This window comes from Sciurus carolinensis, unplaced genomic scaffold, assembly GCF_902686445.1.
Source record: "Sciurus carolinensis unplaced genomic scaffold, mSciCar1.2, whole genome shotgun sequence".
Lineage (NCBI taxonomy): Eukaryota > Metazoa > Chordata > Mammalia > Rodentia > Sciuridae > Sciurus > Sciurus carolinensis.
Window position 1 is genome coordinate 1 of NW_025920297.1, and position 144,179 is coordinate 144,179.

Here is a 144,179-nt window from a genome sequence, read left to right on the forward strand (position 1 = left end):
TTCATTCCTGTTTCCTGACAGGACCCTCATTTTGCTTTTGACTTCCCCCTCCCTTTCTCCATATCCTTCATGTATAAATCTCTCTAAATCCCTTCCTCCCTTCCTTTCTTTTTTGTCCTTTTTCATTTGCTATTCTTTATTTCCTTTCTTCCTTTTTCTTTTTTCCTTTCTCTCCTCCTTTCCTTTCCCATCTTCTTCCCCCTCTGTCCTTCCCTCCTCTTCTTTCTTTCTTCTCCAACATGCACAAACCCTTGAGTTCAGTACCCAGCAACACACAAACATGAATTCATTCATTCCTGTTTCCAGACAGCACCCCAATTCTGATTTTGGCTCTCCCTTTCTTTTTCTGTATCTTGGATTTATAAATCTCCCTCCAAATCAGCCCACCTGCCCATCTTTGCTTTCTTCCTTTTTCTCTTTCTTTTCCTTCTTTCCTGTTGTCTTATTTCCTTCCTTTTGTTGCTTTTCCCTACCTTCCTTCTTTTCTTTTTTTCCCTTTCTTTTTCTTTCCTAGCATGCACAAAGCACTATTTTCAATCCCTAGCACGTGAATTCAATCCCAAACATGCCCACACACACACAAAGGAAAAAGAGAGAGACAGAGAGAGAGAAAAGAAAAATTCATTCATTCCTGTATCCTGACTGGACCCTAATTCCAACTTTGATTTCCTCCTTCCCTTTGTCTATATCTATCATTTATAAATCTCCATCAAATGTCCTTTTCTTTCATTTCTTCCTTTCTTTTTTCATTCCTGTTCACTTATTTCCTTCCTTCTTTTCTTTCTGTATGTCTTTTTGCCTTCCTTCCTTCATTTACTGTGGCTTCTTTCCCTCCTTCCCTCCTTTCTTCCTTTCTATTTCCCTCCCTCCCTTTCTGTTTTGCTTTCTTCCTTTCTTGCCCAGCCTGCATGAGACCCTGTGTTCAATCCCAAGCATCTGAGTTTAATCCTCAGTAACACACACACAAATTCATTCATTCCTGTTCCCAGATTGGATCCCAATTCCAATTTTCATTACCTCTTCCCTTTCTCTGTAATTCTGGATTTATAAATCTCCCCCAGAGTCAGCAGTCCTGCCCTCCCTCCCTTTCTTTCTTCATTTCTTTTTGTCTGTCTCTTTCTTCCTTTTTTCCCTATTTTTTCTTTCTGGTTGGCTCCTTTCCTTCCTTCCTTTTCTCTCTCTCACTCTTTTCCTAGCATGCACACCTAGTAATGTTAGTTGAACCCTAGCTGCTCCACGCACACCCCAAAATTCATTCATTCCTATTTCCTGATTGGCCCCTGATTCTGGTGTTTACTTCTCTCTCCGTTTGCTCTGTGTCCTTCATTTATAAGTCTCCCTCAAAGCCTGCCCTTTTTTCTACCTTTCTTTTTTGTTCTTTCTGTCATTCATTCTTTCCTTCATTTCTGTCTTTCTCTGTCTTTCCTGTTAGCTTATTTCCTTCCTTCTTTCCTTTTGGCTCATTTTTTCCTCCCTCCGTCCCTCCCTTGCCCTTCCCTTCTTGTTCCCTCCCTCCTTCCTTTCTTTTTCTTTCTTTGCTCTTGTCTTATTTCCTTCCTTTCTCCCCCTTCCTCCTCCCTCCCTCCTTCCTTCCTTCCTTTCCTTCTCTCTTCTCCAGCATGCACAAGAACCTGGGTTCAGTGCCCAGCAAAACACACACACACACACACACACACACACACACGCACACACACAAACACACACACATTCATTCATTCATTCTGGACTGGACCCTGATTCTGATTTTGACTTCTTCCTTTCTCAGTATCCTACATTTATAAATTTTCCCCAAGCCAGCCCTCCTGCCTGCCTTTTCTTCCTTCCTTTCCCTTTCTTTTTTCTTTCTTTCCTGTTGGCTTATTTTCTTCCTTTCTTTTCTCTTCCGTCTCCCTCGCACCCTCCTTCCCTCTCTTTCTTTGCTAGCATGCACAATGGCCTGGGTTCAATCTCCAGCACATGAGTTCAATCTCCAGTACCACAAACACACAAAAATCCGTTCCCTCCTGTTTCATGTCTGGACTTTGATTCCAGTTTTCACTACCTCCTTTCCTTCCTCTGTATCCTTCATTTATGAATCTCCCCCAAAGCCCATCTATCTGCCCTTCCTTTCTTTTTCTTTCCTGTTGGCGTATTTCCTTCCTTATTTCCTTCCTCCTTTCCTTCCTCCATTCCCTCTCTCCTTCCGCCCCCCCCCCCACATATACAACTCCTCTTTTCTCCAGTATGTATAAGGACCTGAGGTCAACTACCCTCCCAACACAAAATTCATTCATTCCCTGTTTCCAAACTGGATCTGATTCTGATTTTGACTGCCCCTCCCTTTCTCTCTGTATCTTGGATTTATGAATGTTTCACACCTCACCTGCCCTTCCTGTCTTTCTCTTTCTGTCTTATTCTTTTCCCCCTTTCTTTCCTGTTGGCTTATTTCCTTCCTTTTTCTTTTCCTCCTGCCTTCATTTAATTTCTTTCTTTCCTTTCTTTCCTAGCATGCATAAGGCCCTGTTTTCGATCTCTAGCACCTGAGTTCAATCCCAAGCACCACTAAAAAAAGAGAAGAAAAAGAAAAATTTATTCATTTCTATTTCTTGACTGGATCTTGATTTCAATTTTGTCTTTCCCCTCTTTTCCCTCTGTATCCATCATTTATAAATCCCCCCCCCAGATTTCTTTGTCTTTCCTTTCTTTGTTATTCTTTCTCTTCCTTTTTGTTTTTCTTTCCTGTTCACTTATTTCCTTCCATCCTTTCTCTTTTTGCCTGATGTCTTTCTTTCTTGTGACTTCTTTCCTCCTTCCTTCATTCTTTCCTTTCCTTTCCCTCCCTTTATTCCTTCTCCAGCATGCACAGGCCCTGGGTTCAATCCCCAGCACCCAAGTTTAACCACCCCAAACAGTGGTTACACACACACACAGATTCATTCTTTCCTGCTTCCAGACTGGACCCTGATTCAGATTTTGACTTTTCCCTCCTTTTCTCTGTATCCCGAAATTATAAATCTTTCTCAAAGTCAGCCAGCCTGCCTGCCTGCCTGCCCACCTGCCCACCCTCCCTCCCTTTCTTTTTTTCTTTATCTTTCTGTCTTTCTCTTTCTGTCTTTCCTTTCTTTCTTTCCTTCCTTCTTTTTGTGTTATTTCCTTCATTTCCTTTCCTCTTTCTTTTTTCTAGCATGTACAAGACCCTGGATTCAATCCCTAGCACATTAGTTGGATCCCCAGCAAAACACACATGTAGTGCAAATGCACACACACACACACACACACACACACTCATTTATTACTATTTCCTGGCCTTCTCAAGCACCTTCTCTGAATAGTCAAATTTAGGTCTAAAACAAGGCCCTGGAATTTGAGTGATTCATGTATATACTAGGTTATTGTTATGAGCAAGCTGGCTTTGGAAACACTGATATTGACCAATACTTCTCAAACTTTAATATGCACACAAATAACCTGGGAATTTTGTTGAAATGAAAATTCTGATTCAGTAGGTTTGGTGTGGGGCCTGATACTCTGACTTTCCAATAACAAACTCCCAGATGATGCCAAAGCTACTAGTCTACCCTTTAAGTTTCGAGGATATAAAACAGTTCTGTCCAGTAGAACTTTCTTTGAGATGGAAATTTTCTGCACTGTCTAACATGGTAGCCCCTAGTCACATGTAGCTATACAGTACTTGAAATGAGGCTAGTACGACTGAGAGACTGAATTTTTAATGTTATTTCATTTCAACTAATTAAAAATCTTTTGTGGTGCTGGGATGGAACCCATAGCCTCACACATGCTAGGTAATACCACTGAGCTAACCCTCAGCTCCAATTAATTTAAATTTAATTTCAAATGGCCACATGTGGCTAGTGGCTACCATATTTATGGAAGCCAGATTGAGAACATACTTCAGGATAACTTGATGAAAGTAAGTAGTATAGAATCATTTAAGGATAGTAAATTATGCTGGTTTCTCAAACCTTTGATTTAGAAATTAGCATTCTCATCTAGTAAAGACTGTGAGTGTGCATTATTCCTGGAAACCTCAGTAGAGTTATGTAGTCTTTATAGTATGCTTTCTAAGAAATTTTTATTTATCTCGACTTTTTCAATTTGGTTTCTAAAATTTGTTTCTCAATTACAAAGTTTTCTAAAGTCAGTAATATTTAGGAAAGGAAACCAACTCATTTATTAAAATATTTATTGAAAAAATTCACTCTAACATAATCCTGAATGTCTAATTCAGAAATAGAAAAGCATATTTAGGACACTTGGCAACTGTTTACCAACGATTTAAAATACTTAAGGCTGTTCACACCAAAAAATATTTGCATTCATTTCCTTAGATTACCAGAAAGCTGACCTATGCAGCACTGCCAAAACATTTCATGAAACTTTAGTGTTTGCCTGTTTTTTGTGGAAACTGTGCTAGCAAATGGGTAGACGACAAGGACCTGATTGTTTATGACATTAAACCTTTAGTATGTTGTGCTTTGGAAGTTTGCAGACTTATGCTTGATATAGTTTTCTTTCCCTTTCTTAGCTGATGCTATTTAATAAAAATGGCTTGCACACTGTGGGGTTAGACAGAGATTCCCACAAAGTCACAGATTTCCATCTTTTCTCAAGCATATGGGTTGATAGTCCCCACCACTGGAAGGAGAAAAGCAGCCGTTGAGAGTACTGTGCTATTCAGGTCCCACTGGACCCAGATCTCCAGACCATGTGGTTGACTGACTCCCTCTCTCCAGATGCCAAGAAGCAAAGTTTGGGAAGACAACATGCTGGGATTGTGTGAAGGAGAGTTTGTTAGAAATTTCCAAAAACCAGGAGCTAAACAACTTTTTTGAGAAAAGAAAGAAAGGAGTCTCTTGTGTGAATTCCATGTTAGTTTGTCTGATTTCACTGTTCTATATTCAAAGTACACAGGATTTTTCATGAAGGACTATTTTTATTCATTTACTTAAACATGTAGAAAGAGTCCATTTGCTCCACAAGTAATACCTATTTTGTCTATAGGCAATATGTTAACTTTATTGGTAACTCTTACATTAAAATTGTTTGCTTGGGGGTGTTGCTCAGTGGTAGAATGCTTGCCTACCATGTGTGAGGCACTGGGTTAGATAGAGAGAAAGGTGAGGAAATTTTTTGTTTGCAGACTTATGCATCTAGCACAGGACCTGGCATATGATAGGGTCAGTATATATGTCCTCCCTGAATGAGGAATGAATGTACATTGAATGTCATGCACAGGCATCACAATGCTGGAAGTTGACTTTAGCTGGATGATCTGGAACAATCCTGAGAGAGAGTCAGTTCTGTTTTCCATTCAGTTTAGAGTCCACTGCACTTAGAATCAGTCAGAACAGAAAGGAGCAGAGCCTGCTTTAACCCAGGTCCCCGATTCCCTCATGCTTTGTCTCCTCCTCTCATGAGAGACCATAGGTGTTCGCAAACCATGTACATTGAAGCTGGGATTAGTGACACACACCTGTAATCCCAGCCACTTGGGAAACTGAGGCAGGAGAATTTCAAGTTCAAGGCCAGCTGCAGCAATTTAGTGGAGAACTCCTGTCTAGGGGGAAAAAAAAACTGGGGATATAGCTCAGTAGTAAAGCCCCCCCCCCATTCAATCTCTAGTACTAACAAAACAAAACAAACCAGGTACTTGGAAATAGAGGTACACTGCTATAAAACATACAGAACTTTTAAATTTTGGCTATATCTTTCTGAAATCAAGCCTTAGAATGCCAAAATGCCCCAAACATTGCCTTTCATTCTTTCCAACCCTTGCTCATCAAATCAATGTTGCTGTGTTCTCCATTTTAAAAAAGTCATTCCTAAATCTTGATGAGGGATATTTTTGGATTATAAAGCATTCTTGACTTATCCTGTCATTTCAAGGGAGTTATTTAAAATATTTTAAAATAGTAAACCTTTGGCTTTGAGTTTCTGTAATGTGTGTTTGTTACTGAAGTGGTGTTAATTCCATACTTACACCTTTTCAGCTCCTCACTTAAAATACATTTGCTCTTCTAACTGCCTTTTTTGAGAATGATCTTACTTTATTTTGGAGATTTTTCTTTAATTTATTTTGCCTAAATCTTTTAAGTTAACGTCAGGCTTAAATATCACTGTTTGGCAGCCCTTGACAAACAGCTATACTTCTCAAACTTTAGCCTGCATCAGAATCCCCTGGAGAACTTGTTAAAGAACAGATTCTGGACCCCATTTTAGGGTTTCTGATTCAGTGAGTTTGGGGAAAGATCCAAGAATTTGCATTTCTATACAAATGGCCAATAACTATATAAAAAAATGTTCAACATTTTTAACAATCAGGGAAATGCAAACCAAAACTACACTGAGATTTTATCTCACTACAGTTAAAATGGTAATCATTAAGAATATAAATAATAGCCAGGCATGATGGCTCATGCTTGTAATCCCAGTGATTTGGGAGGCTGAAACAGAAGGATCACAAGCTCCAAGCCAATGTTGGCAATTTAGCAAGACCCTGTGTCAAATTAAATAAGAAAAAGGGTTGGGGATGTAGCTCAGTGGTAGAGTACCCCCTAGATTTAACCCTTATACCACACCACACATACACACACACCCCAAATACTAAAAAATGCTAGCAAGTATGAGAGGAAAAGGAACACATACACTGTTGGTGGATTTCCACTATGGAGATCAGCATGGAGGTTCTTCAGAAGTCTAGGAATGGAACTACCATAGGCCTTAGGTATACCACTCCTCAGTATTTATCCTGAAGAACTAAAGTCAGTATGCTAAGCAATACATGCATCCCATGTTTATAGCAGTGCAATTCACAATAGCCAAACTAGGGAACCAACTTAAGTGTTCATCAGCAGATGAATGGATAAAGAATATGTGGTATATACACAATGGAGTTTCATTAAACCATAAAGAACAAAATTATGGCATTTGCAGGAAAATGGATAGAACTGGAGAGCATTATGTTAGATGAAATAACCCAGTCTTAGAAAGCCAAGGATCACTTGTTTTCTCTCACATGTGGAAACTAAAGAGAAAAAAGGGGGAAATCTCATAAAAATAGAAAGGAGACCAGTACAGTAGAGGAAGGGGACCAGTGGGCAAGCAAGGGTAGGTACTAGAGAATGAAATTGATTAAATTATGTGCTTGTACAAATTTGTTGTGATGAATCCCACTATTATATGTAATTATAATGCACCAATATATAAATGAAGGGGGGAAATAAAAATAATAAAAAAGAATTTGCATTTCTGATAAGTTCAGATAATGAGGCAGGTACTGGGAATTAAACTTTGAGAACTGCTGACCCTAAGAGATTAAGGCATTGAACATTAATAGCTGCTGATATCATAAAATGAGAGACAAATCAAGCATTATATGCTTCCTAATGGAATAATATATTGCCTATCACCCAGGAAGCATTCTTGATAAAGTTCTCACTACCCCCCAAAAAACCCTGCTTGAATCTTACCAGCACCTGAACTACCAACTTTTGGGAAATATAAATATGGCATAACATATTAAATCAGTGGGATACAGTTTGCAAACTCCCAAACATGGGAATCAGGATGCTTCAAATAATGAATTATAAGGGGCGGGGGGAAGAGAAATGGAGGAATCTACAGATTGAAAGAGATTTTGAAATCATATCATCAGTTGCAATGTGCGGGCTTATTTTTTAAAAGCTTTAAAAATGTGTATTTTATGGGACAATTCACATTTGAATAGTGAATGGCTATTTGATATTAAAAATTAATTTTCCAGATGTGGTGGCACTACCTTTAATCCTGGGTACTCAGGAAACTGAGAGAGGAGGATTTAAAATTAGAAGGTGGAGCTGAAGAGATAGCTCCTCTTGGAGAGTGCTCTCCTAGCATGCGCAAGGGCTCTGGTTAGAATCCCTGGACCCTGGCGGGAGAGGGGACTCTTTAAAGTTAGAGGGCAGCCTTTTTCTTTCTTTCTTTTTTTCTTTTTTTTTTTTTTTTTTACATTTGTGGTACTGGAGATTGAATCCAGGGCCTCATGCATGCTACGTACATGCTCTACCACTGAGCTACATACCCTGCCTTTGGTTGTATCCAATGTAACCACAAGGTCCTCATGAAGGAAAGGACGGTTGGAGCTTGAGAGGAGGAGATGTGATGATGATGATGGAAGCAGAGGTCAGAAAGAAAGAGAGCTTTGAGGATGCTATGCTTCTTGCTTTGAATATGTATGAAGGAGCCACAAACCAAAAAACGCAGGTGGTTTCTAGAAGTTGGAAAAAGCAAGGAAGCAGATTCTCCCTAGAGCCTCCAAAAGCAATGCTGAACCATTCTGGGCTTCCGACCTCCAAAGCTATAAGATAAACTTGTGTTGTTAAGCCACTAAGTTTGTGATTTGTTGTAACAGCAATAGATAGCTGGGTTATTCAGCTTTCTGTGACTATGATAATACCTAAGATAAATAGCTAAAAGGAGGAAAGGTTTATTTTGACTCATGATTTCAGAGGTTTTAGTCTTTGGTGGCTTGGCCCCATCATTTTGGGCCTATAGTGGCACAGTACATAGTGGAAGGAGCATGTGGCAGAGGAGGTGCATTTATCTCATGGCATCAGGAAGCTGGGGGGCAGGCGGAGGGTCTCAGTCTATCTGGTGTTCTCCAGGGCTGCTGCTGGAGGGCCAGTAGCCTCTTGTCACTGCTTGTCCCATATCAGGCTGCTTTTACAGGGATCACAGTTCCATTAAAAGAGTTGAGCAAAGCCCTTGGAGATGTTAACAGCAGCTATAAAGTTGTGCCATCTGTGATAGTTTCTGCAACTTTTTTGCTATATAACCTTCAATGGCTTCCCATTGACATAGAATGAAGTTTTGACACCTTAGCACAGCACTTCTAGACTTATCTTGATTGATCCCTTTGTATTTTGTTTGGCCCAGTGAACCTTTCCCTGATAAGATAGGGACCCTGCAATGACTTTTGATTACTTTGTGTTCAGTGTTCTTCCCCTCTCAACTCAAAAGTCTCTTCTTTTACCCTCCTAAGAAATAGGCACATGGGAACTAATAATTGCAGAATGTTTATTATCAATTTGATAGGATCTAAGTGCTTTTCATAGATTATCTTCTTTCATATTCACTCTTAAGACACTCTCTCCAAATTAATTTTATCCACTCATATAGTTCAGGGTATTATAGTGACTTTTCAACATGTGACAGGTTGGGAAACCCTTAAGTGCTATAGATATAGTGCCCCTGGTCTGTAATTTCTCAAAGACCTTACAGAAATATTTGAGGCCCCCATCCCCGTAGTTGGTTGGGGCTTCAGTAATGGTCCTAACAGGAACAGTAGGTACAGTCATATGTGATTTTGAAGAGAATTTAACTGGATTATTTATAGAGGCATGGGTAGATTTAAAGGAACCACCTAGGATGCCCAGGGACTAGTAAGAACTGGAAGCTGTCAGCTGAACCTTGCCCCACCTTCCCAAAGACCCAATGAGGACCAAAGCTGTGAAAGAGGAACCCCTACTAGAAGCTGTCATTATAGAACCACTGCTACTGCCACTGTCAGAACTGAGGTCGTAGAAGGAAAGGGATGGGGTTTGGATCAAATGGAGGATAACTAGCACAAAAAGTATAAAATCAAAATAATGTTTCAGTTGTCCACAAAACTAGTTGTCAGGTGGTCAATTGCAGTTCCATTCATATAGTTATACAATATCATATGGGTACATCTAAAACTGTTTGATATGATGAAGAGTGAGATAAGAGATCCTGTTCTTTTGAAGATTTTCAAACATCTGTCTTGCCTGTCTGTCCTCTGGCTGTAAACTTATTTTTTTTTTTATAGAATTTTTAGTTGTAGATGGACACAATAACTTTATTCTTATGTGGTGCTAAGGATTGAACCCGGTGCCTCATATGTGCTTGGTGTGCGCTACTGAGTCACAACCCAAGCCCTGGGTGTAAACTCTTGGAGTATTCAAATTGTCTTATTCATCTTGGTATTCCCACTTTTAGCAGAGCAGCACATAATAAGCATTCAATAAATCATTGATGTTTGAATGAAGGACTGAGTGAAATAATGGTGTGTAGTGTAGTGTTGGGGTTTTGGCAGTTTTCATAGCCTATAAAATACTTGGCTTTGGGGGGGTGGGGGGAAGGGAAAAAATGAATCAAACATCATTGCCCTATGTAAATTTATGATTACACAAATGGTATGCCTTGACTCCATGTACAAATAGAGAAACAACATGTATCCCATTTGTATACAAAAATAAAAAAAAATAAAATAAAATACTTGGCTTCGTCAAAGTTGGCTTAGATGTCAGGCATTTTATTGGTAAAATATTTATTTTTAAACAATGTAGGAATCCATTAGGTAAAGACTGTGCTTTTCTGATCAATTTGAATAATACTTTCTCATCAGTGACATAAGTGTAGCTGATTTCATTTTCCCCATTTTAAAAGTGAAAAAAAAAAAAACCCTGAGGCATGGAAAGATTCTAAAGAAATATAGTTAGTTAGTTGATGGAGTTGGGATTTCAGATGGTTTCCATTGCAGCTTTGTCTTTCTTTCATGACAATCCATGGCCTCTCTGTTAGGCCAGCTTCTCTGGTTTCCTATCACAGACTTCACCCTGTGATATTTTCCCAGAGAAGTTACTATTTTGAAGTTAGGAATATGGGTTTATTATAACCAACAAAAATGCTAAAACCAATTTATATCTTACCAATATGCGCTCTTGGTTTAATAAGAGGGCAAAAGGCAATTTGTTAGAAACAATCTGAAGACGTTTATAATCTTGGTTACTATTTTTATTAATGTAGTACCTAATCTATGGATTTTTTCATTAAGGTGACAACAACACAATTTCTGCTTACTTGTTAGACCTTGGATCTCTATAGTCTGCCAGATTTAGGATTCTGTGTTTTAGGGAGAAAGAAGATCATGAAATGGGAGAACTAGAGGGAGCCTTAACTAATCATCCTGTGATGTTAACTTTATGTATGCAGATAATATTGTTTCAGTATAGTAATGTATATTGATAAAAATCTAATTTAAACTTCTTATCTGGGAAAGATGATTATCTTTTCATTCTGTTTAACTAGTATTGAACTCTAAAGAAAGGTACAAAAGTAAGTAAATGCATTTTTGAGATACAGGATGATTTTGCATTGGACTTGGAGTGGGTAGGGCTAGCTATGTATCTTCTTTAAGGTTGTCACAGGTCTTGGACTGAGTCAAGAGCAAATTGACAGGAGCAGATTGCCCTGCTTGGAAAATAAATCATGAAAACCTGGATTTTATTAGCTTTAGTTCTTTACTCTTTTCAGTCCAAAGAGTCTCCTTGTTTTCAGTTTTCTAGGACACTTCCATATAATGGAAAAGAAATAGTGATGTTCTGAATTATGTTAATATTATCAAGAAGCAGTCTCATTTATTTTAGCAAAAGAGGAAAAAACAGGATATGTAAGTAAATAATTATTGAAAGTTTATGTGCATATACATAGTGTATGAGAAAAGCATGTGATTGATGACAAGGATGGAAGGGGTAGTTAGGAAATGTTTAAATATATGTTCAGAAGCTAATTACCACTTATTTGCTATGTGAGGAATATTCATCTTCCTCAGCTGTAAAGTGGAAGAAGAGTAACATGGTAGAAAAGTTGTGAAAAAGCACTGAGAATATTGGAGATTTTTATCTAAAGAGACTAGCATGATTTTCAGCACACAGAAAGCAGGTGCTCAATAAATGGTGACTATTATCATTATCAATAACTCATTTAATATGAGTGTAGTAAGAGTCACACTTCTATAAATCCTTTGGTGAGCATAGCCATTGAGAAGATGATGTTGTAATATAGATAATGCATAAGGGCTTCAATAATTTTAGTAGTGAGGCATCAGTGAGACAGGCAATTTAGCAGTCAGGATTCCTATAATTTAATAAAGAGTCCATATGTATAAAAGAGGTATACATGATAAGTCAAATCTTTCATATATAGAGTGTAGAGATGAATTTCAAATATTTCCATTGTTTCAGGATTAGAGACAGTGGCCACTAATTAAGAATTCAAGCCCCTGCCAACCCTGCTTGTTGCTAAGGGTTTGCTTAGATTCAATCTCTGTTCAGTTTCTTTCTGTTAAAGATCTTTCTGGCTTTAAAAAACATTTTTGAACTTTCCTCTTAGACCATTTGAACATTCTCTTCTGTATGTTATACAATTGATATGACTAAATCTGCGTTTCACATTGACTAGTCATTCTGTTTTCACCTTAAAGTTTACTTCAGTTTGACATTTTTTCCATTTTTGAAGGATTCAAGATCAGAGAAATTTGATTTTGTTATTCAGTACTGTTTAGATACAATAGAAACCACTTTAATTTGGCTTTTAATACTGCAAAAGTTGTGGATGAAAATAATTTTATTTTGTATAGTAGAAAATGGATATATTATTTGGGGCTTTTTAGGGGGTTCAGTTTTGGTTTTAGGCTCTGATTTCAGAATTATTTTAAAATTACATCATGCTCTATACATAAAGGCGATCACAGCTGCAAAACCTACAACCAGCTCTAGAAATAGTTGCAGAGAGGGGAGGCCTGCCAATAGTTTACTTTTGGCTAACATAGAACATTGTATTATTTTTTTCAAACAAAAGTTTGAAATCTGCTTATATCCAAACCCACGAGGGACAGACGTTTTTCTTTCTGTTTGCAGAATTTTGTGCATTGAGATTGGTGGGCCGGGTTACGGCTATTCTTTCTCCTCCTCCCTCTTTTGGTACCACCTCCACCTGCGCTACCGCTACCGTTTCGGCCCAGAGCGAGGGAGATCGGGCAGAGGGTACCCTAAAATGCACTCTCGGGTACACTTCTGAGCACATTCAAGTCGGTGAGCAAATTACTTCCTCCTCGGAGTAATTTAGTGTCTGTTAGCTCAAGCCTGGGTTGAAAGGAACAACTATTCCAGCAGTAGGGCTGGGAGGGGATTGCGTGGCAAAAACCCATGGGAGTGGGGGAGCTGTTTCAGGGAGTATGCTGCAACCCGCGAAGGAGTGGCTTTGCTCAAGCTGCTGTAACAAGCGACTTTTTCTCTGCTGCTCGAACTTGCTTGAGTTTCTAGGGAAGCGCCTGTTTTTTGGGTGGGTGGCCAGGGTAGGTGGTGACTAGGAGTTGAAGGGGAGCGAGTTCTCGGGATGGAACTTGACGCAGACTCGGGGGGGCCTTGAGTGCATTGGCTGTGACTGATATTTTTTTGGTGGGGGAAGATAAGGGAAACCTGCCAAAGGCTTTCCCGGGCTCTCAGTGCCTCACTGATGGCCACTGCCCGCGTTCGTGCTCGTGCGGGCTGACTGCTCAAGTACCTGGCACGCGGCAGCGGTCATAGGGCGTGCTCGCGGCAACCGCAGGGCACGCGGGCCGGTCGCGGGGCGGGGGCGGGGCGGCGGTGGCGGTTGCGGGGCATGCGCGGCTCCGCGCGCGGCTTCTCAAAAATGGCGGCGGCGGTGTGAAGATCGGTACCGGCTCGCGGGACTAGTGTGACAGAATTTCGTTGCTGTCGAGGATGAGACCCGAGGTGCGTGGTGACTCCGGGCTCCGTGAGGAGCGGAGAAAAAGAGTTGTGGCGTCCGGACCCTGATCGTTGTCCCTGGGGCGGGAGGCGGGGAACCTTAGGCAGCGCGTCCCGCGCGAGGAACGCCCCCTCAACGCCCCACCGGCGTCCCGCTTCAGCTGGGCCCGGTACCCCTGTTGCCCACCCTTGGCGGTCTCCTCCCCGGGGCCATGGCTCCTCTGACCCTCACAGCGCGCTTCGCGAACCTACCTCAGCAGTTCTCGCGCCGCCCCTCACACTTTTCCCGGAGCCCCTTCGCCGGTGGCGGGCCCATATTGCCCGCGGCGTTCGGGCGGCGGGCCGCGGCCCCTCAGACGCTCCCTTGTCGACAACGCTCTCACCTGCTGTCTCCCCGGGGTAGGTGGGGCCGGGCTGGGTCTGGGGGCAATGCGGATAGTTGGCGGAGCTCAGAGGCAGGGATGACTTCGCGAGGTCTGGGCTCAGACGCGCCCGGGCGCCTTCCGGGACTTGTGAGGTAACTTTTGGATTTTGTGAGGGAACGTCAGCCCGGAAGGATGCGTCTGTGGCGGGGAGCGGGCGCGGGTCCCGGTGCCAGGTGCGCGCCGCGGGGCTCCCGGCAGGGACTGGGTGCGCCGGTCGTTCGCCTTCGAGGTGAAGTGGGACAGCATGGCGGGCGGGAGGGTGAGGGGGCTCCGAGTCTCTCGAGGGACCGCAAGGCGGCAGCGCTCCCCGAGTCGTCCATCGCGGCTTGAGTCCGGGGACCACTGCTGCTGCCTTTTAAAAACAGCCCTGAAATGGTTCCTTACATTGCCTGCTTGTTTTCACCTGGGTAGTGCTTGTGAGTAAGAAGAGGCAGGGGGAGAACTAGTGGGGGGGGGTGCGGATTTGGTCGATTGTGCGCGGTGAGCGTATGCTTGGCTTCACCTTCTGAACCGTACTCGCCGCCGCCTCCCAAGTGTTCCGCCAGCTCTGTACTTAGCCTCCAGGGCTGAATCTGTTCGCCGCTGCCTCAAATGTTTGGGCAGCTCAGATATTAGCTTACAGGTTCCTATTTAAGAGTATTGATTTTTTTTTTTTTTTTTTAAGATGAACCCTTGTGCATCACAAAGTGTGTTCACAATTTGAAATTTGCCTGTTTTGAAGAATTAGAAGACGAGCCTGTAGGGTGACTTTAGAACATTTAGGAAGTGAATAGTTCGGTTAGTAGAGGGAAACTGAGGCAGGGAATGTGTTTTGCTTGTGATCAAATGATTTTCAAAATGATTGGAGATGTCTTTTTTCCTCCCAATTTCAGATACTGCTGCATTTTAATGCTTTCAGAGCTATTCATATTTCTGTTTTGAGGAAAGTATTTTAAGATGTACCTTTGTGGAGTACAATTTCCTATGATGAGCAGTTGTATTATATCAGTAGTTCATACATGCATATTTCTTTTCAGTAACTGGGAATGTTCTTCAGCAATGGCAATTTTTTCTTCCTTGCCATTTTCCCCCCTTAATTATTAAATAACGTTTTTCCAGTGATGACTGTTCTTTCAGGCTCTGATTTTGTATATTAATGGAAGGAATGTGAAAATAAGCTTTTGCAAGTGAGTCCAATTGGGATTTTGAGAAAGGAGTGAGTTTATGAGCACTTACCTGCTGTCTTTTATTTGTTCTGCTATAGCTTTAAAAAAGACTTAAATACGGCTTAAAATGGCTTTGAGATTTTTGAATATGTTTCATATATATTGTGCACCCTTATAAGCTTCTTAAGGGTATATACCTCTTAACTCTAGAGAACCCTGTTTATTTTATTTTGAAATTGGTAGTTTGGGAGAAAAGATTACTATAACTGTACTGCATTGTGTGTGAGGATGCTTTAAAACTGATGATGTCATAAATGTACAAAGTACATTGGAGTAGGTATTAAAGAGATGGTATCATTATTTCTCATGAGGCAGTTAGTTGGTCAGTCCTTTTGATTTATGATTCAGCCAGTGCGTCTTTATTAAGCACCTGTGCTGTCCTGAGTATGAAGTTCAGTTCAAGGAACATTTATTCAGGGTCTGCTGCTATGTGTGCTAGTTTCTGATGTTTAAGGCTTTCCACCAGTAGTTTATTCCTGAATATTTCAAGTTTATAACTAAGAAAATCACTATGAATGTAGAACAAGTATTCCTTCTATTTAAAGGGCAAGCTCAGAGTATTTTTGTCATAATTTCCTAAACAAAATTCTGGTTGTAATTGCGAGTTACTTCTGACTTACGTGATCTTAACTTTGTGCCTTTTCTGTTATGATTATATAAAGTTGTGCATTTTTATGGGAGGTTATTTTCTGTGTCAAACTAATAACATGTTTAGGCTTGAGGGAAAAATGAATTGCTGGTATAAATTGAAATCAATTGGAGATTGGGTATTTTTTAATGTTAAGCAGCTACGCTTATATGTCCAAGTAGTTTAGGCTATATTTTTAACTTATATTTATTTTAAAAATATTTTTGTAGTTGTAGGTGGACAGCATGCCTTTATTTTTATGTAGTGGTAAGCATTGAACCCAGTGCCTCACATGTGCTAGGCAAGTGCTGTGCCACTGAGCTATAGCCCCAGCCCTTTAATTTACTAATATTTAAGGCACTTTTCTTCTTTCAAAATATTTTACAAATCTCTCTGGGTTCAAAAATAACAAGGGCTTTGATGGTCAGCTATATGCCACATGTGACTCATTTTCTTTTGGGTTTGTTCCTTTTTAGCTGCCTGCCTGTTCCTCCCAGATGCTTCCTATAGCCCCTCTTCCTGCCCTGTTCTCTTTGCTGTTGGTGTCTGTTTCTGAATCAGCGAAATGGTCAGGGTAATCCTGTGCTCTCGCTGAGAAATAATTGACTATGGTAAAGTGCCTGGAAAAGGCTGAGTAAATACCAAGTCTTTTGAATGAAAACGAGGAAGATCCAAATCTCAATTTTAGTTTGAGCTCTTGAAGGATGGGGGAGGAAAATTTCACTTGAGTATTTTATTGCCTCTCTCTTTGGAGTAATATTAATGACTTGTAACTTTAGTAACTGGAACACTGGTGATGGGTGCAAGGGATCCTCTGCTATTTGAGTTATTGGTCACCTCTAGCCCTTTTTTGCCAGGTTCCCTGTCTGCCCTCCCCTCCGGTTTATACCAGCTTTGTTCTCATTCCACTTGTGCATGGAGCTTTGAGCTCATTTTCTCTATTAGCTCCCCTACTTGGGAATTGCTCTGTATCCTCATAGTTATATTCCTGGTTTTTAGGATGTGCAAGAACAAAGTGAGCTCTGCCAGCTATCAGAGTTAGAGTTGTGAGCTGAATGTGGTATGGAGACTGATCTGACATTGCCAAGAGATGTTTTGTGGTTTGGAGTGAGCTAATCAAGCACTCCTAAGAATTTCGGAACCATTATTATTGATGTCTGAGAATTAGTATATAATAGCTTAGAATTTGTTATGATTGATTGCAGAAACTGAAAACCTGGAAATGTTAAAATGGCCAGTGTTGGTGTTTTTCAAAAGTTTACCTTTCCTGCTTGGAATCTTAATAGTCATGATCTTTTTATTTTGGGAAAATAGATGAAAGAAAGCATTTCCATTTATCTTAGATAAAAATAGTATAGTTAATTTATACCTTGGTAATAAATACTTATTAAATTTAGTGTTAAGTGTTTTTAGACTCTAACGAGCTTGAGTTTTGGTTACTCTAAGCATAGAAATGCCTTTACTTCAGTAGCATCTCTTTTATAAAAAGGGTAGCAGAGGTGGTGGTACCTAAAATGGGAAAACTAGAGGAAATTTTAGAAACTGAGATTTGAAATGAGCATATGCTCTTTGGCTTTCATGAGTAAGGCATTTTTAGTTATTTTGCTTTTATGTTTAGTATCTGTAAACCTTGGTAACCATAGAAATAATAATACGGGTAGTTTTTATGCTGTGATTAAACATGTCCCTAAACCTTTCTCTGCTTTCATTTTCCTGGCATGTGATGGAAAGATTTTAAATAAGAAATGGGGATAATCTTGTGAAAAATGGTAAGTTTTTTGGTTCTCATAACAGTTTATATTAGGGTGCTCTGCCTCTTAATTTTATGATCATCTGACGTACATTAGATAAATTCTTAAAAGAGTTAAATAGAGTAAGCTCATTGAATCTTCATGTGTAAAGAGCTGGGAAACATTTGAAGATAGCTTTTGACTACTTACTCCTCATGACTTGGGTTTATGACCATGGTTCTGCCCCTTTCCTAGGTTTATAGGAGCAAACTGTTTTAAGAGCGGAAAGAGAGTGCCCACCTTTTGTAGTAATGTGTCATTGTAAACTTTAGAAGGGACAGATACATTACAATTCTATGGCATACCTTGAGGATACTTTCTTTTCTCAGGGAAAAGTTAGTGAGTCTCTATTTGCTTCTTGTCTTCAGAATACACATTTGATTTTTCTCAACCTGTTTCTGAAAAGGATTAACCGATGTAGAATTCCAAACAAACAGCTCCGTTTGTTTGGTATGTACCTTATAGCCTTGACATAGTTATTTAAGCATATGTATTTGACATAGTTCTTGTTTTGTTTTGTTTTTGTTAAGATTTGGTTGCTTTTCCTACCTTGCATCAGTTTTAGCTGGTATAAGATTCTGATTTTTTAAATTAGAACCTGAATCAAATGTACTTCTTCAGTTCTCTGTATTCAGTGCCTTTGAATATGGTTGGAAATAGGTGCCCTTTGCTTTGGTTCTTTGATGTTTTTTCCTTTGAAAAAATTTGAAAAGTATTATTAAATTATTAAAAAGTTTTTCAATACACATTAAAGCTATTTGAAAAGTAATCAGTATTAATTAGTTTTTATAGTTTTAGTTTTAAACTATCCTGGTAGAGTTTCATAATTCAAATGAAAGTGTCTTTGATACTGAGGTATCATTATTCAGATAGTAATCAATAATAAGTTATGTTTATATGCTTAGTTTTAGATTAGTTTAGAAACTCATTTGAGATTTTTTTTCCTAGTGAGATTTTGAGAAGTTATTCAAATATTTAAATGAGTAATTTGCTGACACCTGCCTCATGTTTGAAGTATTGTCAGGGATGATTAGTTTTCTGGTCACTTTAGATTGTGGTTTATTGCTTGCTGTTCCGCAGTCTGTTGTCTAGTGGGGATTGTTGTTGTCATTATTTCCATTATTTCTTCTAGGACTAGTGTTAGAAACCATAAATCTAGACTGTAGTGATAATAGGAACAGGCTGTAACCTGATCCAGTTCTTTTGTCAAAATGTCCCACCATGAGCTGCCTGTAGTAAATTGACATGCCCTGCCATTAACTCCAGTCCTTCACAGATGTCTGTGGGCAGCAGGTCTTTAGGCAATTAGCCTGTGGCTGTTCTTTAAAACCTGAGGAATTTACAACTATAAACAGGGATTTTGGCAACCCCTGACTTGTCCTTCATTTCTCTATTTTCTGACATAACATACTTCTTAACCGAATATATAGCTTCTGCATAAATCATTTTAAAATTGCAAGTGATTGATGTAACTTGTAGGTTATAGTTTTTTTAGATAACTTAAAAATTCTTGAAAATAGTTGTCATCTTGGATTTGTTTTGACACAGAAAAACATTAATTTCTAATTTGTTAGGGGTAGATTTTACTAAGACATAATTAAAATTACTCCTCTAGAAACCTTAAGTTGCCCCAGTAGACTTGATTTGATAAATTCTTAGTACCAAAAAAATGTTCTTTCTTAATATTGATTACTCACAATTCAAAGATGGAATTTGTTTTTTAAATGTAGATGCAGCATTAGTGTTTAGTTTTTCCCTGATGACTTTTACAGATGTCATAAAATGGAACATTTGATTATTTTATTGACTTTTGTGAATTTAGATAATTGTGCCATCTTAAAATGATGTCCAGTTGAAGTTATGTATGGTGATAAGAATGGATATATACACTTTTTCAGCAGAAGAGGACGAGCTCATTTTGGACAGCAAAAGAGTTTGGTTTCTTAAATATGTGGTGTTTGAGGTGGTTGTGAAGCATTCAGACTGGTGATCATTTGGCTAGCCTAGAAATTTTGGAGAGAGTTTGAGAGGAGAGATGCTGATGTAGGAGTCATTTGCATAGGTGTGTTGTGTCAGCCACAGAAGAGAATCATGAGGAAGACTAAGTGACTAGGGAAGATTAATGACTAAGACAGAAGGAGGAAGTAGATACAAAAGGATAATAGAGGTAGAACAACCAGGGAATAACACATACTTTGAGGCCAGGAGAAGAGAACTGCTTGGAATGGGGGCTGGCTTTTCACAAAGGGCTCCTGAAGTGTCAAGGAGAGCGAGGACTGACGAGGACTGACGGACTGACACACTGAATGAGGTTTGATGTCTTGAAGTTAATTAGGGTCTTGGAAAGCAATTAAAGGACACTAGGAAGGTAGAGGCCAGATTGCGGAAAGGGAGGTCTCCTAGTAACTCTGCTCCATTTTATGGGTGTGTGTTAGTACTGATACTTATTACTGTAACTCTGGTCATCAGAAGAAGGTTAGTCAGGCTGGTAAAAACTGCTGTGTTGCCAGCATTTTTAAAAAATATTTTTAGTTGTAGGTGGACACAATACCTCTATTTTATTTATTTTTTTATCTGGAGCTGAGGCCTCACACATGCTAGGTGAGCACTCTACCACTGAGCCACAACCCCAGCCCCGTTTCCAGCATTTAATGCATTTCCCACTTAAGACTGACTGATTTATTTATTTTATTTTTCAGTGCTGGGGTTTGAACTTGATCTCACACATGCAAGCATTCTGCCACTGAGCTGCATCCCCAGCCCCCCTCACTTAGGATTTTTTAACTTCTGATGAGTTTTTCAGGATGCACTTCCCTTGTAATTCAAGGAACATCTGTATATAATATAGTTGAGAATCTTTTCTATACTAATAAAAATTCAGATATTGTCTCCATTGGGGTTAAATGCTTTTTATAAGCACTTTATTTTAAAGGTGAATTTCAACAGCTTCAAATGGGAAGTTCAGTGAATAAGTCTAATAATGAATGTTTAAATTTGGACATCATTCCCTCTTTAGGAATTTGGGAAATATGGAAGCAAACCTTGTTGTTGTTCTAGGCACAAATTTATTTTTTTCAGCTTTACTGATTCTTACTCTCTCTCAAGTTGAAATTCTGTATCCATCTTATAACACTGGATCAGTGGCCTAAAGTTGAAAAGAGCCCTGGGAGATTTCTGTCAAGCTTGTTTAGTTCCTGTCCTTGTCAAAATGTTTACCCTTTTTGACTCTTCAGGTAGTAATCTCTAATTAGAGACTCAAGGTGTAGTTTGCCTTATCTTAAAAAACAAAACAAAAAACTGGAAGGGGGAAAAAAGAGAAAAGAAAGAAAAGGGAAAAACTTCAAAACAGAAAATAAATAATCCAAAGGCCCCCAAATCTTAGAATTATAGACCTATTCATTTGCTAAATAGTTCTTTAAAACTTTTTTTAAAAAATAAATTGTAACAATTCTGTCCAGAATCAGGTAAGAGCAGTGGTAGTTTTAAAGGTAATAATCATACTGTTATTCACTGTTTATATTGTTTAATGTTACTGAGAAAATGTTTTAAAAGTAAAATTTTTGAACCATTTATTGATTTCTTTATCATCTCAATTTTAAAACAGTATACAGTTTGCAGACCAGATAGTTTTATAGAAGATCCCAGATTGTTCATACTGTTCAAAGTCTGCTAGATACAACTACTAGATTTAGTACAACTGGTCTTTTGTAAGGAAATGTCAATGTCAGATACTATAAAATGGTACTAAACTAATACCTTTTTATTTTGGCTTATTTATATTCAAATGTTTTTTAATTCAGTGGAGTTGTTCCTAATACACATTTAGTGAAGCAACTACTCATTGTGCTGGAAAAAACAAACAAAACTTTAAATTTTTTTGCACCCTAAATTTTTCTCTCCTACATAATACAGAGAACTGCTTTGGAGGTCTTTTGTAGTGCCAAAGAAATTCAAAGCATATCAAGAGCAAAGATAAGCCTTTTTGTAGTTTGCCTTGCAGACTAGCACTGTGGAAGTGAGGTATATCTATAGAATGTCAGGTTCCTAATTTTTTGCAGAAAGAACAGATGTTCTTATCTCCATAGTGTATATTTATTTGAGGCTCCCTGAGGATTCATCTGTGGGTTAGTTGATGTTACTCAGTTTTTACCAATAGATAATGGTAATCTATTCTTCAGTCATTTCTATCCTTTTATTGTGACTGAAAGACATCGGTGATTTACAGTGTAATGCCTGGGACATTTTAAGATGAACAGTAGAATTCATTTTTATTTCTTTCTCAAATTATAAAGATAGTTTCTGTTTAATTAGTCACTATTTCTTTATATCAGGCTCTTTACAAATTTCCCCTAGTATTCATTCCTAGGAAAATGTTTGCCTTTCCTATTGAATTTGTATGTACTTTTATCTTGTAGGGAGATTAATATAACCCGAGTTTTTTTTTTCCTTTTCATTTTTGCTACTAGGAAGCCCAGAGAGAAATTAATTATTCAGATTGAGTACTAAAAATTTCCCAACTAACTAGTATATTTTTATTCTTTTTACTTTAAGAAACTCTACTGTAAGTGTATTTTTTTATATTGGAACTGCTAATCCTTTTTTAAAACAGCAAAGTATAAGACATGAAAAGTATATAGAAAATGGTGAAAAGTTTTGGTGATCAAGCATAATGTTTGATATAGTCATAAATTTAAAAAATTACCCCCAAATCCTAGTAAATTTTACCTACTTTGGTGTTTATCACTTTTTTTAGATTGCAAAATAAGTAATAATTTGTCCTGCTTTGTATCAAACTTGTGAATAGTGGAATTTTTCCTTGAGGCATGGATTTTTTAAAAGAGCATTTATTTATTGTCCAATTTTCATTTTGGCTAAAAATGTTGGCATTATGAATTTATAATATGGACAGTTTCATTAGAAGATTATTGATATATGGACTTTGGAAAGCACATATTTAAAAAGGGTTCAAATATATCTTGTATATGGGCTTGCATATGTGGTTTTTAAAAATTGAAAGGATATACAACACATGGTTAATGATAGGTATTATTTGGGAGTTGGGGATTTAGCCCAGTGGCAGAGCGCTTGCCTAGCATGTGCAAGGCCCCTGAGTTTGGTCCTCAGCCCTGGGGGGGTGGGGGTGGGGTGGGGAAAGCTATGCTACAGGTATTATTCGATGGTGGGATTATAGGTGGTTTTTTCCCCCCTCCTTTTAACTTATCTGTATTCTAATTTTGTGGGGGGTATGGGTGATGATGAATGTGTAAAAAAAAAAAAAAATCCAATTTTTAGGGGTTTACAAGGCCATTTTGGCTTACTAAGGGCCAAAAGCTATTTTCAGTTCTATCCTAAAGGAAGTAATATATTCATGAATAATTATCTCAGAGTTATCCAGCCCAAGTTGGTATTGTTTCTTTTGGTTTTAGTTAGAATATATAACTTTTCTGATAATGCTATTAGTAGATGACAGCTACTTTTTTTGGTAGGATAAGGAACAGCCTTAATTTACACATGGAAAAATCAAGAAGCAGGAGGATCACAAGTTTGGGGCTAGCTCAGCAATTTAGTTAGACTGTCTCAAAATAAAAAAGTCTGGGAGTGTAACTGAGTGGTAGAGTGCTCCTGGGTTCGATCCTCAGTACCATCCCCCCCCCCCAAAAAAAAAAGAAATGATTTATTCTCTGAGTTTACTAGTAATGCTATGTCAATACCCAAATACTTGATGATTTTTCCTATGTGTAAATTAAGGCTAACTACTACATATATTTCATAGTGTAGTCATGAAAATAAAATGAGATATAGTAGTGTAGGTAGCATACTCTCAATATTTGGTATAGGGTAGGTGTATGCTTATAAGAAATTGCCAGTTTTTACTTAGTCTTTTACTTATATAATACCATACAGATTTATGTATTTGCATTTGCAGCAAGTTTTTAGTCACCGTTTATTTACTGTCAGTGAACATTTGGTTACTTTTTAAAGTGCAGGTTTTGTGCTAGCTGTGGGAAAGCAGTAAGGAAGAATAGTGTATGGACCATATTCTCTATCACTTTACAGTGTCGGAGGAGAGGGAGTCAGGTAAGTCTTGTATCATACAAGACTTGCTTTGATACCTGTTAACAGCAGTGTGGAAACAGCCTGAAAATCCTCCACAGGAGCTCAGAAGGCAGAGGCCTTGCCTTGTTTCTTACAGGCGTAAACCTTAATACATAGAGTTATATCCATATGTCTATTAATAAAGTCACTTATACACATGAGATAGTAAAAGATTATTTTGTTGAATTGGTTTAAATTGATTAGCTTTTGTAGTTTAAAAGCTCAGTAGAGAAATAGTTTGTATATTTGAAGCTTTCTTTGAAATAGAATTCTCCTTTCATTAGGGATTTATTTTCTCTTCCAAGACTTGGGCCTTTTTAATAAAGAGGAAGATAAAATATTTTACTGTACAGTTTTATTTGTACAGTGCATGAGTTTGAGGTTTAAGACAGTTTGAGTAGTTAACACTTTCTAACACAGAAGTCTTTGACTAAACGAAAGCTTAAGCGTTTGGTTTGATCTTACATTTACTATTACAACAATGCCTTGATTGAGCGAAAAGTTACGCCTTTGCATATGGCAAATATAAAGCTTGGAAATAGGAATTAACGGGGGGAAAGTCAGGAGAGAAAACAAATCTCTAAAGAAATGTATAGATTTCAAATATTCAAAAAGAAATGTTTTAAAGTTTGGTGAATATTATAGAATATTCACTCGTGTTCACTTTGAATCTACCTTGTGCTCAGCACTGTTTGGGGTGCTAATGGAAAAAAAATACATATGACCATGATCATATTCTCTTTTAAAGGGAAGACTTTCATTTAACATTTAAACAATCAGTGTAGTAAAACATGGAAGCTACATGGACTTGAGCAAAAAAATGGTAAAGGCTATCTGTAGTGAAACAAAGTATATTTAGGACAAATGATTTTGATTTTATCATCACCTTGAAAGAATCCTTAAGCTATTGTAGTGGACAGGAGCTCACTTTTTATGGTAATTTCAAATAATTCACTGCATTTTAACATTGAAATTGTCATCTTTAAAGAACTAATTCAAGTGCCTCTTTTGAGAAGCCTTCTTGTATTTTCCTGGTTAATTGTGTCCTCTACCTCCCCACAAAGCACTATGTGTACCTCTCTTTTAATACCTGTATTTTATTTTGTTTAATAATTACTTGCTAATATTTTTGTCCTAGATTTCCAGTTATTTTGTGTTAGATTGTATATCTTTTATCCATATAACACCAAACACATCAATTCTTTAAATATTTGTTATATAAATTGATTAGATCACCTGGAAACAGATGCTTGTAATGAAGAAAGGAACATGAAAACCTTCAAGAAGGAGATTGTATTTATGTTAGATCTTAAAGTAGTATTTCAAGAAACAGAAGAGGAAAGGGTATCTTTCATAGCTAGAACAAGTCGTGATAAGTTATTGAAACAGTTTTTTTGTGCTACTACAGAGGATAGCTGTGGGTATTAGATGTCAGGTGGCTTTGAAATTGTAGAGGGTCTTAAACATGTTCCACAAAATATATTTTTTTTGTGCTCAATTATATAGCCAGTGTTGAAGCAGAAGGAGGAAGAAAACAGTTCAGACCATATCTTACCTTATGTATCAGGTAGGTTATGATAGAGAAAGACACTGGTGGCAAGGCAAGCCTAGGTAGCTATGAAGAAGCTACCTTCATTAGTAGAAGCTAATGAAGATGTGAAACCCATATGTGGCAGGGGAAAGGGAAATGAAGTATATTGTTCACTGATGAATGTGTGATTGAAAAAAGAACAAACATACTTGGGGCTCTAGGCCAAGTACCTAGAAAAATAGTTGTTAGTAAGAGAAAACTGTCAGAAGTGAGATTTCGGGACTGAGGCTTGAGAAATGTCTCGAATCAACTACGGAAGGTTCTCTGGGTAGCTCATCTTAAAAATATTCTTTAGTCATCAATGGATCTTTTATCTTGTTTATTTATTTATTTATATGTGGTGCTGAGGATCGAACCCAGGGCCTCACACATGCCAGGCAAGCACTCTACTACTGAGCCACAACTCCAGCCCTCTGGATAGCTTTACAAATGTATTCTCCCTAGGCTTCCTTTAAATACCATTTGTACATAATTCTTACTGCAGTCACACAGTTATGGAGGATAGGTATAATTTGCCATATTAGGTTTTTCTATGTACATAACATCTTTATAGTATTTATATTGTGTTTTCTTCATATGCCTACTTCTGACTAGGTTAGCTTTTTTTTTGTATTTTATTTTAGAGGTAGGGTCTTTCTGAGTTGCTTAGTGCCTCACTTTTGCTGAGGCTGGCTTTGAACTCATGATCCTCCTGCCTCAGCCTCCTGAGCCGCTGGGATTACAGATGTGGACCATTCCACCTGGCTTAGGTTAGCTCTTGCAGTGGGAGGACAGTCTTATATTTATCTTTGAGGACTTGACTTCTTGATTGAAAAGTTTCACCAGCAATCATGATTCTTCCATCTCTTGGCAACAGTGTGGTAAAAGTGAGCTTTTGGGATAGGCTTCAATTTGAATACCAACTTTGTCACATCTACCATCTGCTCTGTTTTACTCATATGATTTTTAGGTTGATGTAATTCACACACTATAAAATTTAACTTTTTAAAGTGTACAATTCAGTTGTTTTTTGTATATTCACAAGGTTGCACAACCATCACTACTGTCTAATGTTAGAACATTTCAGCACCCCAAAAAGGAAATGCCATACCCCTACACATGTCCATTAGCAATGACTTTCCAATTCCCCCCTTTTCCTAGACAACTATTGGTATACTAATCTTATCACTTTTATTCAAGGGAAAGAGATTGAAATAGTCTGATTCTATCACTGATTCCTAACTACTACCATTTTGAATTATATTACACTAAAAGGAGGCATTAATTGTGTTTTTCCCCCCCTTGTAGGAGAGAACACCAGGAAGTGACACTATGGGACAAACAGTGAATGAAGGTAAACTTTACTTACCTAAAGATGATAATGTTTTCAGTTACTCATTTGGTATACTGAACTTTTGAAATAAAGCCTTTGAAACCATAGATGTTAAGTGCTTAGAAGTGGAATTTTAGAACTGAATAACTATTAAAGACAATCATGTCCTGCTGTACGAGTTTTATAAATGGGAAAACTGAAACTGAGGGAGGTTAAGTGGACAGGTTATACAATATTTTGTGATAAATCCAAGGTTAGAATCCAGATCATCTAACTCTGGTATGAGTGATTAAAAATGCTTCATTCCATCTTGTCTGCTTAATGTCCAATGAGTATGCCACACTCATTTGCACTTTGCTTAGTGTTGTGTTTCCCTTTCCATTATACATTTTCTACACATTTGCCTTGCTAAATCCTGTTCCTCCTTCAAGTCCTCTATCTCTCATAATTTCCTCTGGTTAGATGAATGCTATCCTTTAAATTTTGTTAAGTGTATTAGTTTGGGGTAGTGTCTATAACTACATTGAATTTCTCTAGAGCAGGAGTCATGCCTTTACATTTTCACTTTCTTTCATCTTAGAAAATCTTACTATGGAACTTTTTAGTGAATGTAAGTATGTACTTTTTTAAATCAAATAATTTAAACAGAAAGAATTGTTTATAACCCTTTTAAGTGTTAACATATTTTAAAGAGTCCCTCAATTATAACTAATAAGTAGATCTGTTATTTTGAAATGCATCATTCTTGGGTCCTTCTTTAAGAAGCCACATCAGGGCTGGGGAGATAGCTCAGTCGGTAGAGTGCTTGCCTTGTAAGCACAAGGCCCTGGGTTCGATCCCCAGCACCCAAAAAAAAAAGAAGCCACATCAGTGTTTATAGCAGCTCAGTTCACAGTAGCTAAGCTATGGAACCAACCTACATACCCTTCAACAGATGAATGATAAAGAAAATGATGTATATGTACAATGGAATATTACTCAGCAATAAAGAATGAAATTATGGCATTTGCCAGTAGATGGATGGAACTGGAGCCTATCATGCTAAGTGAAATAAGCCAGTTCCCCAAAACCAAAGGCTGAATACTCTCTCTGTTGTATGAATGCTAACCCATAACAAGGGAGGGTAGGAAGGAGAAGTATAGAAGTTCATTGGATTATACAAAGAAGAATGAAGGGAAGAGAGAGGGAATGGAAATAGGAAAGACGGTAGAATGAATCAGACATAATTTTCCTATGTTCATATATGAATACACAACCAGTGTAACTCCACATCATGTACAACCACAAGAATGGGATCCTAATTGGAATGAGTTGCACTCCATGTCAGAACACACCCTATTGTCATGTATATCTAAAAACAACAAATGGAAATATAAGGAAAATAAAGAAGGAAGAGCAGTTGAACAGTTACAGAGAAAGGATAGGGAGCACAGAGGAGGGATGGAGGGACAACGCCTAGACAAAATGGCACCAGCATCTACCATGGTAAGGTAGGAGAAATTAGCCAGATGAGGAAGGAGAAGAAGCATGTTCCAGGTAGAGGAGCAGCAAATTCACAGCAGCAGTGGTCATCTTGAGTTCACTGAAGCAAAGATCTGGTTGGGCCAAGCCACTGGCCAGGAGAGGGCAGCAGAGATCAGGCTGACCCAGAGCAAAAGAGGCTGCCTCACAGGGTGGTTGAGCCCTTGCCACCAGTGTCCCAGGTGACCCTGTTATCCACATCCTGATTTAGCATTTTTCTTGGATCTTTCTTGGTTAGTGAAATGTTATGGGATAGGTTTAATCTGCATATTTGAAATATTTTGTTCTTTTTTTGACAGGTAAAAATTATTTTATTTTTGGTGTACAATATGATGTTTTGATATATAACTTGTGCAGTAGCTAAAAAACTAATTAACGTATGCATTACCTCACATATTTCTCATTTATTTGTGGTAAGAATACTTAAAATCTTTCTTGACAAGTTTCAAGTATATAAAAAGTTGTCATTAATCACTGTAACCATGATGTAAATAGATCTCATGAACTTATTCTTCCTGTTCAATGTAAATTTTGTGTCCTTTGACAAACAGCTCCCCAAGCCCAGCCTCTTATAACCAGAGTCTCTCTGATTCTCTGAGTTCAACATTTTAGATTCCACATATAAGTGAGATCATGTTTTTTTTTTTTTTTTTTTTGGTGCCTGGCTTATTTTACTTAATATAATACCCTCAGATTTATCCATGTTGTCATAAATGATAATTTCCCTTTCTAAGGATACTACCCCATTTCCTTTATCCATTTGCCTACTGATGGACACACAGGTTGATTCAATAATGTATTAGCCATTATGAGAAATGCTGCAATGAACAGGGAGTTCTGATGTCTTTGATATACTGATTTCATATCCTTTGGATATACATAGTTGTGTTTTGGGGATATCTCAGTTTGTGAAGGGGAAAAAAAAACTTCTTCATTAAGTTTTTAATAGGATAGATATATTCCATACTGAATTGAAACTTTTTTTTTTTTTTTTTTTTGTGGTGCTGGGGATCGAACCCAGGGCCTTGTGCTTGCAAGGCAAGCACTCTACTGACTGAGCTATCTCCCCAGCCCCTGAATTGAAACTTAAAAAAAAAAAAAAGAAGCTTATTACTTACTTGACAATCAGAGCATCAGTAAGGCCAAAACAGCAATGGTTGGAAATACATCAAGTATGTTTAAATTCATGAATTCATAATGATAAAAAAAAAACAAGTAAAACCTATTGGTCATCTGTGGAGATTGCTAGAGATCCAACTTATCGTTTTGAAAACTTGAGAATAAAAAAAAATATGTTGAATATGACCTCCTTGTGTGATCAATACCTCAGGGTAACTGAGTGGTTGAAGAGAGGAAGTTTCTCTCTACAGTTGTTGTCTGGATGTGCTGGACTTTGTGGCACATGTCTGTAATCCCAGTGACTTGGGAGACTGAGGCAGGAGGATCACAAGTTCAAGGCCAGTCTCAGCAGCTTAGAGAGATCCTGTCTCAAAAAATTTAAAAAGGGCCGGGGATGTAGCTCAGTGGTAAAGCACCCTTGGGTTCAGTCCCCAGTACCACACAAAGTTTTCTGGATAATAATGAATGAATGCTAGATTTAGAATCCCTCCATTTTGTAGCCACTGATAAACTAATGGGTCTAGGCAGTACCCATCCATGGCCGTTCATATCACAAAAAGAGATATTAAGATATTGGGAGCCTCTTATGTACATCATGTATGAAATCACCTTATCCTCTCATCTTCTTCAGAAAGCTAAATTTGAATATGATTAAACTTTTCTGTATTGAAATACTAATACCAATTTAGAGAAACTACTAGGACCAGAAGAACACCGTGCTGTGGGAAGGGAGTCAGCAAAATTCTAATTGGAAAACTCTAGAGGACTAGCTAGTTGGTATTGTCAACAACAACAACAAAATTGCAAGGGGAGGGAAAAAAAGGAGAAGGAGCCTACAGATCAAAAGAGACTTAAGGGGCATAACAACCATTGCAGTATGGGAACATTGAGTCCTGCTTCTAATATACACTTAAGATAATTGAAGCAGTTGGAGCAGTATGAACACCTCTTGGTTATTTGATGATACTAAGACATTTTAGTTAATTTTAGAGGTATAATGGCAGTATTATGCTTCAGTTTTTAAAAAATGTCCTTTCAGAAATACTTTAATATATGTGGATGAAATGGTATATCTAATGGTGAGGTCTCAAGAGTCCAGGGCTGTTTGAGTGCTTTATCTTTTTTATTTTTTAATGTTTTGTTTTAGTTGCATGTAGACACAATACCTTTTTATTTTATTTTTATGTGGTGCTGAGGTTCGAACCCAGGGCCTCATGCATGCTAGGCGAGTGCTCTACCACTGAGCCACAACCCCAGCCCTGAGTGCTTTATCTTAAGACAGAAAAAACTGCCTACTCCATTGAATTACCTAGCTTCCCTGTGATGTTTTGAGCACTCAGAAGCATCCATTTTATTTCTAGGACATGTAAATTTGGAAGGATTTTCTTTTTTTTTTTTTTGCTATTTTATTTTTGTGGTCCTGGGAATTGAATTCAAGGCCTAATGTATTAGAATTTAAACATTTTAAGGATCAGCTCATTTTGGTTTATAACAGTTATAACAAATGGTTGAGTGTTCTGTATGCCAGTTCCTGTTCTAGTGAACCAGACAGGCAAAATAAATCCCTTCCCTTGTGGAGCTTTCATTTGAGTAGAGTGAGACATATAATAAACAAAATCAAGTGAGCAAATTATAAATTGAATAGTATGTCAGAAAATAGTAAGATCTATGTAGAAAACGAGGATCTTAGTCATAAAAATTAAAGGGTCTAGGGCTATTTGAGTGCTGATTATTAAGAATAACTTCAGGTTTATTTTATTTTATTTTTTTTAACATGTTCTTTCAGACCAATGCTGTGACCTTTTGGTATTGCTGACTATTTTCTCTTTTAGATTCGATGGAAGTCAAGAAGGAGAGTCAAGAGAAAACTCCTCACTCAAGCACATCATCTGTGCAAAATGGTAGGTTTTAAAGTAGTTTACTACATCATGGTTTTCTTCCTTATTTGGTATTAAACTCTTTCCTTATTGCTTTTGGTACAATGTGTACAATAAACTCAGAAATATAAAATCAAAGCAATGGAAAAGGTCAAAACTTGTATTTTATTTTGAAATCTTTACTTTGTTTTACTTAGAGATAAGGTTGATATGGATTAAGTAAAATGGTAATTGTATTTCAGTGAAGATTTTGCTAAATCACAGTTTGTTTGTTTTGTACTAGGGATTGAACCCAGGGGTGCTTAACTATTGAGCCACATTCCCAGTCCTTTAAAAATTTTTTTTTGAAAAAAAGGAAAAAAGATGAGACTCAAATCACCAGTTCTGGGAATGAAAAATGATATTCCCCTACAAAATAGTGACATTAGAAAAATAAGGGAATGTTATTAATATTATAGTAAGCACTATTAATTATTAACAATATGTTAACATTTATTAACATTTATAGCATTTATTATATCACTATTATACAACTTAGATGAAATGGACAAATTATTTGAAAGACAAATGACTAATATTTTCTCATGAAGAAATTATCCGAAGTAATCTGAGAAGTGTAGTAAATATTCTGTAGTTGTTAACTTTATTAACTCTAAGTTACTGATTTGTATCTTAAGTTCCTTATTGTGAAGGGCATGTGTATAAAACTGCCTTAGAGAGAGAATCTGACCTCTGGCACATGGGACCTGCTAACTCATAAGGAAAATGAGAAAATAAGTCATATGCATATAAAAGGCTGAATAAAAAAAAATACCAGACAAACTATTGTTTTACAAGACTTGCAGGCAACCTGGTTGTCCTTTGTCTTTGTTTTATCTGTCCTGCCAACCCCAGTTCTGGAGTAGTTCACCCAATGACTTTGTTCCTATGTGAAGATTCCCTGTAGAGGTTATCCCCGTGGAATCATTGTCTCTTACTGTAGTTGGGCCCTCATTGCTTTAAGTTCCCTTTCTCATTGGCTGAATTTATTTTTCATCTCTTCCCTACGACACCTGAAACCATCCAAGGAAATGGAGGCCATTAGGTTGGAATGTTCTTATTGCTGTCCATCTGTTTTTGTTTGTTTTAATGACAACTTCATCAAGATATGATTCACAGCCTAGCATGGTGACACATGCCTGTAATCCTAGCAACGTGGGAGGCCGAGATGGGAGGATCACAAGTTCAAAGCCAGCCTCAGCAGAGGCAAGATGCTAAGCAACTCAGTGAGACCCTGTCTCTAAATAAAATACAAAATAGGGCTGGGGATGTGGCTCAGCGGTTGAGTACCCCTGAATTCAATCCCCTATACTGCCCCCCCCCCAAAAAAGGACATGATATTCACATACCATACTGTTCATTCATTTAAGTGTACAGTTCAGTGGTTTTCACTATGTTCACAGAGTTGTGTGAGGATCATTACAATGAAATTTAGAACATTGTCATCATCCTAGGAAAAAAAAACCCTGTACCCATTAGCAGTTACTCCCCATCAGTCCCTAACATGTTCCATTCCCCTAGGCAAATACTGATCCGCTTTGTGTCTCTATAGATTGGCCTATTTTGGGTATTTCTTTCTCTCTCTCTCTCTCTCTCTCTCTCTCTCTCTCTCTTCTTTTCTTTATTTTAATGTGCTGAGGATCAAACCCAGTGCCTCATGTATGCTTTGCTCTACCACTGAGCCACAACCCCAGCCCTATTTTGGATATTCCATATGAATACATTTAAAAATATATTCTTAAAGATAAGAAACTAGTAACTTTTCAAAATTCTCAAATTTTTGGTTAAAAACATGAGGTTACTTAATCAAATTGACAGCTGTCTACAGATATTTCTCAGGGCCTAGACCCTAACATCTCATCTTATAAGTAAATGACTTAGAAGGTAAGCTCCAAGAGACACAGGATTTTGGTTTTTTTTTGGGGGGGGGGGTACCAGGGATTGAACTCAGGGGCACTTGACCACTGAGCCACATCCCCAGCCCTATTTTGTATTTTATTTAGAGACCAGGTCTCACTGAGTTGTTTAGCGCCTCAGCTTCCCAAGCCACTGGGATTACAGACATGCACCACTACGTGTGACTTGTCTGACTTATTAGGACAGTGCTTGACAAATTATGGAAATCTAGTGACGAAAAGACAGACATGATTCCTGCCCTCTTTGAGCTTAGGAGGCAAATGAGACATTAAATGAATGCAGTTACAGTTGTGATAAATGCTGTGAAATAGTGGGTACTGATCATTCAACTGAGAAACTTCCAGCTGCAGATGTTTTTCCTATCTTCATGTAGCTTGTGAACCTAACCCTAGCACTTGTGAGAGACATTATGACTCTGATTTACTCTGGAGATTTTTGTTTATATTTTCCATAAAGCTGATGGTAAACATTTGTCAGTACTCTGTTTTGTGTGTGTGTGTGTGTGTGTGTGTGTGTGTGTGTGTCAGTGTAAGTAGCCTTTGAAGGGTACTTCTATCTGAGGAAGATAGATTTGAAGACCCCCAGTGGATGCCTGAGACCAGGGATGGTGGAACTGTATTCTGTATATACTATATATTTTTTTCATATATATATATATATATATATATATATATATATATATATATATATATATATATAGAGAGAGAGAGAGAGAGAGAGAGAGAGAGAGAGAGAGAGAGAGAGAAAAGTCCAATTTATAAATTAGGCATGATGAGAGATTGGTAGCCTATAACTTGCCATAGATTGTAACAACCTTAGCATACAACCTTTTTCTTATTGAGAACTCTCACCTTTTCACTTAAAAGGCAGTAGCATCTTTTGTCTTTTTGTTATATTTGAATTGCCACCATCATCATCATTATGTTCTGGGGCAATTCTTATTAAATAAAATATGAGTTATTGGAAAGAAGCACTTTGATACTTCAGCAGTTGATCTGATACTGAGATTACTACTAAGTGACCAACAGGCAGGTAGTACACAACATGGACAAAGGGATGATTCGTGCTCTGTATGAGATTTCAGCACACTTCCCAGAGCAGCCATGTAGTTTAAAATGTGTGGATTGTTTATTTCTGAAATTTTCTATTAATATTTTTGGATTGCAGTTGATTTGGGGGTAACTAAAATTGTGGATGAGGGGGACTAGGGATAAGGGGAGACTCTTGCATAAGAAACTGGTAAGGCAGATTCCCCCAGGAATGGGAACTCTCAAACCCACTATTTTTATAGTAATAAAATTTAACAAGAAACCAGGCGTGGTGGCACACTCCTGTAATCCCAGCAGCTCAGGAGGGAGGCTGACTGAGACAGGAGGATCTTGAGTTTGAAGCCATCCTTAGCAAAAGCAAATCTGTGCGACCCTGTCTCTAAATAAAATACAAAATAGGGCTGGGGATGTGGCTCAGTGATTGAGTGCCCCTGAGTTCAATTAAATTTCATCTGAGGTAGTAGTGAGAAAAGTCTTTTTCTCAGTGAAAGACTGAGAGACAGTCTTTCTGTCCCTTGGCAGTCTAACTAGTCAGGCAACATACACTGTTTCAGGCCAGCAAAGTACACTGATCTTCTCTGACATTATGAAATGTTATTAAGAGAGAACATTATGAGTTTATAGAAAATGTAGATCATTAAAATAATCCGTATCCATGACTGCACTAATGATCAGCTAACTGCTTTGCTCCACTAACATCATCTTGACACTTTGGATCTACTAGTCCTTTGAGAAACTACTCTTCTTCTCAGAATTTTTTTCTTTCCATGGGTAAAATTCTTTCAGATCACATACCTAAACACCTTCATATATAAATGTATGTTTATCCATCCATCCCTATTTTGTACATGTGGTTTTTTTCCAGATGATTTCCAGTGGGACAAATACTTGAAAGAGACTGGATCTTTAAGTGCTCCTGCAGAATGCTTCAGACAGGTATGCCAAAATTCTGTAGATGTTGTTTATATTAGTGTAAACCATTTACTTGTTGAAGGGTGTCTGTGTGATGCTTAGGTTTGTGAGGAGAAAGTAGGACTATGGTAGTGCCACTTAGGAGCTAGATGGTCTGTTTGCATTGTCATTAAGAATTTACTCTATGTCAGGTTTACTAAACCCTTATGATTGCCCATCTGGAGGGGAAGACAAACATGTAAATAAATAATTATGAGAAGTGTGATAACTCTATACTGGGAGGGATAATAGAAAACATGCTATTTGAGATGGCTAGGAAAAGGGGAAGGCAGAGAGCACCCAAAGCCAAGGCACCTGGATGTGAAAGAATCTGAATATTGAGGGATAGCTTGGGGTAGCTTGGAGCCCACAGTAGATGGTGGTGATGGTGTTGGGGGTGTTTAAACTGTGCTGAGCAGCTGGACTTTATCATAAGCAATGATGAACTGCTAGTAGGTTTTTTTCCAAGAGCAATAGCCTAATTACATTCTTATTTTAGAAAACCACTCAAGGTGAATTTTAGAATTTGTATTTAGGTGTGTGGGCAGTTGAGTAAGAGTAGCCATCAGCAGTGTTTTTATGCTGCATGTCAAACCAAGGAGATAGTTTGGAGAAGACTTTTCCTTGACCCTTACAGGTTTGACCTCATTTACTGTATGCTATGACTCATTCTTAAAATGTTGCCCAGGTATTCTGATAACATAACTGATGATCTGTTTTTCTTAAAGTTGGTGCATTTTGACAAATTTTTTTTTTTATCTATATATAGTCTAAGATTCCACCAGCAAATGACTTCAAAGTTGGTATGAAATTGGAAGCCCGTGATCCTCGCAATGTTACTTCAGTATGTATTGCTACGGTTATTGGAATTACTGGGGCCAGATTACGTTTACGACTGGATGGTAGTGACAATAGAAATGATTTTTGGAGACTTGTTGATTCCCGGGACATACAGCCTGTCGGGACATGTGAAAAAGAAGGAGACTTACTTCAGCCCCCACTGGGTAAGAATGAACCATTTTTAACAATAACTTTTGTTTATTTACTTTTTATGTGGTGCTTAGGATCGAACCCAGTGCCTTACATGTGCTAGGCAAGTGCTCTGCCTCTGAGCTATAATCCCAACCTGAATAAACCATTTTAAAAGTAACATTCTTACTGTGATATTTAGTAGAAATAGTTTTAAGTGGCCTTTTAAAAATCTCTTAGACATGCTTGCAAATAGATGGTCAAGTGGTTACTGTGTAGAATGTACAATGAGAGAGGAACTCCTTGCCATATGTTGTGGAGTTTGACCTGACTACACGTATGTCATATGTGTGCTGAAGAGTTCATTTCAGGGCAGTGTTCATGCTAAGTCTTCAAACTTGAAATGCTAAATGAAGCTTTAAATTACACATTCAGATTCAGAAACCCATCGAGGGAGAAATCTATAGCATTTAATATGAGTTACAGCCTTTTCGATATTGTCCATTGAGCCATTCAACATTTTTGATATGGGATGAATGTAGGTGAAAGGTAAGATTTCACATTAAGGCTCCAGTTCCTAACATGAGAATTTCTTTATACCTATGGTGGGAAGAAATCGGGTGAGAGAGATAGGGCTCAGTACCTTTCAGTCTTTGAGAGAGATCTCCAAATCCTAACCACTAGTCTACCAGGGAACTTACCTTTAGGTATTTGAAAAGATGTAGAGGATGGAACTTTTAGTAAAGGAATTAAGGTACCAAGTATGTAACACTCAATTTCAGCTAAGCCTTTAAAAGAAAAAAAGAGTGTGACTCTTATTTTGGGCAAAAAATTTTAAATTTAAGCATATCATGGTACTCTGTAGAAAATAAGTGATTCAGTTTGATTTTTATTATCATTGTACACCTGAGTGATTGATAGGTATTGGTTTTTTTTTTTTTTTTTTTTTTGTGATACAGGAAATTGAACCCAGGGGCGGTATACCTCTTTAACTACATCCCCAGCTCTTTTTTATTATTTTTTTTAAATTTTGAGAGAGGGTCTCATTAAGTTCCCAAGGCTATCCTCGAACTTGTGATCTTCCTGCCTCAGCTTCCCAATTTGCTGGAATTATAGGTATGCACCAATGTGCCTGACAGTAGCTATTCTTTTAACAATATCTTTTCGTACTGTCCTTGTTGTAGTTGTTAATTATAACTAATTTGATTTAGGGTTACAGTTGTAGCTCAGTGGTGGAATGTGTGCTTAGCATGCACAAAGTCCTTAGTTCAGTCCCTAGCACTCCACCCCCCCAAAAAAAATTGGCTTAAAATATTTACTTGTTTGTTTGGGTGGTGCTGGGAGTCAAACCCAGTTCTTCAGACTTGCTAAGCAGGCCCTTTGCTACTGAGCTACATCCTCAACTCTAAAATATTTTTAAAAACTAGTCAGAGATATGTTATTCTAAGAAGATGGTTCGGGGTATATGTGTTTTTTTGTTTTTGTTTTTGTTTTTGGTTTGCTTTTTCTTCATATCACTTAAATTTTTTGTTTGTAGTATTATACAAAATTCTGTATGGTATGTAAGTACAGACCTAGGACTTAGTACTTCCTTGTTTGGATTTTTATTTGTTTGCAATATGATAACATATTTTTGCATTTTATTTAAAGAAAATGCAGCTATTGTAATTGTCAGCATTTCAAATGCATAGCCAGATTTATGGTCATTCTCTTTTTTTCAAATTACTTTTCAGATTTTTTTTAAAAGATGAAATATATAGCAATACTTGCAGATTGGTACCTATTTTGGCAGTGCATATAAAAATTCACAATTTGTCAATTTGCTTTATAGGCATTTTTGAATAGTTTATTTCCATTTAATATAAAATAATTTCCATTTAATATAAAATTTTCCTTTTTAAAATTTTTTGTTTATTTAAATCTTAAAGGTTATTAAAAGATTTTTCCTTTTGGCCTACAAACCAAAGTGTACAAATCATAAATATACAACTTAAAATGAACATACCTGTATAACTACCACTCAAATTAGGAAATAGAACACCCTAGAAGCCCACTCCTGCTGATTCCCCAAGTTATAAGCTACCCCTTCCCAAATATAAGTACCATCCAGACTTCCTAACATTATAGATTAGTTTTATCTATTTTAAAACTTTTGGTACTGGGGATTGAACTCAGGGGCACTTGACCACTGAGCCACATCTCTAGCTCTATTTTGTATTTTTATTTAGAGACAGGGTCTCACCGAGTTGCTTAGTTCCTTGCCATTGTTGAGGCTAACTTTGAACTCGAGATCCTCCTGTCTCAACGTCCGAGCCATTGGGATTACAGGCATGTTTCACCATTCCTGGCTGTTCTAAAAACGATTTATATGTACTTTAATCTGTTTTTTGGTCTTTTAATCTATGTTTGACTTTAGATGATTTAAAATTTCAAAAATTTAAAATTTAGAAAAATCTCATGCATGATAGAGTAAGATGAGAGTTAAGCATAAGGACCAAAGAATGATGGTTGTGGAATATTCTTCCAAGAATGCTACCTATTAGATATTTATTATAGGATAGTAAGTGACAAATCAAGCACACACACCCCACATACACTTTTTTTCTTAATGGCAGTTGTTTTCCCTAATCAGATAGTTTTTGTACAGGATTATTAGAGGACGACTTTTTCTATCTTAACTTTCTTACATGTTTTGTCCTATTGATATGTCATTGTCAGTATGACTGTCTAACTTAATGCGTGTATCCATCAAGGATCCTTGCTAATAATTTCTTTCCATTTCTGGCATCAAGGTAGGGCAGGTGTTGTATGAAACAGTTTGTCCCCAGAAAATAGTAAAACTAACAGCCCTCTTGCTTCCTGCTGCCTGTGCCAGATGCTGTGATATCAGTTGAGATCTCTAGCAAAGACACCTGTTGAATCTCCTTTGGTAGCTTCTGATATGAATTCTAAGATCATGTTTATTATATGTAAAGATTGCTGAAGCAAGAACAGTCTTTTTTCTTAATTTTTTGGAAAAATTGCAAGTATACATAAAAATCAGAAGAATTTTACAGTGAAAACCCATATACCCACTACTTCAATTCTACCATTATCATTTTATTGTACTTGCTTTATTATTTATCCATTTTCTGTCCTTCTATTAATTCCTCAATCCCTCTTATTTTTAATGCATTTCAGAGTAAATTATTGATATTAGTATACCTAAATACTTAAAGTAGAATAAGCATTTATCATTTTTTTGTATATAAAATTTATATACAATGAAATGTACTGTTGTATGTGTATGTTTGCTGAGTTTGACAGAAAACTGTCTTTCTGAAAGAAAAGAAGCCAGGGCCTCTGAGGAAAAAGGGGTTACAAGTCTTTTGGAACCTTTGCCTATGCTTGCGTGGTTATTGGTAAAATGGAGCTTCTTCCAGACTCTTTCTTGGATCCCTAACAGATACATGTTCATTGTTAACCCTAGCCAATGGCTTCTCTAAAACAGAGTTTTGCTATGTGTGGTGGCACACATCTGTAATCAAGGACTGGGGACATAGCTCAATCTCCAGTACCAAAAATAAAAAAGAAAGAAAAATAAAAGTTGCCAGCCCCGCTGTAGCATTGTTGCCAGACAGTACAGTGGGGGCAGTAACAATGAGAGGAGGGTGCATTTGCTTCTCTTGCCTGTATCCCAAATCCTTAGATAAGGAGGTTCTCTGGAAAAGAATGATGAATGAAACATGTTTTTTTTATACCAATTTGCTATAGTATCACAGGGGGACTTTTTCATGATTTCTAATTTTTAAAATAGGCTACCAGATGAATGCATCATCTTGGCCAATGTTCCTTTTACGAACACTAAATGGATCTGAAATGGCACCTGCAACTTCCTTTAAGCAGGTAAGTGTCGTAAAAAACTTTGAATAACTTATCAGTAGTTTTATTGTGCTAATGGGAATGCTAATGCTTTGTCTTCTCTGATATGGAAAAGCAAAAATACTTTTTAAATTACTGGATCAGCAATTAAATTTGTTTACTAGGGCCAAACAATGGGGAAAGGAGCCATAGAGAAGATGCACCCTCTCAGAGCAGGCCCGCAGTGACTCCCCTCTTCCAGCCACACCCCACCTGTCTACAGTTACCACCCAGTCATTCCACTGAAACTAGGATGGACTAATAAGGTTACATCTCTCACAATCTTATCATTTTATCTCCAAACAATCCTGCATTAACACAGGAGCTTTTAGGGGGACACCTCATATCCAAGCCAAAATACCCACCCTTATGGCACTTGTATGCTAGTGAGGAGAGACAGACAATAAACACAACTTAAAAAGCAAAACACGGACACATGTAAGAAATGATATGTGCTATGCAAAAGGAGAGGAGGGGAGAGAGTGTGTGTGTATGAAGGAGATCCAGAGAGACATTTGGGGGAAGTGGTTGTACAATTTTAAGTAGGGTAAAGAATTAGGGCAAGTGTCAAATGAAAGGTAATGTGAACAGAAACCTGAAGGATCTGATTGTTAACCAAGCAAATATCTAAAGAAGTGCTTAAACATAGAGAATGTCCCTGGTCAAGGCCCCAGTATAGGAGCTGTGTCTGAAAAGCTTGAGGAATATCAAGGAAACTAGTGTGGCTAATGTGAGATACTAGCATAGTTTCAAATCTGTGAGAACTCCTTTCTTCCTATATTAATTTTTAGATATGGAGCTTAATTTTTGTTTGCTAAGGATTATAAGAGAATTCACTTGAGCAAATGGTTCTTAATATATCTTAACAATGAAAACTTTAAAAAAATGTTTTGGTAGGAACCACCAAAGCCACCTATAAATAATTTTAAAGTGGGGATGAAACTGGAAGCTATTGACAGAAAAAACCCTTATTTGATCTGCCCTGCGACCATTGGAAATGTTAGAGGTGATGAAGTTCATATCACATTTGATGGCTGGAGTGGAGCATTTGATTATTGGTGCAAGTATGATTCTCGAGATATTTTTCCAGTTGGGTGGTGCTGCCTAACAGGAGATGTATTACAACCACCAGGAAATAGTGGTAAGCTAATAATTAACTACATATTCTTTTATTTATTTATTTTATTTAAGTTAGATCTACCTGCTTTTGTGGCATTGTGGTTAGCATTGGTGATATTAAGACTTCATGCCTAACTAGAGTGACAAACAAAACAGCAGTACCACTGTTCAAGCCAGGGAACTAGAAGTCAAGAAAGGCTATGATTAGAATTCCTGAGGACTGCCCCAACATCATAGTCTTAAGTTCCAGTGCACATTGGAGAATGTGGGCAAAGCTAAAAATTACATTTGGACCATTGGAAACCTTGTTGCTATGAGCATTGGTTAAGGGGGGATGGTTCAACTACTTTTATAATTGCTTTTCAATTAAACATTACACACTGGAACTGGAAATTGTAACTCAGTGGTAGAATGTGTTAAGATCATGCACAAGGCCCTGAGTTTGATCCCTAATACCCCAAGGAATTGTTTTTACATAGTATTCCATTGTTCATATTTCAAAGATAATTTTTCTAAAGATTGGGCATAATAGCTATTTAGAACATTTTGCATGATTTTGGTTCTATTTTCAAGTTAAATTGATACTTTGATAGTCTTAAGTAAAATCTACATGTAAGTAAAAATTTAGAAGTCATAAATTTCTGTGTCATTTTAGTTATGGTATTGTTTATTGGTTATAACACTAAATTGAATAAGTTGAATAACGTGATCTAGATATTTTCTTTCAGAGAAAAGTCCTCAAAATATTGAAGCTTCTTGTTGACTCTTCAGGGGCCTTTAGACATGCCTAAATTGGTCTTCTGTGATGGAATAACTGCTGAGATTTAAGTGAGATCTAAGCATAGAACTCAAGCACTGGCCTAAGTTTACTATGAAGTTAATTAGTGGAATTAAATGTGAATATAATTAAAATTTACCCTATGTTTTCATACCAGAAAGAAAGCTAGATGTAGAAACGAATAGGAAAAATGTGTAGAGGAGAGTGGCGACTAGGAAGGAACTTAGAGCCATATTGTTCTTGTAACTGCTATTAAAACTTTCTGTAATTTGGGTCACATGTCATTTATACTACATGCCTTGATGTTCTTTTTATTAGTTACCTCTAGCTAGTTCCTTGCTGCCACTTTTCTAGGAAGTAAATACTAGTGTTGAATTTGTAAAATCTAGTACAATACAGGTCTGTGTTCATATGCTGCTAAGATAACTAATGCCTATTATCTGCCCTCAAGAAGTTTACCTTGTAGTAGAAGAGAGATGAATCTTAGGAGGGACTTATGTATAAAAAATGATACAGAATTAGCAATGCAAAAATAGAGATGTGTGCTAGATATGGAGGTGACCCAAAGACTTCTGATCTGTGCTAGAGGGAAAGGTGGTTGGGTAAAGGAAAGCTTCACAAAAGGACACATGATATGAATATTAAAGAGAGGAGAAGGAATTTGCTAGATCAAATGTAAATAAAGGTAGGGTGGACATATCACAATGTGTGAAATTTCAGTTTATCCTAAGAACTGAGGAGTTCAGTTTGTGACAAGGTGAATTTGGAATGCATGACTGAGAATTACTATTCAGTACTCTTTTTTTTTTTTTCCCTTAGCAATACAATTTGGTTGCCTAACATAATGACTACTTTTCCAGCCTCCTACAAGTATGGTTTTGACTAAATACAGATAGTGTGTCCTACTTGCAGGAATTATATTATAGAGAGATGAGCATGTCCTCCTCTCTTTTTCCTGCTTCTGTCCTGCTCCTGGGAACATGGTTTTGGCTGGATCATGAGATGGGGACCACATCCTAGGCACTATAAAGTGGAAAATGGGAACAAGCTATAGTCCCTGAGGACTTTGTACAGTAGAACTTTCGTATTAGTCTATATTGCACTTTTCTACACTGTTGTTGGAGAGGAATAAACTATGTTATCTAAACCACTATTCTAGGTTTTTTTCTTATTATGAGCTGAACTTAATCCTAACTGATATCAGGGTAACTTTTTAACATTCAGATGCACATATCCTTTGGATTGCTGCACATGCAGGTATGGAGCCTTAAAAAAAGATCCTGATTGATAAAAACAGGATTGAGAGTCATCATGTTCACGCAAATAAATACTGTTTTTGCCAGGCAGGAGTACAGATGTGTGGGGGAGGGTACTGTTTACATGTTTTGTTGATAAAAGCAAATGATAGAAGTTGAGTCTGGTTTTAATTGTGCATGTTTAACCAGGTGGAGATGAAAGAGAACCAAAACTACTTCGTGGGTGAACATTTAAGACAGTAATTCTCAGGAGCAGAGCAGGGGAAGGGAAGGGGGAAAAAAAAGTAATTCTCACACTTGAATCACTTGAGGTAGCTTGTTAAAAGACATTGTCCTGGAACTCACATCCAGGAGTTCTGAATCAATAGGCCTAGAAATCTAGGACACTGAGAAAAAGCATACATAAATGTAGGATAGTCACTAGGTTGGTTCTCCTAACAATAGGAGAGGAAGCGTTTTTAAAGAGAAAATATTCAACATTATCAGCATAAAAGTCAAGTAAGAAGGGAGCTCATTGGTGATCTTAGTGCATGTGGTTACTGGACTTTTTTAAAAAGTCAGATTTAGAGTCAAGGATTAAATAGGAAATGGAAAATGTGGAAAAATATGTGGCTTCCCCAGTACATTGTGAGATATATCTTTTCTATCCTTACCCTACTGAACATTTTCCCAGTTCAACTAAAATCGAAAAATCTTGCCTTGTCTGTTGTCTCTTTACCCTCTACTATTTGTAATGTTTTCAGTATTTCCTCTACACTCATTGAAAACCATGTTAGTGTTAATAATTTTGCTTTCATAAGCAAACATAATTTAGAAAACGTGAGAAGGAAAGTTTATTGTATTTGCTCATATTTTGTCCTTTAGTTCTTTTCTTCTTGATTTTCAAGATTACTCCTTTATCATTTTCTTCTTGCTTAGAGAATTTTTTTGGCCATTCTTTGAGGTATGGTGGTGACAAATTCTCTTGGTTTTTCTTCCTCTGAGAATGATTTTATTTTTTCCTCATTCTTGAAGGATATTTGCTGGATATAGAATTCTAGATTGATAGTTTTTCCAGCACTTGAAAAATATTGTATATCTTCTTTATGGCTTCCATGGTTTCTGATGAGAAATTGGCAGTTATTCAATTTGTTTTCCCATATAGGTTTTATTATAATTCCTTATCTGTTTTTCCTTGCAGTTCTTTCACCATCTGCTTTATACTTTATGTATTTTGTGACTGTATTACCAAGCATATACAAATTTTAAATTTTTATAACTTTACAATCAATTGAACCTTCTACAGTAACCTCCTTTATGGTAACATGTTTTGTGTATGTGTGTTTTTTGTTTTGCTTTGCTTTTACCTCAAAGTGTACTTTATCTGATATTGATGTGATATTAATGTAGTAATAACAGTGGTGTTCATGTTCTCTCTTTAATGTTCAACCTTTATCCATCCTTTTAGTTTATTCTGTTTTCTTTTCTCTTTTTTTTTTTTTTTTTTTTTTTGAGTTTTGGGCCAGTCAGCCAACTTGTTTTTGTTTTTTGGTACTGGGAATTGAACCCAGGGGCACTTAACCTCTGAGCCACATCCCCAGCCCTTTTTATTTTTTTGAGGCAGAATCTCACTAAGTTGCTTAGGGCCTTGCTGAATTGCTGAGCCTGGTTTTGAACTTGTGATCCTCCTGCCTCAGCCTCCTGAGCACTGGAATTACAGGCGTGCACCACCACGCCTGACTGCCACCTTGTCTTTTAATTTATTGTTGTCAGATACACTTGACTTTTGGGGGACTGTTTTTTCTCATTCCATTTTTTCCTTTTTCCTATTCGGAAGTTATATACTTTGTTTTATTTTTAATACTCAAGAAATTCTTAACATGCTTCCTTAATAGAAGGCTGAAATTAATTGGTATTTTTATTTTGCACTAACACAGTAAAAGGAAGTTAGAATAACCAGTCCAGTTAGCCTCTTCAACTTCATGTTGCTACTGTTATATGTTTTAATTAATACATTTTTGCAGTCTCATATGCCATTATTATTGTTGTTTGTATACTTGATATTTGTTGAGATTTAACCACATATTTAACATATTTGTTCTTTATTCCTTCTTGGTATTTTACATTTTTCATCTGTAATTAATTTTCTTGTGTCCGAGGTATATAGTTAAGAATTTCCTTTAGTGAAGGTTTGCTTATGGTAATCTCTTTCACTTTTATGTTCATATGAATATGTCATTATTTCAACTCTTTTCTTGGAAGACATTTTTCTTGGCTTAGAATTCCAGATTGATAGTTACTCTCTCAGCATATTAAAGTTTTTTTAAGCCTTTTGGTTTCCATTACTGCTGTTGAGAATTCAACTGTCAGTCTAACTTTTCTCCTCTTGACTATAATCTGTCATGCCCCCCCTGCCACTACTTTAACATTTTCATATCATCTTTGGTGTTTTGCAGTTTCACCCTAATATTTTTAAGTGTGGGTCTCATTGAATTTTGATGTCTTGGCAGAGCCATGCATATACAAATAGTAAGCTGTTTAATGGTGAGAAATTTTAAATGCTTGATGTTATATTTAACTTTTGTCATTCAGTATTTTAAGTAGTACAGATAATTTGAAGTAATTTGAACACTTCTCATGACTGCATTTTAAGTCTCACTTTCTTTTTTTTTTTTTTTTTCTTTTGCAGTGCTGGGGATTGAATCCAGGGCCTTGTGCTTGTGAGGCGCAGGAACTCTACCAACTGAGTTATATCCCCAGCCTGCATTTTAAATATTGGTACAAATTGTCCAAACTTTGTTAAAGTAGGACTTGAAAGTAGTTAGGGTAGAAAAAATGGTGTGCCCACTGGTGCAACAGTCTGTTTTGTAAGGATTCCCAGAAGTTCCCAAAAGAATTCTAGTATTCTGGGGATACATATGGTTAAAATTTTTTAGTTGATATTCACCCAAAGACATTGTATATGTGGTTCATTTTGCTTTCTTTTAAGCATTGCTTATTAATTATAGATTAGTTTACAGTGGTTAGTACTATACTTAGATAGGGCAAAATACTTTTTTGGATTAGAGAAAATATTTACTTTAGCCAATACATCATACATTTAGATGGCAGCTATACAATAAAAGTAGCATTTCTTACACATAACGTGATGTGTTCTTGACAGGAAAATGTTTTTTCTGATTTTTTTATTGTAATTTTTAATATAACAATTTTCTTCTAATAGAAAAAGTAATACATTCTCAAAACAAATTGAGAAAAGTTGCAGAGTATGGTGAATGTTTGGTCTGAATTTGACTTAATACTTTTTTTCTTATGCATATAACTTCAGAATATATATGCATACATGTTGAAGTCAATGGAGAAATGGTGAAATAAGTCATGGTATACTTATAATAATGTAGGGTAACTTAGAAGATCTGAGAGTATTCCTACTTAAACTAAGAAAGAAAGCTAAGACATAGTAATTGAAAAAGGCAAGTCCCCCAAATTACATGAAGTATAATGCCATTATGTCAAAAACAAAGTATGTATTTCTCTATGTATCTATAAAATATATACTGTATATAAATACATAGAAAAATACCTGGAAAAGCTGTATATCAGATCTGGAATACTGATTATTTTGGGAAAGGGATGTTAAGTGGTAATGGGAACTGGTATTTTTTTTAATATTTTTTTTGGGTTGTTGATGGACCTTTATTTATCTATTTATATTTGGTGCTGAGAATTGAGCCCAGTGCCTCACACATGCTAGGCAGTTGCTCTACCACTGAACCACCACCCCAGCCCCGTGGGTTTTTTCCTTGTGGCTTTTTTTAATAATTCTTTTTTAATTATAGATGGACATGATACCTTGATTTTGTTTACTTATTTTATGTCGTGCTGATGATCAAACCTAGTGCCTCACATGTGTGAAGCAAGTGCTCCACCACTGAGCCACAACCCCAGCCCATCCTGTGGGTTTAAAAATTTTAATTTATTTTTTTTTAGACATACATGACAGAATGTATTTTGACATATTATACACACATGGACTGTAACTTACTCTAATTAAGATCCCATTTTTGTAGTTATACATGATGTGGAGTTTCACTGGTTGTGTATTCATATAGGTGCATAGGAAAGTTAAGTCAGATTCATTCTACTGTCTTTCCTCTTCCTGTCTTCTTTCCCTTCCCTTCATTCCTCTCTGTATAATTTGATGAACTTGTTTTTCCCCCACCCTTATTGTGTGTCAGCATCCACATATTAGAACATTTGGCCTTTGGTTTCTGGGATTGACTTATTAGAACATTTGGCCTTTGGTTTTCTGGGATTGACTTATTGACTCTAGTTTCATCCATTTACTGGCAAATCCTGGAATTTCATTCTTCTTTGTGACTGAGAAATATTCCATTATGTATATATACCACATTTTCTTTATCCATTCATCTGTTGAAGGGCATGTAGGTTGGTTCCATAGCTTAACTATTGTGAATAGTACTGCTATAAACATTGATGTGGCTGTGTCACTATAGTATGCTGATTTTAAGTTGTTTGGGTATAAACCAAGGAGTGGGATAACTGGGTCAAATGGTGGTTCCATTCCCAGTTTTCTGAGGAATTTCCATACTGCTTTCCATAGTGGTTGCACCGTGGCTTTTTGTTTTTTTGATGGTGCTGGGGATTGAACTCAGGGACTTGTGCCTATTAGCTTTTTAAAGAAAAATGTATTTGTGTATCATATTTGCGCTTTAACAGTTTTAGTTTGAAAGGGATTATCCTGCACATTCTACTTTCTTGCCTACTTTTTCATAATATGTTGTGACTATATAGATGGTCCCTGACTTAGGATGGTGCAACTTATGATTTTTCAACTTCATGATGGTGTGAAAACAATATGCATTCAGTAGAAACTGTACTTTGAATTTTGACCTTTTCCTGTGCTGGCTATATGTGGTACTATACTCTTATGCTGGGTAGTAGCAGCCAACTGCAGCTCCCATTCAGCCACTTGATTAGGAGGGAAAACAACAGATACTCCACAGGGTACTGTGTTGCCAACATTTTTTGGATATTGTGTTTTTACATCCTATTATGTCTATAAAACACCCATCTGTGTCTCCTGTACCCATCCAACCATTCTGTTTTGCACTTTCAGTATAGTATTCAAAATGTTACTTGGGATAGCTAACATTTTATTATAAAATAGGCTTTGTGTTCAATGATTTTGCCCAACTGTAGGTTAATATTAAGTGTTCTGAGCATGTTTCAAGGTAGGCAGACTAAGTCATGATTTTCAGTAGGCTAGGTGTATATTTCTTCCCCTTTTTTGTGTTACTGGGGCTTGAACCCAGGGGCATTCTACCACTGAGCTATATCCACAGCCCCTCTTTAACTTTTTCTTTGGAGACAGGGTCTCGATAATTTGCCCAGACTGGCCTTGGGCTTTTGATCCTTCTGCCTCAGCTTCCCAAATTTCTGGAATTTACAAGCATTCACTACTATGCCCAGCAAGTGAGGTATTGTACTGAATGCATTGATTTGTTTTGTTGAGACAGGTCTCCCTATGTTGCTCACGCTGGTCTCGAACTCATGAGCTTAAGTGATCTTCCTGCACTCAGCCTCCCCAGTAGTGCCACCATACCCAGTTTTAAATGTATTTTGGACTTAATATTATTTTCACCTTAAATTGGGTTTATCGGGATGTAATCCCATTCTAAGTTGAGGAGAATCTGTATCCCCAGGTAAAATATATCCCTACAAATTGTAATTTAATTCTGCATGGTATTCCATCATACAGCTTAACAAAATCTGTTTTGTTAGGTATTTAGAATACATCTATATTTATGTTACTTAACTAAGTGATATGATAATTACTTTTATGCATATGTATTTGCATACCTCCCTTATTTCCATTCATTCATTTTGCTGGGGTAAGGGTTATGTTTTTAAGGCTGACAAATGGTTTTTCAGAAAGGTATATCCACTTTCACCACCCTCAGAGGTAGGTGAAAGTAGTTTTTTCATACTCTGGCCAACCTTAGAAATTATCAGGGGCTGGGGAGATAGCTCAGTTGGTAGAGTGCTTGCCTTGTAAGCACAAGGCCCTGGGTTCGATCCCCAGCATCCCCCCCCAAAAAAGAAATTATCTTTATTGTTTCTGTTATTTGAAGTTTTTCATTTTATAGGTTACTAGTAGGGTCGAATCTTCTCTTTCCATGTGTTTTGACCATTAATATTCCTTTATAATTTGTCTGTTAATCACCTTTTTTCATTTTCCTATTAAGAGTATTACTTATCAATTTGATTGCTTTATTGTACGTATCAACCTTTTGTCATAAACATAAAACTTTCTTACTCAATTGCTTTATATTATTATTTATAGACTTTAACTTACAGAGCTATTTATTGACTTGAATATTAAATAATTTAAGGGACTTAGAATTAACTAATTTCAGTAGGCAAACAACAGTAAATTAATTTCATAAAAACATCTATTTGTTTTGAATATTTCTCAAATTCATTGAAAATGTTTTTCAACCTTTAAATAATTGCTTTTCCATAATTTTTAAGGACGTGACACATAAAACTTTCAAATAATTGATGACTAAAGATAGTTCAGTTGAATGTTAAATATAGTAAGGCAGCCATGATACTTGATTTGACTTTACATTAAAAACAATTTAAACTTTACTGGTTTTCCTTTCAATAATAGTAATAAGGCTTAATTTACTTTAAAACTTCTAGGGCTGGGGAGATAGCTCAGTTGGTAGAGTGCTTGCCTTGCAAGCACAAGGCCCTGGGTTCGATCCCCAGCACCGCAAAAAAATAAATAAATAAGAAATAAAACTTCTAGTTCTTTTTTGGTAGTACTAGGAATTGAACCCAGGGGCACTGAGCTATATCCCCAGTCCTTTATATTTTATCAAAAAGTTTGAAACAGGGTCTTGATAAGTTGCTTAGGCTGGCCTCCAAGTTTACAGTCCTGTCTCAGCCTCCAAAATAGCTTAGTTTATAGGTGTGCACCACCCTGCCACACAATACCCCCCTGCCCCAGGTATTGAATCCAGGCCTTATGCATGCTAGGTGAGTGCTCTACCACTAAGCTATATATCCAGACCTAAATTTTTCTTCAACTGTGTAAAAGCATTTTATGATCAGAAACAGTGAAATTGTTGTTATGCTTATCATTTGTAGGAAAATCCACGGGAAGACTACTTGGATAGAAAATTCAACAAGTGGTGTGCCTTTTTCCCTCATTTATTTAGGGTTTCCTTTCTTGACTATCCTTATGACTCTACAAACTTTCAAAGCCCTCAGCTTCTGGTTAATGCTGTCATGGCTCATCAGGTTTACTCAACAGACCCATACAGGGTGTCTGGTGAGAAAGAAAAGAAACCTGAGTGCTTCTCCTTGGCAACTTGGAGGAGACTGAATCACAGATAGATGAAAATGAGGCCCAATGCAGATTTTCTAATTGCACATTTGCTCTTGCTGTTTTTAATTTATTTCTCCTGCCCTCTGTGTCTTTTTTGTTTGTTTGTTTTTTGTTTTTTTAATCTTAGTTCCCTCTAAGTAATGATAGAAATTTAGAAATATCTTGTAAGGTAATGCTTTATATTTTTCTCATATTTCCCTTCCCATGTGTCTAGCATATAGTTACAGAAATTTATGGTCAGTTCTTCCGAATATTTAATCCATGAAGGAGCAAGACTGGGTAATTCCAGCAATTTGCAGTCAGAACTAGAACTACCCTTATTTTGAAAGCTATATGAGAGTTAAAAATTTTTTTTAAATTTTCCTGTCTTTTTGAAGAAAATTAACCAAATACATTACTATTTTATTTATGAACATATTTATTTATGAACATAATAAATGTATATTATTAGTCTTTTAAAAAATTCAGATTATTTTTCAAAAATTGTTCCCAGTTAATTTTTCTGAGATTGAGATATTCAAAGTTTTTAAAAAATAATTCGTCACATTGTAAACCGTTGTACTTTGCTTTAATGGTGCTTAAATACTTTATTGTAAACCACATAAATTAAAATTTGAACTTACATAAACTCTAAACTATTAATGAATTTGTTTTGAGTTTAGCTTCAGATTTATATATTATAAATTAATGATCCATACTGGTGTGAAGTGTCATCTTGTAGTCCAGTTCTTTAAGCAATTGTGATCTTACAGACTGGGAAGGAGAGCAGGCAGCAAACTTCCAGATGCTTTGAGTATAAAGTTGCAGGTTCCCAAGAGTATAGAGGAATTCCTCTGGTCCGAAGGAACTGTGGAGGAGGGGAAAATCTAGAATGAGGAAGGTATAGCCAAACATTGCTGCCCAGTGATACTGTAGGCATTCAGTGACTATCTTTAACTCTTTTCTTGATAAAATCCTTCAGTTTATTGGATCCCCTGCCCCCTATCTCTCATGAAAACAGCTTTAATTTCAAAATGGAAATGGTAACATGGCATTTCCTTCACAACTTGGTGATAATGAATATTTGATAGACCTGGCAAATTACATTTTATTTGTTGCTAATTCAGACATTAATTATATGAACAAACTTTTTCTTCCTAAGATTAAAGTAGAAGGAAAATTAATAGATCTTAAGCATAATGAATTATCTTGGTATTGTTAACTGCTTCTTTGAATGATGGTTTATGTTTGCATGCAGGTGTGTGTGGTTTAGTTGTTGTTTTTTTTTTTTTTTTTTTTTTAATTAAAATTTTGAGGGGGGCTGAGGTTTGTAGCTCAGTAAGCGCTTGTCTAGCATGTGAGGCACTGGGTTTGATCCTCAGCACCACATAAAAATAAATAACAAAGGTATTGTGTACATTTACAACTAAAAATATTTTTTTAAAAATTTAAAGGTTTAAAATCTCAACTTTCAATCTTATGCTACTGTTCATTTTATATAGTAGTCTTATTTCGAAAAACCTCCTTGCAGATAATATTTTTCTTCTAAAAAGTTTCAAAGTTTGTTGTTTTGAAAGTATTTCAAAGTTTTCATTGAGCGTATAAGAAGTAACCTGTACTCCCTGCCCTCACCCCATTCTCATTCCCCACCACCACCAAAACTAAAAATCAGGACTGCTTTTGCTCTTTGTTCAGTCAAGCACGAGTAGGTGTTTTCTGTAATTTGTGCTTCACCTTTCTAAATTTTAAAATTAAGGTTTTATTGTTTTTAAGGCATATCTTTGCCAACTTTTTTTGTATTTTTGTAGGACTGTGTATGTTTGGTAAAAGTTCATACAGGATGACTTCATTTTTGTGTTACAGTGGGTCAGAAGTGACAGAGGTACATATAAACAAGGCTGTAAAAAGTTGAAAAGTGTTTCCTTTTCACTTGAAGGCTTCTAAGTAAATGCTTAAATATTTAGATTTTTGCTCTTAATGTAGTTTATATTAAAATATGAATATTCTTAGTATATTCAGTACTCTTCTTGTTTAGTATAAATGAAATGGTTAGAAATGCTCTCAAACCCAAATGTTTCATGCAAAAGCCATGAAATTTTAAACAGCTGATATTTTCTTTTTCATATGAACAGCTTGGAGCAAATGTTTTGCTTGTGCAAATGAGATGGCTATTATGATGCAAAGAGGTATCTTGAAAAAAAAAAATGTCCTTTCTCTATTCGAAGTATTCCAGTTCAGTGCTGCAATAATTGCAAGCAGAGCCTGGAGATTTTTCTTTCTTGGTCTGCTCTATAGTATATTTTAACAAGTTCTCTTGAGACTATTAAAATGTCTTGGTTTTTAGGACACGTAGTCCAGCGGGGATAACTTTGTTTGTAGACGCAATGGGTTGGCAGTTAGATATTGCTTGTCTTCTCACTTCTTTCCAGATTCTCTGACCCAGGGTAACATTTGATCCTTCTCTGAAGGCAGGAGTGAAGGAAGTTTGAGCAGGTGACTGATGATCACTGTCTACAGCTCACAGACAATATGCGAATTACTTTAGCAGTTCCCTTAGTCTCCTCCTCTCACTCCTCCCCCCCTTAAACCAACAAATGCAAATAGCTTCATCCCCATTTGCTAGGATTTCAGGCTCGCTCAGGCAACATGGGCTTTGTTGTTAACTGGCTTTCTCCAGAAATGCAGTTTTATTCCTGGTGAGGAGCAAGAAGTGGAACCTAAATCACCTTAATGGTAAATACAGCAACAACTTGTTTCTCTAGGATATTTATAAAGGTAGGAATTACCACAGAAGTTTCTTTGTATTGTAGTTGAAGTGTAGTTAAGGACATTCATTGTCTGCTTTGTTAGCTTTTGTAGACTAACTATCCCAGTAATTCGCTATCTCAGAAAATCCTCTATTTTGTTCTAAATATTATTTGTTAAAATTGTTGGCATTTTATTTGAATAGTCACTTTTTAAAAATTTGTTTTGTGGTATAGGGAAAAGTCAGTCTGGTTATTTCTATCATGAAGATGTTTTTCTTTCTTCTTTTTTCTTTTCTCCCAAAAAGGAACAGCCTTATTTAAGTCATACTTGATCATTTAAAGCACCAGTTTGTAATGAATTTGTTGTCAAATTTTTTTCTATAGTTTTTAGAAATACAAAAAGTAAATGTTTTTTTCCCCACTGGCATTAGATGAGACTTATTAAAAGTATTTTTATGATATAGAATGTATATCATTTTGCTAATGTACATTTAATGTGTTTTTGTAGTGGTGACTGCTATGTCTTTTAACAGTATTGTCATGAAAGTCATTCTATAGAAATCATTCAGGAAGAAAAAAGATACTGTGGTTTAAAAAATCAAGTGGCGGGGCTGGGGAGATAGCTCAGTCGGTAGAGTGCTTGCCTTGTAAGCACAAAGCCCTGGGTTCGATCCCCAGCACCCAAAAAAAAAAAAAAAAAATCAAGTGGCTTTTTAAAAGCTAATATATTATTAGATGAATTATGGATTGACCTAAAACAACAGAAATTGTCTTCTTTTATGTGAACTTTCTTATGAAAATATTGAAAGTTATAGAGATTGTAATCTTGAATAATGTCATGCATATGAGAGTAACAATTGTGAAAATCCTCTTAAGTGGGGGAAGCATCCTCCCACCATGAGGCTGAAGGGAGTAGTTTACAAAGCTTCTGTGATCAGCATATAGAAAACAAATGTTTTTAAAACAAGATTCTTAAACCCTTCTAAATTCTAATTGCTATTTCTAGCCTTCTTGCATTTTTATGATGTCCTTTTTAGGCTGAATATGTATGAGATGTATAACCAGGTAGGAAACAATTTACATTTTACCAACCTTAGATTTCTTATTTTAATTTAGTGTGTATGCCAAGAAAAAAGGGCATTGTTATTTAGATATGGAGATAAACTAAATTTTAACTGGACTTTTGTATTTTGTTCATTAGGGAGCTAACCTTTGACTTTTCCATTGTATTTGGGAAATTTTCCCCAGTAATGTTTTTTTCAAGTTTTCAATAACTTTAAGAAAGACTATTCTGTGCATTTTAAGGTACTTTAAAAATAAGATATATGAAGTGTTTCTTCTTCCTTCTTAAATCTGTTTATCTTAGCTTTCAAAGCCCTGTTTTGAAACAAGGGAATGAATTAAAGCTGTAGATCCTTTAAGTATATTTGGTTTTGGTTTAGTTGTCCAGCCATAATTTTTAAAGCTGCTGAAAAAGACCTAACAGTACTTCCAAATGAAAATGATCTGTCACTCCCTAAAAGCATTTTAAATGAAATTTTTATTTTTCTGAAGGAATCATTTCTTTTTGTGTAGTTGATCTTTTATTATGTGTTTAAGGCATTTTAAATACTGTAAAACTGGTTTTTGTTGAGAGGGAAATCTACATGGGTCATCAAGGAGTCTAAGGAGGGGATGAAAGAGAAACTAAGACAGCAGGGCTGGTCTTGTTCATGCTTTTGTACTCTGATGGTATGTTTGGTAGATGAGTTGGAAACTGGTGAGCCTTCAAATCAGAATTGGGAAGTTGGTGCAAGGTCCAGCAAGGGTTAAAATATAAAAAGACAGATACAGTTTTCATAAAAAATTGGGACAGATACCCCTAAAACTTGGAGACCTTGTTTTCCTTCCTTTGTAAGTTCTTATTCCTGAGGCAGTTTGTAAAACAAATAAACCCTTGAAAATGAGAGGGATGAGAGACTAAAGGGCCTTTTATGCTTGTTTTGGGCACAGTAGGAAAGTGGGAGATAGACTAGAAAAAGCAGTACCTTAGAGAAGTCTTTAAGTGAAGATATAAAGAAGAATAAGTAGAAACCTTGGGGAGGCAGGATTCATGTGGGGTGAGGAGGGGCAATGTATGACAAGGACAGAAGATTCCCTGCTCTTATGAATGTAGGTAGATACCAGGTGTTTCTGACAGTCAACTATTTGGACAGTAGGGATGCTTTTTTCCCCCTCATTATGTTCTGCCAAGTCAATGTCTCTGAATGATTTCTGCCTATGGTATTTAACACGATCTACTCTTTAGTTCTGAAATTGCTGGAGACTGAGCTGGAGATTATTGTGTTTTCTTTGTGAGAATTCTAAAGGTCACTGCTGATATGCAAGTGAAACTGTGTGGATTTTTTTTTTATTGAGTCTTTTTAGTTATATGTGACAGTAAAGTCCATTTTGATAAAATTTAGACATGCATAGAATATATCTTACTCTGATTAGGGTCCCAGTCTTGTGAATATACACAATGTTGGGATTCACTGTGGTGTATTCATATGTATACATAGGAAGGTTATGTTAAATTGTTTCTACTATCTTTCCTATTCCTATTCCCCCTCCCTTCTCTTCATTTCCCTTTGTCTAATCCAGTGAACTTCTGTTCCACCCCACATGTTGTGGTTTAGCTTTCATATATCAGAGAGAACATTCACCCTTTGTTTTTTTGTGATTTACTTATTTTACTTAGCATGATAGTCTTCAGATCCACCCATTTACTAGCAAATATCATAGACATTCTTCTTCATGACTAACATTCCATTGTGTACATATAACACAATTTCTTTTCCCCTTCATCTGTTGATGGGCATCTAGATTGGCTCCATAGCTCAACTCTTGTGAATTGTACTGATATAAACATTGATGTGGCTGCATCACTATAGTATGCTGATTTTAAGTCCTTTGGGTATAAACTGAGGAGTAGGATAACTGGGTCAGATGGTGGTTCCATTTCCAGTTTTCTGAGGAAGCTCCATACTGCTTTCCAAAATGGTTGCACCAATTTGCAGTCCCACCAGCATGTATAAGTGTATCCTTTTTCCCATATCCTCACCAACATTTATTGTTACTTGTATTCTTGATAATTGCCATACTGGTTGGAGTGAGTTGAAATCTCAGTGTAGTTTTATTTGCATTTCTCTAATTGCTAGAGATGTTGAACATTTTTTCATATATTTCTTGACAGTTCATATTTCTTCTTTTGAGAAGTGTCTGGTTAGTTCCTTTGCCCATTTATTGATTGGGGTGTGTTGGTGTTTTTTGAGTTCTTTATATATCCTGGAGATTAATGTTCTATTTTATGTGCAGGTGGCAAAGATTTTCTCCCATTCTGTAGAGGCTCTCTCTTTACACTCTTGATTATTTCCTTCACTGTAAAGATTTTTAGTTTGGTACCATCCCATTTATTTATTTTTTATTTTACTTCTAAGCACTTTAGGAATCTTGTTAAGGAAGTTGGTTCTTAAGTTAACTTCTTGGAGTGTTGGGCCTACATTTTCTTCTTGTAGGTGCAGGGTTTCTGGTCTAATACCTAGGTCTTTGATCCACTTTGAGTTGAGTTTTGTGGAAGATGAGAGAGTGCTTAAATTTCATGCTACTGCATATGGATTTACACTTTTCCCAACTTTTGTTGAAGAGGCTATCTTTTCTCCAATGCACGTTTTTGGAGCCTTTGTCTAGTGTGAGTTAACTGTATTTATTTAGGTTTGTCTCTGTGTCTTCTATTTCATTGGTCTTCTGTGTGGGTATTTCTTTTTTTTAGTTATACAAAGTAATTGGGTTTATTTTGACAAAATCATAGATGGTTCAATTTAATTTCTCTCATTTAATTCTCATTGCCTTCTTTTTCCCTTCCATCCTCCCTCCCAATTTTCTCCTTCCTCTACTAGTCTTTCATTCATTTATTTTTTTTTCTTTTTTTTAAATTTATTTTTATTGTAAACAAATGGGATACATGTTGTTTCTGTTTGTACATGGAGTAACAGCATACCATTTGCATAATTATACATTTACATAGGGTAATGATGTTTAATTCATTCTGTTATTTTTTTCTTTCCCCCTACCCCTCCCACCTCTCTTTTCCCTCTATACAGTTCCTCCTTCCTCTGTTCTTGCCCCCCCACCCCCATTATGTGTCATCATCCACTTCTCAGTGAGATCATTCATCTTTTTGATTTTTGAGATTGACTTATCTCACTTAGCATGATATTCTCCAATTGCCTGCAAATGCCATAATTTTCTTATTCTTTATAGCTCAGTAATATTCCATTGTGTATATATATGTGTGTGTGTGTGTGTGTGTATATCACAGTTTCTTTTTTTTTTTTTTTTTTTGGGTGCTGGGGATTGAACCCAGGGCCCTGTGCTTACAAGGCAAGCACTCTACCGACTGAGCTATCTCCCCAGCCCCATATCACAGTTTCTTTATCCATTCATGAATTGAAGGACATCTAGGTTGGTTCCACAGTCTGGCTATTGTGAATTGATCAACTATGAACATTGATGTGGCTGCATCACTGTAGTATGCTGATTTTAAGTCCTTTGGGTATAGGCCAAGGAGTGGGATAGCTGGGTCAAATGGTGGGTCCATTCCAAGTTTTCTAAGGAATCTCCACACTGCTTTCCAGAGTGGCTGAACTAATTTGCAGCCCCTGTGTGGATATTTCTAATGTTATTTTTAGTGGATTGATGGACAGACACACTTAGTATCCTTAGGATTAGTCCTGGACTCCCCAGGGATACCAAAATCCAATTCTTATATAAAATGGGATTGTGTTTGCATATAACTTATATACAGCATTCCATATATTTAAAATTATCTCTAGATTACTTATGATACCAAATACAGTGTAAATATGATATAAGTAGTTTTTTAGGGAATAATGGCAAGAAAAAAGTTTGTATATACACAGTGTAGATGCAGTTTTTTTCCCCAAGTAATTTCAATCCATGGTTGAGTCCACAGATCTGAAATGTTGAATGGGCATCCAGAAAGGTGGGAATTGACATGCTGGGCATGATCAAAGAGCAAGGGGTGATAAAGGAGAAGGGTTGAGGTGTTAGAGAGGTTAGAGGTGTTGGTGGAGGTGGACACTTGGGTGCAGGTCAAAGAAAGTGTAAAGCAGTCACAATAATGCTAATGGATTGGATGAAAATGAAGGGAGCTTGTGGTTAGATGTCATAATGAGAACATCATGGCCAGTTGGTTTAAAGCAGACAGGACAGTAAGGAAGTTTTGAAGTACAGAAGGGGGACATGGTTGTCTTGGAGACCAGAAGAGTTAAAGAAATTTTCAGGAGTAACTATTTCAGGGAGTAGCTGAAATCTTAAATGGATAAGGTCAGGATGATGAAGCATCAGTAGTAGTATGATGGGGAAAATCCTGAAGATGATGACAAGGAGATTGTATAACAAGAAATAATATGATAAGGTTACTAGAATTTATGAAAAAGGTGAAATGTGTGTACAATGTGAAGTAGATGATAATGGGGGTAAGGAAAAGCTGATATAAGTAGGTGAACTATTTATAAATGAGGGGGAAAGTGATGGTAGCAGTTAAGTGGCCTTATGTTTGCTCTGACAGATGAGAATAGGCTGTTGCTTCCTCTTGGTTTGCTAAGGGGTAGATAAAGACTGTAGAAAAGATGAGATATTCTCTATCACAGGTCAGGTTTATATATATACACATAGTCTTTCAGTATGGGAGGAGTAAACAGTAGATTGTTTCAGGCTGTAAAATGAAGCCCTCAAAAATAGTTGATTTGTGTGCAGTTGTATAAGTGTTTCACTTGCATAGCTCTTCCTATAAAGAATTTTTATTTGGCACTAGTACTTTTTACTGTGTTAAATTTCATTTTTTTAATAATGAAATTATTAAAGGATAGATACTAAGAAAAACTCCTTATTTAACTGTGAACATAAACAAAAGTAACCGGGCAGGTAGTCTTTATTCAAAATATTAAAATTGTCTGGGTTAAGCTACCAGATAACCATTTGCTACAAACCACGTGGGTATGATAGTGGCCTTTCCATGACAACATTAATGTGAAGACTGTATTGTAGTACATGAAACTTTATTATTTGACATACATAGAGGAACATAATGTATTGTAGCCTTAAATATATATAATTTTTATTTTTCAATTATACCTCACTAAAGCTGAAAAAAAACCCAAGAACAAAGGAGTCACCAAGCCTCTGAAAGATGAAGAAAAAGCCCTAGGTAGTTGCTTTGTTATGTTTTTCTATATTAATGTGCAAGATAATTCCTGTACATGGCATAATTGGGTAGTGTTTTCTGAAGGAAAAACTCTTTTTATGCTAAGAAAAAAATAGAAAGTAGCTAAAAGGTAAATTGCTAGAATTTTCTTTTTCTGTATTACTGGCTATCCTTATAAAGGCCTTTTTATTTTTCCTGAAGTATTAAAACTATTTCCTGATATAAGAAATCTTAAAGTACCTAAAACTTCATTTTAAATAATTTTCAATGAATGACCTTTGGGAAGAATTATAAACTTCTTTTGAATCATAAGAAGATAATGCCTTAATTACGCCATTTACTTTAATTTTTTTGTTGCTGTGTTTTTCTCAGTTCCTATTGCAAAGAATATAGGAAAAACACAGTCTTCCCCTTCCAAAGTGACCCAGCAGTCAATGCAGTCTCCACAGAAAACTGCTGTAGTACAACCAACACAGCAGATCAAGAAATCGGGTCGAACTAAATCACCTGGACATACTGCAGTCCCCAAGAAGGGCAGTTCTCTTAAAAATCCCACACCAAAGAAAAAAGGTGGAAGCTCAGGAAAAAAGGTTAGTTGTATCTTCTGCTAATTTGTATCATAGGTCTCTGTAGTACCTTTTTATTTATAATACACAGTTTTGGAACTTACTAAGAATATGAAAGCTCCTGAGGAATACATTAAAGCTATATAAGACTCTTTAAGGCCTTACATAGCTGTTGAGAAATTGATATTTCTTATCTTGGGTAAATTTGAAACTTTTATACTGTTTTACTAATTGAATCATTTTGGAAGTAACTGCATGGGTGTATTTATGTTTGTGCTAGTTAATTAAAGCATAGTGTACTTTAAAAATCAATGTGAATCCCTCAGAGGGGAGATGAAAAAAAAAAACAAAAGAAAAATCAATGTGAAGGACATTTTACTGTGGATAAATTATACCTCAGTAAACTGGTGGTGGGGGGACATGTCAGTGTGATAAATTTAGTAATACTGGAGTTGAATCCTACCTGACTACCCCAAAGAAAACATCTCTAAAACCTGGAAATAATAGTAAAAAAGCAGCTAACTGAAGATGAGAGTGGAAGCAGGTACATTCTGTTGGCAGGGGGAGCACAAACTTAGGAGGAGGGATGTTATACAAAATGAATTTCATTTTTGTGGTTTATAGCCTTGATTTAGGTGCACTCTGTGCAGCAAGTTAGGCAGCAGTGTTGGTAGAAAACCCAGTTTAGGGCTGGGGAGATAGCTCAACTGGTAGAGTACTTGCCTCGCAAACACAAGGCCCTGAGTTCGATCCCCAGTACTGCAAAAAACAAACGAACAACAACAACAAAAAAAAAACCAGTTTATTTGACCCAGGGAGATCAGAAAATGAAAGTTTGGAAAACTGTTGCCAAAGAGCGTGGAGGGATATTGGAATGGAAAAACTAAAAGAGCAGATCCTTAAACTCTGTCTACCAACATCTCTGACAAACCCCTGTTCTAAGCATGTGTGGGTCACACCGAGACCAGCTTAGCTAAAGCAAAAGATTTTCACTGACTCTGGAGTTAGGCTCAAGACCAGTTTTTAAAATTCAGTTCCAACAAAGAATCTGTATAAATTAACATTCATAATGTCTGTTATATGGTCCAGAATTAGTCAAATACAAAGACATCCTACAGTGAACACATTCTCAAGAGAAAAGAAAATCAACTGAGACACCATTGTGACCCATATGTTGGAGCTAGCAAACAAGAATTTAAAATCGGGACCAAGGGACTGGTTGTGGTTGCACACATCTACAATCCCAGCAGCTCAGGAGGCTGAGACAGAAGGATCACAGGTTCGAAACCTGCCTCAGCAACTTAGCGGGGCTGTAAGTAACCTAGTGAGACCTGTCTCAAAATTAAAAATAAAAAGGGATGGAGATGTGGCTCAGTGTTAAGCACCCTTGGGTTCAATCCCAGGCACAAAAACATAAAACTGGGACCAAGGAGAGGGAAAGGGGAGTGTGTATTCATGAGCTTTTCATTGCTGTGACCAAAATACCTGACAAGAAAAACTTAGAGGAGGAAAATTTTATTTAGGACTCATGGTTTTCTCCAATGTCAACTAAAACTCCATTGCTCTGGACCCAAGATGATGGTTAAAAGGGCATGGCAGAGGAAAGCTGCTCAGCTTATGACAGCCAGGAAGCAGAGAACAAATGAGTGATGAGCCAGGGACAAAATATAATTCCTGAGGGCATACCCCAAGTGATGTACTTCCTCCATCCATGCCCCACCTGCCTACAGTCACCACCCAGTAATTCACTTAAATTATTAATTCTTTAAATGGATTAATCTGCTGCTGAGGTTGTTGGTATCATAATCTAATCATTTTTAACTGAATGTTGCTGTGTTGCCTAATATGTGCTTTTTGGGGCCAGGTATCTCATGTCCAAATCTTAACAAGGAGGTTCTCGGGGAATGAAATTGAGCAAATTGTCTTATGTGCTTGTACCAGTATATCATAATGAATTCCTCTGTTATGCCTAATTATAATGCACCAATAAAATCTTAAATAATTTAAAAAATGGCAATTTTAAAGCTGTTCTTGATGAATTTTAAAACACGCACACATAATTGCAGTGATTAAAAAGGTAGGCCATCTTTGCAGAGAAACAGAAAGAACATAAAAGAACCAAATGGAAATTCAGGATCTGAAAAATTCAGGATCTAAAGTAAAAAATTTATAGACAGAAGTAACTAGAATTTATTAGATATGACAGAAGAGTCAATGAACCAAAGAATAGAATAGAAATTATTTAGTGTGAAGAAATGAGACAAAAAGATTAAGAAACAAAATAAACTGAGTCCTGGGGACCTTTTAGGTAACATCAAAGGTGAGCCCAGAAGGAAAAGTGAGAGAGACTGGAGCAGAAAAAATGTTGAAGAAAAAATGTCTCAAAATTTCCCAGATTTCATGAAAGAAATACACAGACATAAAATGCTCAAGCAAGAACAAACAATAAAAACAATCTATACCAAGGCATATAAACTGTTGAAACCCACAAAAAGCAAATCTTTTTTTGTATGTGTAGTGCTGGGATCAAACCTAGGACCTTTCACTTAGTAGACAAGTGCTTTGTCACTGAACTTTATCTCCAACTCCAAAGAAAAAAATTTAAAGGCAGAAATGTAAAAATGAAAAAATACATGCAGAGAAACAAAAATTTGATTAACAACTAGCATTTTTCATCAAACACCATGGAAGTCAAGGAGAGTAGAAAAACATCTTTAAAGTGCCAACAGAAAAAAATGATTGTTAATTTGAAATTCTGTCAGAAGTGCTCTTCGTGGGACTGGGACTGTAGCTCAGTGGTAGAGCACTTGCCTCCCATGTGTGAGGCACTGGGTTTGATCCTCAGCACCACATAAAATTAAATAAAAAAGATACGTGTCCACATACAACTAAAAATATATTTAAATATTCTTTGAAGATGAAGGTAAACTTTGAATATACACAATTTTATTTTTGTCAATAAAGCAGAAAAGATAGTTGTACAGTTTAATAGAATTCATACACTCAGTTCATTCATATTCATTTCTGCTATTTTTATGATTTTTGTTGATATTGTGAAAGATATATTTTCCTCATTATACTTTACTGTGAAATAAAGGCTATAAAAATACTGGCTTTAAAAAAGGATGAAGGTTGTGTGCAGTGGTGAACACCTGTAATCCCAGTGGCTTAGGAGGCTGAGACAGGATGATCGTGAATTTGAAGCCAGACTCAGCAAAAACTAGGCACTAAGCAATTCAATGAGACCCTGTCTCTAAATAAAATACAAAAAAATAGGGCTGGGGATGTGACTTAGTGACCTAGTACTCCTGAGTTCAATCCCCAGTACCCCCTCCCCCCCAAAAAAAAATTGAAGGAACTGTGGTTGTGGCTCAGAGGTAGAGTACTTGCCTTCTACGTGTGAGGCATTGGTTTTGATCCTGAGCATCACATAAAAAATTAAAGGCATCATGTCCATCTATAAACATATTTAAAAAAAAAAAGATGAAGGACTGGGGTTGTAGCTAAGTGGTGCAATGCTTGCCTAGCATGTGTGAGGTACTAGGTTTGACCCTCACTACCACATAAAAATAAATACAATAAAGGTGTCCTGTCCATCTACAACTAAAAAATGATTTTAGAAAAGGATGAAGGTGAACAAAAGACATTTTCAGACAAAAGAATACTAAGAAAATTCATCACTGACAAAGTAGCACACTACAAGAAATGCCAAAAGGAAGTTCAGTAGGCTGAAGGAAAATGAGACCAGATAAACCAGGTCTTTAAAAAGGAATGAATAGCTTTGAAAATCGTAACCTCTGGGTGAATGCAAGTGTTACTTTTTGTTTTTGTTTTGTTTCATCATAAGTTCTTTATAATTCTATAACTATAGCAATAATTTATAGTCCTTTACAGTTTATATCACACACAGATACATAAAATAATTGTGATATGAACACCTGAGGTGAGAGATATAGACCTGTATCATCGTAAGTTTTCAACATTTTATGTGAAGAGGTACAATATTAACTTGATGTGTACTTTGGAAAGTTAAAGATATACGTTGTAATCGCAGTTCATATTGTTAAAAAAATGCAGTGAAATACAGCTAAAAAGCCAATATGGAAAATAAAATGGAATTCTGAGTATTCAGATAATTCCCCCCAAAACAGGAAAGGAATAACAAAAGAACAAAACAGAGGAGACAAATAGAAAACAAATAATAAAATGGTAGATCCATACCCAGCTATTGTAATAATTGTGTTAAATGTTAGTGGACTAAGCTACACTCTGTAATTAAGAGATTTTCAAAATGGAGTATTTATTTTGCTGTATCGGTTATTGAATCCAGGGCCTTGCACATACTAGGCCAAGTGTTCTACCACTGAGCTACATCTTTAATCCTTTATTTCAATGTTTATTTTTGAGACAGGGTCTCACTTAAGGTTACCCAGGCCAGCCTTGAACTTGTGATCTGCCTGCCTCAGCCTCCCAAGTAGCTGTAATTAAAGACTTGTACCACCATGCCCAGCCTCAATATGGATTATTCTAGAAGACTCAAATATATCCTGTCTATAAGAGATGCACTCTAAATATATATATAAACTCTATTGGGGCTCACTGACTTAAATTTCAGCAATATTCCCTAGACATTCTTGCATTCAACCATTTGATATCAGTATCTATAACATTTCTGGTTTTTTTCAACTAATGTTTGTTGTATAGAAAAAAATAGCAATATCATCTTTAAGATATTTATATTGGTATTTTTATTTAAAAATCAAAGTTTATAAAATAAAAATGTCATTAAAACCAAATATTATGTCCTTTATTATTACCTTTTCTAGGCACAAGAGTCCCTTTTCTGATATTGGAGAGTAGTGTTCAAAATAATTTCTAGAACCCTGTAAGTTGATATAAAAGAAACAGAATACTAATCATGTTTAACAGTGCTCAGGAGACTGATTAGTATATGAAAATAGGCATAATTTTGTATGGACTAAAAGCCATTTGTGATTTTGCCAATTATTGACATAGTATGGAGAAATGTAGGCTAGACACAATGGGTGTAAGCAACTGCTTTCTTAAGTCTTCTGCCTTGCTGAAAACTTCTCCTGTTGGAAAGATGTTTTAGTCAGATTTTTCACTGCTGTGACCGAAAGACCCAACCAGAACAATTGTAGAGGAGGAAAAGTTTCTATTTGGGGGCTCATGATTTTAGAGGTCTCAATTCACAGACGGCTGGCTCCATTCTTTGGGGCTCTAGGTGAGGCAAGCCATCATGGCAACTCACATGATGATCAGAAAGTAGAGAGAGACTCCACTCACCAGATATAAAATATATACCCCAAAGCCATGCCCCTGATGCCCACCTCATCCAACCATACCCTACCCACCTTTAGTTACCACTCATTTAATCCCCATCAGGGGATTAATTCACCGATCGAGTAAAGGCTCTCATAACCCTATCATTTCTCCTCTAAACCTTCTTTCATTGTCTCAACACACGAGGTTTTTGGGGATACTTCACATCCAAACCATAACAAAAGAGATTTTAGAGACTTTCAGAGTATTAAAAAACTTGTCTTACAGGACACCTTAAAAAATGGTGGGTTTTACAGAGTGAACTAATTGACTAAGGTATGTTAAGTTGGAGCACAGGGTAGGGTGGAGAGTCCTAGCCCTAGCCTCTTGTTCTTTTTGCCCCTGACCTGGACAGCTTGTGGGCCTCTGAGGAACTCAGTTTTTGAAAGCACTGCAGTTCATGGTATACAGAGAGGTATCCAACCTTGAGGACTTCTTTTTTTTTTTTTTGAGGACTTCTGATAACTGTTAATTTTGTAAGCCTATAATTTCCTCACTTTATCTAGTAATTTTTAAAAGAGTATACTTACATTACTGTTTTTTTATTACAGGAAAAATTTATTCCTGTGTTGTGTTCAACATCTTCAGCTTCTCTAAGTTCTCTGTCCAGAGACCGTGGTAGTTCATATGATAAGGATGCCTTTCTTGGGACATCTAAAATAGTGATGTCTACAGGTAAATTAATATTTTAAAATGAGTTACAAATTACCTGTCTTTTATTCTGTATTATTTCCAATGTCTTTGAAGTCCTGGAAATAAGAAGACTATTCACATATATGGAAATTGTGCTATATACATTAATGGGTTAAAAATAATCTACTTCTTGATTTAGGAGGACAGTAATTTTGATAATGAGGTACCTTCTTGTTTTCACAGAGTACATTCATTTTTGATCCTCATAAAGAAAAATTATTGAAACTTGAAATTTGTGTGATTATAGATGGATTACTTATATATCCTATTCTTTTTATTATACTAAGGAAAGTTTTTCTTCAGCCAACCTTGTCATGTATAGAAGGAACGTTTTTATTTTCTTAAAATTAACAAAATAAATTTCTTTATGTCATTAGAACTTACTGTGACACATACTTTGCATTATTTGATTACTTTAAAAAATACAATTGAAGTACTATGTTGGTAATTTTAAAATAAATTCAGTCTGAAAGGGATATAGCAAAATAACCAGTTTGGGGCTGGAGTCATAGCTCAGCGGTAGAGCACTTGCCTTCCAGGTGTGAGGAACTGGGTTCAATGCTCAGTACCACATAAAAATAAATATTGTATCCATCTACAACTAAAAATATTTTTAAAAACCAGTTTTGTAAGGAAATTCTTAAATTGTGTAATTACAATAGAAAAATATTTATCTTTGTACCATTTTATTTAATATGGAAATGTATGAAGAATTATTTTTGTGATGCTCCTAAAACTTAATTATTAATTTGGGCTAACTTTTAAAATTGAGTAAATATTCTGAATATTTCTTTATATGTTTTATATGTTTAATGCCTACACAAATGTATTTACTTTATATTTTTATATAGTAGAAAAGATCATTGATAATTAATGTTTAAGTTCTCTTTGAAGTGACTCGTGGAATATAGTAATTATGTGGTGTTTTTACAAAGTTCCTTTTAATCAGTCTCATTGTTTTATCTGTATACACATTTTCCCTCAAGTCTGTGTCTATATAAACAAACATGGAAACTGTGGTCCACACCTGGATCCGAAGCGAATCCAGCAACTACCTGACCACTTTGGCCCAGGCCCCGTAAATGTGGTGCTCCGACGGACTGTGCAGGCCTGTGTGGATTGTGCCTTTCAGTCTAAGACTGTTTTTGGATATCTTAAGCCAGATAATCGTGGAGGAGAAGTGATAACTGGTATACTAATTTCTTTATTCAGTTTCTTTTCCAAACCTGATTTTAAGTTTAGATACTAGGATTTTGTAACAGACTATTTACAATATTTATATTATATTAATTATACTGTATAATTATTACACTGATGTAATGGAATATGTGTTGATATAATGGAATACGTGTAATAGTTACATATTTATAGACTTTTTACCCTGGTTTGGAAAGTGTATTTTCAAAATAGACAAATAATGTCTAAGTGATATTTGAGGTAAAAGATAAGATTTTTCCTTTTATATGACTGTGTTAATAAGCTCCCTGTAAACAGAATATCTTGGTTGATAATATATTTTAATTTGTATGGAAAACAGTCTGATCTATCAGAAAGACGCTTTAAACAAAAATGTGACTCAAGAATTCATGAAGAGAAAAGATACAGCTGGTGACTTCCATGATTGTTTGAGCAGATACCACAACAAATACCATGGAATGTTTGAAATAGAAGAAAGTGTTGTTGTAGATCAACAGATTTCTGTTTTTATTTACTTTATGAATATTTTAAAATAAGAATGTTTTTACCAGTGCAGGCTGTTGTGTTTGAGAGAACTTTCATAATTTATAATTATTCCTTTATGAATAATAAAACCTTCAAATTAAACTCCATAGTACATTTCCTAAATTGATGGGAATTGACTGACATTTTTTTCCCTTTAATAAATAGCATCTTTCGATGGGGAAACTCATTCCATTCAGCTTCCTCCTGTGAATAGTGCATCATTTGCTCTTCGCTTTCTTGAGACTTTCTGCCACAGCCTGCAGTGTGATAACCTTTTGAGCAGCCAGCCTTTCAGTTCCTATAAGAGTAATATTCATAGCCCTACAGAGCTTGATAAAGATAAATCAGGTGAGAGAACATGTAAATTTTTATACTGTGCTTGTATTTTATATGGTGTACTTGAGCATCTGATTCAGTTTTTCTGTGTTTCCTCAAAGTAATTAGCTTATTAATCCAAAATAAGCTAATTAGAAATGTATGATATATAGTTATTTTGTTCATTTAAAGCAGGAAAGTAATTCCTTTCATTAATGAACTTAAGAGTCAGTGAGTTTTATGTTTGGCTCTTTGGTGACTAGTCGTAGAGTTACACATTTTCTATTAGATTGAAGTTACTGACTTTAATCCTAAGAAACTGTAGAACCAACCTAGGTGCCTTTCAACAGATGAAAGGATAAAGAAAATACAGTGTGTGTGCATGCACACACACACACAAACACAATGGAATATTACTTAGCCATAAAGAAGAATGACTTTATGATATTTGCTGGTAAATAGATGACTCTGGGGACTATCATGCTCAGTGAAATAAGCCAATCTCAAAAAACCAAAAGTTGAATGTTCTTTCTAACATGTTGATGCTAACACACAACAAGGGGAGGGGGAAGAATAGATGTTCAGTGGATTAGACAAAGGAGAATGAAGGGAAAGGAGTGGGGATGGGTATAGGAAAGACAGTGGAATGAATCTGACATAACTTTCCTATGTACATATATGAATACATCACAGTAAATCTCACATGTACATCCACAAGACTGCAATCCTAATTAGAATATGATATACTCCACGTTTGTATAAATAGGTCAAAAATGACTCTGCTGTCATGTATAACTAAAAAGAAAAGGGAAAAAAAGGAATGATCTGCTTGAATTTAACATTTAAGCCTGGGTTGCGCCTCTTCCATAAGAATCACAAATCGATTCCTGAATAAGAAGATGGCTGTAAAGTAGTCCTGTAATCCCAAAGGCAGGATTTTGTTTCTGATCCCTAAAGTAAGAAAGCACTTTTGAGCCTTTTGCCAAATATTCTTTGTTCTTTGGAGGAAAGGTTTGTCCCTTTTTCATCTGACTCATGAAAGCCAACCATGTTTGGTAGGATTTTATGTTTGTCTTCTAAGAGAAGCTAAAGTTCTCAGGTATTACAGCTACATGGTTTTCTAGTCAGGTGCTGGAAATTCTGGGAATATAAAGTACCATAACAGACTGTTTGTTTAAGGCCAGAGATTTAAATTTGCATTTCATTTGCGTTTTAAGCTTGGGTGCTATCTTTAATTACGCCTCTATTTTTGGTCCTCCTGGTTACTCACACTTTGTTCATAAACTTTTTCTCTTCTATTTCAGTGAAGTCTGTCATATTTATTCTTTCTATTTCTTTGTCTCTACCCTCCTTCAGAACCCAATTAATCCTTTCTCTGGATTATTAAAGCAGTATCCTAATGGAATTCCTCTTTCCAGTTTCTTCCCACTTGTGTAACTGCCCAGTGAATTCAAATATATAATACTGTGAAGTCCTAGCAGAAGTACATTTAGTGAAATGGGAGTGGAAAGAGCACAGGTACTAGAATTTGGCAGAACTGAGTTCCATTACCAACACTGAAAGGGTATACACTCTGACGGGCCTAAATTTTAATCTTAACTCCTGCTGTTAATTAGCTGTGTGCTCATGGACAAAGTATTGCCTCTATTTTCTAAGTGTCTATTTCCCTGTCTGCAAAATGGATACTGCTTAAGTTGTAAGAATATGTAAACTCGGCCTGTTATGTATGGCATGGAATAGGAGCAATAAAATGTAGCTGCCAAGAAGAGTGAAGATTCTTGTTCTCGTGTGATATTATCCTTTCTTCCAAGGAGATAGGAGAATGGAAAGATGGCCAGAAAGAGAATGACTACTTACATGAGGGGAGGGTGTGGGGGATATTCGATAGGTTTTCTGTTTCTAAGAGTAATTTGGGGGGGTGGGGACATGAGTTAGAGGAGTTAAGAGTACCATTTCCTGATTTTTTTTTACACAGCATTAAAAACAATGGCAATGATTTACACACTGAAAGTTCTTGAAAATTCTTTGAAAGATTGTAAAGAAAGTATATTTTTTGCTTTAAAATTAAGCACAGAATGTTTGAATTTCAGATTATTCAAATAACTGGGATAAGCCAGGCATGGTGATGCAGGCCTGTAATCCCAGCAACTCCGTAGGGTGAGGCAGGAGGATTACAAATTCAAGGCCAGCTTCAGCAACTTAGTGTGAGGCTCTTAGGACTTATTGAGACCCTGTCTCAAAATAAAACATAAAAAAAGGGCTGGGGGGATGCAGCTTAGTGGTTAAGCAACCCTGGGTTCAATCCCTAGGACTAAAAATAACTGGGATAGATTACTATTTGACAGAATACACTAAGTAATCATAAATAATACTATTTTAAATTATTTAATCTCTTAATTTTCTTTCACAGAAAGCTTGATTCAACTATTTGAAAATGAATTTGAACTAAAACCTTTGTTAGTTTTTTTTTAGTTAGCTTGCAGATAAAGAAGTTACATATATATGTTGTAAAGTTGATTTTTTTCCTAATATTTCATGTATAGTATTTCATTTATCTTACATTTTCTGAATAGGTGACTCAAAAATATTTTTAAAAGCAATACTCTTCTTAGGAGATTTTATTTTGACAAATCCAGTGTTTGCATATTTTAGCAATAGTCATTTTTAATACATTTCACTATGAAGTGTAATATATGGAGAAAAATTACATGTGGAATACAGCTTAATGTTCACAAAGTGAACACCTTGGTAAAGGACTCTCTCAGTTCAACTCCTAGTACCAAAAAAAAAAGAAAGAAAAGGTACTTACTTGGTACTTGTACCAATTATAAGTCTATTCATATTTTCTGTTTTTTCCTGAGTCAGTTTTGGTAGTTTGTGGTTTTTGAAATTTGTCCTTTTCACCTACATTATCTAATTTGTTAGCATACAGTTGTTCATAGTATTTCCTTATGTACATTTTTATTTCTGTAAAGTTTATAGTGATATCTCTACTTTCATTTCTGATTTTAGTAATTTTGAGTCTTCAGTTTTAATTTGTTGGTTAGTATAAATAAAACTTTGTCAGTCTTCTTGATCTTTTCAAAAAATCAACCTTTGATTTCATTGACTTTTCTCTGTTTTCATTCTTTTTCTGCTCTCTTTATTATATCTTACCTCTGCTTTCTTTAGTTTGCTGTCGATTTCTAGTTTCTTAAGGTGAAAGGTTTAGATTACTGATTTGAGTTCTTTCATCTTTTGTAATATGGGTCTTTATAAATTTCCCTCTTAGCACAGATTTAGCTATATCCTATAAATTTTGATATGTTGTTTTTGTTTTCAGTTTCCACTTATTTGTAAATTTTCCAGATTTCTTTTATTACCAACTTTAACTGTTTCCATTGTGGTTAGAGAATATACCTTGTATAATTTCAGTACTTATAAATTTGTTAGAACTTGTTTTATGGCCCTACATAATATGTATGCCCTATCATACTTTAAAATGTTCCAGGTATACTTTAGAAGAAGTTGGGTTCTACTCTAGTTGGGTGGTAGTTCTTTTAAATATCTGAGGTCTAATTGGTTTATACCCCTCAGTTTTCATATCCTAGGATTCTCTATTGCCCCCCTCTGTGTAAAAGAAGGAGCAAAAAGAAGGGGTGAATTGTCCCTAGTACAGTTTAGCATAGGTGGCTCTTCTGCAATTGTAATCCACCTGGCTCTTGCCATTTGATTTCTTTCTATGGCAGCATTATCCCAGGCCTGTTTGAGGTTAGAGAAATTTGACAGGGGAATGGGGATTTGGTTCTTGTGATTTGAGGATCCCTACCACTGGTTTTATTGTTTTAATTTTTTTATAGTTATAGATGGACAGCATGCCTTTATTTTATGTTTATTTGTATGTGGTGCTAAGGATTGAACCCAGTGCTTCACACATGCTAGGCAAGCACTCTACTACCAAGCTACAGCCCCAGCCCCCCACCACTGGTTTTTCTGGGTAGTTGCATTATAGAATTTTTGACCCAGCCATGTTAGAGTTCCAACTGAAATGTTAAACCGTTTTTGCTCTTGGGCAAGATGATATTTTCCAATAATTGAGGTTTTGAGGAACCAAACACCAGTAGTTGAATGGGGAGACATTGTTTCCTTATAGGACTCATGGGGGTCTAACTCTTTAGCCTTCCATGGCCACTGACCTCCCCGTATTAGTTCCTTCACACACATAGCAAGAAGAGATGGTCAGACATTGAACTATAGTCTCTGCCAAGGTTAGGAATAGGTTTCTGGTTGTGATGGAAATAGGTGGGCTTTTTTCCATTTCCTCATAAAAGAAATGAGGGCTGGGATTGTGGCTCATTTGGTAGAGCACTCACCTAATATGTGTGAGTCACTGGGTTTGATTCTCAGCACCACATATAAATAATAAAATAAAGGTCCATTGACAACTGAAAATATTTTTCAAAAAATGAATGAATAAAATAAAGGTATTGTGTCCATCTACAACTAAAAAAATTTTTTTAATGAAAGACCCAGTGGGGAACTGGGGAGATAGCTCAGTCGGTAGAGTACTTGCCTGGCAAGCACAGGACCCTGGGTTCGATCCCCAGTACTGCAAAAAAAGAAAAAAAGAAAAAGAAAGACCCGGTGGGATGACTACTTAAATTGTGACCCTTTTGAAGTATAGTATGGTTCCCGGATCAATACCTTGTCCAGCTGTATGTATGCAATTTGGCAGCCTATTTTCCATTCTGAGTAGTCAGGGCCAAGTGTAGTGAAATTAACAGGTTTATATGCTCCCATTTTACAGTTGGGTTTAGCAACACTTTTTTCAAGTAGGACAGTTTTACTCTCTGCCAAGTGATCCATGTAACACAACTCCGAGAAGGGAAAAAAAAAAAAAAAAACTTGGCATAAGTACACATGGACCACATACTGTTTGCAGGATGTTCGTACATATACTTGTCATTGAGCCTGTACCTCCTTTCCCCAGATGAGTCTCCACATGATGTGGTAAACATATGGTAAGTCACAGCAAGTACCCAAGTTTCACTCATGACCCCACATGCATCAAAAGGTACTGACACTGGTTGCTTTAGATTAGTAAGCTGAACTTTGTAAATTAATGGGCCCTTTTCCAAACTGCCTTCCTGTGAGCTTTGGACTTTAACAGCCATTCCTCAGTTAGGGGAATATTGTAGATTGAAACAAGTATATGGATCCCCCTATTGGCAGATAGAATAGGTAGTCTTACTATACCTGCAGGTCCCCGCAATTGTTACCTGACCTGAGAAGTGGGTATGATAAAGTAGGGTTGTGGTGATAACCTTGACCTGATTGAGTCATGTGAAAGCATCGTTCATAGGATGAGGGATTTAGGAGCCAGATCAGACACACCACTAGCAATGAAACATCCTATCACAAGCAGGTAAGACTGCTACTAGAAATTTTTCAACACATTGCCAGATGGCTGGAGCAACCTCTGTTAATCCTATGGTGAAAATTAAGACCAAGACTGCAACAGCAGAGAGGGTAAGGGGTGCCAGTGCCAAAGCATTACAATGAAAGGACTAATATAGAAAATAAAAATAGTTCATTTATCCTGGAAGGTGGTCAATTCCTCTTCTACCATGAGTAGGTTAGTCAGCTTCCAGGGTTACTAAAGCAGGGTTGTTGTCCTCGGGAGCCTCTTGGGGTGCAGTTTTCTTGTTTTGGATGGCCAGCTTGCCTGGTGCAGCAGGATTGGGGATGCACTCCCAGTCATGAGAAACTCATTTCACTCTGCTGTGATGAATCCAGGGGACCACCTTGGCCACCTTCCCTGCAGTAGGAATGGATAAAATGACAATGAACAGATCCCTCCAAAGAGGCTTTAGGGGTTGGACATTCCATACTTTTACCCAGACAGCATCTCATGGTTTGAAGAGATGGGCATCTGTAGTCAGGCTCACAGGTAGCTGTTCCCTAACCCATTGGTGTGTAGTGGTCAGGGTCAAGCCAAGAGCCTGCATCTGCTGTCTCAGAGTAATGTTGCCCAATTCCTTTAGATCTCCTCATATAATGGGAGGAGGACATCCATAAAAAAATCTCATAAGGGGAGAACCCTCTCTGTCTAGTAGAGCTGGACCTCATTTTTAACAAAGTAATTGGCAACACCTGGACCCAGTGCAGGTGGGTCTCCTCACAGTTTGCTGAGTTGTAACTTTAGATTCCAGTTCATTCACTCCACCTTCCTGGAGCTCTGGGGACGATATGCAGTATGTAAATTTCCAGGTTATCTTCGACCCCTTTACCACCAGTTGCGCCACCTCAACCACGAATGCAAGCCCATTATCCGATCCCAAGGTGATCGGGATTCCACATTGGGGAATGATTTTCTTTAGAAGAGATTGGGCTACTTCATATGCCTTCTCTGTGCAAGTAGAGAAGGCCTCTACCCATCCTGAGAAAGTACACACAAAGGCCAGTAAATGTTTATAGTCCCAAACCTGGAGGAACTCAGTGAAGTCCACAAGTATATTTTCAAATGGGGCCCCTCCAACACTTTGTACCCCATGGGAAGCCTTGGGTCTCTGACATGGATTATTCCAAGCACACATTTTACATTGGTTGCACGCCACTCAGCTATGCTGGGGAGCCAGGGAATGTAGAAATCTTGGCTCAGTGTCGCCTCGAGAGCTTTCCTCCCAATGTGGGTCTCCTGGTGGAACTGCTTGACAAAGCCCGGGGCTAGGACCTCAGGAATTGTTATTTGGCCATCTTCAAATCACCATCTACCTGGGAGTTAACTACCAGTGTCAGTTTTAAACCAGGTGTTCTCATGTTGTCAGTAATTGGGGTCCTATTCTGCCAGTGGCCTAGGGAATAGGGCAGCAGTCAGGGCCATTGGTTCTGTTGCCCCCTTGGAGGTCACAAATTTTGCCTCTTGGTCTGCTTTATGATTTCAGCAGGGGTGTGAGCAGCCTCTGATTGGGTTCTGGCTGCAGTAGATGCAGGGAGTGCAAGCAGCAGTGGCGAATACAGGGGTTCCTAAGGTGAGGGAATCTCCTCTGGTTTCTCAGATAGAATGGGCTTCTCAGGTTTCAGTTGGCATTTTGAGGGAACCATCATCATAATTTTATAGTTCTCTTCCAGTCAAGCCTTTAGCCAACATGGCCGAGAGAGGACTGTGTCTTGCCAGCAATCAATGTAAGGAAACTGGTCAGGGTGCCTGGGGTCCCCTACAACAACCCTAAACACCTTGCTCTAGCTCTTTATCTAGGTACCTCAGTGGGCCAACCTACTCTGAGGGCCAGTCTGTTTCACAGAAGGTCCAGTTTCTAAGGAGCGAACTCCATAGTCTTCATAATACCCTTTTTTGAAATTTTTTATCGTGCACTCTAAGGGGGTAAGCTTACTTGGTTTGCCACTCTATTTCTTCCCCCTAACAAGTGATGATCATACACACAAGGAGGGGAAAAGAGTAAGCAATCCCTTCATCTGTCTCTGGCTGTTCCCCTTGTGGGGATGTTTCAGGTGTCTCTTAACATTGGCAGGTTGCTATAAACCCCTGACCTGAACCAGGCTTGTAGACCTTGTGAAGATCCTGGTACTGCCATGAACCACATGAGGATCACCATGGACCTGTGCATCAGGACTGTGCACATGCTCCAGGCTTAACCTATCTCCAACCTGCTGCCCAGTACTTTAGTGTTGTGGTTTCGTCTCTGCAATAGAGACTACTGGGACAACTCTTGGAGTTGATCAGGCTTCCCTTCTGCACATAGGGCAGGTTTACCTCTTGAACTCATGTTCCCTACCTGTCCGACTGGTGGAGCTTTCTGAGCTGGTTTCTGGGACCCCACGGGGTTCCCTTGTGCTTCCAGGGTCTTTGCACACACACACAGGGAGAGTTAGTTCCTTACAGATCAGTCGGTTCACTGGTGCCAGGTGAGGTTACCTTCCCCAATATCCAGGGGATATTATCCAATATCCCACACCCCAACAACAGGAGATATAATTACCACCTTCGAATCCCAGATATGAGCCCCCAAGAAACAGAGAGGGTACTGGGGCATTCAACAAGAAGCAGTGTTTTGTGCCAGCACGGACTGGGAGGATTCTCATTGAAAGGCCTGTTTTTTGTTTTTGTTTTTTTTTTAAGTGGTGCTGGGGATTGAACCCAGGGCCTTGTACATGCTAGGCAAGCATTCTACCAACTGAGCTATATCCCCAGCCTCAAAGGCCTGGTTTTGATTGCATCAGGGCTTTACCTTATATAGCCCTTGCTTAGTCCCCTCTCCCCATTAGCCCCATATTATATTAGCTCCTTTGTCTAACATGTGAAAAAATAAATTTTGTGTGGGTATTCAGTACTATAAAATTATAAGGAAATTATGACAGCTATGCAGTCGCACAGGGGTCTGGCAGGGCTGCGCATGCGCCCTGAGTGAGACAGTTTAGCACATGCTCCCTCAGCATGCCATGCTGCCTTCCCTTTGGTAAACACATGCGTACGAGGTTACTGAAGGCATCACATTGTCTGACAGAGTCATGCATGCGTACACAGATAGTGGCCTGGTTTTCCAGGCTGTACCTGTTGGGAGAGGTCTCCTACCACATCCCCTCCAGTGGCTGCTAGACTGCTGGCTTTCACACCTATTGTAGTTGTGAAGTTGTTGGTTTACAAGACCATTATGGAAAGTGAGGTAATCGGTGGGGGGAGCATATTAGGGCAAGTTAAAATGCCATAGAATTCAGTGGTATTTCGGAAAGTTGGCCATTTTTCTTGATAAAAACCCTCTTTAGGTTGTAACGATCTTTTAATTAATTTCCAGAGGTTTTAAAAGTTAATTTGAATAGGTTTTGGTAATTTTGTTACTGAATGCCGATTCTTACCCCAATGCCCATTTAATAAGGAGGACACAGTTTTGAGAAAAAGGGAAAATAAGATTTATTGCTTTGTTAACAAAGGAGAAGCACAGGGAATTACTGTCCCAGAGGCTGTGGTTCTGCCCATAAGGGAGAACAGAGGACTTTTAAAGAAACTCTTCAAAGACTGCATTCCAGGTGTGCCCTGAGGAAGAGGGCACTAGTTAATTAAGCTGGGAAGGCTATATTCAAAAGGTAAAGTAGACCACTGTTACAGTATTTTCAGTGTTTTTGTTAAGGAGTGGTTTTGAAGGTTTTTCATGAGTCATACTGAAAGTGCCTCCCTATGATGACTTTGAAAATAAATTATCTTGATTTTCTTAGTTATCCCTGTATGAACACTTTCTGGCTTTAGCCTGTTACAATATCTAGAAGCAGAAGGATCAATTTTATATTTGTTTCAGCTCCAGACAGTAGATAATACATCATCTTCATATACTTTTCACAATGAAAGCATTAGTATATTATAAATTAAAAAATAGCCTTTTATAATCTTACTAAGATTTAGAGATAAGCAAATATCTATAGAAAAAAATAGTTAAGAACTAGAATTTTCTGTATAATTAAATGAATGTGGAAAAAAATATTTCTTTCCTTAGAATTTAATTATTATTACTATTTTTTGCAGTGGTCGGGATGGAACCCAAGGCTTCATGCGTGCTAGGCAAGTGCTCTCCCACTGAGCTATGTCTCCAGTCCTCTTTCCTTAGAATTTAATGTTTAAATTAATTATAGACAGTATACTATTTGTTGTGCAACATAATATATTTTGTCCTTTGGTTTTGTGGTGGTCCATGATTAAAAATAGAACTCAGGTATTGAGAGCTCTTCTGGACTTATTGATAATCAGTCAGAAACTGGATTGCTAAAGGTTGTTCATCATATGAGAGACATGCCTAGACCCTAGTCAAAATTTGAATCAGATGAAGTTTTAACTTTGATACTTCCTCAAGGTAGCCTTTCTTCCCTTTCGTGTTCTATTATCAGACTTTTAGTTTCTATTATACCTTATTTGTCCCTTTAGTTAGAGGTTAAACCAAGGTATTGGTTGATATTTAGGGCATATAGGCTAAATATCTTTATTCCATAATTCAGAGTGCTCTAAAGTCCAAACTTTTTTGAGTGTCGTGTTGGTGCTCGAAGTTTCAAATTACAGAGTATTTTGCATTTCAGATTTTCAGATGAGTAATGCTCAACCAGTAAAGTGTATGCAAATATTCGAAAATATGAAAAAAACTGCAATGTGAAACATATCTGTTCCCAAGCATTTTGCAAAAGGGATTCTCAACCTATAATTAATTGTCTTTATTTTCAGAATCATACTTGAGAGAGTGGTCCTTTAGGTACAGGTGCATTTGGTTGAATAATAAGCAGTAGCATTGTTATAAAGGTAGCCCAAGGCCAAGCTTATCTACAAAATAGTGTCTTTGTTGCACCATATCTTTAATTTGTCCTAACCTTTAACTACTCTTGCACATAGGAGCAATTTTTTAAGGTCTTTTTAGGCTCGTTATAATGAGTTGCCTTGCTGTCTTCTGAGGTAGAGAGATCTGATGACCCCAGAATAAATGAAGTTTAGACACATTCCTGGAGGTACTCTTGAATATTATTCCAGTGGCAATGTCTAGTAGGAAAAAGCAAGCACATGTTATTCTTGAACTTTCAAATAATTGACATTGTTGATGAAGTTATAGATGCAAATGATCTAGAAACAAATATTTCATGCTGATATGAAAATACTTGAGTACTATGTTTAGTTTTAACACTTCTTTTTATAAAAAAAAAAAACAGTGAAAGAGGAAATAACAGGAAAAAAAAGCATCAAACGATCTCCTCAGCAACCTGTACCTTGTAGTGTTCCTGTCTCTCCTAAGCTGCTCAAGACAAAGATGCATGTCTCTAAAGGTAAATAGCAGTGATACATCCCAGGATCTAGAAGAAAAGTTCCTCTGCTACCACTTATGTATGCTCTTGGGAGTAGGGAGTGTATCTGCCCAAGTTAAGTTTGGCAATAAGCATATTTCTTTGGCAGCTTGAGTACTGCATTTCCTTCAGAAATGCTGCACAGCTGTTATTTCTCATTAGATAAGACAAAAAATTGTAATAACAATTTTTATTTTTATGTTGCTAAAGTCTTTTTTAGAAAGAGTAATAGAAAAACTTAGTTCCTTTCTCCAGTGAAAGTCTTCACTGCTCAAGTAGTAAGCAGATGTTGGAAAGCAACTGTATCATCATATCATAAAAGAAATAGTTGTGAAGAACTACATTCCTAAGAACAAATGCTTTTGTCAAGAGTGCACAGCTTTGGTGGCAAGACTGGCAAAAGAGACTAAATTTCCCTGATAAATATAGGTGACATCACAGAACCAATATGAATTTCAGGACAGTGTCCATTACTATATATGAGGAGGAGGGAAGGCATGGCCATGTACTTTGTGTTAGGAGTTGTGGTTCAGTATAACATGAATTAAGTGAACTGTTGTTGGAAATGAAGAGATTTTTGACCTTTTAATAGTATTTGAACTGCAAGTCTGTTGAAGATAACCTCCTTTGTCTTTCTCTTTGTAGAAGAATCACTGTCTGCTGAGGGAGAGGGCATACCCAAAGAGGAAAATTTCCCTGAAGATTCAAAGAATTCATCACTTGATTCAGGAGATTCTTTGAATCCTGTCTGTAGAAATCTTATGCAAACTTCATTCTTCAGGAGTTTTTCTCAGAATGTACCAAGCACCTCAAGTTCAATACTAGTTGGGAACAAATCATCTCCCAAGAGCAGTTACTCTGAAGATAAATTCCAGATGCAGAAGAAAAGTGAAGGTATATTAAAAAACAGTGATTTTCAGCCAATGTGCTTACCTTTCCCCTTGAGGGTTCCACACGCAACAGCATCCCCTGAGAGTGTTTCATATTCAGGAAGTGCCAAAATTGGGGAGGCCAGGTTCTCCCCTTTATGTTACTGAAAGGACCAAATCATTCCAGTTGCTCTAATCCTCATGGATTGGAGCACAGAATTGTCTCTGGGGATCTGGATCACCAACCATGTCTCTGATAGAGATGTCTCAGATTAGTGGTTTTCTTGAGCAATTGTAAATTTTCATTTCCCTGGTACAATCTGAACTCATGACGTACACGTTCTCTCTCCTTTCTGATCTGTTGTCTCTCTTGAAACCTTTCCTGGCCCCAGCCTGTGTGCAACTCCTGCATCAGGGCTCTAGCATCCTGCTGCTATAGCCATACAATTTTCCCATTTTCCACATCCTTCCTGTCATTCCTTCATGCCCATCAGGACAATGCTAAATGTATAAACAGGGCAGCATCTTGTTCTCATTTAGAAAGAGCCAAAATAGCTTTCCATGTGAAAAGATGGCTACTGCCCCATACCCCTTTAAGGGTTGAGTGCAGGAGAGTGAGGGTGGGAATAAGTTATTTATGTTCTTTTTCTCCAAATGGGCATCTAGGCCAGGTTAAGAAGTGAACAGAGTGGGAACCAAGTAACCCCCTTGTCTTTCATCATGGATGTTATCTATGGGCAACTGCATTTCACACATGCTGGGACATATTTAATGCTGTCACTTCCATCCCCCATGTCCTGTGGAAATTGTCTCTTAGAGTGACGTTGTTTGCAGAGTCTGAAGATAGATGTTTACTCCATAAGGGGTAATATACCCTGAAATTTTTAAGTATTTTCACAAAGTATGAACTTTTGAAGACTGGCTTCAGTAAAAGGCTCTAAACAATTTCTTACAATGCTGAATATCTCCACTTCCAAATGTTTGTCCAACACTGGTTGGCCGAAGTAGAGAAGTTTAGCTTCTGCTCTTCCTAGCAGTGGGAAGGCTAATTGTAATAACATTACTTATTAGTAATTTACTTAATGGTAATAAAATTATCATTTTCATCACTATGTGACATTACATTCCATATAATATTTTATATGGCCTCATACAATATATCATTTAAAGAATTCCTTGAGATGTAGCAGCCTGTAAACATTTTCAGATGAAAAATCTCAGGTGTCCTTTGGGTAAGGTTCTTTAGATAGAAAGTGACTGGGCCAATCCTTAAACCCAGACACTTTGGTTCCAGGGCCATATTCAATACTGTACTACCTGTGTGTCTCTAGAGAACAGAAAGCATTTTTACTTTGAAACCGTCTAGAGGTGTCACTACCATTATTTTCTATAGGGTACTATAACTGTTAATTAAAGCTAAGTTCACCCCTGATAGCCAGTAACACTCATGTGATCTCCTGTCCTACCTTGCCCCATTATTTGAATGAAAAAAATGGTTGATCTTTATTATATGAAGGAAATCCAGTAATGATATTGGGGGAAATCAAATCACATTCATCTTATTTATTTTAGAAATATTGACACCCCAGTGTATATAAGACAGAACCATTTGGGAGAAAAGCATGACTGGACTTTGATGCTTTTTCACATAATTAGTTTCATATAATTATTTAGCAGTAATACAATGTTTGCAACCTTCTCTGTTTTGAAGATATGGTTCCAATTAAATTACTTTTTCATAGTAGTTTAAAAATAGAAAACCTTATAGTTTTATTTTTTAATTCAAAATTATTTTTATACCAGAAAATGTATCTTTACGTATAGTTTATCTGTCATAATCTGTAAAACTAGTTACATGTATATAAGTATACCAGATTCTGATGATAGAAACCAAAAACCCCACAAAATATAAGTTAATTTAGAGAGATGATTAGTCTTGCCAGTTATTTTTTAAGGTTAAAATGTGTCATTGAGTTAAAGAAGATAGATGGTTTTTCTGTCTAAATAATTAGAATGCCTTAGGTTCCAGGACATGGACTACACCATCATCATTTGTACCTGGATTGATAAAGCCCAGCAAAATTTCTTTTCTCTGAGAAGTAGTGGGGAGATATATTTTAGTATAGAGATTGTTTCACATCAAAATGTTGGATAGAAAAGTAATAAAATTCAGAGCTACACACAAAAAATTAACCATTGCAATTTCTCTTATCTTCTATTTTTCTTTACCTTTTCTCTGGGTAAATATTCAAAATGCTTCTAACTTGTCCATAGCCCAGATGATAGGAAAGAAAGGACATGCCTTTGACTAATTCACACAAAAAGATCAAATTTGTGTTGACTGTCCTTCAGTTGTCATCATCACGCATTGTCTTTAGGGAGTTTAGTGCTTTGCTTGAGTGAATGAATACTTGTAAGGGCACAAAGAAATGTCAATACAATTTGGTGAACAACACAGCTAAAATATGTTGATATGAGTACCTAAATTGCTCCATGTCTCAGTTATTGCTTTATTAAATATCTAAACCTCCAATTAAATAATCTATTGGAGGAATTAAATAAAATATTAAAGTTCTGACTTAGCTCAACAGAACATAGTTCTATTTTCTTCAAAGTTCAGATTCACATTTAAGTCACAAGAGACAGCAGTCTAAGAAAGTGATACAAAAAATATCCATACTGAATACATGGGAGAGATTTGGTAAAAGAACTAATTTGGTTCTCCAAGATAACAGGGTTGTTGAAATTCATTGAACGAGTTTAAACAATTATAAAACTGTAAATTTGGGGACTTTCTATTGTATTTAGCTAGTAAAATAAAACTAATTTAGGTTAAACGAGAGATTGAGAGGAAATTCATTGAAACAGAATATGATGGGTTAGGTAAGATTAACCTAATTTAACCCACGTAACAGATCTTTTGCTGTATTGGCCTGTGGCCAAAGAGGCCTTGGATTGCTTGGTCTGTTTTACGATTTTTGAAGCTTTTCTGAAGCTACTTTTGTTTGGGGGAGGTCAGATGGGATGCTCTTGTGCAGCTGTCTTGAGATCATCTTTGTGTAGGCTTTTACTAGATTTTACACTTGGAGTCTTGAGTCCTTGCTTGGGTACGAAAGTGAAGGTTCCAGGAATGAGACCATTACTCCCTACCTAACATCTCTTCTTTCAGTATAATGATCAGGTCAAGTATGATTTTTTTTTTTTCCCCCCCATTGAAGCTCCAAGTTATATAGCTGTACCTGACCCCAGTGTCCTGAAACAAGGCTTCTCTAAGGACCCTTCAACCTGGTCTGTGGATGAAGTGATACAGTTTATGAAACATACAGATCCTCAGATATCAGGCCCCCTCGCCGACCTCTTCAGGCAACATGTAATGTATCTTTTGATCCGGTTTTCCTGCTGCCGTAATGCCTTTGAATGACCTCTGTGCAGGCCTTTCAGTTGGATACTGAGTTGTGTGGATGGTGGGGGAACCCTATCAACTGATTTTGCCATTTAAGAGAAAGATTATTTTGCCCAACTTTAGATTCTTAAATAGTAGGTTAATGGTCTTTCTTTAAATGGGTATCCAAGTCCCTAATATTCTAAACAGCTTCACGTTCTCAAGAGAGAGGATGATTCAGCATTGCCACTTTCAGGTGGACCGCCCTTTTTGTAATGACAGAAACAAGGATCCTCTCCACCCTCCAACCTGATCCCTGCTTAGCCCTAGGACCATGAGTAGGAGGGGGCGACCACAAACTATAACAGAGTGGCCTTATGATACCCAATACATCCAGCAACTGTATAGATTAAGTACAGCTTTATTTTAAACAGGATCTCATGACTACCAAATAATATACTTCCATAGCATAAATTGATTAATTAAGGTAATAAAGAATTTTAGGAGGATGCCTTGTGACTATTATTATTTTATAGTGTCTTCTACCAAATAAGTACTCTAATCTGGTATACTCTTTTTAATATTGCAAGAAAATCGGTAATTAGTTTTGGCATCTAACTAGCTTTAGTTAGACAACTAACTAACTAGTTAGACAACTAGTTAGTTTTGACAACTAACTGGTTAGCATTCAACCTAATGATAATAGTGTATACAGCACATTTACAGTTTGCATTGATGTTGATATATTTCTGGCCCTTCTCAGAAAGTTAATGACAGTCTGAAATTCATTTCTACCGTTCATAATTTTTGACTCTTTGTTATAGGTAGTCGTGTTTTACTCAACATGGTACTTAAAATCAGATAGTTTGTTGCTTAGGACACTCACCAAAGATACTAGGTTAAATTTCCTCTTTCTTAAAATTTGAAGTAAATTTACAAATCATCAAATAATGTTTCACTGTACAAATTATATTTTAATAGTTTTCAGGAAATGCATATTCAGAGAATATGTATCTGGAACATACAGCTGCTCTCTATTTTACATTTTCTTATGTATAAATAACTTTTGACAAAATATGAAAAAGTTATTATCATTTTCTTCTCTCTGTAGGAAATTGATGGGAAGGCTCTGCTGCTACTAAAGAGTGATGTGATGATGAAGTATATGGGGCTGAAGCTGGGGCCAGCATTAAAGTTATGTTACTACATTGAAAAACTTAAAGAAGGAAAATATGATTGAAAAAAAGTATATTGACATAATTTCTCAGGTGTACTGATAAAGTATTCTTTGAGCAGTTTTGTTTTGTAGAAGGTTCTTAAAAATATTTTTTCAGAATTGCAGAATTACATTAATAGTCCAGTCTACTTTAAAAACCATTTAACATGTCACCATTAGCATATTCAAGTTGACAGTTCATTCTTTGTATTTTTATTACTTTCATTGTATAGTTTACAAATATACTTCATTCAGTAAACAGAAAAACCTTTAATTTTGGTTAATCTTTATATCTAGAACCAAACAGCTAAATCCCAAAGGGGAAAATGTCAGGGATTTAACAGCTTCTATAATTAAATCCACAAGAATTTTTCCTCAGAAGAGAATTTAGAGATGTACCTGTAGCTGTCATATCTTTCTCAAATATTTGTCTGATTCTACAGTGTTCTGTTCATGTTTTATCAGTTTCTAGAAAGGGAATTGCCATATAAATTATTTTCCTTTCTGTTTAGTTCTCTCAGTGTGGTATTTGTTCATATTTAAAGGAAAGAGAAGCTTATAAGCTTCATAAAGTGTTCTTATCAGTTTTTAATAATTTTTTGTAACTATAGGATAGATAGAATGATCATTTTGTGCAGATGTTTATACTACAAGAGTGGTTTGAATGGAGTCAGATTAAATTTCTTTCAGTAAATACCTGTTATTTTAAAACTTCCTATATTTTTGCTAAGCTTGGACATTAAGTACACATTCATTTCTCACATCTCTATCAAAATACTTGTGTCCAAATGTTAAAAGATATATATTGTATGTGTGTATTCCTCTTACGGATACTTTACCATATTTATATACTATTGTATACCTGTAGGTATACATAAGTAAATGTTTTCTTTTTGAATTTAATATGGCACTTTGCACTGCCACAGAGTTATTATGAATTATGTATATAGTTAGATGTTTTTATTCCTTAAAAAATATGTGCATCATTTTCTATCACCAATACCTCCTAGCTTACTCTTCAGGTGATAAGAAACAATCCATAGATTGGTTTCCATACAGGGAAGTTCTCAATCCTATGCAATGTTTCTAATTAATTTGCTTAGTTCTGAGCCATTCTGCTACATTTTGAAAGATACATTAGTTTATCATGACTTATTGTATTGGGCTTTATTTTATGAGTTAGAACTTTCAAAGGGAAATGGTGCTGTGTTTATTGTTATTATTTTGCATAACTTTGGTATAATGTTTATAAGCTATGAGAATCAGTTATAGAAGTATTAGCCATTTCCTATAAATGCCAATAAAATGTTCATCAGGGCAAGAATGTACACTTTCTTTTTAGAAAACCAAATCTACTTCAGATAAGAATGCACTTATTTAAAGGATCATTTCATCTGTTATTCCTTATAAGACTAGATTCTTCCTTAAACTTGATCTTCTTTCAAATTGTTTATATGAAGATGCTGTGCCCATTTGAACAGTCCTCAGGTGTTTGTATAAATACTATGTTTTACAGTTTTCAGATTTAAAATAAAGTTAAATAACTGCAGCAATTACCGTCAAAGCCTCAAATTTTATTTTACTTACAACACTGTGTTCCATTAATTTGTGAACTTGTTAGACTTGAAAAAGAGCCCCTACAATTATTAACAGTGTTATTAGGAAGCAAACAACTGATTTTTCAAGGTGTGGAAGGATTACATTTTCACTTGGCTGAGTAAATAAAGGAGGTTTAAATTTCTGGGGCTCTTTCTACAACCTGACGCTGGGGTGTGCTTAAAAAGTCCCCAAGGCCATTCCAGGCAATAATGAAGGCTGTATTATAAGCAGGATGTACAAACAACAAGGGGGCTGGGGTTGTGGCTCAGTGGTGGAGCACTTGCCTGGCATGTGTGAGGCACTGGGTTCCATCCTCAGCACCACACTATAAATGAATAAAATAAAGGTCTACCAACATGTAAAAAATATTTTAAAAAAAGAACCCCCTCTTTGGAGTGCATAGCAGTTTTCTTTGCTCTACATTCCTCTTATTTCAGAATTTCTGTACATTTAGTAAACAATTTAGGTACCTTCCTGGAGATTTCTTAAATATTCGTAGTTAAGGTGTTTAGCATTGAGAAATACCTGATGTAGTTACAAAAGAAAATGGCACTTAATACCTACTTGGATGGCTAGTGAGGATATGGAAAAATTAGAAACCTTGTGTATTGCTGTTGGGATTGTAAAAGGGTGCAGTTTCTGTGGAAAACAGTACAAATTATTATATACTGATTCCACTTTGGGGTATATACCCAAAAGAATTAAAAGCAGCATCATACTTTTACACCTGTGTTCAGTGCAGCATAACTTGTATAACAGTCAAAAGGTATAAAATGTCTAGCAGCAGTTCTGTACATATATACAATGGAATATTATTTAGTCTTTAAAAGGAATGAAATTCTTTTTTCACTTTTATATTGGTTCTTTTTATACATAACATTAGGATTCATTTTGACATAATAAAAATATGAAATATGATTTGCTCTAGTTTAGTCCCCAGTACTTCCCCTCTCCCTCTCCTCCTCCCTACCTGTTTCCTTCCCTCTACTGACCTTTCTGCTACTATAATTTTTTAAATTATTGTGGATATACATAATTGTGAGATTATGGTATGTTTATATATGTACATAAGAAAGGTCAGATTTATTCCACTGTTCTTCCCTTACCCCATACCTCTTCCCTCCCCTTCAATCCTCTTCCTCTACTCCACTGATGTTCTATTTGGATGGAACCTACCCCCATTTTCTTTTCTTTTTTTTTCCCCCTTAGTTTGTACTAGCTTCTGCATATTAGAGAAAACATTTGAACTTTGACTTTTTGGGTCTGCTATATTTTACTTAGCATGATAATCTTCAATTCTACCCATTGACCAGCAAATGCCATAATTTCATAATTTCATTGTGTATGTTAACCACATTTTCTTTATCTGTTGATTTATCTGAAGATTTATCTTCATCTGTTGAAGAGCACCTGCGTTGGTTCCATAGCTCAGCTATTGTGAATTGTGCTGCTATAAACATTGAAGTGACTGCATCCCTATAGCATACTGATTTTAGATCTTTTGGATATATATGAAGAAGTGGGATAGCTGGGTCACATGGTTGTTCCATTACTAGTTTTTCAAGGAATCTTCATACTGCTTTTCAGAGTGGTTGCACTAATTTGTAGTCCCACCTACAATGTCTGAGTGTATGTTTTCCCCCATATTAAAAGGAATGAAATTCTGGTATGAACTGAAATGTGAATGAAATAAGCCAGAAAGGACAAATAGTGTGTAAATCTACTTACATGAAGTGCTTAACCTAATTCATAAGAGACCCGAAATAGAGGTTACCAGGAATTTGTAGGGAGGAGGAAACAGTTTAGTATGGGTTGATGAAAAAGTTCTGGCTATGGATAGTGATAATGGTTGCACAACATTGCGAATATACTTAATACTAACTATGTTTGGTAAATTTCATGTATATTTTACAACAGTAAGTACAAAAGGAAACAAGGGTGAAGTAATAGATGTAAAACAATATGGTATAAAGTGTAAATACATTCCTTTGTCAGCAAATATTTTCACAAATCACCTGAAAATATCACAAAGAATTGGAGAAACAAGCTGAATAATGGTGCACACCTATAATCTGAGTGACTTGGGAGGCTAAGGCAGGTCAGCTTACATAACTTAATGAGATGCTGTTTCAAAATAAAAAGAGTTGGAAATGTAGTTCAGTGGTAGCCTAACAGTGCAGGGCCCTAGATTCCATAGCCAGTACTGGAAGAGACAAAAAAAACAAAAACAAAAAACAACAACAACAACAAAAAAAAACAAAGAATTGCAGGACAAAAAAATACTAGGATAATTTGCTATGTGGCAAGTCTGCTGTCCTGTTGAATGAAAATACAAATATTTCAAAAACATACGGTGGAATCTGAGGGTGCTTTCTGTCAGAAGGGGAAAACCATCTCTTCACCACCACCCATCCACACACTACCCTCTCAAAAAGTGCCTCTTCACCTCTCACATTTGGTAAATTCTAAATACAAGGCCTGGTTGTTTCAAAGTTATCACTACTCTGATTATTTCAGTTATCAACTGTGTTTGCTTTTTTAATGAGGATTTATTTCCTTTTTTCATTTTTCCCCATATAATTTTACACATACCTGAAAACAATCTCATAATTCATATTTGCTAATACACCCTGTTCCTTCTGTCCACAAGTTTCTCCCAGGAGAGTGCACTAAAATCAACATCACCATAAATTATGTTGCTACTAGGTAAGTATATATCATAAAATACTGATCTTCACTTTGCACTTCACTCACTTTGTAAGAGCATGGACCTTGGCCTTAATTGTCCTAATCAGCCCTTGATACATTTTTAGCAGTTAACATCACTGTTACATGATAAACAGTTTGGGAATTGGAAATTCTGAGCATATCCACTCCCCATTCCGGGTTTTTCTCCTGTTAAATTTCGGTAAATAAATCTGCCAGGTAAAGACATTTTTGGAGAAAACATGATGTATTAGGATACTCTAAACTGCCATTAATGATAGACCCAAAGTGCAGTGTGTCCCAAATGTACTAACAGTTTATTTCTTGCTCACAATCCTAAAAAGATGTCCCTTTTTCCTATGGTGATTTGAGGACCCAGGCTAACTTCCATTTTGTGGTATACCATTCCCTAGGGCTTAGGTTCATTGAATCCAGGTGGCATGGCATTTATCACTTCTGTTTCCATTCCATTGGCTCGAATTCAATCACATGGCCACTCTTCATTTTAGCAGTGGCAGGGAAAGGTGTGTGCCCAAGAAGGTGAGGTAATGGTTCTTTGGTAATAGCTAGCATGCTTGACTATGCATCATGATCCGGTAGTAAAATAGAACCCGTAAATGCCTCCTTTAAACCTGTCGATTTCCCTATTTCTCCACCCCCATTGCACTCACATACCTTGTTCCCCTTATTCTCCTTCCCTGTTTTTTTTCCTCCATATAACATAACCTAGTTGGTTGTATTACTGTTCCCAGTCATTGACTGTTCCCTACAAAAGATATTGCATCCCATCCTGCTCTGTCTAGTGGGTCATAATTGAACGTGAAGAATTCAGCATCTGACCAGAAGTTTTTATAGTGGCAATGAACTGGATGAGTCTGGAGCCAGAAGGCATGTGGTGCTGGGCCACAGTCATTCTGTCATCTTCAAATTACATGAGAAAGAAGTAGATGTGATTGAAGTCACCAAGATTTGGGGGATTATTACATCTTAGAAACATGGTGAAATCTAAGTGATATGCTTCCTAACATCATCTATGTCTTTGTATTTATTTCCCAACTAGAATGAACACTTCATAAGGCCAGTGAGTTTCATTAACTTGAGTCTGCTGTCCCCAGTGCCCAAATTGGCAACTAACACATAGGATGGCTCTATTATTTGTTGAAGGAGCTATAATCCTGAGAATCAGATTTAAGGATTGATTTTTTTAGTACCAAATGCTGAATCACAAGTATAAAAGCTAATAATAAATTGCTATTTGGCCATTAGATTATTTTCTGGTTGGTTTTGCTTCTTGTTTCACTTAGATACAGCCATGCACTGAAACTATAGGAGGAAGGAGTTATTGAAGAAAAGTGTGACTCTGAAGAGAATTAAAACCAAAATTTCCAACCAGTCATCTGACTTAACATGACATCTTGGTAGCCATTGAACCTCTCACTCTTTCCTTCTCACTAAATAACGGTAAGAAAATGAAAATAATGAAAACATGATAGCCCTGAAAATTAAGATGGGCAGGCAAGATTTTGTTATTCTGAGACATTCCTACTACTCCAAGGTTGTTGATGCTGGATTGAAAAAATAACATACTCCCATCAATTCTAAGATGTCCCTCTTTCCCTTCACAAATGAACATGTCTAATTTTTGGATGTGTTTTATAGTCTGCAGCATCTTCCATGAAGTAGAGTCATTATCGTGACTTGGCTGTGCTTCATCATGTGATTTTCCTTCAGGCTATGTTAATTCCAAAATGCCCAGGAAACCCTAGCCAAGTAGGCAGAGGAGACTGATGCAATTCTTGGAAGTGGAGCTTGGGGTGGTGCATCTAACCTTCAGAGGCAACACATTGTATGTAAAAGCTGGGGCAAGAAGAGCCCTGGCAGGAGAAAAGGCGGCACTTCCTATGTTTTTTTAAGTCTCATTGTCATGCCAGGAACGATGGTTCACACCTGTAATCCAAACAACTCGTGAGGCTGAGGCAGAAGGATAGTAAGTTCAAGGCCAGTCTCAGTAAATTAGGTCCTGAGCAACTTGGTGAGACCCTGTCTGTAAATAAAATATAAATAGGTCTGGGGATGTAGCTCAGTAGTAAAGTGCCCCTGGGTTCAATCCCCCAAACAAAATCGAACAAAAACTCATTGTCAAAGAGTTGGGGGGCTGGGGAGATAGCTCAGTTGGTAGAGTGCTTGCCTTGCAAGCCCAAGGCCCTGGGTTCGATCCCCGGCACCGCAAAAAAAAAAAAAAAAAAAAAGAGTTGGGATAGAAATGCCCCCATAAAGGTAGTAAATAATAACAGGCAACATGGCATAAGAGACAAGTTAGGTAAGATCCCTGACCCCTGGAAGCTTACAGTCTGCCTGGGAAGAAACAGCAAAAAAGCGTAAGAAAAAAGGCATAAGATGCTGGATGCAGTGGTGCATGCCTATAATCCCAGTGGCTTTGGAGGCTGAGGCAGGAGGATCTCAAGTTCAAAGTCAGTCTCAGCAAAAGCAAGGCACTAAGCAACTCACTGAGACCCTGTCTCTAAATAAAATACAAAATAGGGCTGGGGGTGTGGCTCAGTGGTCAAGTGCCCCTGAGTTCAATCTCTGGCACCCTCCTGCCCATCCAAAAAAAGGCATAACATGTCAAAAGTCCAACTTAATTTAATAATATTATGTAAAAAGAAATTAAACAGAAGTACCCCATCCATGTTTTTGATTTCTGTAGTTTCACTTACCTGCCATCAGCTGCAGTCCAAAAATATTAAATTGAATGTCCCAGAAGTACAGCAATGTATAAATTTTTTTAAAATTTATTTTTGTAGTTGTAGATGGACATCATATCTTTATTTTTTTAATGTAGTCCTAAGGATCAAACCCAGATCAAACCCAGCCTCACACATACTAGGCAAGTGCTCTGCCACTGAGCTACAGCCCCAGTCCAACAATGTATAAGTTTTAAATTGTGTACCTTTGCAAGTGAAATCTCATGTCATCCTGCTCCATCCTGCCTGGGATGTGAATCATCCATTTGTCCAGTGTGTAGTCCCTTAGAAGTCATCTCAGTTATCAGATCTACTGTCACAGTGTACTTGTGTTCAAGTAACCCTTATTTTACTTAATAGCCCCAAAGTGCAGAATTGTGAGACTGGCAATTTTATTATAGTATATTATTATAGTTTTTCTCTTTTATTATTGTTGGTAATCTACTGTGTCTTATTTACAAATTATTTATCATAGATATTTGTGTATAGAAAAACATAGTATATATAAGGGTTGGAGTATCTGCAGTTTCAGTTATTCACTGGGAGTCTTGGAATATATCCCCTGAGAAAAAGATTCAAGAGTTGATTTAAAAAAAAAAACGCAAGGGGCTGGGGTTGTGGCTCAGTGGTAGAGCGCTTGCCTAGCCTGTGTGAGGCACTGGGTTCCACTCTCAGCACTTCATATAAAAAAATGAATAAAAATAAAGGTCCATCAACATCTAAAAAAAACTTAAAAATAAAGACAATTATATGTTTTTACCTACTTTGCAGGCACAGCTGCTTTCCTGAATTTTTTTCTTGAAGTCTAGGCCTCTATCCATACGCCTCCAAGCCCACAGGCATCTCATCCATGTTGTACCTGTGTTTTTTCCCTCCTTTTTGCCAGTTCACCTCTCTCCGGTTTCTGCTTTGTCAATTAACAACACCCTCACTTATCATGCATCCAGTCTTCCATAAAGTGACTGCCAATGTCATCTCCTCCCTGGCCACTGCCCCACAGCCCTGAGGAATTTATTTATCAGGCATCCCACCTCTCATGGGTCCTTCTGATCTTAGGTCTCCCTAGCCTATTCTTCCTGGAGCTTGCAGTCAGATACACACTTTGGCAATGCTAACATCCCTCCCTATGAGCAGTTTGAAGGCTGACACCTTTGTTTTTATATTTCCAGGATTTAGCATATTATCTCCTCATAGAAGACACATAGATAGTTGTTGGTTGAATAAATTAAAAAGCATAGGGGCTGGGGATATAGCTCAGTTGGTAGAGTGCTTGCCTTACAAGCACAAGGCCCTGGGTTCAATCCCCAGCACCACAGAAAAAAAAAAAAGAACAAAAATAAAATTTCTTTTTAAAAACATGGCCATTTCCAATACATCTCCAGTTTAAGATATAATTATTCTTGTTGATATTTGTACCTTGTTAATCTGGTGTGGCTCCTCTCACCATCATGGAGCATGTCAGGAAGAGGAGTGATCCAGAGGACTCTTACTGTGGATAGGGCAGATAGTCCTGGAAGTTTGGGCCTTGAGGTAGAAGAGATGAAAGAACCCAAATCTCTGAATATCTAGAAAGGTTTGGAGTGTGTGTGTGTGTGTGTGTGTGTGTGTGTGTGTTGTGCACGCGTGCACGCACTTGAGCTCATTTAGGATTTGAAGATCTAACTGCAATGTATAAAATTTTAAGTTTTAAGAAAGCTATCCTATGTTCTATAGACTGTTTACATATTATGTCTCTAAACTCTTGGATAATTCCTTTTTCATTGAGCCAAGCTAATATTCTTGGAAATTTAGGAACAACCTTTTTTATGCTGTGTAAGTGGAATTTTAAAAAATAGAAGGTAAAAGTTATGCTGTGTTAGTATCTACTATAAACATCTGTTTCTGTGAGCAAATATTAACTTTATCAAATATCCCCTTCTCTGTGAAAAGCTTTATTATAGTCCATTTAAAACACATACAAAAATAATATTGTAAAAGGAAACCCCTACCCATTACACAGCTCATGATGAGCCCATTACCAGTCTTATTTCATTTATACATTCATATCCATTCCCCATTTCCATGTGATTTTGAAGCAAATCTGGCACATCATTTAATCTATATATGTCAGTGTGTATGTGCCAAGTGTAAAGAAACTTTTTAAAAAGTAACTATACCAGGGCTGGGATTGTAGCTCAGTGGTAGAGCACTTGTCTGGCTGGTGAAAGACACTGGGTTTAATCCTCAGCACCAAATAAAAATAAATACATAAATAAATAAATAAGTATGATAAAGGTATTGTGTCAATCTTCAACTGAAAAAATATATATATTAAAGTAATTACAACATTACCACACTTGAAAAATTATTTATTCAGTTGGGCATGGTGGCCCACAACTTTAATCCCAGTGACTCAGGAGGGTGAGGCAGGAGGATTAGAATTTCCAGGCCAGCCTCTGCAACTGAGCAAGGCCCTAAGCAACTTAGTGAGATCATGTCTCAAAAAGGGAAAGGGCAGGAATGTGGTGCAGTGTAGTGGTTAAGCACTCCTGGGTTCAATCCCCATACCCCCCAAATTATTCATTCATTCATTCTCTTATAAAAGGAACCAGGGATTCTTGGTGAAATAGCTGATTCTAAAATTGGGAAGGGGAATATGCAAGAGGAGCCTGGAATGTGTTCTAGTATCAGAAGGAGATGCTTAAAAAAAAAAAAAAACCACGATAGTGCTCTGCGTACAGTGGCACATACCTGTGATCCCAGCAACTCAGGAGGCTGAGGAAGCCAGCCAGGACAACTTAGACCATGTCTCAAAATAAAAAATAAAAAGGATTAGCAATGTAACTTAGTGGTAGAACACCCTGGGTTCAATTCCCAGTACCAAAAAACAAACAAATCAGCATGCTAAGATCAACAAAAATCAGGGAGGCCTGAGATACCACCATCACAGTCTAGAGGAATCCAAGGAGACATAATGACTAACTGTAATGTGGTCTCCTGGATGGGATACTGGAACAGAAAAAAGATATTAGGTAAAAACTAAGGGGGCTGGGGAGATAGCTCAGTCGGTTCGATCCCCAGCACCGCAAAAAAAAAAAAAAAAAAAAACAACAACAAAAAAAAAAAACTAAGGAAATCTGAATGGACTCTTTAGTTAATAATTGGTTCATACTTGTGGCAAGTGTACCATACTAACCTAAGATGTTAACAATGAGAAAAATGGATATGAGGTAAATGGGTACTCTCTCCACTATCTTGGCAACTTTCCTGTCAGTTTAATACTCTTTAAAAATGAAAGTTCATGTAAAAATTAACAATACTCTGTGGGAGGGCAGAGTGTCCTGAGGCCCACTCTCTTGGTTGCATGAAAGGAGGGGATGGTAAGGACCAAAATAGAGGTTCCCTGGCAGGACACAGCAGAGGTCAGGCACCCAGGTGGGGTCTTCTTCACCTCCAGCAACAAGGCAAGTGAGGAGTAGGTCCTGGAGTTGGCACCAGGCAGCAATCAGCATGTCCTGCCAGTGTGGGAGGAGGAGGCGGTAGCTGAGGTCACCCCTCACCACAAGGCCTCCTCCAGCCACTGCCCCCTGCACCCCCACCCCACCCCAGGGTCAATCCTCGACCCAGCTTGGGAGGCAGACTGCAGTTCTCAGTCAGACTGTACTCCTGAGGTAGCCTTTTTGTAGGTAAAACAAAAATGGGGAGGTGATAGCCTGTCCCTCTGTCCTGCTCTCGGGTTCTCTCCCATTCCTAGCACCCCTCATAGCCCCATCTCTCTCTCTCTCTCTCTCTCTCTCTCTCTCTCTCTCTCTCTCTCTGTCACACACACGCATGCACACACTTGCCTGGTTAATGAACCTGTGGGATCCAATTTCACAGCCACTAGAATGTAGTCTCATGGCGTGCTGTAGCTCTTCTGGACTTTTCTGTCTTTACAAAGAAAACCATTTTGTCTTATGTGCTCACTCCTTCTGGCCCACCACCATCCTTTCCCATCCCACCCTGAGAGGTCTTCCTAAGGCCCTTGGAGCCTCATTTGGACACAGAGGAGGCTGCAAAGCAGCAAAGGACACTGGGGCTCAGTCCGACCGTGTGTTTCACACCGTCGTGGCCACCTCAAGCTGTGTTCAGGGCTGCACGCCTTAGATGGCACTCCTTTGTGCATTGTACAACCGATCCCCAGGTTGCAGTATTTATTATTATTATTATTATTATTATTATTATTATTATTTTTACAGACTGCATTTTGATTCATTGTACACAAATGGGGTACATCATTTCGTTTCTATGGTTGTGCATGATGTAGATACATACCATTCATGTAATCACACATGTACATAGGGTAATAATATCTGTCTCATTCCACCATCTTTCATACCCCTGCCTCCTCCTCCCTTTCATTTTCCTCTACATAATCTAAAGTTCCTCCATTCTTCTCTTATACCCCTCCCCCCACCCTCATTATGTATCATCATCCACTTATCAGGGAAAACATTTGGCCTTTGTTTTTTTGGGATTGGCTTATTTCACTTAGCATGATATTCTCCAGTTCCATCCATTTACCACAAATGCCGTAATATTCTTCTTTATGGCTGAATAATATTCCATTGTGTATATATACCACAATTTCTTTATCTATTCATCTGTCAAAGGGCATCATTCCACAATATAGCTATTGTGAATTGAGCTGCTATAAACATTGAGTGACTCCGTTACTGTAGTATGCTAATTTTAATTCCTTTGGGTATAAACCAAGGAGTGGGGTAACTGGGTCAAAAAGTGGGTCCATTCCAAGTTTTCGGAGCAATCTCCATACTGCTCTCCAGAGTAGCTACACCAATTTGCAACTCCACCAACAATGTATGAGTGTGCCTTTTTCCCCGCATCCACACCAACACTTATTATTGCTTGTGTTTTTGTTAATAGCCATTCTAATTGGAGTTAGATGAAATCTTAGGGTGGTTTTAATTTGCATTTCTCTAATTACTAGGAATGATGAGCACTTTTTAATATATTTGTTGATCACCTGTATATCTTCTTCTGTGAAGTTTCTGCCCAGTTCCTTAGCCCATTTATTGATTGGGTTCTTTGTATTTTTGGTGTAAAGTTTTTAAAGTTCTTTATAAATTTTGGAGATTAATGCTCTGTCTGAAGTGTGTGTGTGTGGAAAAGATTTTCTCCCATTCTGTAGGCTCTCTTTTCACATTATTGATTGTATACTTTTCTAAGAAAAAGCTTTTTAGTTTGAATCCATTCCATTTATTGATTCTTGCTTTGATTTCTTGTACTTTGGGAGTCTTGTTAAGGAAGTCTGGTCCTAAGCCAACGTGATAGAGATTCAGGCCTAATTTTTCTTCTATTTGGTGCAGGGTCTCTGGTCTAATTCCTAGGTTCTGGATCCATTTTGAGTTGAGTTTTGCACAGGGTGAGAGATAGAGGTTTAATTTCATTTTACTGCATATGGATTTCCAGTTTCCCAGCATCATTTGTTGAAGAGACTATTTTTTCTCCATTGTATGTTTTTGGCTCCTTTGTCTAGTATGAAGTTGCTGTATTTATGTGAGTTTGTCTCTGTGTCTTCTATTCTGTACCATTGGTCTGCCTGTCTGTTTTGGTGCCAATACCATGCTGTTTTTGTTACTATTGCTCTATTGTATAGTTTTAGGTCTGGTATTGTGATACCTCCTGCTTCACTCTTTCTGCTCAGGATTGCTTTGGTTATTTGAGGTCTCTTATTCTTCCAGATGAATTTCATGATTGCTTTCTCTGTTTCTGTGAGGAATGTCATTGGGATTTTAATTGGAATTGCATTGAATCTGTATAGCACCTTTGGTAGAATGGCCATTTTGACAATATTAATTCTGCCTATCAAAGAACATGGGAGATCTTTCCATCTTCTAAGGTTTTCTTTAATTTCTTTCTTTAGTGTTCTGTAGTTTTCATTTAGAGGTCTGTCACCTCTTTTGTTAGATTAATTCCCAAGTATTTTATTTTTTTGAGGCTATTGTGAATGGAGTGGTTTTCCTAATTTCTCTTTCAGAGGATTCATCACTTATGAATAGAAACACATTAGATTTATGTGTATTGATTTTATATCCTGCTACATTGCTGAATTCATTTATCAGTTCTAGAAGTTTTTCTGGTCGGTTTTTTTTTGATCCTCTATAGAATCATGTCATCTGCAAATAGTGATAGCTTGAGTTCTTCTTTTCCTATTCATATCCCTTTAATTTCTGTGGTCTGTCTGATTGCTCTGGCTAGTGTTTCAAGGACAATGTTGAATAGAAGTGGTGAAAGAGGGCATCCCTGCCTTGTTCGAGTTTTTAGAATGTTTTCAGTTTTTCTCCATTTAGAATGATGTTGGCCGTGGGCTTAGCATAGATAGCCTTTACAATGTTGAGTTATGTTCCTACTATCCCTATTTTTTCTAGTGTTTTGAGCATGAATGGGTGGCTGCAATATTTTTAACAAAGCAGGATGGAAATGACTGAAGAACATAGCATGCTATAGGGTGAACATCGCTCCGTGAAAAGTCATATCATACCGGGCACAGTGGTGCATATGCTGCATGCCTATAAATCCCAGTAGCTCGGGAAGTCGAGGCAGGATGATCACAAGTTCAAAGCCAGCCTCAGCAATTTAACGAGGCCCTAAGCAACTTAGTGAGACTCTGTCTTAAAATTAAAAAAAAATTAAAGGGCTGGGAATATGACTCAGTGGTTAAGCAACCCTGGGTTCATTCAATCCCCGGCACCCCCCCAAAAAAGAAAAAAGAATATGTGGTATCACTTGTATGCCCTGTAAGCACAGTGAATTGAGATGCTGAAAGTCACAGTTAAATGTCACTTCATTCCCTCTTCTTGCCGGCACAAGGGGCACCATCTGCCGATGATCTAAACCTGCCCAATGCAACAGGTGTGCTGGTGTGCAGATTGGATGTCATGATCCTGGACAGATACCCTGCAGAGCAGAGAGCAGTGTGTCCTGGCCTGGCTGCCTGTGACAGTGATTTACCTGTGATTTTGAGCCTCAGTGCCTCTCTGGCTAGGTATGGGAGAGTATGTGGGCCATGGCCTGGGCATCAGGAGTCTCAATAGTTCCCTTGGTGATCCTGGGTACAGCCAGGATGCAGAAGCAAGCATCTGGCACAGTGACAAATTCCAGCTGCAACATAGGCGACCCCTTGCCCACTCCCCACTCCAGGGCAGTGGTGCCAGACTGGGCTTGTGCTGCAGTGGCCTCTTTTGGTCCTCCTGGAGGTCGCATGCCCCTTCCTTTCCTCTGCTGATTCCAAGATCCCCAACAACCTTTCCCAGTTCAGTATCCCTTGTCCCCAAGAAATGTTGGGGCTATCTCTGCAGCTCCACACACTGCAGTACATGCTGTCCTCTGGCTCTTGTTTCAGCCAGGAAGGGACACTGCTGAGTCATAGGCGAGGGAGCCTCTCTCCCAGGCTCTTTGGCACCATGGTTCCCATTGATGAAGGTGAAGGGGCATCTTTCTGAAAGACTGGATCCTCTGAGGTTTTCAATCTGGACCCTTCCCATGGTTGTCCTAAAATACAGACCTTCAGGGGACCAAGATCACTAGCCAGGTGGCTGCATCAGGATCACTAGATGGGGAAGTTCCCTGTGGTTGCTGAGTAGGGGGAGGGATGAAGTCGAAGGCTACCTCCCCCCAGCATATACATTTTTTTTTTGGTACTGGGGATTGAACCCAGGGGCACTAAGCCACTGAGCCACATCCTCAGTCCTTTTTATTTTTTATTTTGAGACAGGGTCTCACTAAGTTGCTTAGGCCCTCACCAAGTTGCTGAGACTGGCTTTGAACTCGCAATCCTCCTGCTTCAGCCTCCTGAGCTCTGGGATTACAGGTGTGTGCCACTGTGCCCAGCAGCATATATATATATATTTCTATTGCTTCTTTCTCCTGCTGTCATCCATATCTAGTTATATTTCATTTTTTACTGAAAATTTCTTTGTAGAGATAAATTGATATTATCCTCACAGTATATAATTTTTGTTTGCTTTTATGCCAGACACCTGGGAGTGCTAAATCCTCAGGTGATATGAGGCTGACCTCTAGCCCAATGCAGTTAGTTAACTGTGGGTTAATTCTGGATCACTTATACTCTGAAAGTATGTCTCTTTGTGGTGCCATTTTGAGGCAAGGTGTGGTTTACCAGCTTCCCTCCTTTTGTGGGTCTCAAATTCTGTCTTTTGCCTCTCAGTCTCACAAACCAATGAAAGTGCAGCCCAGCCTCTTTCTGCCTTATTTTTTTCAGGGCTGGAGATCAAACCCAGGGCCTCATGCATGCCAGGCAAGTGTTCAACCACTAAGCCACTTACCGAGTCCTCTTTGGGTCTTTTCATGATTAATAAATGCCCAAGGGCAGGGGCTAGGGTTGTGGCTCAGTGGTAGAGTACTTGCCTAACATGTGAGGCAGTGGGTTCTCGTGAGACACTGGGTTCAATCCTCAGCACCACATAAAATAAAGGTATTGTGTCCTCCTACAACTAAAATACATATATATATATAAATATATATAAAACACATATATGTAATACATTTATATGTAATACATACATAATATATACATAAAATACATATATAAAATACATTTATAATACATGTATATACATTTATAATACATATATATGTATATAAATGCCCAAGGGTAAAAACAATCCTTTCATCTTTTCACACCTCCCTAGATTTCTGATCTTTCCCAGCTCTTAGTTCAATAATTGCCTAAGGTTTTGTCAATTTAATGTTGTTCATTAATGTCATAATATTAAAAATATGTCATCCAGCTTTTGTAGTTGCCTTCCAGGGAAATGGCTGCATTGCATTACCCAGTGCACCATTACGGGCAGCAGAACTTCCAGTTTTCATGACTGCCCTTATTGTTGACAAAATACTTGATCTGTTCATCACCCGAGTAGTCCAGCTTGCACCTGAGAATAAGCGGATAGCATTACCTGTATCTCCTCCTACTTCTCACACAGCTGGCACATCTCCCTTACCTGTTGGTCACTATTTTCCTGCCACACTGTGGTTAACATACCTTAGGCAGATCAGGAAATGGAAAGCTAGCTGTAGGAATGACAGTAAGGAATTTGTTTCTTTCTTCCAGTCCGTCTTTCTCCACGGAGAAAAGGCATCAAGTCAATGAATGAAAAGAAGTAACCAGATATGAAATGGAAAGGGATTGTTGAATATGTGTTGGATTTTCAATCATATTCCCTGGACAAAATGCATGTACCTATTAAATTCTAGGTGCCTAGGTAATCCAAAAAGGCAAATGGATCAGTCCCAGTTACTTGGAAGGCTGAGGCAGGAGGATCACTTGATCCAAGGCTATGTTCCCACAACGTAGAGATTTTCATTGCTTCTTTTTGTCTTCCATAATGTAGTTATATTTCACTTTATACTGCCTCAGAGATTCATGACCAGCCTAAGAAAAACAGTGAGATTCTGTCTTAAATATATTTCTATCTTTTTTTCTTTTTGGTACCAGAGGATTAAACCCAGGTGCTTAGCCACTGAGCAACATAATCAGATATTCTAATTTTTTATTTTGAGACAAGGCCTTGCTGAATTTAGTCGCTGAGCCTGGCTTTGAACTTGCAATCCTGCCTTGGCCTCCAGAGTTGCTAGGGTTACAGGCACCTGCTCCCCTCTCTTTCTCTCTCTCTCTCTCTCCATCCAGAAATATATATCAATGTCTATCTGCCACAAGCCTTGTAGCTTTGAGCAAGTTAAATTCTCATAGCTTCAATTTTCTCTTGTTTAAAATGGGATGCTAATACTGACTTCTTATTGTATTGAGCACCAACTAAGTTTAGACACTTACGTGGCTTGTGGTGAGCATTCAGTAAATCTTGGCAGTTATTCATGAAAGAAGCAAACAGAAAACATGGCTGTTTGGAGAATCGCAAATAGAGCCACATAGCTGACATGGAGTGGTCAGTGGATATACAATAATAATTAAAGGCAGATTTTCTTTTTTTCCTTATTTTTTTATTGGTCCATTGTAATTGTACTTAATGGTGGGTTAATTGTTACACATTCTTATATGCATACCATCTAAAAATATAATTTGACCAATATTCTTACACATGCGGTGGATTTTAAAAGTTTCATTGGTTTGGGATTCTTTTCCCAAGCGACATTGGAAGTGAGTAAGCCACGCGAAAAACACTGGAGAGTCTTTATTTCTCTCACATTGTAGACTTTTAAACTGATGTGCTATGTGGAGAGCATTTTGGGAAGGGCAGAACTGCACGATTGGCTACTGGCTCCGCCCCATATACGCGTATGTATATATTACATAATATATACAAATACATTATATTAATATATACATATATCATAGGTACATATTATGTAATATATACATATGTTATAATATACATATTATATATATAAAATAACAGTTTTTTCCAAATAGTACACCTTTAAAAAAATAGGTAGAAAGTGGGGGACGCAAGGCGCCAAACTTGGCGTACACCCTGCCCCCCACAGCGTTGCGCAAGCGCGCTGGGCACTACTGCGCAGCCGCAGAAATCACTTTCGGGCTGGGAGTTTGGCGCCTCAGTTTATCACAGACGCCTCGTGGGCACAGTCGTGATAGGGCTGCTGCGCGGACGTTGAGACTCAGGTTCTCAGAGCCAGAGAGGGCCACCTCGCAATGTCGGAGGAACAGGGTAAGGGACCCTTCTCTTAACTGTCCCACTAGCCTCCGCCTCTGACACGGTTCGGACCGCGCCCACTTAGACGGCCGCATGGACGACGGCTGGATTGGTTGGTCATCTGCTGGGGTGTGTCCTGTGGCGGCCTCTGGGCGCTGGCCGCTGGCATCTGGCCGCCTATTGGCCGGCTCTCGGGGGGGGATCCCCAATTGGTTAACCCGTGCGTGGGAACCTGGGCACTACCGACCGGTATGACACAGGTCCAGGGGTTCTTTGGTTTGAGGTGACCCTGGGCCTCAGGGAATCCCCAGTAGCTCGAGGGGATCCTAGGGCTTGGTGCGTCCATGGAACTTGTGGCGTCCCCGGGAGCTCGAGGTAATGTGAGGACTCGCGGCGTCCTGGGCGTTCGTGGCGTCTTGGGGACTCGAGGTGGTCCTAGGATTCATGGCGTCCCTAGCGCTCGAGGTGGTCCTAGGATTCATGGCGTCCCTAGCGCTCGAGATGATCCTAGGGCTCATGGCGTCCCCGGGGCTCGAAGGATCCTGGAACTCGCCGCGTCCTGGGAGCTCATGGCGTCTCTGGGACTTGTAGCATCCCCTTAGCTGCAGGGGGTCTTTGAGATTGCTGTGTCCCGCTGGTTCGAGGTGAACCTAGGATTTGCCGCGTCTCCGGGGCTCATGGCTCTCTAGGACTTGGGGGTGATCCTAGGCATAATGGCGTCCCTAGGGCTCGAGGGGGTCCCAGGGTTCGCGGCGTCTTTGGGGCTGGACGCGTCCCCTGGGCTCTAGGAGATGGTAGTTCAAGGTTATCCTAGGGCTTGTGGCATTTCTGGGGCACAGTGTGATCCTGGGTCTCGTGGCTTCCCCGAATTCGAGGCGATCCTGAGGTTCATGGCGTCCCTGGCACTCGAGGGAATCCTAGGGCTTGCGGTGTCCCTAGAGGTCACGGCATCTCTTGGGCTTAAAAAGATGGGAGCTTAAGGTGATCCTAGGGCTCCAGACGTCCCCAGGGTTCACAGCGTCCCTGGAACTCTCTTTCCAGAGCCTCGAGTAGCCATAAAACAATTTCGGGAGTCTAGAATTTGGGAGACGGGGCCACCCAGAGAGGTTTCCCGGCGAGGGAGGCGGGCGGACGGGGGACTCTACAGCCAGGGCAGGTGTGTTCAGCCGCACCCCAACCCCACCTCGTTTTTCATGCAGCTGCGGAGCACAACTGTGTTAAAATGGGAAGATATTGACCTGGCGGCTGGGTCCCTTTTGGCAACAGAGAATTTGTTTTGCGGGAAGAGCGAGTCTGCATTTTTGCTGCCCCGAGTTTCAGCAGAGCCGCGGGGCGTTGGTTTGTGTGGTTCCCTCCGCTTCTCCCTCTGCCGAGCTTTTGAGATTTGACTACTGATTAAGTATTTGGTGCTTTCTGGAACGAATTGAACCTTTTTCATTCTCTTCCTTGGCGGAGGCAGGTGGGGGATGAGGAAGGACCCCGACTCTCAGACTTTTAGACTTTTTACTTGAAAGAATTGGCAAGCCAAGCATGGTGATACACACCTGTAATTCCAGCGACTCTGGAAGCTGAGTCAGGAGGATCGCCAGTTGGAAGCCAGCCTTAGCAATTTAGTGAGGCGCTGTCTCAAAAAATAAAAAGGGCTGGGGATGTGGCTTAGAGGTAGAGCGTCCCTGGGTACAATTCTGTTTCCCTCCCCCCCAAATTTACTGGCTGGCGTGTTGATTCAGATAACAGTTTCTCTATTGCTATGTAGATTTTCAGGATTTGGTGGTAACCGCCTTTGGTTAAAGATCTTACTGTTTTATTGTAATTACAAAAATGAGGGAGAAAATAAAGAGGTAGCGGTGTTGTGGAGATGTCCTAACGTATTGAGTCTGCTCTTTGCTTCAAGGAGGCAGATAGCGTCTGGAAAAAACTGCAAAACGTGGGGATCCCTGTAAAACTCGTGGGGCTTCGGTGCGTACTCCCGGGCTCAGGCCATCTGCTGTGTGGTCGCTGGATAGAAAAGGATATAATTCTGGCTGTTGGAGATTGCTTCCCTCCCTCCTCTGCGGGCTGTCTGGAGTTCTGACTGCTCTAGGGTTTTTGTAACATGAGGTGATAAAACGGTTTAATGTTTACAATAGCAACTTTTCCGCGGGCTAGGTGCAGTTTGGAGCCTTGCTTGTCTGGTCGGCAGCGAGTGCTGGGCGATGGGATATCATTTGGCTGCCTTATCCCCATCTGTCGGACTTTGTAGTCTCTAAAGTTTGATATGGAAATTCTTACCCGAAAATTTAGCAAGTCATTGGTTTGTGTATTAACACAAGATGTGTGTGTGTATGTGTATGTTTTTTTTAAATTTATTTTATTATTTTTTTAATTGGAACAGTCTGGCTGTTGTAATCAGACCCTTATTTCTTGAGGAGGTCCTGGGGCAAAATGCCTTTTCCAGCCCTCTGTGCACTATGCCTTAGGGATAACTTGATAGCAAGCGAGTAGCACTTTGGGAGCATGTTCTTAAAAAGAAAAAAACTTCTAAATGTTATAATGTCTTTTAAAATTTCGTTATGAAGGTTGCGTATATACCTAAAGGAATTAATTGGAATTTTACATATTTACTGAAAAACCTTAGTGAAGTTGTCAATAGCTTTACTAGTTCAAGTTTGAAAATGTATTAATATGCAAACGTTTGTCTTAAAAATAAAAATTCAGTAACATTTTTATTTTCTTCTGATGGCAAAACCTAAAGTTTACTGTAGAGAATTGACAGGGAAGTCTAATGAAGATAATTATTTTGCCACCTAGAAACAGTCACTTAGATATTCATTGATATGTTTTCTTTGGCTCTCAGAGTGGGTAGATGGTGCAGTTTTCTGTTTTGAATCCTTTCTCCATCCTTAACATTATTTCACAAGCATTTCTAATATCAGTACGTGTTCTTTGAAAACATGCTTCTCATTAGTTACATACCATAATTTATTTAATCTTTACTTAATCATTTTGTTTAGATTATTTGGTGGTTTCTAATTTTTTTTCCAAGAAGACTGTTCACATTCACAGTGATTTTTAAACCCAGCTGCATATTTTATAGATGAGATAACAGAGGCAAAAAAGTTGGTGTATCTATACCAAAGGTTATACTTTTGTATAACTACAGAATCTGATCTGGAACCTTCATTATGCTATTCCTAATTTGGTACCATTTGTACACTACCACATGCACCTCTGTTTAACTAATTACTTTATTCATCTTTTTTGGTCTGTTTGAAATATAGGAATTCGAGTTATGAGGTAACCAAAAATATGACCTCTGAGTAAACAGTTTACACTCAAACATGTTTTTCTGGTCAACTTTAAGAAATAAGAAAGCCTATTTAGATATCAGGCACTCTACATAATGCGTTGTTTTTCATATCCACTAAAATGGTTTACTAAGTTGATATTTCACATCTAGTTTCTTATTTTGTGAGATTCAGTTTGAAAATAATTTGTTTCATAACATTTACTCTTGTACTTTATTTCCACATTTCAATCATCACAAATATTATTTTATTATTTTTACAAATTTTGAAATTCATAGTGAGCACAAGTGTGGCCATGTAACACCAGTTTCATCATTTAAGAGTTAAAAGCAAGTCATTGAAGGAATGAATTGTAGCTAGCATGAAACAAATGGTGACATTCCCTCCCTCCCACCAGGATTGAACCTAGAGGTGCTCTACCACTGAGCTATATCCCAACCCCCCCTTTTTTTTATTTTGAGGCAGGGTCTCCCTAACTTGCCCAGGCTGGCCTCGAACTTGGGATCCTCCTGCTTCAGTCTCCCTAGGAGCTGGGATTACCATTGTGTGCCACTGGGCCCAGCATATTTCTAAAATTAGAAGAAACTTATTGCTCCTATGAAGACTTGATTCTCTGGTGGGGCACAGTGGTACATGCCTGTAATCTCAGCAGTTTGGGAGATTGAGGCAGGAGAATCACAAGTTCAAAGCCAACCTCAGCAACTTAGAGAGGCCCTAAGCAACTTAGTGAGACCCTGTCTCTAAATAAAATATAACAAAGGGGCTGGAGATGTGGCTCAGTGGTTAAGCATCCCTGGGTTCAATCCCTGGTACCAAATAAATAAATAAATAAATAAATAAATAAAAGAAGTAAAGGAAGAAAAAAATGTATTACTCTACAAAATTGGAAGTACTAGAAACAATCCTCTAAATGTATACATACATACATATATATCTCAAAGCTTCATACTAAATGGTTTGTTAGCTAACTTGTAATGGTTACAGATATAAAAAGATGTCATACAATTTTTCCAGCTAAAATAGATTTTAAACAATCCATAACTTTTTAATGTGATATCTAATTTAAACTTTTTCTTTGTTTATTCTTAGATTTTATTATTATTACCATTGAAGATGACAATGAAAACAATGTTGATGATGATGATGATGACAATGATAATAATGATGATGATGATGATGATGATGATGATGATGGTGTAGTGGTAATAGAGGATTCTGAAACAGAAGGTTCTCCGGACACATCCACTGATGACACATCAACCATACAACCAATTTTTCAAGGCCATGGTGATAACTATCGGCAGCCATTCCAAATGGCATATGGTAATTTCTTTTTCAGTGATATTTCCATTTATTTCACTTTCAGTAATAAAATTTTTTTCTGTCTCATATGTGATTGGACACATATTTTGTTTTACAGTTAATGGTCACAATGGAAGAAACAATGGTTTATTTTTCTAATCAAGTGACCAAGCTGCTGAATCTTAAGGCCTCAACAAATGTATCTTATTATTTTTTCTGAACAATAAGATCTTCTATTTTGATTTTTCTTGGTGAACAGCAATGTTGTTTCTTCATTGGTTTCCATTGCCAAATAGTCATGACAGAGTTTAACATGGTACCTACTGCTTTCAGGGAATTCCATCCTATGAATTCCCATTTCCAGTGCAACAACTGTTGGTGATCTTTCATTGAAATTTCATCCATCAGGATTTCTCTGTCGTGGTTGACCAAGGAGTCCTGGCTTTGACTACCAGGGTTTTATTCTGCTGAGTATGATATTCCTGAAATCTCGTGGATTTTCTTTGTGTCATTTTAAAATATTTTTGTAAGCAGTGATCTGAACAGGTGATCTCTTCAGGTTTTACTTCTCTTGTGAAGTCATTTACACAGTCCAAAATCAGGTTTCTGTATGTTTATTGTAGGTTCCAAGGAATTCCCTAAACTGTTTTATCTAATCAAATTCTGGTATTTGTGCAGCCATATTCTTTTGGTATGTTTATTAGTCACCTTTTCTGATGCTCGAGTTTCCTTTCTGTTTTGGAAAAGTGGTTGTCCAGTCTTTGCTTGATCGTCTGTCTCCAGTGAGGCCTGATTTCTTAATCACAGGCTCTTGAATCTGACCGACACTGGTATGAGACTGGGAGTGATGAGGGTCGGGGTCAGGGCAGAGTGACATATGGTAATTCTGTTAAATTTCCTCCTGGGTGAAATTTTGCTGTCTGGTCTCCATTTCTAGTATGTCAGTTAAATATTTCTGTAACCTTTACGTTATTTAGTATGACAAGGGGGCCAAGCTTCATGGGAATATCACGCTGTTTACTTGTGCTTGCATTTTCCCTTTACTTTAGCTTTGCCATGTCTTCCTTTTTCCTTTTTACTCTATTAAGGGATAGGCTCAGGAAACAGTGGGGACACTATATTCTCTGTCTCTGAAAAATTATATCTGGCAACCATAATTATAACTGTTTGGTGGTAGGACAAAATAAAAAGCTGAAATTGAACTCATAGGAAAAAGAGTTTGGGTCAAGAATCCAATGGAGTAGATGACATGATTGCCTATGTAGAAAATTCCAAGGAATTGACATAAATCTCCTGGAACTAATATATGATTATTATTTTCATGGCTTAAGGTTGATATACAAAAGTCAGTCACTTTACTATGTACCAGCAATAAGCAATTGGAATTTGAAATTAAACTCTTTACATTAGTACCCAAGAGAGTCCACAGAAAGTGGAGTCCTGCAACCCGAATTGCTGTAACTACTTGTTCTTCTAGTTGTTGCTCCCCTACCACAGTAATGAAGAAAATGTGAAACTATTTGTATCCTAAATTATCCAGAGAACCAAGAGCTTTCTTGCAATATTTCTTCAACAGCTATGTGACAATTTATTCTTTGTCATTTCCTAGAGAACTAGGTTCTATTCTTTAAAATGTTGCTTAGGTTGGAGGTTGACACACTTTTTCTATAAAGGGTCAGACAGTGAATATTTTAGGTTTTGCAGACCATAGGTCTTGGTCTTAAATATTTAACCCTGCTATTACAATGAATGAAAGCAGCTAATATACAAACATGTGTGGCTCTATTTCAGTAAAACTTTATGGATACTGAATTTTGAATTTCTTACAAAATTTTCTTGTATATTTTCCCTGAATTACTCTTTCTTTCAGTTATTTAAAAATGTAAAACAACAACATTTTTAGCTTATGGCCTATATAAAAGCAGACAGCAAGGTGGATTTGGTCCCCAGGCTATGGTTTGCTGATCCCTGTTCCTACTGATGCCAAAAAGTTATTTAATACCACTTATTTGTTCTGGTTTAAAAACTATGTGGGACCATCAGGATACTTCCTTACTGTGTAGTCCTCCTTAGTGGGAAAGAACTAAAGGAGAAAAATTTTCAAATGTGGCTATCCTTTGACCCATTGTTTCTACCTCTGGGAATTTATCCCATCAAACTACTTGTAGAAATGCAAGGCTGAAGTAGCATTTTCTGCAAGAGCAAAACTTTAAAAGTTACTTGAATATCTATGCATTGGGAACTGGTTAAATAAATCATGTCTTATCTACGTAAGAGAGAACTAAGGAGTTGTTAAAGTGACTGTAGTATATTTAAAGGTATTGATTTGGAAAGAACAATACATGTTTAACAAAAAGGAGTTTGCCGAGAAGTATTTATGGTCTGACCCCTTTAATCTATCTGACAAAAAACTCAGAAGAGGTAATTTCACAAAAGGTAGCTAAGTAGTCTTTTATGTTGTGTATGTATATGTATATTTATTATTTTAGCCCTTTGTAAGTGAATAATTCAGTGGCATAAAATACATTCACAATGTTGTATAACTATTGTCGCTATCTATACCTAAAACCTTTCCACTCATCCTCAAGATAAAATCTGTATCTATTAAACAGTAACTCCTCTTTCTTCAGCCCCTAGCAACCTCTAATTATCTTTCTGCCTCTATAAATTTGCCTATTCCAGGTACCTCATATAAACAGATTCATACAGTATTTGTCCTTATATGTGTAGGTTATTTTACTTAGCATGTTTTCAGGTCTATCCATGTTGTAGCATGTAGCATGTATCAGAACTTCATTCCTTTTGTTTTGTAATGGTGATTGAACCCAGGGGCACTTTGTCACTGAGTTACACCTCCAGCTCTTTTTATTTTTTGTTTTGAGACAGGGTCTCACTGAGTTGCTGAGGCTAGCCTTTAATTTATGATCCTCCTATCTCAGCCTCCTGAGTCGCTGGGATTACAGGTGTGTGTCACCATGCCTGGCAATTTCATTCTTTATGTAAGACCGAATAATATTTCCATTGTATGTATATACTACATTTGTTGATTAGTTCATCTGTTGGTGAAAATTTGGGTCATGTCCACCTTTTGGCTGTTGTGAATATGCTGCTTCGGACATTAGTATACAAATATCTGTGCATGTTCCTTCTTTCACTTCTTTTGGGCATGTACCTAGAAATGGAATTGCTGGATTGTATGATCATTCTGTTTAATTTTTAACCTTTTTTTTTTTTTTTTGTGGAGCACCAGGCATGTGCTATACCACTGGGATGCAGCCCCAACTCTCTGTTTAATTTTTTTTGGTGGTGTTGGGGATGGAACCCAGGGTTTCACACATGTCAGGAAAGCACTCTACCACTGAGTCATATCTCCAGCCCCTTCTGTTTATTAGCATTATAATCATACATAGTAATTGGGTTCATTTTGACAAAATCTTACATGCAAGTAATTTGATTTCAAGCCCTTTTCCTCTCCTCCTCCCTCCTGCTATTCTTTCTCCTCTATTCTATTAAACTTCCTTTTTTCTTCATTTACATAAAAGTACAATTCCCTTTGATATCTTTGTATATGAATATAGCATGATTTTGTTAAATTCATTCCATTTATCTTCCCCTCTCTCTTCCTATATCCCTCTCGTTCTCCTACATCTACTCCACTGATCTTTCCTGTATCTTTATGATATCTGTTCCCCTCCCTCACTGCCTTTTTCCTTCAGTTTAAACTTTAAAGGAACTTCCATACTGTTTTCTTTAGCACCTGCAGCATTTTACATTCCCACCAACAAGTCATTTTTCTGAATGCTCATCAACTTTGATTATTTTCCATTTTTGATAATAGCCATCCTAGTAGATGTAAAGTGGTGTCTTGTGATTTTGATTTGCATTTTCCTAATGACTAATGATTTTGAGCATCTTTTCATGTGCTTTTTGACTGGTTATGTCTTTGGAGGGATATCTGTTTATGAGTCCTTTGTCTATTTTTGAATTGGGTTGTTTGTTTTTTGTTGTTGAATTTTAGGCCTTTATATGCTATATATTAATCCTTTATAAGGTATATGATTTGCAAATATTTTCTGCCATTCTGTAGGTTGTCTTTTCACATTCTTTTTTTTTTTTTTTTTTTGGTACTGGCGATTAAACCCAGGGGCACTTTACCACTGAGCTACATCCTCAGCCCTTCTTATTTTTAATTTTGAGACAGGGTCTTGCTAGGTTACTCAGGGCCTCACTAAATTGCTGAGGCTGGTCTCTGAACTTGTGATTCTCCGGCCTCAGCCTTCCCAGTCACTGGGATTACAGTCATGTACCACTATGCCTGGCTTCTTTTTGCCTTCTTGATGGTATTCTTTGATGCATAAGCATTCTTAATGTTGCTGAGTATGATGGCACACACCTATAATCCCAGCTATGTGGACAGCTAAGGCAGGAGGATAACAAGTTTGAGGACAGCCAGCCTAGGTAATTTAATGAGACCCTGTCTCAAAATCAAGCAAAAAAAAAAAAAAAAAGGGACTGGTGATGTAGCTCAGTGGTAGAAGTCCAGTTTTACTTGTGTTTACTTGTTACTTGTGTTTTTGGTGTTCTATCCATGAAATTGTTGATAAATTCAATGTCATGAAGATTTCCCTCTATATTTTCTTTTAAGAGTTTTACAATTTTAGCTCTTTAGGTCTTTAATCCATTTTGAATTAATTTTTGTATATTATCTAAGATAAAGGTTCAACTTCAGTCTTTTGCATGTTTATATACAGTCTTCCCGGCACCATTTGTGGCAGACTGTCCTTTCACAATTAAATGGTCTGGCACCCTTGCTGAAAATCAATTAAGGGTTTATTTTAGGTCTCTATTCTTTTTTAAAAAATATTTTTAGTTGTAGATGGACACAATACCTTTATTTTATTTATTTATTTTTTTATGTGCTGCTGAGGATCAAACCTAGTGCCTCACACTTGCTAGGCAAGTGCTCCACCACTGGGCTACAACCCTAGCCCCTAGGTCTCTCTATTATTTTTAAATTTATTTTTATTTTTTACAGACTGCATTTTGATTCATTGTACACCAGTGGGGTACATCATTTCGTTTCAATGGTTGTGCACGATGTAGATTCATATCATTTGTGTAATCATACATGTATGTAGGGTAATGATGTTTGTCTCATTCCACCATTTTTCGTACCCCACCCCTCATTTCCCTCTATGTAATCTAAAGTTCCTCCATTCTTCTCTCACCCCCAACCCCTAGTCTCTATTCTTTTCCACTGGTTTATATGTGTGGTTTTATACCAGCACTACACTCTTTTGATTATTGTAGCTTTGTAGTAAGTAGTTAAGTCAAGAAGTATAAGGTCTCTTACTTTATTCTTTTTCTGTCCAAGATTTTTTGGCTATTGGGGCCACCTGGCAATTCCATATGAATTTGAGGATTGACTTTTCCATGTTGGTGAAAAAGGCTGTTGAGATTTTGATAGTCATTGCATTGACTTTGTAGATTATTTTGGGTGTTTTGGGTTAAACTTTAGGTTGTATTTCCATTTACTTAGGTCTTTAATTTCCTTTAGCTATGTTTTGTAGTTTTCAGAGTATAATTGTTTAACCTTCTTGGTTAGATTTACTTCTAAGAATTTAATTCTTTTAGATGCTGTTATAATTGGAATTGTTTTCTTAATTCCCCTCTTGAATTATTCATTACTGGTCTGTAGAAACACAATGGATTTTTGTGTGTCCATCCTATACCCTGAAACTTTGCTGAATTTGTATATTAGCTGTAGTAGCCTTCTTTTGAATTCTTTGAGATTCCTTTTTTTTTTTTTTTTTTTGCGGTGCTGGGGATCGAACCCAGGGCCTTGTGCTTGCTTGCAAGGGAAGCACTCTACTGACTGAGCTATAGCCCCAGCCCTCTTTGAGATTTCTTGTACACAGGATGATGCAATCTCTGAACAGTAATAGTTATACTTTTTCCTTTCCAGGTTGGATAGCTTTTTACTTCTTTTTCTTGCCTTAAATAGCTCTGGCAAGAAATTTCAGCACAATGTCAAATAGCAGTAGTGAAAGCGGACCTAATCTTAGGGGGAAAACTTTCAGTCTTTTATCATTGAATGTAACATTGCCTGTGTGTTTTCCATAAATACCCTTTACTTGGTTGTGGAATTTTTCTTCTATTTCTAGTTTCCTGAAAATTTTTATCATGAAATGATATTAGATTTTGTCATCTTGTTTACTGTATCAATTGAGATGATGATGTGGTACCCCCCATTCTGTTAATGTAATGTATTACATTGATTTCTTCTTTTGAAGCACTCTTACATTCCTGGGATAAATCTCACCTGGTCATGGTGCATAGCCCTTTTATATGCTGCTGCTAATAATTTGCTGAGGATTTTTGTGTCTGTATTCATAAAGGATATTCTGTAATTTTCTTTCCTTGTGATGTTTTTATCTGGTTTTGGTATCTAATTCTGGCCTCATCAGTGAGTCAGGAAGTATTCCCTCCTCTTGATTTTTTTGGAAGTATTTAAGGATTGGTGTTAATTCTTTAAATGTTTGGTAGAATCCACTGGTGATGGGTAGTACCCATTTGGTACTGGGTTTTTCTTTTTGCAAAGTTTGTGATTACTGATTCAGCCTCTGTCTGTCTCTCTTTCAGTACTGGGGGATCAAACCTAGGGTCTACGCATGCTAGCCAAGCACTCTACCACTGAGCTATCTCTTTAGCTTGATTCAGGCTCTTGTCGTGTAACTCGTTCTGTTGGTCAATTGCTTGGGTCAATTAATGAGTAGATACTTTGACTTATTTAGACTAAATTAATATCATTTGGAAGTTGTTTATCCTCAGAGGTCACCCCAACCAAAATTTTTAGTCTGTAGATAATTTAAAAAAATTTTTTTTTAGTTGTTGAAGGACCTTTATTTTATTTACTTATATGTGGTGCTGAGGATCGAACTCAGTGCCTCACATGTGTTAGGCAAATACTCTACCACTGAGCTACAACCCCGCCACCATAGATAATTTCTTTTTTTTAAAAAACAGGTTTCATTCACTTTATTTTTTTTTTTCCTTGTATAAAAACCCTATGTTGTAGCCACAGCCTGAGTAATCTGTAGAGAGACTATGATACGGGTTTTCACAAGATGGTCGGTGAATTCCTGGAAGATGGTCGGTGAATTCCTGGTGGGGAGACTTGGTGAACACAGTCTCTTTCCAGAGATCGGGAGTCAAATAACTGTAAGTCTTGGAGATGGCATCAAAGAAGTGTAGCAGTCATCAGTACAGCCATCAGCAGCAGCTTCTTGGGCACAGGGGCTGAGACAATGCCAGTACCTCTGGGGGCAGGGATGAGCCGCACCAGCGCAGAACCACAATGTCCAGTTACCTTGCAAGGGACAGTGTGGGGCTTGTTAGTCTTGTTCCCCCAGTAACCTCTCTGCACAGGAACAATGGAGAGATTGACCAGGATGACGGCCTGTTGGATAGCAGTGGCTACCTCCTCGGAGCACTTAACTCCCAGTCTAACATGACCATTGTGGTCCCTGATAGCTACAAATGTCTTGAACCTGCTCCACTGGTCAGCACGAGTCTGCTTCTGTACAGGCGTGGTCTTCAACTTTTATTTATTTGGGGGGGGGGTGCTGGGGATCGAACCCAGGGCCTTGTGCTTGCAAGGCAAGCACTCTACTGACTGAGCTACCTCCCCAGCCCCTAGGCATGGTCTTCAAAACCTTATCCTTGAGTGACGCTCCCAGGAAAAAGTCATTGACCTCAGATTCCTTGATAGGCAAAGAGAAGGGTAGATCTCCTAGGACTTGATCTTCATGTCCTTGCCCAGGAGGCCCAGCTTGGTGACCAGGATTCACTCCTTGTCTTCGGCCTTGCCTCCGCGAGCGCCCCGGCCCCGCCCCCACCACAGCCTGGCCTGGGCCTCAGAGTCCGCTCCCTAAGCCTCTGCAGAAGCTGCCGCGGACCCTCCCGCTGCACCTGCGTCATTCGTCATTTGGTGTTTTCCCAGAGAAGAAACCATAGATAATTTCTTATCTCTAGTAGAGGTTGAGAGTTGATTTATTTGAATTAGTAAATTTAAGCTCCATAGGGTCTTCTTGTCTTATTTTATTCCCACCTCTTCACGGTAAAGTTCATTTCACTGGTTTTAAGCAAGAGACAGTTAAACCCTTGCTTTGGCATTCGTAAAAGTCCCTATTAAAGGAAAAATGATTTTACTACCTTTGCATGGTCAGGATATTGTGGCCATTAAACATAGGTCACTGGGCAATCAGTACCTCTAATACTGGTGATGCTGGAGGTGATGTTTTTGGTAAAAAGACAGGGTTTGTTTGCTGAGTTGCTTTTGCTTTTTAAACTCCCTGATGCATACCTGTGTTGGGTTAATAGTATGTTTAATAATGATTTGATTGTTTGAGTTGAATTATTAAATTGTTGACTATCAGTGAACAATTCATTCTGATATAATCATATACAGGGAGAAAATAATTCTTGTTATTTATATTAACTACTGCTTCTATAGGCTTACAGAGTTGTCCAGTGAGGAAATAGGAAGTTAACGTAAGGTTATTGAAATTAAGTTTATTTGATATATTAAGCGTGGATACTTTTTTAATTGATGACTACTTTTAGGCTAACTGTGAATTTTAAATTTTGATGTCTAATCTTTTCTAAAGATCTGTCCTCTTTAGATTAACATTTAAATTTACATTAGGATTCTGTATTCTTCTTCTTCTTTTTTTTTTTTTTTTTTTTGGTATCAGGGATTGAACCCAGAGGTGCTTAACCACTGAGCCACATCCTCAGCCCTTCTTTTTTTAAAATATATTTTATTTAGAGACAGGTTCTTGCAAAGTTGCTTAGGGTCTTGCTAAGTTGCTGAGGCTGGGTTTGAACTTGAAATCCTCCTGCCTCAGCCTCCTGAACCACTGGGATTAATAGGTCTGTGCCACACACCTGGCAAGATTCTGTATTCTTTAGCTAAATTTAAAGTTGAACTAAAATTCTGGTTTGGACAATCAGCTGTCACCAGGCTCGATTGGCTTTTCATCTCTGCTCAAAAGTCTTTTTACCGTTTTGCTACATAGATGGATTAGCTCTTTTAGCTGCTTGTGCTTAGCTCATCTGGTTTCAGGGTTCTTTGCATAAATACTTTTTGTGAAGTTTAGTCTGGTTAACTGGTCTGTTGAGATTTTCTGCTTCTTATTGAGTCAGTTTATATAATTGTTTTGGATGGGAATTTAATTCATGGCCTCATACATGCCAGGCAAACACTCTGCCACTGGGCTGTATACCCAGCAGTTTATCTAATTAATTTTTATATTGGAACAAATAACTTTCTTATACCATATTCAAGCAGTTAGAAAATATTTAGGAAAAAATATACCCCACTGATAATAGCTACAAGAAATATGTAAAGGAATTAACAAAAAATAGCAGAACTTGTATGAAAGAAATGTGAATACTGAGAGTCATAAAATGAGACTTAAGTGGAAAGATGCAAATTATTCTTGGATGTGAAAAAATTTCCATACAACTTAAAAAATCTTAGAAAAACCTGGGACAGGTGCTGATTTACCATATCAAATAATAAAATATTTTAAAGGTACAATTATTAAAATATTTGTGGTTCTAGCTCTGAAATAGGGAACCAGATTTAATTCAATGGAAAGTTCATAAACAGAATAAAATTTGTTTTAGTTGATGTACTGTAACACACTAATATGGGAAAGATGGAGGATAAATCATGCTGTGACAGATGCTTTAGTATAGGGGGGAAAGCCTCTTAGAGTTTATTTCACATCCCATAGTTAAATAATTTTGAAATGGATTAAAGGGTTGAATATCTAATAAGCAGCAGTACAGAAAAACTAAGAAAACAGTTGAATATTTTTCTAATCCTAGTGAAAGATTAACTATATGAGCAGTTGAAGAAATCACTACAAACAGTAATGAATTTGATGAAATAAAAACAAAGAACCCCTCCCTTAAAAATAGAAGCCATCCCTCTGAAAAACATTGGACTTCAAAATCATACCACCTCCTGAGAAGAGTGTTTGCTGCAATTATACATTTTCAGGGATTATTAATCTTAAGGTCTCATACAGATTAGACAGGAAACACTGAAGCCCCTAATTAGGCAATGAGAGGAAGATATGAAAAATAGCAATTCATGGAACAAGAAATATTAATCAGTAGAAAACATCTGAAAAATATTCAGCTGCATTCATAATGAGAGATATGCAAATTAAAATGGTATACAAACTTAAGCCTCCATCTGTCAAATTAGCAATTTAGATTTTCTTTTTTTTTTTTTTTTTTGGGTGCTGGGGATCGAACCCAGGGCCTTGTGCTTATAAGGCAAGCACTCTACCAACTGAGCTATCTCCCCAGTCTCAAATTAGCAATTTAAAAAGGTAATTCACTTTAGTGGAAAAGGAGACAAACCATTAGGTTTTCAGGCCTCTTGGAATGCAAATGGTTGCAACCTTTTTGGACATTTTGGCAGCAGCTATCTGAAACCCCCCAAATACTTATAACCTTTGATCCACTGATTTTCCCAGATACAGACTATAAGGAACTATTTAGAGATGTGCAGAAATATTTCCATTTGAATTATATGTATAATTTCATCAAAATAGTTAAAATTAAAAGCCATATAAATGTCCCATAATAAAAAACAGATAACATAACCTATGGACATATGTAAAATGAAATAGTATGAAAGCATTTAAAATACTTTAAAAATTATAAGTGACATGCGAAATTGTTCAGAATATATGTATGTTATGATTAAAATTTTATGAGAAAACTAGAAGGAAATACATGTAAGGCTTACAATATTTATTGGTGATACATTACTTCCCTGTTTAGATTCTGAATGTTTTGTAAGGAGCTGAATTTTTAGGTTAAACTTTTTATAGATGTTGACTACGTACAAAATATGCATACATCATAAACATACAGCTTAGATAATGTTCAAATTATAAAGCATCCATACCAGGAAATGTGAGTTCCCCAGAATCTACTTCTATCACATTCCAGTCACTAACCCTTTTGCAAGGTAACCATGATTTTGACTTCTCCCAGCAATTACTTTTGCCTCTTTTTTGCTTTATATGAGTTGAATCATACACTATGTTTTCTTTTTTGTTGTCATCATTTTTTTTTGTGGGTACTGAGAATTGAACCCGGGACACTTTATCACTGAGCTACATCCCTGGTGCTTTTTATTTTTTATTTTGACATGGTCTTGCTAAGTTGCTAAGGCTGACCTCAGACTTGCAATCCTCCTACCTCAGCTTCCCAAGTCACTGGAATTACAGGTGGACCACCATGCCTGGCTTGTGTCTGTCTTTTACTTAAGTTTATGGTTATGAAGTTCATCCTTGCTGGGAGCAGCATTAGTTGGTTTATTCTTGTTGCCATGAATCTTCCTTTCTATGAATACATCACAGTTTGATTATTCAGTTTGTATTAGTTTTATAGTCAGAAGAAAACGAACTGTTTAAAAGATAAAATTTTGTGGAAGTAACTTCGAATTTTTATACAACATTAGTTTGCATTCATCTAACCTGGGATTAACTCTCCCATCTCCTTTATCACCTGTTGGTTTCTTTCCTTTGGGTCTTTGGTCATTAGTGTCCCCACAGTAGAACCAAGGGGAAACAGGAAAGAGATGAAAACTGAATCTCTTAATTGTCCTCTCATTGCTACTCTGAATGGATAAAGTGAATTACCTTTTTTTTTTTTTTTTTGTAACAGGAATTGAGCCCAGGGATGCTTAACCACTGAGCCGCACCCCCAGCCCTTTTTTATATTTTATTTAGAGACAGGGTCTCTCTAAGTTGCTTAGGGCCTCACTTAGTTGCTGAGACTGGCTTTGAACTTGTGGTCCTCTTGTGTCAGCCTCCCAAGCCCTGTACAGGCATGCGCCACTGGGCCAGGCATGAATTGGCTTTTTTGTTGTTGTTGTTCTTTTTAGATATGCATGACAGTAGAGTGTATTTTGACATATTTACATACATGGAGTATAACGTATTCTAATTAGGATTCCATTCTTGTGGTGTACATGATGTTTACTAATGTGCCCCTCCCATTATCTGTGATGATGTAGTTTTCTAGTACATGACTGATGTCGTGGCTTGTTCTGGCTCCATCATTAAATAACTCAGACCCATAAGTGAACCTTCAGAATTCTAGACTTTTTGGCTTGTATTTCATGTTCATTTACTTAGGTTTAATGTACAGTCTAATAAGGCAATCATAATTTTAGAGCTGAAGTGTACCTTAGAGCTACTCTGAACAGGTTTGCACCTGCAGGTGAGGAGGCAGTGTCTGTAGGGGTCTCTCCACTCCACACGGTGGCAGTGGTGGGGCCCAATCCAGAGCTGACTCCTGGAGCTCTCTTTAGAGATGTGCTGCCTCCCCAAGTAAAGAGCCCTTTTGAACTCCTTTACAAAAGCAGTTAGCGGTGGTGCTCTGTTGTTCTCTTGTTCCCAGCACTCACTCTGGGGACTTTAAGTTGTTGAGCATTCACTTCACATTTGGGAATTGCATTTGATTTTGATTTATATTCCTGGGCATGGAGTTCAGTCAGAACTCCAGTTTGAGGTGGTTTTCTGAGCATATTCACATTAAAGTTGTTTAGATAATGAGTATGAAGTAACCTTTTTATGCATTGCTTTTCAGGAATTGAAGATGCAGTAGTGCTAGGTGACCAACAAGTTTCACAAATGAACCGTCCAGCAAATTTAAAAAGATACAATTCCAACTCAATGGACCTGGGTTTTATCCCATTGCAAAAAAGAGGACGGTCATCTACTCCAAGGGAGAATAATATGGTTTGTACATTAAAGTGAAAATCTTTGAACATTCTCAGTTTTCTGTATTTATTTTTAAATTTTATCCAGTGAAATACATGAATCTTAAATATATAGTTCAGTAAGTTTTATAAATATTTGTACCATGTCTCTATTAAGATAATGGACATTTCTGTCAGCCCAGAAAGTTCCCTCATGCACCTTCCTAGTAAGTCCCCATCTTCTCTAACCTTAGCAGAAATACCATTTTGGTGGTTTTCCTATCCTGGCTTAATTTTGCTTTTTTTAAATGTATTTTTTAGTTGTCAGTGGATCTTTATTTTATTTATTTATTTATTTATTTATATGTGGTGCTGAGAATTGAACCCAGTGCCTCACACATTCTAGGCAAGCACTCTCCCACTGAGCCACAACCCCAACCCCTTAATTTTGCTTTTTCTACAACTTCATATAAATAGAATTGTGCAAATGGAATTCTGTTGTACAAATAAAATTGTACAAATGGAGCATGCTGCACAGATAGAATTGTATCTTTTGTGTCACAGTTTCTTTTCCTTGGAATGATGTTTTGGAGATTCATTTTGTAATATCAATATTTCATTCCTGTTTATTGCTCAGTGGTATTTTGTTATATAGAAATCCATAATTTGTCTATCTGTTTTCCTTCTTATGAACATTTGGGTTGTTATCAGTTTTTAGCTGTTAAGAGTAAAATGAACATGCTTATGGAAATCTCTTATGAATGTATGTTTAATTAGAATAAACACTCAGGAGTAGAAATACTGGGTCATGGGGTAGAAGAAAGTTTAACTTTTTAAGAAACTGCCATATAGTTTTCTGAAGTGGTTATATTTTTCACATTTTCATTATATTCTACTATTTGATCTCTGAAGTCGAATAAAATATATTATTAAACTATGTAATTGGGCTTAAAGAAAATGCAGTTACTTACATAAGGATATGGATATTAATGTCATGTAAGTGGTAAGGGAATTCTCAATTTTGAACCACCCCAATTAATTAATATTTGGGGATAATGTTAATTGTCTACCAAGTGTCATGGTTTTGGATATAATCATCTGAAAGTATGTTTGAGAGCATACAAGGGTATGAAGATGGTATAGTGTTTATAGTTATCAGTCTGTATTATAATTTCATATAATTTTGACTGATAAGTGTGTAATTCAGGATAATTCAGGTCATTAAAATTTTTTTTTAGTTGTAGATGAACATAATGCCTTTATTTTATTTTTTTTTGGGGGGGTACTGGGAATTGAACTCAGGGACACACAACCACCAAGCCACACACCCAGCCCTATTTTGTATTTCATTTAGAGACAGGGTCTCACTGAGTTGCTTAGCGCCTCACAGTTGCTGAGGCTAGCTTTGAACTCGAGATCCTCCTGCCTCAGCCTCCTGAGCCACTGGAATTATAGGCATGCCCAACCATGCCCGGCCATTTATTTTATTTATTTATTTTTATGTGGCGCTGAGGATCAAACCCTTTGCCTCACACATGCTAGGCAAGTGCTCTACCACTGAGCTACAACCACAACCCTCATTTTTAATCACGTATTTTGGACAAATACATTGATGACTATTGAGTAGGCTTGCATTTAAATTATCCTGACAGTCCCTAATTCATCCTTAAAATAAAGAATTACTATAATTAAGTAATGGTTACTTGCCATTTATTTACTTATTTATACCTTGTCTTATTCCAAGAAAGGACTTAAAAGTGATTTAGAGATTAATTTATCAAGAAAAATAAGTGCTTAAGTGTTTCCTATCTTGTCCACAGAGTGTCACTGTTGGATTATTTGAAAATCAAAAGCCATGTAACATTTGGTTCTTTGTTCATGGTTGGAAATACTTGCTTTTAAAGCAGTAATCTATCAAGATTACTGGAGGACTAGCCTTTCTGCCCTGAAGTATAGAAGGAAGTGAACTTGATGCAAATGGTGTCTTAATTGTAGTTGGGTTAACGAGAACACAGTTCTGCAAGTACATATTTTTGAGTAGTCTTAGTGTTTCCAGTGGGTAAAAGGTCCTTTGATATCACAAATCGGCCTTTGGTGCTTCTTGAAAATGAAATAGAAATCCTGAACTTTTCATTCAGTTCATTCTTTTATCTTTCCTCTTGGTTTATTAATAAGGCTTCCTTAGACAAGAAAACGAATACAGTGCCTGACTCTGAAGAAAGTGGAAGTGTCATTAATGAGTGTATAGACTTTGAAAACTTGTGTAGTGTTAATTGCAAAATACAGTCACACCAAGAAAATGATTCACATTCTTTTTCAGCCTTCATATAACTGTACTTTGAACAGATACTCAAGGAAATATTCTCCTGAATTTGTATGCTTCTTTTCATTTACAATGATTTCTTACCATTTTTCTCTCTTTCCTTATCTAAAAGGATATTCATAGCAATTTTTTTCCAGTGCTGAGGATGGAACCCAGAGCCTGCCACATGCTAGGCAAGTGCTCTGTCTTTGAGCTACATCCCCAGCCCAATTCACACCATTTTCAAACCCCATTTCTCTGGCTTTCCTTATTTTGAAAAAATTTTAGATTTTTGAAAGAGTTATCTATACAGAGTTTTTATGTATACTCTTCACACGGCTTCCCTTAATTTACCTGTATAATTTAAAATTATGGTAATTCTATAGTAATCAAAACTAGAGAGGTAACATTGGCACAGTACTATTACCTAAACTATGGTCTGTGTAGGAATTTGCCATTCTCTTCACATCTCTTCCAGCCTGTCACAGCTCCTCATTCTTTCCTTGTCTTTCAGAACCTTGACACTTTTGATGAGCACTAGTCAGTTATTTTGTAAAATGTTTTGGTGGGGCTGATACTTTTTTTGAACCGACTGAGATTATGCATATTTGGCAAGAATACCACACACATGATGTTATCTTTTCATTGTACCCTATCAGGGAGTACTTGGTGTCCGTGTGTCTTTTTGTTGGTGATGTTAACATTGCTCACTTGAATAACACCATGTCTTCCAAATTTCCACTGTAGAGTTACTGTTGTCCCTTTTATAAGTGATAAATATCTTGGATGGAAGGGTCCTTGCCTACTCTGCTAAAATCCTGTTTCTCTGCAACCCACTGAGTTAGCCTTCAACTGCAGCAGTTATTACGGTGATATTTGCCTACTGGTGACTCTATTTCCCTTATTCCTTCTGTACTCATTAATTAGAATTCATTTGCAAGGAAGAGCTATCATTTATCTCCCACTTATTTACTCAGTTATGTGTATACTTATGTCAATGTGGACTCTCAAACATTTATTGTGTTACACTACTTACAATCCAATATTATCATTATTTAATTTGGATCACATTTTCCAGCTTTGGCCATTGGAAGCACCTTTCATTTGGCTTCTGTGACCTTTTGATCTACCTCCACCCTTTTTTGGGACCACTGAGCTACATCCTCTGTCCTTTTTACTTTTTTTATTTTTGAGACAGGGTCTTGGCAAGTTGCTTAGGGCTTTGCTAAGTAGCTGAGGCTGCCCTCAAACTTGCAATCATCCTCCTCAGCCTCCTAAGTCATTGGAATTAAGGGCATGTGCCACATACCTGACTCCCCATCCATCATTTTTTGAGTACTTTCTTAATTTTCTGAAATCATAAAGATAATTCTAGGCTCATCTGAACTTTCCTTGCCCCAGCCCTGGATTTATTTATTTTTTGTAGGGACCCTGGTTTCTTTCATTGGAGAATGGTATTTAGAAACAAAGATCTGGATAGTAGGTGTGTTCATTGCTGCTCTTATGCTATTGTGAGGACAGAGGTTAGAAATAAACCTGTATACATATAAATCATGTTTCTGTATCTATCTTTATACATATTAAAACTGTTCATACTGATATTCAGTAGCTTTTTAAAAACCTAGGTTCTTAAATAATAAATTCTTTCCTTTTTAAAAAATTTTTTTAGTTGTATATGGACACAATGCCTTTATTTTTATGTGGTGCTGAGGATCGAACCCACTGCCTCACATGTGCTAGGCAAGTGCTCTACCATTGAGCTACAACTCCAGTCCCCATATTATTTCCTTAATTCTTTATTAATCAGTGTTTTCTTTTTCATTTTCATGAGAATGTGGATTTTGGTTTCACTTTATTTCTGCTTCATATTATTAGACTTCTGAAATCCTTTGGAACATAGTTAAAAAAATAAAAGTAATTAAAATGGGTAACTATTTAAAGTGTCATTTTTTCTGGCTCTTAATTTGGTTCCTAGTGATGTTAAGCATTGACTGTTTGTTTTGCAATATCAATAGGGGAACAACGCATCTAGAGCTTTCTATGATGGAAATCCTCGACATCAACTTAGGGAACTTCAACACTACTGCGAGGTATCAAAATTATTTCTTAAATGTAATTTTCTGAAATACTGAGCTAAAATTTTCTTTATTATGTTTATTTAGTGAATGAATGAGGAAATGTTTCTGGCTTGGCCTTTTACTTAAGTGTGGTTTTGCCTGAAATTTCTGTGTATTTTAAGAATCTCAGATTTGTATCATTCACATACTGATGGGCACATAGGGGACACAACTTAGTGGTTTTATAAAGTTAATTGTTGACTACATGATTTTAAAAAACTTTGAAGCTGAAAGTCACATGTGTTATATTTGGCTCTGTATAGAGTATGGCATGCTTGCTATCTTTTAGTTCTTAAGTCCTTGTATGGAAGGTGACTTTTTGGCCTTTTAGCAGATTTGAACACTTCTTTCCTTAAAATAGCACCTTTCTTGATGTGAAATGGCCACATCATAAATAGGATGGCGTAGAAGGACCGTGATGCCTTTACCTCTAGCCCTGGAGCTCCTTCCAGTGTCTGCATGGGTTACAGTGATATAGGGGCAGTTGAGGTTCCTTGCTTTAGCCAGGTGGGCTCTTTGCCATCCACATTCAGTAGGAAGCACAATGTTTTTATGACCAGACAACTTTAGCTGTACTTAGCAGTTAACCTTTGGCTTAATGGCATTTTCACACATTTTACTTTCCTTTTGAAACAGGAATTACTATTTTTTTTATTTTAATAGGATTTGCAAGAACTTATTGAAAACACAAATAGGCAGGTTAACCACCTTTATGGAATCATTTCAAAAATGCAGCAGTCTTGGGAGAAATCTCCAATGCTAAAGTGTGTAAGTATTTTAAGAACATTTTAACAACTTTGTCAAACCTCTGTCAGCTAGAAGTGATATAGACTAGTAACAGTGAGATTAGCAAGGTTCATCTATACTTCAGTAGCAGATGGGGGACTAAAACTCTATTGAAAGAATGCTGAAGTTTAGGTTTGATAAATTATGACCCTGAGTATTTTTATGTTAATAATCATCATGTATAAAGTGTAATTAAAATGTCATGTTAAGGGGAATAAAAATCATACATCCTAAATACAGCATTTGCCCTTAATGGTAGAAAATGATGTGACAAGGAATACCAGTACGAATGTTTCTATCAACTTTTTAAAAAAATATTTTTAATTGTAGATGGACACAATATTTTTATTTTATTTTATTTTTTTTATTGTAAACAAATGGGATACATGTTGTTTCTCTATTTGTACATGGTGTAAAGGCATACCATTTGTGTGATCATAAATTTACATAGGGTAATGTTGTTTGATTCATTCTGTTATTTTTTCCCTTTCCCCCACCCCTCCCACCCCTCTTTTCCCTCTATACAGTCCTTCCTTCCCCCATTCTTGCCCCCCTCCGTAACCCTAACTCTAACCCTAAAACTAACCCCTCCCACGCCCCATTATGTGTCATCATCCACTTATCAGCAAGATCATTCTTCCTTTGGTTTTTTGAGATTGGCTTATCTCACTTAGCATGATATTCTCCAATTTCATCCATTTGCCTGCAAATGCCATAATTTTATCATTTTTTATGGTGAGGTAATATTCCATTGTATATATATGCCACAGTTTCTTTATCCATTCATCAACTGAAGGGCATCTAGGTTGGTTCCACACTCTGGCTATTGTGAACTGAGCAGCAATGAACATTGATGTGGCTGTATCTCTGTAATATGCTGATTTTAAGTCCTTTGGGTATAGGCCAAGGAGTGGGATAGCTGGGTCAAATGGTGTTTCCATTCCAAGTTTTCTGAGGAATCTCCACACTGCTTTCCAGAGTGGTTGCACTAATTTGCAACCCCACCAGCAATGTATGAGTGTACCTTTTTCACCACATCCTCGCCAACACCTATTGTTGCTTGTATTCTTGATAATCGCCATTCTAATTGGGGTGAGATGAAATCTTAGGGTAGTTTTGATTTGCATTTCCCTTATTACTAGGGATGTTGAACATTTTTCCATATGTTTGTTGATTGCTTGTAGGTCTTCTTCTGTGAATTTATTTATTTTTTTATGTGGTGCTGAGAATTGAACCCAGTGCCTTGCACATGGTTAGGCGAGTGTTCTACCACTGAGTCACAACCCCAGCCCTCTACCAACTTTTTAATTCTCATTTAAAAATATATATATATTTAGTTGTAGGTGGACACAATACCTTTATTTTTATTTATCTTTTTTATGTGGTGCTGAGGATCGAACCCAGGACCTCACACAGGCTAGGCAAGCACTCTTACTGAATCACAACCCAGCCTTTTAATTCTCATTTTCATTCACAGTTGTTTTTACTGTGTTGGTGTCATTTTAGATGTCACATGGATTCACACAAGGAAGTTTTGATTGTGTATCTCAGGACTGAAGAAAAGAGCTTAAACTTACTCTCTTCTCTTCCATGGACAGGAAAACTGCAGTACATCCTGGCCAATGGAAAACTGGACAAACTGTGCCCAGGCTCACCCTGTAGGAGCATCTGTTCAGCCAGAAGCATGCCTTGAACTGCCTCAGCCTGACCACCAGGAGACTTCACCTCTTCCCAGGATTGTTTCCACACATTCATTACAGCCATGTCTCATGCCAGAGAACCCTCTTCCTGGTCTAAATATAGTATCCTGCTTTTTCAGTGGAGATGTGGAAAGTACCAACAATGTCATCTCGTCTGCCCAGCCTGACATAGCAGCACCTATACCAATTCTGCCACCAGGAGACCCCTGCCTGGCCAGTAGCCATGTTAGGATGGACTACCCAGACATTCTGGGAAATGAGTGCATGAACCCAGATGCTGCTTTGCCATATGTGTGCATCCCTACCAATTTTGGTGAGTTTACAATGACATTTATTATAAATGACATTCATGTAAACTAGTGTTAGTTATTTTCTCAATTGAAAGTTTTATATCAAGATCACTATAGATTTATTAACATGTAGTTGTAAGAAATAATGCAGAGGGATGCCCTTTACTCAGATTCCCTCAATGGTAACATCTTGTGAAATTATAGCTTTATTAATTTGTGTGTCTTGAATTTAGTTCTGTGAAATTCTATCACTTAAGGTTCAAAATCCAGAACATTCTATCATCACAAGTTTCATTTCTGTCACACAAGGTCATATTGCCCTTTTATAATCAAATGCATTCCACTCTGACTGCCTTTCCCTTCCACTTTTACATATCTCTAACCTGTGGCAGCCACTGATATGTTCTCCATGTCAGCATCATTCACTGGAGATTCAATTAAGTTGTGTGTATCAGTATTTCCTTCCTTTTTATTGTTGAATACTATACCCCATGTTATAGTTATACCAAGGTTTAACCATTCATCCACTGAAGGGAATTTCATTACTGCTTTTTCCTAGTTTTTGACTATTAGAATTAAGACTGCTAAGAACAGTTATGTACAGATTTTTTTGTGTGCAAATTTAAGTTTTTGTTTCTCTGACAGGAATTCTCAAGAGGGTAATTGATAGACATGTGTTAATTGAATGTTTAATATGTTTAGTTTTTCTTTGTGTGTGTGTGTGTGTGTGTGTGTGTGTGTGTGGTATTAGAGATTGAACCCAGGGTCTCATACATGTTAGGCAAACTCTCTACTACTGAGCTATACCTATAGCCCCTTGTTTAGTTTTTATAAAAACAGTTTTATTGAGACAATTGATTTCTTTGTTCACTCGTGCTGCCATAAGAAAATGCCACAGACTGGATAATTTGTAGGGAAGAGAAAATTATTTTTTCATAGTTCAGAAGGTTGGGAATTTCAAGATCAAACCTTGCCTCTGCAGGTTCAGTTGTCAGGCGAGGGCTGCTTCCTCTGGAGGGGAGGAACACTGTGTCCTCACATGTTGGAAGGCAGAAAGGGAAGTTCAGAGACTTCTATGTGAAACCTTTTCTTTAAGGACCTCAACATCCTTCATGAGGGAGGAGCCCTCATGGCCTAATCACTTTTTTTTTTGGTACCAGGGATTGAACCCAGGGATGCTTAACCACTGAGCTATACCCCCAGCCCTTTTTATTTTTGAGACAGGGTCTTGATAAGTTGCTTGGGGCCTCGCTTGATTGCTGAGGCTGCTTTGAACTTGTGATCTTCCTAAGCCACTGGGATTATAGGCATGCACCACCATGACTGGCCCTCATCACCTCTTAAATCTATCATATTAGCAGTGCTGAATTTTGGAGGGGACACATTCAAACCATAGCAACTGATATGCAAAAACTTGCACATCCTTATCTGGGTTGGTGGTGCACACCTGTAATCCCAGGGAATGGAGAGGCCGTGGTACGAGCGTTAGAAGTTCTGGGCTAGCCTGGGCAACTTGGTGAGACCTTGTCTCAAAATAAGAAATAAAAAGGGCTGGTGATGGATGTAGCTTAGTGGTAGAGCACTCCTGGGTTCAATCCTAGGTACCAAAAATAAATAAATACCTGTACATACTTAATATATACAATTTGATGACTTTGGGGCGTATGCATGTTTAGTTTTATGAGAAACTGCCTGACTGTCTTCCAGTGTTGCGGGATCACTTTACATTTTTACCAGCTATTTAGGAGTGATATAGTTTCTCTACATCCATGTTTTCTGATCTATTTTTCTGTCATTCTTTCCTGATGTGCCAAGATACTTTTTTTCATCATATTTAAAAAAAAATTTGTTCATTATAGTTGTACATAAAAGTGAAATTCATTGTGATAGGTTTATACATGCATGTGACATAATTTGGTTAATATTCTGCTGTTCCTCCAGTGTTCATCTCTCCTCCTTTCCCCTCATTTCTGTTCTAATACTTCACTGTTCTCCCTTCTATTTTCATTATCACATCCTTTTTTTGGTATTGAGGATTGAACCCAGGGCTGTTTTACTACTGAGCTTCATCCCCAGTCCTTTTTATTTATTTATTTATTTATTTATTTTTTATTTTGAGACAGGGTCTCACTAAATTACTTAGGGCCTTGCTACATTCCTGAGGATGGTCTCGAACTTGTGATCCTTCTGCCTCAGCCTCCCGAATTGCTGAGATTACAGGCATGCGCCACCGAACCCGGCATCATATCCTTTTTTGATTGAAGATTTTCCTTTAGCCTTTCTTCAGGGATAAATAATTTTTGTTTTCCTGCATGTGAGAATGTCTTTGTTTCCTGTATATTATTCAAAAATAGTTTGACTATGTACAAATTCACAGTTGAGGGTTCTTGAAAATGTTCTTGTAGATATGCCAGGAATAGCAGAAGCCAGCCTGGAAAACAACCATGAGATAATGAATTGCCCAGCTGTAATGGGAAATGACAGTGACCAACATTCTTCCTCTTCATCGGACTGTGAGTTTCAGATGATATATATTACTAGTAGCTCTGTCAAATTTGGATCCATCAGCATCCTTAATGCAAGTCAGTTGTAGTTGACCTTTTAAACTCTTTATTTTGAAATAATTTTAGATTAACATTTATTTATAAGAAATAACACAGCCTGATCTCCTGTATACTTTACCCTTTTCTCCCAACCATAACATCTTGGAAAATTGTAGTAAAATGACACAACCAGGATATTTACATTGATATAATACACAGATGTGTTTGAGATGTCCCCAGTTTTTATTTGTTTTGATTTGTTTATTTGGTACTGGGAATTGAACCCTGGGGAACTTTACCACTGAGCTACATTCCCAGTCCTTTTTTTTTTGTTTTGTTTTGAGACAGGGTCTATGCTAAGTTGCTGAGGCTGCCCTTGAACTTGTGATCTTCCTGCCCCAACCTCCTGAGTCACTGAGATCATTGGCATAAGTCACAGTACCTGGCTTCCCAGTTTTACTTGTAGCACTTTATATTTGTTTATATTTATTTTTATGCAGATTCGTTACATGGGTAGATTTGATTGCCAACATCACACTCAAGATATAGGACAATCCTATCACCACCTTGCTTTTATACCATACCCACCTCTCTCAGGTCACCCTTTCCTTCCCTAGTACCTGTTCCTTAATGCCTAGCAAACACCATTCTGTGTAATTTTGCCAAATTAAGAGTATTATATAGGGGCTAGGGTTGTAGCTCAGTGGTAGAGCGCTCACCTAGCACATGTGAGGCACTGGGCTCAATCCTTAGAATCACATAAAATTAAATAAAAAAAATAAAGGTATTGTGTCCACCTATAACTAAACAATATTTTTTTTAAAAAGAGTATTATATAAAGGGAGTTTTATGGAATGCAAGTTTTTCCCCCCTGAAGACTCATGCAGGTTGTTGTATACATCAATAGATAGTTCCTTTCTTCTTATTGCTGAATAGTTTTCCATGGTTTGGATATGCAATAGTTGTTTTTAACCATTCACTCACTGAAGGATATACTCCCCCTCCACACTAGTTTTTGGTATTAAGAGTAAACCTCTGTGAACATTCACATACTGACTTTTGTGTAAATATAAATTTTCTTTTCTCTGTTGTGAATGCCAAGAGTGCAATTGCTGGGTCTTATGGTAATAGCATGTTTAGTTTTATAAGAAACTGCGAAACAGTTTTTCATAGAGGCTGTGCCATTTTACATTCCCAGTAGCAATGTACGGGTGATTCAGTTTCTCTATATCTGTCTATCTGATCTTTCTATTGTTCTTTCTTCCTGATGCTCCAGATTTCCTTCTTTCATCATATCCTTTCTGTTTGAAGATTTTCCTTTAGCCTTTTATATGGGTAAGTATGCTAGGGACAAATTCTTTGAGTTTTCCTTTGTGTGAGAGTGTTTTTATTTTACCTTTTTCCAGAAGGATGGTTTCACCTCATATAGAATTTATGCCTGGGCATCCTTTTTTTCAGCCATTGAAAAAGTTATACTGATAGAAATGCCGGGAAAAGCAGAAGCCAACCTGGATGGCAATTGTCAGACAATATATTACCCAGCTTTATTAGGAAATATCACTGGCTCAGATTCTGCCTCTTCATCTACCCCTGTCTCCTCCAATTTTGGTGAGTTAAAAATGACACATTGTATGAATAGTACTTTTTACTCTAGATTCATCCACACACACGTATGTGGTACTGGGACTGAACACAGGGGTGCTCTACTACTAAGCTTTGTCTCCAACTCTTTTCATTTTTTATTTTGAGATGGGGTAGTTAGGGATCTTGCTGAGTTGCTGAGACTGGCCTTGAACTTAAAATTATACTGCCTCCAGAGTCATTGAGATTATAGGCATGTGCCACTGTATTCAGCAACATTCTTATTATTAATTCTTAGTGACAGCTTTTTAAAAATTAAACATTTCATTTTTAGCTATTTCAGAATCACAATCAAGTATAAGAAATAATACAGAGAGCTCTTGTGTGCCCTCTCCACCTCCCCCAATAGTATTTTACAAAAATACAGTAAAATACTACAACTTGGATTTTGTAATTGATGCTTGTCACAGATTTATTGATATGTCCTCTGTTTTATTTGTGTCTGTTTGTGTGTGCACATGTACATTTAGCACTGTTATCTTATCCCATGAGTAGGTTTGTGTGTCCACCACCACAGTTAAGGGAGAGATGATATCCATCAGTACAAGGCATTCTCCAATTGCCTGATGATAACCATACCCAACTCTTAGGTCACTTTTCCCTGTCCCCTGCTGACCCTTCTCTAACACCTGGCTACCATTAATCTCTTCTCCATCTGTATAATTTTTGTCTCTACAAATTGTTTTATAGGTGAAATCCTATTTGGAATTGGCTCTGTTTTTCACTTAGCTTAATTTTCTGGACTTATCTAGGTTGTTGTGTATATTCAGTTTATTCTTTTTATTGCTGAACAGTATTCCATGGTTTGAATATACTACATTTTGTTTAACCACATCACCTGTTGAAGGACATTTGGGGTTTTTTTCCTAGTTTTTGGCTATTGGAAATAAATCTTCTATGAATATTCATGTGTACATTTTTACATAAATATAAGTTTTAATTTCTTAATAGTTCTTTCTTTTGATGAGCAGCTTTCCATGGTATAGATATGAACAGTTTTTTTTTCTCTGCAGTACTGGGGGTTGAACCCAGGGTCTCACGCATGCCAGGTAAGTGCTCTACTACTGAGCTATGTCCCTAGTCCTTTTTATTTTGGGATAGAATCTTGCTAAATTGCCAAGACTGGCCTCCAACTTGAGATCTCCCTGCCTCAGCCTCCTGAGTAACTAGGATCATAGGTATGTACCATCATGCCTGAATCACTCATTGAAGAACATTAGTTTTTTTCTTTCTAGTTTTTGGATATTACAGATAAAGCTATTATGAACATTCATGTACTGGCTTTTGTGTAAATATAAATTTTCTTTTCTCTGCCACAAATGCCAAGAGTGTAATTGCTGGGTCTTATGGTAATAGCATGTTTGGTTTTATAAGAAACTGCCAATTTTTCAGAGAGGCTGTGCCATTTTACATTCCCAATAGCAGTAATGGGTGATGTGGTTTCTCCATATCTGTCTTTCTGATCTTTCCATTGTTTTTCCTTACTTTCTGGTGTTACAGTATTCCTTTTTATGTAATATCTTTTCTGTTTGCAGACCTTCCTTTAACTGTGTTTTTGAGGATATTTCTTCTAGGGACAAATTCTTTTAATTTTTACTTTATATGAGGATATTTTTATCCTCTCCCCTTTTTTTCTGAAGGATAATTTCACTCAGTATAGAATTTATGATTGAGAAAATTCTTATCTTTCAGTCATTGAAAAAATTATACTGATAGAAATGCCAGTTAATATAGAAGCCAGCCTGGAAAACAACCCTCAGGCAAGTAATAACCCAATTTCACTGGAAATTGATGAAGGCCAAGATCATACCTCTTCATCTCTCATCATCCATCCCAATTTTGGTGAGTTTGAAATGCTACATGGTCTAATAGCAGTGTTTCATCTAGATTCATTAACATCCTTAACACAAATCTAGAGATAGTTCTTTTTAAAACTAAACTTTTAATTTTGTAGTAATTTAAGAGACATATAGTTGTAATAAGTAACACAGAGGAATACCTTTCACACTTTACCCATTTCTTTCAATAACAGCTTTACAAAACTGTAATAGAACATTGCAACCAGGATGTTGACATTGATGGAATCCACAAATCTTGTTGAGATTTCCTCAGTTTAATTTTATTAGTTTGTGTGTGTGCATTTAGTTCTATTGAATTTGTCATCTCAGAAGGATTGAAGTCCAAGATAATATTTCTATTACTACCAGGAAGCCTCCTGTTGCCCTTTTATAACCCCACCTGAGCATAATTCTTTAGGGATTCATCTGACTTATTACATGTATCAGTAGTCTTTTTTTATTATCATATACTATTCCATGGGATGGATTACCACAGCTTGTTTATCTGTTGTTCACCCATTGAGGGACATCTGGGTTGTTTCCAGTTTTTCACTATTACAAGTAAGTTGCTCTGTTTATAGGTTTTTGTGTAAACATAAGTTTTGATTTCTTTTGGATAAGTGTGGAAGAGTACAAATGCTTGGTTGTATGGTAATTGCATGTTCAATTTTATAAGAAACTGAAATGATTTTCCAGTGAGGCTATACCATTTTACATTCCTACCAATTATGTGTGAGTGATCCAGTTTCTCCACATCTATCCTTTGCTATATTTGTTGTTCTTTCTTCATTTTTGTTGTTCTAAGATTATTTGCTTTTTTATCATTCTTTTATATCAGAAGATTTTCCTTTAGACATTTTTTGACAGTGTCTTACTAGGTTGTCCAAGATGGTCTTGAGCTTGTGGACACAAGATCCTCCTGCCTCATCCTCCCAAGTAGCTGGGACTATAGGCATGAGTCACTATATTTGACTAGTCATTTTTGAAGTGTAGTTCAGCTAGTGACAAATAGTTCTGCTTTTCCCTTGTGTGAGAATGTTTTACCACCCCCTATACTTTTTTTGATACTGGGGAATTGAACCCAGGGGCACTTTACCACTGAGATACATCTCCAACCATTTTTTATTTTTAATTTTGAGACAGGGTCTTGTTAAGTTTTTCAGGCTGGTTTCAAATTTGCAATCCTCCTGCCTCAGCCTCCAGAGTCTCTGAGATTATAGGCATGTATCATCACACCTTCATTTTTTAAAAAGTTTTTTAGTTGTAGATGGACATAATACCTTTATTTAAATTTTTTTTAGTTGTAGATAGACACAATACCTATGTTTGTTTATTTTTATGTGGTACTGAAGATTGAACCCAGTGCCTTACACGTGCCAAGCAAACATCTAGCACTGAGATACAACCCGGTCCCCTTTATTTTATTTATACATTTATATGTGGTGCTGAGGATCAAACCCAGTGCCTTGCACATGCTAGGCAAGCGCTCTACCACTGAGCTATGATCCTAGTCCTCCCCTTCATTCTTGAGGAATAGATTTGCCTATAGAATTCATGGTTAAAGTTTCTTTCTTTCAATTTTTAAAAATATTCTATTTATAGCAGTGTTGGCAAAAGCACAAACCATCCTGGAAAGGAGCTCTGAGACAAATTAACTTCCTTTATTAGAAAATGACGTTAGCCAAAATCTTTCCTCATCATTTCGCTTCATCCCTTATTGTTCTGGTTAATTTGAAATGATACTTATTATATGTAGTACCATTTATTATAGAATCATTAACATCCTTAGTGCAATAGTGGTATGTTTTTCTAATTAAACTTTTTATTTTAAGGAAAAATTAATACGCATATACAGTTGTAATAAATAATGCTGCAAGATCCCATGTTTTCATTCCCCAGTTTTCCCCAATGGTAACATCTTGCAAAACCATAGAAAATTTTCATGAGGATATTGACATGAAACTATCCCCAGATAGTATTGAGATGTCTCAGATTAACTTGTATTTATTTGTGTGAATATGCATATGTGTGTTTTGGTAACCTTTTATTGCATGGATAGGCTTATGGATTCTTTACCACAGGCAAGCCCTGAAACAATATTTACCATCCCTCATATTGCTCCTTTTTTTTTTTTGATCCAGGAATTGAACCCAAGGGTGCTTAACCACTGAGTCATATCCCCAACCCTTTTTATTTTTTATTTTGAGACATCCTCTTGCTAAGTTGCTGAAGCTGACTTTGAACTCACAATCCTACTGCCCCAGCCTCTTGAGCCACTGGTACTACAGGTGTGTGCCACCACACCTGGCTCTCATATTGTTCTTTTATAACCATACTTGCTTCTCTCCAGTCACCATTCCCTCTCCTCCTTTTGTCTCTAACTTATGGCAGTTCTTAATCTGTTCTCAAAGTCTATAATTTGTCATTTCAATATTATACAAATGGAATCGGGTTTTTAGGGTTGGCTTTTTTCCTCTATAATTCCCTGAGGATTCATGTACATGGTGTGTTTATCAGTTGTTTCTTCTTTTTTTTTTTTTTTTATGTGTTTTTTGTGAGATGGGTACTGGGGAATTGAACTCAGGGGCACTCAACCACTAGCCACATCCCCAGCCCTATTTTGTATTTTATTTAGAGACAAGGTCTCACTAAGTTGCTTAGCACCTCGCTTTTGCTGAGGCTGGCCTTGAACTCACAGTCCTCCTGCCTCAGCCTCCCGAGCTTCCAGGATTACAGGTGTGTGCCACTGTGCCCAGCTAGTTCCTTCCCTTTTGTTGCTGAGGTGTTTTAGTGCATCTGTAGTCTAGAGGCACTATGATTAGTTTATCTGTTCACCCATTGAAAACCTACGGGTTTCTTGTTTTTGGCTACTTAGTTGTAAAGCTGCTGTAAACACTCATTTAAAGTTTTAGTTTTACTTTATTTTATTCATTTCACTTACACAAGTTTTCATTTTTCTGTGATGAATGCCTAAGAGTATAATTGCTGGGCCCTCTGATAATTACACTTTCAGTTTTATATGAAACTGACAAATTGTTTCCCAGTGTGGCTGTTCTGGTTTCCATTCCCCACCAGAACGTATGAAAGATCCAATTTCTCTGTAGCCATATTGCTGCTCTTCTGCTGTTCTCTCTTCCTTCCTGATGTTCTATTTTTTCTATCATGTCCTTTCTGATCAAAGTTGTTCCTTAAACCATTTTACATGTAAATCAACTAGTAACAAATACTTTTGTTTTTTCTTTTGTCTGTGATTATCTTTAGTTTCACTTCATTCCTGAAAAATGGTTTTACTGGACATAGAAATATGTGGTCAGGAGTGTTTTCTTAACAGCATTTGAAAAATATTTCCTTTACAGAAATGTTGGACCAAGAAGAAACTGGCCTGGAAAAGGGCCCACAGGTGATGAACAACCCATCTTTATTGGAAAATGATAGTGATCAAGCTACTTCTTCATCTTTTTTTCTTCCTACCAGTCTTGGTAAGTTTGAAATGATACATATCATGTGTAGACTATTTAAAAATTTTTTTTAATTGTAGATGGACACAATATTTTTATTTACTTATTTTTATGTGGTACTGAGGATCAAACCCAGTGTTTTATATGTACTAGGCAAGTGCTGTACCACTGAGCTACAACTCTAGCCCCTCATGTAGGCTGTTTAATCTAGATTCATTAACTCCCTTCATGTGAGATGGTGGTAGTTTTTCCTAATTTAAAAATTAATGAGAAACTAAAAATTTTTGAGAAAATTTTAGCTGCACAAAGTTTCCTTAATGAGTTTCCTTATCTTACAAAACTATAGTACAATGTCAAAACCAGGATATTGATGTCAATACTATTATAGGTTTTTTTGAGATGTCCTTGGTTTTACTTGCATTTTTATGTTAGTGTGTGTGCAGAGATATTCAATTTTATATAATTTCATGACCTGTAGGTTTCAAATCCTCCATCGGTCAGCATATAAAATATAAAACATGAGGATCCCACCTGTTGTCCACCTTTCTTTTCTCATCCTCCTACTTCTACTTTGCCCTGTCCCTCCCATTGCCAATGACTGATCTGTACTCCTTCTTTATAATTTTGTAGTTAACAATGATTTTATATAAATCAACTCATACAGTCTTTTGAGATTGGCTGTTTTAAAAACTTGGATAATTCCTTAGAGATTCATCCAAGTTGCCGCATATATCCATAGTTCTTTCTTTTTTAATGCTGAGCACTATTCCATGGTATATGAATCTACCATAGGTTCATTTCTTTTCTTTCTTTCTTTTTTCTTTTCTTTTTTTTTACACATTGAAGGACATCCTGCTTGTTTCCAATTTTTGGGTATTAGAAGTAAAACTGATATACGAGCACTCAAGTATAGGTTTTTGTGTGAACATATATTTTCATTTCTTTGAGATACTGCCCAAAAGTGTAATTGCTGGGTCACAGGGTGTGTTTAGTTTTACAAAATATTGCCAAGATATTTTCCAGAGTGGCTACATTACTTTCCATTTCCTCTACCATTGTTGGAGTGGTGTACTTTCTCTGTGTGTATATTTCTTCTCTTTCTGTTGTTCTTTCTTCCTTCCTTATGCTGCATGCAAGTTACCTTCTTTCATCGTATCCTTTCAGATTGAAGATCACTTTAAGGGTGAGTCATGCAGTGCCAACTTCTTTAAAAAGTTTTTTTTTTTTGGCAATGCCTTTATTTCTTCTTTAGTCCTGAAGTGTACTTTTACTTGATATAAAAGCCCTGGGTGAGATTTCTTGTTTTTCAGCCCTTGAAAATGTTTTATATATTGAAATGTCATTCAAAACAGAATCTGGCCCAGAAATGGGACCCGAAACAATGAATTGCCCAACTTTAATGGAAAATGGCAGTGACCAAGATAATAATTCAGCATCTCCCTACATCAGTCCTGGTTTTGGTGAGTTTGAAATGCTACATATTAATAAGTACTCATATTAATAAGAACTCATTTTTTCTGAGTGATAACTTTTCATTTTGAGATACTTCCGAAACACATGCCAGCATAAGAATTAATACAAGGAGGTCTGGTGTACTCTTTATCCATTGTCCCACATTAGTAATGTTTTGCAAAAATATAATAAAATATCACTAAGAATAACTTTGATAAGTTAATTTTACTGACGGATCTATTCAGATGTTCTCAGTTTTCCCTGTATTCGTGTGTGTGCGTGTGCGTGCGCGTGTGCGCGCACAAGACAGTGTTTTTAGTTCCCTGCAGTTTTATGACATGTATAGGTTCAGCTGTTCACTACTACAATTGTGATACAAAACATCTTGTTGCTTTTCTAAAAAATATTTTTAGTAGTTGTTGATGGACCTTTATTTTATTTACTTACACATGCTAGGCGAGTGCTCTACTACTGAGCCACAACCCCAACCCTCTTGTTGCTTTTTAATAACCACACTCACCTCCTTCATGTCATTCATTCCCTGACCTCATCTTTAGTTCATCTAACTACTAGTGTGTTCTCCATCTTTATAATTTCGACATTGCCAAGAATGTTAATAAACAGACTCATAGCATTTAACATTTGGGATTGCCTTTTTCCACAGAGAATAATCCTTTGGAGATTCATCCAAGTTTTTACATGAGTAGAAGTTTGTTGTTGCATTGCCGTAGTTACTTTTTATTGCTGAGTATATTCCATGGTATGATATACCACAGTGTATCTGTTCAGTCATTGAAGGCCATCTAGATTGTTTCCTGTTTTTGGCTAGTTATGAGTAAACCTGCTATGAGCAATAGTGCACAGGTTTTTATGTGAACATACATTTCTCATTTCTCTGTGATAAATGCCTAAGAATGTCATTACTTGCTGGTTTATCCACTCTATTTTTTAAAAATTAAACATGCAACTATCATATATACACAAATATATGTACACAAATATATCACAATGAACCCCACTTTTATGTATAATTATAAGGCACCAATTTAAAAAAAAAATGGAAGGGAGACCAGGAGGAATGGGGATCAGGAGGAATGAAGAAGGGAGGGAAAGTTAAGGTACTGGGAATTACATTGATCAAATTATGTTGATATTAGTTGTTGATATTAGTTGATATTAGTCTTTTGTTGGATATGCAGTTTGCAAATGTTTTCTTTCTTTCTTTTTTTGGGTTCCAAGTATTGAAACCCAGGGTGCTTAACCACTGAGACACATCCCAAGCCCTTTTTATTTTTATTTTTTATTTTGAGACAGGGTCTTGCTAAATTGCTGAAGCTGGCTTTGAACTTGTGATCTTCCTGCCTCAGCCTCCCAAACTGCTGGGATTACAGGCATGAGCCACTATGCCTGACAAATGTTTTCTTTTTTATTGGTACATTATAATTATTAATGGGATTCATTGTGACATATCTGGACATGCATTTAACATAATTTGATCAATGTAATTCCCAGTACCTTAACTTTCCCTCCCTTCTTCATTCCTCCTGATCCCCATTCCTCCTGGTCTCCCTTCCATTTTTTTAAAATTAGTGCCTTATAATTATACATGAAAGTGGGGTTCATTGTGATATATTTGTGTACATACATAGTGTAATTTGGACAGTTTAATTCCCTGATACCTTTTCATTCCCTCTCCTCCACCTTACTCCACCCAAGGGTTCTATTCAACCCCTCTTTCCTCTACTCTACTTGTCTCCCCTTATTTTTGTGAGATCCTTTTTCTCTTTAGCTTCTGCACGTGGGAGAAAACATTGAACCCTTAATTTTCTGAGTTTGGCTTATTTCACTTAGCACGATGTTCTCCAGTTCCATCCATTTACTAGCGAGTGGCTTAATTTAATTTTTCTTTGTGGCTTAGTAAAACTCCAATATATGTGTGTGTGTGTGTGTGTGTGTGTGTGTGTGTGTGTGTGTGTGTGGTCTGTGTGTGTGTGTGTATTAGATTTTCTTTATGTGTTCATCTGTTGACAGACACCTAGGTTGGTTCCATAACATGGCTACTGTGAATTGCACTGCTATAAACATTGAAGTGACTGATTGCTATAGTTCTTTTAGTTAAATTCTTTTAGTTCTTTTGGATACATACCAAGGAGTGGAATAGCTGGGGTATATGGTGGTTCCATTCCTAGTCTTTTAAGGAATCTCCACACTGCTTTCCAAATTAGTTGTACTAATTTGCAGTTCCACCAACAATGTATTAGTGTACTTTCTCCCCCCACATCCTTACCAGCATTTATTATTATTCATATTCTTTTTTTTTGGTCGATGGACTTTGTTTGGTTTGTTTATATGTGGTGCCAAGAATTGAACCCAGTGCCTCACACATGCTAGGCAAGCACTCTTCCACTGAGCTACAACCCCAGCCCTATTATTCATATTGTTTTTTTTTTTTGTGGTACTGGGGACTGAACCCAGGGTCTTATGCTTGCAAAGCACTCTACCAACTGAACTATATCCCCAGCCCTATTCATATTCTTGATAATTGCCATTTTGACTGGAAATCTTTGTGTGGTTTTGATTTTCATTTACCTGATTGCTAGAGATGTTGAACATTTTTTCGTGTATTTGTTGGTCATTTGTATTTCTTCTTTTAAGAAATTTCTGTTTAGTTTTTTTGCCCATTTATTGTTTGGATTTTTTTTTTGGCATTGAGTTGTTTGAGTTCTTTACATAATCTAAGTATTGATCTTGTTGGAGGAGTAGTTAATAAAGATTTTTTTACCCATTCTGTAGGCTGTCCTCACTCTCTTAATCATTTTCTTTGCTCTGCAGAAGCGTTTTTTGTTTGATGGCATCCCACTTATTGATTCTTGTTTTTATTTCTTGAGCTTTAGGGTCTTATTGAGAAAGTCGGTGCCTGCACCTATGTGATAGAGTGCTGACCCTTTGCTTTCTTCCAGCAGTTGCAAGGGTTCTGCTCTAATTCCTAAGTCTTTAATTCACTTTAATTTGACTTTTGTGCTAGGTGAGAGGGTTCTAGTTTCATTATTATACATATGGATATCCAGTTTTCCCTGCACCATTTGTTAAAAAGTCTTTTTTCCAACATATATTTTTGGCACCTTTGTCAAGAATCAGATGACTGTAAGTATGTGGGTTTGTTTCATGTCTTGTCTTCTATTCCATTGGTCTTCATATCTATTTTGATGCCAATTCTGTGCTAGTTTTGCTACCACAGCTCAGTAGTATAATTTGAAATTAGGCATTGTGATGCCTCCTGCATCACTTTTCTTATTCAGAATTGCTTTGGCTACTCTGGGTCTCTTATTCTTCCAAATGAATTTAATGATTGATTTTTCTAGTTCTGTGAAGAATTTTATTGGTATTTTGATGGGGATTGCATTGATTCTGTATTTTGCTTTTGGTAGTTTGACCATTTTGACAGTATTAATTCTGCCTATCCAAAAATATGGGTGGTCTTTCCATCTTCTAAAGTCTTTTTTAATTTCTTTCTTCACTGTTCTATAGTTTTCATTGTAGAGATCTTTCACCTCCTTGGTTCGATTAATTCTCAGGGTTTTTTTTTTTTTGGTTTTGTTTTGTTTTGTTTTGTTAGAATATTAGGACAGGGATGGTTCTCCTGATTTCTTCCATAACAGAATTGCTGTTGGAGTATAGAAAAGCTACTGATTTATCAGTGTTGATCTTGTATACTGCTATTTTGCTAAATTCATCATCAGTTCTTGGAGTCTTCTGGGGGAACTTTTTTGGTCTTCTAGATATAGGATTATGTCATCAGCAAACAGTGATCATTTGACTTCTTCTTATCCTATTTGTATCCCTCTAATTTCCTTATTTTGCCTGATTGCTCTGGCTAGAGTTTTGAGAACTATATTGAATAGCAGTGACACGAGTGGACATCCTTGTCTTGTTTCTGATTTTAGAGGAAAAGCTTTCAGTTTTTCTCTATTTGGTCTGATTTTGCTTTGGATTTGTCATATATGGCCTTTATAATGTTGAGGTAAGTTCCTTCTACCCCTAGTTTCTCCAGCATTTTTAATATGAGTGGTTGCTGTACATTATCAAAGACCTTTTCTGCATCTATTGAGATGATCATATTTTTCTTCCTCTGAATTCTATGTAAGTGGTGAATTACATTTATTGATTTGTGTAAGTTGAATTAACCTAGCATCCATGGGATGAAGCCCACTTGGTCATGGTGTATTATCTTAATATTGAATGTGATTTACTAATATTTTATTAAGGACTCTTGCATCTACGTTCTTCAGGGATATTGGCCTATAGTTTCCTTTCCTTGATGTGTCTTTGTGTGGTTTTGGTATCAGAGTTATACTGGCTTCATAAAATGTATTCGTGAATATTTCCTCCTTTTCAATTTCTTGGAATAAATTGAGAAAGACGTGTTAGTTTTTCTGTAAAGGTTTGGTGGAACTCAGCTGAGAATCCGTCTGTTCCTGGGGTTTTCTCTTTTGGAAGGCTTTTAGATTCTCTTTCAATTTCATTACTTATGTTGGTCTGTTTAGGTTTTCTGTATCTTCCAGGTTCAATTTGAGCAGGTCATATGTTTTTAGAAATTTATCAGTGTCTTTTAGATTTTCATGTTTATTGAAGTATAAATTTTCAAAATAGTTTCTGATGATCCTCTGTATTTCAGAAGTGTCTGTGGTAATATCTTCTTTTTCATCTCTAATTTTGTTGATTTGGATCTTCTCTTTCTTTTGGTTAGTTTGGCTAGGAGGTTATCAATCTTATTGATCTTTTCAAAGAACCACCGCTTTATTGCATTGATCCTTTGTATTTTTTTAAATTCTAAGTTCATTAATTTCTATTTTGATCTTTATTTCCTGTCTTCCACTGATTTTTGAGTTGTTTATTCTTTTTCTAAGGTCTTGAGGTGAAATATAAGCTTATTTATTTGGGATCTGCTTTTTTTAATGTAGGCACTTGTTATGGTTTAGATGTCGGGTCCCCCCCCGCAAAAAATCACAATGAGACAATGTAAGAAGGAGGAGAAATGATTGGGTTATAAGAGTCTTAACCAAATCAGTGAATTAATCCCCTGTTAAGAGATGAACTGAGTGGTAATTGAAGTGGTAGGGTGTGGTTGGAGGAGGTGAGAATTGGGGTGTGACTTTGGGGTATATATTTTGTATCTGGAGAGTGGAGTCTCTCTCTCTCTCTGTTTCCTGATCACCATGTGAGTTGCTTTCCTCTGCCATACTCTCTGCCATGATGTTCTGCCTCACCTTGAGCCCCGAGGAATGGAGCCAGCCTTCCATGGACTAAGGCCTCTGAAATTGTGAGTTCTCTACTAAACTTCCTCCCCTACAATTAAGCTGGTTGGGTCCTTTAGTCACAGCAGTGAAAAAGCTGACTAAAACAAATTGGGTACCAAGAGTGGGGTCATTACTGTGATTAACTTGACCATGTGGTTCAAAATTTTTTGGAGCTTTTTGGAATTGGTGGGAGGAATTTTGAGATGTATAGCCCTGTATGCTGGAAATGCTTTAGATTATTGTAAGTGAGATTAGTGGCTAATTCTGGTGGGAACTTAGAAGACCAGAATGGCAATAGGACTGTAGTCAAGTCAGTAAAGACCTGGCTCAAGAGGGTTCAGAAAAAGAGGACTCTTGGAATTTGGAGTAGAGTTCATTCCTCTTATGTACTGGCTGAGAAGTTGTCTGTATTATGCCCATCCTGAGACTTTCTGTGAGGCCAATTTTTAAAAAGTGATGGATTTCTTTATCTGGTGGAATAAATGTCTAGGCAGAATTGCATTCAGGTGGTGGCATGAATATTGCTGGTGGCTTTTAACCAAATTTATTATGATAATCAGGAAAGCAGAGAATGAAGATTTGGAAAATGTGGACTTGAAAGTCCTGAGTAACTAATTCGGGCTAAGGAATTTGCAGTTGTTAAAGACATTACAGCTACTAAAGAAATGCTAAAGACTTTTCCTAGAGACAATAAGAAAGATGGCTTGAAGGCATCTCTGGAGCTGGTAAGACCACTACCCATCTCCAGCTCAGATGTGTAAAGGTGAAAATTCTCCTAGGAAGAGATCAGTGGTACACCCTTCTTGCACAAGTGGGCCTAGGAAGTTTTTTCAATGTGTTCAGCCACCCAGACACTCAGAGGCTGCTGCAGCCAGGGTTGCTGGATACTTGGTTACTGCTTGAGATGATGGCAGACCTTGGTGTGAACCATGTGCTGCTGATTCTGTAGGAATGAAGGATGCTGGAGTTAGTGGGTCCTGGAGGCATCCACCAAGATTTCAGAGGAAGGCCTTGGAATCCAGGTAAAGTGCAGCAGCAGGGTCAGAGTCCCTGCAGGGACTCCTTGAGAAGTTAAGTTGTGGAGATTTGAGGAGGAAACCGAAGCTGCAGTGTGGCCCCCTGAGATTAAGAAATGCCAGTAACATGGGACACTGTCCTAGGAAAGATGGAGGAATTGAGCAGAGGAAAGCTAACTTAAAGGTCATTTGGGCTGCAACCAACAAGGCCACAGGGCCAGAGCTGTACAAGCCCTTTGGAGAGAAAATCATG

General features: G+C 37.2%; 1 protein-coding gene, 2 non-coding genes and 1 pseudogene across 8 annotated transcripts; 3 read left to right on the plus strand and 1 right to left on the minus strand.

The window, feature by feature from the left end:
* Positions 1-12,813: 12,813 nt before the first annotated feature.
* Scml2 (Scm polycomb group protein like 2) lies at positions 12,814-85,924 on the plus strand. Of its 6 annotated transcripts, none has more exons than XM_047538205.1 (17): positions 12,814-12,872; positions 26,573-26,618; positions 31,070-31,138; positions 34,985-35,055; positions 35,840-36,074; positions 39,836-39,924; positions 40,837-41,080; positions 59,405-59,467; positions 59,837-60,054; positions 65,925-66,048; positions 67,053-67,256; positions 67,954-68,136; positions 77,618-77,653; positions 78,781-78,894; positions 79,558-79,806; positions 83,000-83,151; positions 84,275-85,924. In XM_047538205.1, the coding sequence occupies exons 2-17, from the start codon at positions 26,597-26,599 to the stop codon at positions 84,401-84,403; spliced, it is 2,202 nt and encodes a 733-aa protein (XP_047394161.1). In that variant the 5' UTR covers positions 12,814-12,872; positions 26,573-26,596; the 3' UTR covers positions 84,404-85,924. The 6 variants fall into 6 exon arrangements, with proteins under 6 accessions (XP_047394161.1, XP_047394159.1, XP_047394160.1 ...); XM_047538203.1 differs by lacking the exon at positions 12,814-12,872 and adding an exon at positions 13,468-13,556; XM_047538204.1 differs by lacking the exons at positions 12,814-12,872; positions 77,618-77,653 and adding an exon at positions 13,468-13,556.
* Positions 49,113-49,187, plus strand: Trnat-ugu (transfer RNA threonine (anticodon UGU)). Its single transcript has one exon. It is a non-coding gene; the product is annotated as a tRNA-Thr (tRNA).
* A 6,746-nt stretch (positions 85,925-92,670) lies between the features above and the next one.
* Trnav-uac (transfer RNA valine (anticodon UAC)) lies at positions 92,671-92,744 on the plus strand. The gene has a single exon. It is a non-coding gene; the product is annotated as a tRNA-Val (tRNA).
* A 14,343-nt stretch (positions 92,745-107,087) lies between these two features.
* Positions 107,088-107,372, minus strand: LOC124975525 (mitochondrial import inner membrane translocase subunit Tim9-like; annotated as a pseudogene).
* Positions 107,373-144,179: the final 36,807 nt, after the last annotated feature.

Bases quoted from the DNA above. Each gene is read 5' to 3' on its own strand.
- Scml2 (XM_047538203.1), top strand. The intron at 68,137-77,617 runs GTGAGAGAACAT...TATTTTTTGCAG, and splicing joins GCTTGATAAAGATAAATCAG to TGGTCGGGATGGAACCCAAG. The intron at 79,807-82,999 runs GTATATTAAAAA...CCCCCATTGAAG, and splicing joins GATGCAGAAGAAAAGTGAAG to CTCCAAGTTATATAGCTGTA.